A 144,179-nucleotide genomic window follows, 5' to 3' on the forward strand; every position below is an offset into this window, starting at 1 on the left:
AGGGAGGGCACTACAGAAGAGCTGTATGTTGGGAAGAGGGTGTCAATAAAGAAGGACAGCATTTTTTATGGGCAGGAGGAGGTGGAATTTGCCATCCTGGTCCGGCAAAGACCAGATCATAGTCCAAATCCCCATTTTATGAACGGGGAAGCTGAGTCCCAGAGAAGGGCCTAGCCTAACTTGGCCAGGGCCAAGATCACGGGGGAAGCTCGTACTTGAAGGATAGGAAGCGAAATCCTGGCCCCAATACAGGTCCTTTTCATTCCTTAGCAGCACCCTTCCCTCTCCCAAAACAAAACACCATAATTCGCTTTTAACAACCAACTTTGTGCGCCCTGCCTAGGCGGAGGACTAGGGGAAGGCGTACCCAAGAGAAAGCTCCCACGAGCCACTCCACCGCCATCAGCTGTAAGGAGTTTCCTCTGACAGCGCTGGATGCAAATTAAATACTTCCCAGAAGATTTATCTCCGAGCAAGGCCCCGGCCAGATGTAGAAATCGCAAATTTGGTTTTCTTGGTGTCCCTTTCGGGGACGCGCCCGGGGACCGCGCTCAGCCACCTGCTGCCTGCGGCTCCCGCCATCTTTCTGCCCTGAGTCCACCTCGCCCGCGGCTTTGAGGCCCGGCCATCACTGTTAGGGTCGTCCACCTTACCGCTAACAGAACTCTCAGCTGCTTGAGCTCTTGTAAGAAGGAGGCGCAAGACCTCTGGTGCACCGCACTTAGGCACACTTCGCCGGGGACGAGGAGCATTCAGGCTCTGGTTCACAACACAAGATGACACTTGAAGGGAGAGGCTGTCACACTTGGTCCGCGACAGGTGGTGACACCTCAGCTGGGGCAGCACAGAACCCTAAGTCCACAGCACCAGTGTCACCTAACCAGGAGCCAGGAACGCATTGCTCCTGGTGTTCTAGGTTGTGCGACGCTGAACGGTTTCCGCGCACTTCCTCGCACCTCGGCGTGGACCAGTCATTGGGCGAGATGGATCTACAGCTCTGTTCTTACTCCTGGGCTCAATCTCAGCGTCTGTTCCCACCCTCACGGTGTTAAAAAGATTAAATGAGATAAGGATTGTGGAAGTTTTGAGCAAACTGTAAGAAGATGTCTCAGGGGGGTTGAACCCTGAAAGCCTCCTTGCCTACTTCTCCAGCTCCTTGGCTCCTGGCTGTTTTCCCTCAGCCTTTAAACAAGCTCAAGTCCTAAAGACAAAACTACCATGCCTACCCTGCATTCGAAGTACCCTCTCCAGTTAGCTTCCAAGCCCTTCTCTTCCTCTCATGCAGACCTCTTAAACAGAGGTTTCTCCTCCTGTCTCCACTTCCTCATTTCTCAACACTTGGCATTCGAGTTTCCATCCCCATCCTTCCTCACCCAGCTCAGACAAGAATAACTCATGACCTCCATTTTCCCAAATCTAGCAGGCATTCTGCAGACCTTATCTTTCTGGATCTCTCTGCTACATTTGACACCTCAGATGACTCCCACCCTCTGAAATCTCTTTACTGCCTTGGTTTCCAGAAGAGTACACTCTTCCAGTTCTCATATCTCAGTACATAAAGCCTCTGCCTCCTTGGATGGCATCCTTAAGTGCCACCAGTTGTGAATCTGTGCCTTACATGCAAGACTCCATTCTAAGTCCAGAGCTCTAGTCATACCACTCATACCACACATACCACACTCACCTTCACCCTCACAGTTTCAGTTACCAAATCAGCTATCTCCAGCACAGACCTCTTCCACAAAAGTTAGGCCCTAATATCCAACTGCCTGCCAGACAGCTCTATCTAGATATCACAGGGGCACCCCAAACTCAGCTTGTCCAAAACTGAACTCATCCTCTGCCTTCATAGCAGCCCCTCCCTCAGCTGTTGGCACCACCATCCATAGCCATCATGGGAATGAGTGTAAGTCATTCTTGATTCAGCCATTGCCTTATGCAATCATCCAGTCATCTATTTCACCTCCTTAATGATCCTCAAATCTCTATCTCCATTCCCACTAGCAAAAGTTTCAGCCATCTTTTCCAGCCTCCAAATTCATCATCTACTCTGCTTTCAGAGTGAACAATTTAAAACGCACTCCTATTTAAAATCCTGCGGGGGTTCCCCTGGCTTCTGGATGTTGCATGTACGCCCTAGGCACCCAGGATGAACTCGTCAATGCACTCAGGGTTTTAAATGATCATGAAGGTTTTAAATGATCCAGACTTTAAGAAGCACCCAAAATCCCCAAAGAAAGGCAACACATAACCAAACAAGGGGAAATTATAGGAAGAAAAAGAGCAATTGAATATTTCAAAAAGTTTCCTGCTACAGATATTTTGGGTATGGATAGAAGAGAATTTGGGCACTGATGGGAGGAGTTGTTGAGTTACTGGAAAGGCATATTTATAGGCTAAGGGAACAGATGAGCCAGAAAAGGAGAAGTCCAGGATGAAGAGAAAGGGAGTGCAGCATGTGTTGCGAAATTCTGGAAAGCCTGTTGATTTTTGGCCCATGATGATTCTGGGCCCTGACTTCTGTACATGCTGAGCCCAGCCCTTCCCTCCTCTGATCATACTCAATTCTTTGAGACCCAACCCCTGATTACAACCCCAAATGGGTAACTCCTAGTTCACTGAAAAAATGCAGACCATCAAGGGGGAACCCCCACAAATCTACACAGCAACCTACATCTGCATCCAGTGTCTCCCGCCGACTCCAGGTTTTGCAGAGGGGTAATGCCTCCTCCCAAGAGCTCTAACCCTCCACAAGTACAGTCCTCCTAGAGGTCATGGCTGTTGCCAACGCCAATGGATACTTTCCAGTCCTAATCTCTCTAGCCCTCTCAACAACATTTATCTCCCTTTCTTGAAACACTTTTCTCTTACTTTTGATAACTCTCTTTCAGAGAGTTCCCACCCTTCTCCCTATTTGTCCACTCCATCTCCAACTCTTGTGGTTACTCCCTCTGTCCCAACTCTAAATGGTGCTGCTCCCCAGGGCTCAATCCAGGGCCCACTTTTCTCTATAAACTAGCCTTATTGTTTGGGTTATTTTTTTTTTCATTTGTCATCTATGGACCTTACGAGAGTTGTGGATGGGCTTCAAGGTGTCTATAAATTTTTTAAACCTGAATGTAGATACTTTTAAAGGAAGAAGTATAGCTTCTATCAGCTTCTCAAAGGCGGCTGAGACCCAAAATAAGGATAAGAGCCCTGATCCACATTCACTCCCCCAGATGACCTCAAACACCATGACTGTAGCTTAATGTACATCATCTGTATGTACATTAATAACTCACAACCATATATACACCTGCAGTCCAAGTCTCACTTTAGGGTCCCTGGACCATACGTCCATATCATCTTCACATGATGTCTCAGTGTACCTCATAAATTCACTCACCCAAAACTCAACTCTTGCCCTTCTTCCCCAAACCAGCTACTTTTTCAGGCTTTCTCTTCCTTAGCAAAAACACTGTCACCCTCCTAGCTCCTCAAGCCAGAAACATGGGGGTCATTCTTTCCAATCCAGTATCAAATCCACTTCAAATCCTTTCACATCACTCCATCTCTACTTCTGCTAGAATAATCCACACCACCTCCATCTCTCACCTGGAACTACTGTCTGAGCCCCCAGCAGAGTTCCCCACTTTCACCCTGCCCGCTTCCGCTGCACAGCAGCCAGCGTGTATGACTGCATGTGACTTGGATTATAGCTTCTGATAGAGGTTTTCAATTGCTTCTTATTTCACTGAGAATAAAATGTGAACTTCTTTGAGCTACAAAGTCCAGTGTTGGATGTGGCCTGCACATCACTCCCCCTTAACTGGTACTCCTGCACCCTTACCTTCCTCCCACCCTATATCCTGCCTATCTCACCTCATTCCAACCACAGTAGCCCTTCTCTCCGATCCTCAAACATGCCACACTCTTTCCTGCCCCAGGACCTTTGCACTACCTTCTCTTTCTCACATTCCCTTTTTCCCTTACCTGGCTAACTCTTACAAGTTCAACTCTTGGCTGAAATACGTATACATCAGTTCTTGAAAAAGGCCTTCCCTGGCTATTCATTCTTTACTTTATTTTCTGATGATTTTCATTCATCCTCTTTATAACCATTATCACAATTTTAATTACCTGTGAGTTTATGTGTTTAACATCTGTCTCTCCCACAAGACTTCAACTTTGTGAAGATGAGGACAGCTCTTCTGGGGTTACAGCCCCATAATTTTTCTAGAAGGGGCTTAAGAGTGGCAATCTACTTGGAAGAAGAAATGAGGGGTTTTCTTGAGGCTGTTTTTGTATGGCACTTTGTGTAGGACTTAAAAAGTATTAGTTGTCCATATGTGTAAATGGGGAAAGGACTTTTGGGATTATGGGAAAGGGCACATAAAGCATTCTGCCTGTCCTCCCCCAAAGCCATCTCTCATGCTGTTACTGGCAGACACTTAGTTGGTTTGGTTTATCACTATAGAATCAGCACTAGATGAAGCTTGGAATATGGTAGACACTCAAATGTGTGGTCAAATGAATGAATGAATGAATGAATTTACCATCCCAAACATCATATCCGTTAAATGCCTTTCCTGACTCTCAGGGTAAGAATCCCTATTCTGTGCACCCTTTTCACTGCATTTACAACATCAAATAAGTACCCGTTCAGTGTCTGTCTTCCATTTGTCTATGTTGTATTTGTCTTTTTGTTTCTACAGTTCTAAGTACTTTCACACATTATCTGACCATTACAACAATGCCAATATTAAAAGCAGTAGTTACTATTATCTGGATTTTTTATAGATTAAGAAACTGAGGAAGCTTTACATGTGTTACTTCATTTAATCCTTGGAACAATCCAGGAAGCAGGTACCATTATTATCCATTTTACAGAATAGGAAAAGATATTAAATAATTCACTCAAAGTCACAGAGCTAATAAACAACACAAAGCCAGGATTCAACACAGGCAACTTGGTTCCAGGGTCAAACTCTTCATCAGTGTGACCAAAAGAAGCCATAGTGATCCAGCCTCTGGGATCCAAACTCTTTGGATTATCTGTTTAAGCATCCAGACTCTGATTTCCTCTTGAGCAGGGACCCAACTAACCCATGTCTGGATCCTCAGCACCTAATGGAGGAACCAGCACATGATGGTACTTGGTAATAAGTATGCTGAGTAAATGGATACCAAGTGATCACTGAGTTTCAGAACCCTAATGTCAAACTAACAATGAATGACTAAGATTCCCATTTTATAGAGAAGAAAGATGAGTTTCACAACTTCATAAGAGGAAGAGATTTGTCGAACTGTCATTCTGACCAACCCCAGCCCTCTTTTGCATTTCTTCTGCTGCTTCCACAAAAGATTACAGGACACGTGTTCAGGAAGACTTCACCTTAAGAAATAAACATGCCACAGCACTTGCTGCCTTTCCTATAAAAAGTACCATTAAAAGTACTTTATAATGTTGGCCTAACAAGCTCTCTCCTTCCTTTAGCTCCTCCTAGGTCATCTTGTCCCTGTTTAGCTTGAACCACATACGTGTGTGTGTGTGTGTGTGTGTGTGTGTGTGTGTGTGTGTGTGTGTGTGTATTGGAACAGGAACAGGAGGAGAGCTGTGAGTCAGACGTCTAGAAATCAGAGTCCAGGGGCCACCACTGACTTCATCTCTGTTGCTAAGCAAAGCACGTAATCTTTTCTGTCTCTGCCACGAGACAGAAAGCAGGGACCGGCATTCTTCTCAGGCCACGGTGCCCTAGGATACAGTGGATCACATGCCTGTGAATATTGTTTACCAACTCGCTGGGTAGATCACAGGACCCCTGCTCAGAGAAGTGCTCACTGCTGGCATATAGCCAGTCATGTGCTAGTGAACGAGTCCTCCTGGAGAAAAAAAGAGAAAAAAGCACTTATTTGTAGCACCTGCCAATTTCGTGGTGTAAATACTCCCACCACGGCCATTTTCAAGCCACTGACAGTTTAGGCAGCTCACAAAACCCCTGAAAATTTAGCAATCTGCTCTAATGATTTTAGTAGGTCCATTGCTTCTAGTAGGTCCTCATGTAGACGGGGAAGGGAGAAATACAAGCAGCCGTTTAAATGGTGGTTTTAGGCTGTTATAGGGAATTTTCATGTGTTTAGATATAATGATGTCACTTCTGATGAGAAAAGAGCAATTGTACTGGACCTGGGAAAACTAAGTCAAATCTTAGCCTTCTTAGAAGTAATGTATTTATTTCTTTGAATTTCAATTCTAATAGGAATAATATTACCTACTTCACAGGATGGTTGATTATCTAACAAACACTTGTATAGCACTTACTATCTGCTAAGCATTAAGTACTTTACACATTTGTTTATTTAATCTTTATAACAACACTGTAGGGTACGTACTATTTCAGTTTAGAGGTGTGAAAAGACCAAGGCATAGAGAAGTTAACTAAGTTCTCTAAGGTCATACATCTAGCAAGTAATAGTGCCAGGATTTGAACCTGGCTCCAAAGTCTGGGCTTTCAGTCTTTAGGGCCCCCAGTCAGAATCAGCTAACTGATTTTACAGAGTTTGTTGGAACATAGCCGTACTCATTCATTTACGTGTTGCCTATGACTGCAGAGCAGAGTAGTTGTAACAGAGACCATATGACCAAGAAGCTCAAAATATTTATAATACTTGGTCCTTTACCAAAAAAGTTGGCTTACCCCTGCTCTGTGGTATCCTGCCTGTTTGTAAGGGGTGAGACAATGGTTATTATTAAGAGCCTAGTAGTGCCCAGGGACCATACCCTGACATTTGTCCTAAAACAGTTGTGCCAGTGAAATAGCACTAAGGTGTAAACTTCAGTAAAAATGATCCACCAAAATATGTATTAATAGACACAGATATCTGACTTCATGGGCCCCAACATCTCAGGGTTGGAGTCAATTCATAGATTGCTCATCCCAGCCTTAACTTTCCACTTGGGGATATCGTATTGGGTTTTTGAAGTTAATCCTGTAAATTCCTCATGATTATCCTTTTGAGTTCTGCAAAATGACTTCTCTATATAGTTGTGGGCTTTTTACACAGCAGAGCAAAGGCACCTCCTGGATGGAACCCAGGCATCAGGCTCATATCTCCACACGTGTCATTCTGTCTCCGAGGCAACTCCTCCTCCACGTGGCTGTTTCAGGTGCCAAGCAGAGAAACTCCTGAAAGCCTATTATTCACTGGCCTCTTAAATAGTCGTTAAAAACTTCCCCTGACCTTTGCAGCTACTTCCTGTGAGCCTCTCCAGGACTGCGAGTCACTCATGACCTATTTTCAGAGCTGGCAGTTCTGGCTTCTAAGAGCAAAGGAGGGACAAGCCCAGCTCCAGGTGAATGTTTCCTTTAGGCTCCTAGCAACAAAACAGAATTGCTTGGTGAAGGTGAAAAGATCGTAGCTCAGATGGGCCGGTGTGATTGCCCCATGCAGACTGATAGATTTTCATCCCACCATAAACCATGGGTCAGTATCTCAAGATTGCCAGAAGGCTGTTATCAGCTGTTTGCTGAAGACAGTTGCTTCTTTATAGTAATAAAGAAAAAAAAATTTGCTCTTCTTTGTTTTTTTTTCCTCAAAAAAAAAAAAAAGCCTCACCAAAATTGGTAAATTAAGACAGTATTGACTGCATGGAAGTCCAATTGACAAAGAATTCCTTTCAGAAACATTTGAAAAGTGAGTTGATCCAAAATATGCCTCCACCACAGTTACCTGTAATCTAATCCAGTCTAGAAAGCAGAGTCCAAACAGCTTGAGGTTCTGCAAATTCCACAAGAGCTGCAGGCACAAAAAGAGCAAGGCGTTAAGATGGAGAATACCAAACACATCTCACCATTTCCACGTTGTTCTTTGTCACTAGACTCCTTAAATGTACTTAAATAGCTCATATTGCCTGCAAAGAAAACCAAAGTGAAACCTCTTGGGGCTTTACTAAAAGTTCCCTTTATAATTTTGTAAGCTTATGTGATTTCTTTAGGATCCCTTTAAATACATTTACGAACTTAGTTTCATTTTTAAAATATACATGAAGTTAAAGAAGTCTCAGGACCCTAAAGATCTGAAATATTCCTCCAAGGAATACCTAATAGCTCCTTTGGGTTTCTGAAACACCTGATTTTATCTCTTCACTAGAAATTATGTCCCTACAAATAAAAATCATGCTCAGCTCCACCCTCCCTCATGCCAATTAAAATATTCCCAGACTAATTACAGGCTCCAAGAGAGAAGGTCTAGTCTTCGGCACTTTCTTACCCCCGTCATGTGGCTGTGGTAGCAGGTGGTCAATATTGTTATTGTTGCTCTGTAACCTCCTTGCAGACAGATATTTTCTCTATTTTGTTCATTCCTGTAGCCCCAGCAACTAGAACGATAAACAGTAGGTAGTAGCCATTTAATAAATACTGAATAAATTCGCCACAACATTAATAAATATAGAAGAGGGAGGTTTAGAATTCTTAACTTTTTCTTTCAGGTAGGCTGGAAGTCTCAGGTGGATTTCTTCTTTTCCAGGAAAGAGTCAGCTCTTCTTTTAAGACCTTTCCCCAGATTGAACCAGTTGATTATCTGGGATAATCTCCCTTCCTTAAAAGTCAACTGACTAAGAATTTTAATCATATAAAAAAATACCTTCACAGCAATATCTAGATCAATGTTTGACTGAATAACTGGGAACTGTAGTTGAGCCAAATCGGCAAATGAAAAAGACCATCACATCCCTCAAATACCTATTTTGGAACTTTGGAAGTGACTCCTAACATATTTGCATTTATTTCCTTTTCTTATTTTGTATAAGAGGAACTAATAAAAATATTTATTTATGTATCAAGTTTCTTTAGAAATGTTCACATCCTCTCCCTTAGATATTTCAATGATAGAAACCTAATAACATAAGCTAGGTACCAAGAAAGAATCACAGATGAAGAAACCTAAGGATAAATAACTTGTCCAATGTAAAATAGGGGGGTAAACCAGCATGTCCCTTCAAAGCCACTTCTCTTTTAACTACAACCCTGTACAAAAATTTGAAACAGAGAAAATGCTTACACAGAGTTGGTCACTTAGACATCATTTATAAAGGGAAAAATGGAGGAAGGGAAACCCTAAAGCCCAAAAATAGTAAGCAAAATTTGAATGTAATTTATAGCACATCCACATGATGGGATATTGTGCAAACATTTAATAGTATACCTACAAAGGAAGGAAGTAATGAAGACTAGAGTGACAATAGCTTGAATAGAGAATAAAAAAGCATTATAGAAAACCGATGTAACAAAAACTTGATTCTTAGAAAATTCTGGTAACACTGACAAATCTTTAGCCAGATGACAAAGAATAAAAGAAGGAAGACTCAACTTAACCAAAATCAAGAATGAAAGAGCAGACATCATTACCTATATTCCAGAAATAAAAAGATGTGCAAGGGAATATTATGATAATTGTACGCCAACAAATTAGGTACCTAGACAAAATGGATACATTTTTAGAAAGATGCAAACTGTCAAAACTGACTCAAGCAGAAGCAGAAATCTAAATAGACTTATAACAAGTAGAGACTGAATTAGTAATTTTTAAAAGGCCCACAAAGAAAAGCCTAGGACCAGATGACTTCACTGATGAAATCTACAAACAATAAAGAAGAATACCAGTTCTTCACAAACTCTTCCAAAAAATAAAACAGGAGGAAACATTTCCCAACTCATTCTGTGAGGCCAGGATTAATCTGATAACCAAAACCAGACAGACATTGCAAGAAAATTACAGACCAATATCCCTTATAAATATAGACACAGATATCCTTAACATACTTAACAATCAAGTCCAGTAACATGGAAAAAGGATTTTACACCATGACCAAGTAGGATTTATCCCAGGAAAGTAAAGGTTGATCTTACATATAAAAATCAATAAATGTGATATACTACGTTAAAAGAATAAAAGACAAAAACCACATGATCTCAACAGACGGAAAAGAAGTATTTGACAAAATTCAATGTGCTTTCATGATAAAAACATTCATGGCAAAGTTCATAGCAGCATTATTCACAATAACCAAGAAGTGGAAACAATCCAAATGTCTATCAACTGATGAATGAGTATATAATGGAATATTATTTGGCAATAAAAAGAATGAAACATGGATGAGCCTTGAAATCATAATGGTAAGTAAAAGAAGGCAGTCACAAAAAGCTTCATCTTGTATGATTCCATTTATATGAAATGTCCAGAATAGGCAAATCCACAGAGACAGCAAGTGGTCCAGAGTTTGCCAGGGACTCGGGAAGGGGGTCCCAGGAGGATAAAGAGGGAGTAACTGCCAATGTGTACAGAGTTTCCTTTTGGGGTAATGAAAATATTCTGAAATTAGTGATGATGGTTGTACAACTCTGTGTATATGCCATAAGCCATTGACTTGTATACTTTAAAAGGGTGATTTTTATGGTATGGGAATAATACCTCAATAAAGTTATTTTTTTAAATAGTGTATTTACAAAGAGTGTTAAATAACATAATAAGGGATCCAGGCCATTGTTTAGTTGTGCCTTTACTTAAATCATATTCCTCCAGGTACCAGAACTCAATTCTTTAATCAGATTAGACGACCAGAAGGCCCCAAATAGAATTACATTAATCCAGTGCCTCACAGAATCACCCTAATGGAGTTTCGTCTGAATATTTTCCCAATAGTTTTTATCTAAGTTGCTGTCATAAATAGCCATATGGAAGTTACTTCTGTGTTTTTTGTGCAAATACTGAGAATATTGCCCATCTCATCATCAGGTCACTCACTGCTCCCTGTATTATAAAATACTTTATGAAAATTATATCTTGTAATTATTTTTAGAAAAGCAATGTCCCTTGGGAATTAACCTTTTTAATAACCAAAATTATACAACTGATAGTGATTTCTTGGAGAAAGCTCAGTTGAACCCAGTAGCAATTATGTTGATTGAAATGATTAACATATTTCTATCTCCTTTTTTTTCTTTCTGTTTTTCTTCTTCTATTCATAATTTTCTATTTTATGGCATGGAATTTTGGCGTAAGTCACTTCAAATCCCAATATTCATTTGAAAGATTGGTCCAGGATTTTGGACCAAGGTTCAATATTTAATTGTGCCATATGTTAGATCAAGGTTTCTCTACATCAGCACAACTGACATTTTGAGCAGGATAATTCTTTGGTTGGGGGCTGGGGGGGATGTCCTGTGTGTTGTAGGATATTTAGCAGCGTCTTGGCCTCCACCCTCTAGATGCTGGTAGCAGCCTCCCAGTTTAACAACCAGAAATGTATTCAGACTTTGCCAAATGTCCCCTGGAGGGCAAAATTGCCCCTGATTAAATCTTAAATCATTATTGAAAAACTGACCCCCACCAGTCTTTCCAATAACTCTTAAGAAGCATCAAAAATTCATCACTCTAGATGGATAGGTAGGGAGGTGGGTGGATGGATGGATGAATGGATGGATGGATAGATTCATACTTTGCTCACTTGAGATGAATCAAGGACTCTCTGAACTGGACGTCAGTCCCTGAAGCTGAGCTACTTTCTCATTTCACACACAAAAAAGAATATTCTGATCTATTATTTTACTTGAGCCCAACAATTTAGTAAAAAGGAAATTATTATCATTCAAAACTTCAGATGAGGAAACTTAGGAGGGAATGTGATCAACTTTGGGGCTAAACTCCAAACTCAGTGCTGTTCCTCTCCCTGCCAGAAGTTCCTTCCCTCTCTCTCTCCCTAGATGCACGAGATGCATGTCCTAAAGTGCCAACAACTTAAAACGGTGTTTAATTCAGTCAATACCTAGAAAATGGATTACTCCTTCCCAGATTACATTGTACTTTAATCTAATGAAAACTCACAAATTTCCATTAGATCTAACTTCCTGTTTACAGGCAATGCAGGAGATAGAGGAATGAGTTAGACACTAGTAGGAAATAATCATTCAAATCCAAAAGTGGGGGCATTCCATAAGACAACCAGTCTGAACTCTTCCAAAATGTAGTATCTTAAAAATAAACAACCCAAAAGCAAAACCGTGGAGAAACTATTTTAGAGTAAAATAGACCCCCCAACATGATAAATAATCAAATGCAATATGGGAACCTTGATGGGAATCCTGGTAGTATGTAAAAGGATTCTTAGAGTGAAGGGAATTTTGAATTTCGTTTGGATCAGTTTTAGTTTTCGTAGATATGGTAATGGCACTGTGGTATAATAAGAGATTGTCCATATTCTTAAGAGACATCTTGCAGAATGTATTTTGGGATAAAGTACCATGATACCTGCAACTTTCAAATAGGTCAACAACAACAAGAAGATAAATAGATAAAATAAATACAGTAAAATATTAACATTTTAAAAAGTTTAAATGGAAGATGTGAAGGCATTTGTTGGACTATTCTTTCAATTTCTCTGAATGTATGGAACACTTTCATATTTCATAGGAAGTTGAGGGGAAATTAACAAGCCTCCTTAATACACTGATTCTTAGAGTAGCCCAGAGATCACTTTGGGTGGGTGGGTGAGGGGTCTGTGGTTATGCTTCTCGGGCCCCATGAACTCCTTACAGCTGGGAGCACCAACCTGTGTGCAAACGTAGCTCTACCTTTCTATGTAGTTCTTATCCAGTTTTTTCAAGGAGGTCCCCTGACTTCAGAAGGGCTGAGGCCTAGAGGCTTGTCTGAAGACTTTAGGTCTGATGGCTGCAGATATGAGATTTTTGAACTACAAGACATTTCCCCATGGCTCAAGCCACATGTTGGAGACGGGTGCCTAAAGGTCACAGGACCTTAGAACTGAAAGAAAGGGGCCTTAGGAATGATTTAATTCAACCCTGGAGATGGAAGCTCTGAACTAGGCCTTGTCCAAGGGGAGTAAATTAACTTAATGGTAGAGGAGCAAAGTCCAAATCTGACTCCCGGGATTCCATTCTGCTTATTCAAAGAACCAACTTGTCTGTTCAGTCAGTTGACCTCTTCTAGTTCTGTGTAGACTAGAAAAGGCAAAACCGTCCTTCTGCAGGCTACAAAGCCTACCTGATCTGCTTCCCTGCCCGCTTCCTCCTGTGCTATCCCCTCCTACCATCCTATCCAGGTTCACAGCTTACCTGCCACATGGTCCCTTTGGGCTTCTTCTGGTACAGCCGGCACACACGACCTTAGGGCCTTTGCTCTGCTCATCCTTCCTGCAGTGCGCTTCCTCCAAACATTTGCTTGGCAAACTGCCTCACTTTCTCGCTTCTGCTCTGGTCTCTCTATGAGGCCATCTGTTTAATACTGCAACTCCCTCCACCAGCAATCTCAACAATACGTGGTCCCACTGTTTATTTTTTCCTTATCACCTGTGACCTTCAAACACTCTAATAAATTTTCTTACTTAGTGTGAGGATTTGCCCATGGTCCTTCCAGGATTTGATCTTGACCTTGTTTCCATACCTGTGGCTTGAGAAGTTCCAATCTCCCATTTTTAAACTTCGGAAGGAGACTTTAACCTAGTATTTATGGAGACAGGTTCACTCTCATCTACAAGTGTGAATTTGGGTATTCATACTAAACTCATTTAGTAATGAGTAATTTCACCAAAAATTTAGTAATTTCACCAGAAATTGAGGCTAAGCTTCAGAGAGCAAAAAATGTTAGTGTGGCAACTAAACGCTCTGTGTTTTGCTAGTAATTTTCATTGTAAACATGCATGTATTATCTCACCATGACCTCAAGTTTTAGATGAACAAATTAACTGACTGGTAAAGGGATTTTGACAAAAAAAAGACAGGCAAAATATGGTCAGGTTTTCTTTCTCTATCCCTGGCATTTTGCACTTTCAGAGAGTTTTCCCAGAGTACAAAATCCTGCTCTTTTCTGTGGTCAAATCTCATCCTTTTTTTTCGATGCAGAGTTATTTGAATCATCTCTGGCCTCCATTCATCACGACACATCATCACCTCTGCTCACATATTTCTGGATTGCCAGACATAAGGAAAAAAGTTTAATGAAAGCTTCCTTTAAAAAAAAAAACTTTCTTTTTTTATGGTTGTTGTTGCCATGATTCATTGAAGAATTATTTAGTGAATGACTAAATGTTTAGTAACTTAGAATGTGCCAAGCACCAGGGAGACAATAGTATAAAAACACTGCTCCTGTTCCAAGGAGCTCATAGTCTAGTCTAGGAAAACAGAAATAAGAAACCAGAAAATTGAAATACAGAAAGAGAGCCATAACAAAGGAAGTAAGTACAGATTGACTTTCAGTAGGAAACACCATGGGTACAAATTTCCAAAATAAGAAACAAGAACTAGAACAAACAAATCCATAAAGCCTATGAACAGTTTGCATATTTCCTGTGAGTTACTTTTGATTCATTTTAATAGGGTTGTGCTTATCCTGAAGGTAGAATCTGTTATCCTACCTTTTTTTACTCAAGGTAAGAACATAAGCACTTCTCCCATATTATTAAAAATTTGTTGTAAGCATTGTTTTAGTCATATGAATTAGCTAGAATTTGCTAACCCTGTTCCTCACTGCTTATCATTTACATTGCCTATTGGTTTTGTTCATATTAATTCATTCATTCTGTATTTATTGAACAAGAGTTTAATAAACTCCTTTCAGGAGTCAGACACTGGGCTGGGTTTGAGGATATAACAGTCTAGTAAGTCTAGACTTCCAGGAACTCAAAAGGTGGAAGAAAAGTAACTGGGAAGCAGACATCCACAATTAAAACAAGGTGACAAAAGGAGGCACAAGGGGTTACCATAGCCCAAAGAGGAACGTTTGGACCAAGAAGTACCACAGACTGGGTAACAAACAACAGACATGTATTTTCTCATAGTTCTGGAGGCTAAAACTCCAAGATGAAGGTGTCAGCAGGTTTGGTTTCTTCTGAGTTCTCTCTCCTTGTCTTGCAGTTGGCCGTCATGCGGCCTTTCCTCTGTGTGTGTGCACCTCCAGTGTCTGTGCATCCTAGTTTCCTCTTCTTAGAAGGACACCAGTCATATGGGGTGATCATACCCTAAGGGCCTCGTTTTAACTGAATCATCTCTTTAAAGGCCCTATCTCCAAACACAGTCACAGTCTGAGGCTTTGGGTGAGGTCAGGGCCTTAACACGTGAATTTTGAGGAGACGCAATTTAACCAAAAGATTTAGTGACAGAAAATGTTTCTGGAAGGAAGTGACACTTAGCTCACTCTAGAAGGATGGTAAAGAATGAAAAGTGAAAGGCGATAGAAATATATATAAAGGCCTAGGGAAATGAAAGAGGATGCAGCATGTTTAGAGGAACTATAAGTATTTCAGTATGACTGCTGAAAGGAGGGAAGAGAGAAATGAGGAGAACAGAGGCAATTACAAAGAATTCTGGAGCATATAAAGCTTTATCCATATTTCTGATTATTTCACTGAGATTGACTTCAGTGGGATGATTTGGGCAGAGGATGGGTTCTCCCCACACCAAGCCCCACTCTTTCCCCATGTTTTCTGTATTGATACTTAGCCAGTCATTGAAGTCTCCTGTGGGTGCTGGTCTCCCTAGAGACCTCCCAGGCCTCTCTCTAGAGACTGGCCACTTGTTTCAGGAAACACACCATCCGTTTTCAGGAGCCCGCCATCTCTCCAGGGAGCCATGTGTTTACTTCTCTGCCCTCTTTGCTCTTGGTGCCACTACTGTCTCTCCAAACTTGCATGGAAGACTGGGGCTCCTAGGTTTCCAGTTCACCCTCAGAAGCATCAGGTATGCTGTTTGAATGGAGCACAAACGAATTAAACACCATGGATTTCCTTCCTCAGTGACCTCTCTCTTGAGCTAGATTGTCAATTGCTTGTGTTTCATCTCCTTGAATCATCACAGCCTGGCACTACCATTTAAAATAAGGAAAGATGTAGGGGGGCATAGTTCAGTGGTAGAGTGCCTGTTCAGCATGCACAAGGGCCCAGGTTCAATACCCAGTGCCTCCATTAATAAACAAACAAACAAACCTAATTACACCCCCCTAAAATTTAAATAAATAAATACAAATTAAAAAAAACATTGAATATAAAAACAGGGAAAGATCGTTGGTAAGTCTTTGCTTCTCAAGGCCTCGGTTTCCCCATCTGTAAAATGTGGGGCATGATATTTTTGGAGTCTCTGATTACATCAAGCACACTAACATCTTTGCAGAGTGCTTTAAAGTGTTTGAAATACTTTTAACAAATTGGATCTTATTTAATACAAAAATGCCTGATAAATATTTGCTGACAAGAGTGACATACAGTGATGATTCTGTGTAAACTTAAAAGAGCCTACTTAATGTCAAAGTTGCCTCTAATCATTAAGTCTGAGAGCCAATTAGAGGTTTTTAAATGACTATCAATCACTATGTTAGAATTAATTTAATTCCTAAATTTAATTTCCAACTATTGTCCGACCTGAAGAAAGTGGACTAAGCACGGTTGTCAGCTTAAAAAAAGGAGGAGGCGGCGCCTCCTCGGTGCAGCACTCTTCTGCTATGTTGTGGAAATAGTGCTTTATTTGAAAAAAATGTTTTTGCAGGTGTTTATTTCTATGTAAGTTGATTGGCCTGCATTCAGCACGTTCATTATTCAGCCTTGGTTTTGTCATTCTATTTTACTTTATATGAAACTCTATTTCAAGATGCAGCTCTTCTCAGAGAAGCGCCTGCCTGGTCTCCCACAGCCTGTCTGAACAGAAGGTGTGCCGCACGCACCTGCCTAGGGCCAGCTCCAGCCTGAGTCTGGCCAGGTGATGCTCCACCCCGTCGGGGTGCCCTCTGGGTAAACATGAGCTCTCCTGGGCTGCTGCCACCACCGAGGGTTCCAGTTTCCCTGTCGCTGTATCCCTGATGCTGGTGCTAAGGACAATGAACTTTTAAAAACAACCTTCCCTTTATTCTCTAATCTGGTAGCACAACAAAGCTTGAGACAGGAACCAATCTAGTGGTAGAGAGTGCATCTAAATCAAATAAACATTGAACTTGACTTTCTCTGACACTGCTTCCCAGAATCTCCTGAAAGGTGCAAAGATCTTTGGGACAGGCTGTTTTGGAGAGCCTGGCTGAGGATGCTATTGCAGGGTCTGAGGTGCAACATTTAAGGGGGCATAAAGAAAGGGGGACTACCTCACACCTGTTAGAATGGATGGCTATTATCAGAAAGACAACAAATAATAAGTGTTGATAAGAATGTGGAGAAAAGGGAACCCTCATACACTGTTGGTGAGATTGTAAATTGGTGTAGCCATTATGGAGAACAGTATGGAGGCTCCTCAAAAAATTAAAAGCAGAACTCCGTATGATCCAGTAATTCCAATTCCGGGTATTTCTCCAAAAAAACAAAAACACTAATTTGAAAAGATATATGCACCCCTATACTCATTGCAGCATAATTTTCAATTGCCAAGATATGGAAGAGACCTAAGTGCCTGTTGATAGATGAATGGATAAAGAAGATATGGTGTGTGTGTGTGTGTGTGTGTATATATATTTTACTCAGCCATAAAAGGAAGGAAATGTTGCCCCTACAACAACATGGATGGATATACAGGATATAATGCTCAGTGAAATAAATCAGAGAAAGACAAATACCATAAGATTTCACTTATATGTGGGATTTAATAAATAAAACAGAACAGAAACAGACTCATAGATATAGAGAACAAATAAGTGGTTGCCAGAGGAGAGAGGGGTGGTGGATTGAGTAAAGGAGGTGACAGGGATTAAGAGGTACAAACTTCCAGTTACCAAATAAAGGAGTCACAGGGATGAAATGTACAGCACAGGAAATATAGTCAATAATATTGTCATAACTTTGTATGGTGACATGGTGACAGATGATAAATAGACTTATCATGGTGATCATTTTGTAATGTATAAAAATACCAAATCACCACATTGTACACCTGAAACTAACATAGTGTTGTATGTCAATTATAATCCAATTTTTTAGAAAGTAAAAGGGGGAGTCCTTTTCTATTATTGCCTTCCTCCAGTCACCTACACTTGAACCTCAAAAAGCCTGAGCCAGATCATCAGCATCATTCTCTTTTCAGGGCCCTCTCAGGTAGAATTGGAGTCGAGAGAGAATTTTCAGATGTCAAGTATAAAAGGTTCATTTTACTGATGGGAAAACTGAGGCCCAGAGAAGGAAGGAGACTTTTGCCAAGGTGATATGGGGGCTGGTGGCAGAGCTAGCAATAGAACCCAGGGTCCTCTTGACATGGCTTCCCAAAGTATGGTCTTGGCCCCCCAAAACTAGCTCCTCTCCGAGTTCCTATTGCTATCAGAAGCTCTTTTACTCCCAGTTAATGAGACTGGGAATCTGAGGGTCATTATTAACTTCTTTATCCCACATTTCCAGCTAATGAATCTTACTGAATCTTACTTTAAAATATATTACTCTTTATTCCAGTTGCCATCACCCTGGGCAGTGCTGCTTCAGCCTTGCCTCCTGCTGGCCTCCCTGCCTCTGACCTCTCTCCAGTCCATCCAGCAGATAACTAACATATTAATCATAACTAACGGTTGTCATACACATGTGTGCCACCACTGTTTCTAAGTGCTCTACATTTGTTACCTCACTTACTCCTCATAAAACCCTTGGATTTTTTACTACCCTGATTTTAGAAATGAGAAAACAGAGACACAGAGCAGTTAAATAATATGTCTAAGATTGCACAGCTAGCAAGCGGCAGAACTGGGATTTAAAAAAACCAGATCAGCAGGGGAGGGCATAGTTCAGTGGTTTGGTGGTAGAGGGTGAGCTTAGCATGCACAAGGTCCTGGGTTCAATCCCCAGTACCTCCATTAAAAATTAATTAAATAAATAAGTAAACCTAATTACCTCCCTCTCCCTAAAAAAAATAAAAAGAATGATGTAGCAGTGTATTTTAAAAAAAAAAACAGGTAGATTGTTGCCAAAGTCCAAATTACCAAACTGTAGTGCTTTTTTCCTGAAGCACCCATATTACTATGTTACTTCTCTGTCCATGAACCTTGAGCAGCTCCCCTCTGCCACTGTGGAAGTTCAAAGTCCTAGTTGGGCATTTAAATAACTGCGTGGTTGGGCTTTCACTAGACTTCTGGTAAGTTAATGAACTTCTGTGCCTCAATTTCCTAACCTCTTAGTTGAGCAAGATCATAACAGTAACCACCTCGTGGGGCTGTTGTGAGGACTAAAGGAAGTCACCCACATAAAACACTTAGCTAAGGGCCCAGCGCAAAGTGACTCTTAATCGGCATGAGCTGTCATTGAGCTACCAAAACCCAGCTTCCTTATAGGATCCTTTAGAGGACTCCAGCAACCAGGCTGTTGCTGCCAACAAATAGTGCTTGTTGCTGAACTGAATGCTGGTGCAATTTTTTTCCTTTCTGGAAATTTTACCCCACTGCCACTCCCATTCCCATACTCCTATGCAGACAAATCCTCCCACCCTCCAGTCTCCCTTCTTCACTGACCCTTCCCCCTACATTAATCTGAATTCCTGGAACACTTATTCCCATCACACTTTTTTTCACATCTTTGGTTAATCATTTGTTAAACATTTATCAAGTGCATACTCTAATAATAACAATAGTTGTACTTGACATTATAGTTTTTTTCAAATTTTTCTGAAGTGTAGTTGATTTACAATGTTAGTTTCAGGTGTACAGCAAAGTGATTCAGTTACACATATACATACATAATACGTGTTTTCTTTTCAGATTCTTTTCCATTATATGTTATTACAAGAAATTGAATATAGTTCCCTGTGCTATACAGTAGGTCATTGTTGTTTATCTATTTTATATATAGTAAGCATATGTCTGTTATTTCCCAACCCCTAATTTATCCCACCCTTTCTCCTTTGGTAAGCATAGTTTGTCTTCTATATCCATGAGCCTGTTTTTGGTTTGTAAATAGAATTTGTATCATTTTTGACATTATACTTTAAAGGGCTTCAAGTCACAACTCTGCTTCAGTAAATCTTTACGAATGTGGTGGATGGTGGTCCCTATTTTAGAGCTGCTGTAGTTCCCCCAGCTGTTGGGTGTCTGTCCCAGGGACTGTGGGGAGCAGGGTGGTGAGGAAACCAAGTCCCCCTAAAACCGAGTTCCCCTACTAAGTTTATGATTAACCTCTCTCTCCGAACTGTATCCCCTTTCTTGTCCCACTCCTGTTCCCATCAGGATTGAGGAATATCAAAGAAAAGGGGGTACTGAAACCCAGCAGGGCCCCTGGGGTACAAAAGCCTCTCCATCTCCCTTGCTTCTTTTGTTTGGCCTTCCCCATGTTTCCAAAAAAGAGACTCAAACAGTTAATGATTAGAAAAACAGAGTCACAGGACTCCCAATTCCTCCTGAAGGGACATAGATAACAATCTGACGCATGTCTTTAGGTGGTTCTTCAGAAACTAAGACACGCTCCCCCAACTCGCCAACCTGGTGGAGAATGGTGACCACATATTTCCACAAGCATGTAGACCCCAGACTGGTGGAAACCAGAAGGTTGATGATTAAGATCCCCAAATACCACCCTGTTACCTTACCACCAACCAATCAGAAGAATGTCCACTAGCTGCTCATGCACTCTGTGACCCTCACCCGTAATGGTGTTACCTTTAAAGACCCTTCCCTGAAAGCCATCAGGGAGTCTGGATCTTTTGAGCATGAGCTCCCCACTCTCCTTGCTTGGCACCTTGCAATAAAAGCTGTACTTTCTTTCATCACCACCCACTGGTGTCAGCAGACTGGCTTTGCTGTGCATTTGGCAAGCTGACCCAAGTTCAGTTTGGTAACAGTGATGGGACTCCTATCTTTAGGAAGCTTACAGCCTTGTAGGCAAAGAAAGATCTTTCCACATGTGGTGACAACCCAGAGCAGATGGTGACAAAGTCTAGCAGAAAGGACGAGAGGTGGTGCCGTGACTCTTCAGGTACAAGCATGGCTTCTGACTGGGCACATCTACACTTCACCAGACAGTGCCTGAGGGGAGTCCCTCTGCACCCCGGGGTCTGGCTGTTGGTATGGCAATAGCAAGGAAGATGAATTCATTCTGCAGGATGCAGGGGCAGGTTTCCTAGGAGCCACCCATACTGGGAAGTTTAGTCTTTTATTGTTTTCTTCATTTTTCCATTTATTCACTACACAAGTATCAAATGTCTGCTATGTGTGTATGCTTGAGTGCACCACACAACATCGCACGGCCTTATGACACAGGCCCAAGGCAGCTGTGTGGAGTAGAGGGGAGACAGTAGATTTTAAAGTTATAGTCAGCACCAGTCTGGCTCAGCCACTGTCTAGCTATGTGACCATGACAAGTCCTAGCTCCGAACCCAGTTTCCTTAGGCAAATGGGGCTAATGCTCAACTCAACCACAATTCTGTTGTTACCAGAATTAGAGAGAACAGCCAGAAAAGGCCCAGCGGGCAGCGCTCCTGGCACACATTAGCTACTTCATCCGGTACCGGGGAGAGGGATGAATGAATGACATGGCCTTTTCTCTTTTTGGAGTAGCTGGTACAGAGCCCAGGTGGTAAGTCCAGAGTAGAGGAACCCTGGAATTCTCTCTTCCTTTGACGAAAAGGGAGAAAGAAACAAACTTTGCCTGGACATCCTTCCCATTCTGCAGAGCTCCTTTCAATTTTGCTCCAGGCAAAATTAGCACCACCCCCTTTCTCCATAGCTTTACTACATGTCTGTTTCAACGCATCATTGATTCCTTTTATTAGTGTGATTTTTTTTTTTTATACATCTGTTCCTTTCCCCCGGGCTATAAACTTCCCTACAAGGCAAGAGTCTTCACAATCTTCCATTTCCCTCCTAGGTGCCCAGTACAGCCTCTGGCACATTGCAGGCCCTCAGAAACTGCTTACTGCCTTGAAAACATGTCCAGCAGAGGCCAATTGTATGGGGGGGACAGGTGGAATGAGGAGGGCCAGCGTTTCTCCTCCACTTTAAGCTCTAGGTCTATTGTATACACAAATGGAGCAAAGCCCTTCAATTTATACAGCATTTTATGGTGTATATATACAAAGCCTTTCTGTTATTTATTTATTAATGGACATACTGGGAATTAAAGCCAGGACCTCCTGCATGCTAAGCATGAGCTCTACCACTGAGCTATAACCACCTTCCCTCCCCACCCCCAGGAACTCTTCACTTTTAAAAAATGGCACCTACTTCTTATGTTTAGCAAATAACAGGAAGGTGTGATATAGTGATATAATAAGAAATACATTGATATTTGGTCTTCATCTCCAGTTCCCTGATACAAGAGCTTCTAAAACCCTTATAATTTCTTGAGTGATGGGGGTGAGAGGAAAGTCTTTTGTTATTCATAATAAATCCCTCTCAACCTTTCCTGAGTTTTTGCTGATGAGTTGACTAGGGGGCCCCTAGGCAACGTCTAGGCATTGCTTCTTAATGAGAAACATTCCCCCTTCTAGACTCCACTAGAAACCAAAGGTTAGTAAAGTGGGGGAAGCCAAATGCAATGTGTGTGTGTGTGTCTTAACAAGACAAAATGGGAAACAAACATCCACACCATCCACTCCTGAACTCGCTCCAGCTTCTCTTTTCCTGTGCTCTTTGGGTGGAGCCATCTGATATTACTCACATGACCCCTGAATTGACTTTTCTTTCTTCTGCCTTGGTACCTTTGTACACATTTTTCATTCCATTTAATCCACAACCTTTCTTTACCTGGTTAACTCCTATTCATCCTTCAATGCACAGCCAAAGACTGGAAACAGCAGGGGAGGGTATTGCTCAGTGGTAGAGCGGGTGCCTAGCGTGCATGAGGTCCTGCGTTCAATCCCCAATACCTCCACTTATAAACAAACAAACAAACTTAATTACCTCCCCCCAAAAAACAAACAAAAAAGTAAAAAAAAAAAAAAAAAAAAGGTCTGAAATTTGAAAAAAAACAAAAGGATAGGCTAACTCTACTGTTTGGTGCAAATGCAGTGGAGTTCATGATCTGGACTGCCCTTATCTATAAAGCTGCTAACCCCTGAGCTTTGAAGGGAAAAGATAAACACCAACTGCCAGTCTTTTGGTTGTATAACAAGAAGTCTCAGACAACAAGAACACTTTCTCTGGATTGGTTCCACTGATGCTTTGTCCCTGAAGTCAAGAAGTACATTACTAGTAAGGAACTGTCTTTTAAAGTTCTTTTGATGTTAGACAATGCCCCTGGTCTCCAAGAACTTCATGAGTTCAATACTGAAGCCATCAAAGTGGTTTATTTGTCCCCACACACAACGTCTCTAATTCAGCCTCTAGATCAGGGGTCATAAGGACCCATAAGGCTCATTCCACATGGTACCCTATGGAAAGATTGTCAACACTCCAGAAGGGAACCCGAGCAGAGAGAACATCGTGAAAGTCTGGAATGATTACACCACTGAAGATGCCATTATTAACCACCAAGCTCAAAACAATAAATTCCTACTGGAGAGAACTGCCCAGATGTTGTGCATGACTTCACAGGATTTATGACAGAGCCTATCACGGAAACCAGGAAAGAGATTGTGAATGTGGAATAAAAGGTAGGGGTTGAAGGGTTTCAAGATATGGATCTTGGAGGCATTCAAGAGCTAACAGACAGCACACCAGAGGAATTAACAAAAGATGACTTGATGGGGATGACTGCTTTCGAATCAGTGCCAGACGATGAGGAAGAAGACACAGAAGAAGCAGTGCTAGGAAACAAACTGACATTAGACAATTCGGCAGAAGGGTTCTGATTATTCAAGACTATTTTCAACTTCTTTTATGGCTATACCATTCAGTTATTTGGGCATTGAAACAAAAGCAAATGGTAGAAAAAGGATTGAGATTACCTAGAAACATTTTTAGAGAAATGAAAAAGAAAAAAGTCAGAAATTGCAATATATTTCTGTAGAATTACATTGAATGTACCTGCCTCTCCTGTCTCCCCTTCCACCTCCTCCATCTTTTCTGCCTCGGCTACCCCTGAGGCAGCTAGACCAACCCCAACCCCTTCTCCACTTCCTCCTCAGCCTACTCAACCTGAGGACGACGAGGATGAAGACCTTTATGAAAAGCCACTCCTACCTAATGACTAGCAAATAACTATTATGCTGTACAGTTAATAAACATCTGTTGTGTCTTCATATGAAAACCTAATAAGTGCATGGCAAAAGCTATGAGAAGTGTTTGGGTCACCATCAACATCACTACCTAAGGATTCATTATGTAGAACATCATGTGCAAGACTTGTATTGAAGTGGATAGCCAATCCTTACATAGGCAGAAGGTGAGTGATACTTAATATAAAGTTAATAATGTGTTCATTTTCTTACTATCTTATAGATCTGCTTTCAAAAGTTACATTACTATACAGTATGCCTCCCTCTCTCTCTTTCTCATACTTGGAGTAACTGTGCATCAGCCTACTATCACATGTAAGTGGCTTATTAGAAAATGTAACAATGTTTCTACTCCTGTACTATGAGTATGACTGTAATACTGCATGCCATAAAAATTGTATAACGATTCATTCATTAGTGTCTAGGCTAGGCTACCATGAAGCAACTGTCAACCATACTAGGCTACCACAAAGCAATCATATTGCTGCTTCCTGATTATCACTGCATAAATTGTTATACCTTTAAGTAACTATGAATTTCTTTTCCATATTATCTTTTCAATTTTAATGTCTTGTGTTGGTAATACATACAACATCTACAGTGCTTTGCATCATATAAGACAATATTGGTGCAGGTACTGATACACAAATGATTCATGTTATAAAGTGATGTCCTAAACTTACAGTACTGATAGAGAATAGTGCCGTAAATGTATTTTCTCTTCCTATGATTTTCTTAATAATCTTCTCTTTTCTCTAACTTACTTTAATGTGAGGATACAGTACATAATACAAATAACATACAAAATAAATGTTAATCAAGTGTTCATGTTACGGGCAAGGCTTCCAGTCCACAGGAGACCCCAGTAGTTACATCTGGATACAAACATAAAATTTTACATGGGTTTTCAACTGCGAAGAGGTTGATGTCCCTGACCTCTGCATTGTTCAAGCGTAAATTGTATTTTCCCCCAGCCTGTGGCTTGCCTTTTTCATTTTCTTAACGGTGTCTTTGGAAGAACAAAACTTTTAATTTTGATGAAGTCCAATTCATCCATTTTTCCTGCTTTTTGTGATCTCCTATATATTAATATATACCCAACCCCAGGTCACAAAGATTTTCACTTATTTTTTATTCTAGAAATATTATATTTCTAGCTCTTACATTTATAGCTCCAATTCATTCCATGTTCATTTTTGTATATAGTATGAGGCAAGTATTGAGGTTCATTTGTTTACATATGGATATCAATTGACTGCAGTACCACTTGTGGGAACAAATGCCATTTTCTTATTGAATTGCCTTGGCATCTCTAAGGGGTTTTCCAAACTGCACAGTCAGAGGGAACAGTCACCAAAAATTGCCCTCACTTCAGACAATAACTGCAAGTTTGGGGTTTTCCCAAAACCACTTTCAGATTCGATATTTTGCTAGAATGACTCACAGAACTCAAGAAAGCTTTATACATACAATTATGGTTTTATTATAGCAAAGGCATACAAATTAAAACCAGCCAAAGGAAGAGATGCATGGACAAAATCTGGGAGTGTTCAAATACAATACTTCTCTCATCATCAGGGATGTGTGACCCTACTGGCATTGATATGTGCTAATATGCACAGAGTATTGCCAACCAAAGAAACTTACCTGAGCTTTAGTGCCTGGAGATTGTACTGAGGTTCCATTATGATTTATTGAACAATTGCCCAGGTGGTTGACTTCCATCTCCAGCCCTCTCATCCCTGGAGTTTTGGCTGGTATCATGTGACTCAAAGCCCCAAGCCCCTAATAACATGCTTGGTCTTTCTTATATGGCCAGTCCGCACCCTGAGTCATCTCACTGACATAAAATACCAGGTGTAGTTCCAGGGCCCACCATGAAAAACAAAGACATCCCTATTGCTCAGGAAATTCCAAGGGTTTAGAGGTTGCTTCTCAGGAACTAAAATCCTTTGGAGGCCACATTTATTACTACACAGTATCTTTATTGAAAATAAATATGCAATATTGTTCATATACAAAGGTTTAGGATATTATGCATGGGTCTATTTCTGGACCCTATCCTGTTTCATGATTTACTAAATGGAACTAGAGAAGTCTTTTCCTTTCTATGTAAAGTATCTTTGTAATACTTAATTTTTAAATAATGTGAATATAATACTTTTGTAGTTAGAAAGAAAATGATAAGAAAGCATGAAAGGAAAATTATCTGCCTATGTAAAAATAAAAAGCTCAACACAGCAGTTGGAATATAACATTGGGGAAATTTCCCAGCAAAAAGACAGACAGAAAATAAGAGAGAAAAAGGAGGAAATTAGAGTACAATTTCAGAAGGACTTATATCTAAATAGCAGTGTTTCCAGAAAAAGACAGATAAAAAAGGAGGAGAAACAACCAATGGTATTGTTCAAGAATAGAATGAACTGCCAGATTGAAGAATCCGTAAGTGGCTGGTACCATTGAGAGACCAAGAGATTTTACTGCTTCTAGAGAGGAAAAAAAGTGGGTCATATACAAAGTTTAGGAATCAGAATGGCACTAGAAGCCACAATACAATGATGCCTTCATAATTCTGAAGAATGTCATTTCCAATCTAGAATTCTATACCCAGCCATACTACCAATTGAGAATGTGAGTGGGAAAAACATTTTTCAACTATGTAATATCTCAAAATGTTTTACCTATCCTTTCTCAGGAAGCTACTGAAGAATGTTCTCCACTCAAAGACAGAATAAAGCAAGGAGGAGGATCTAAAACAGGAGAGAGACAAAGATTTCCCCAGAAGATGGTAAAAGGAAATCCCATAATAATAGCTGTATACCAGATACAGAGATTAACTAAGAAACAGACATGGTGAGAACTGTCATCACCAAAATCCCCACTGACAGTACACCCTCGCTTAAATTTGAGGACAGGTTTGTTTGTGTTTGTCATGGCTTCATCATAATTAAGGAAATTCCTACTCATCTCTCTATGCTCTGCTTCTAGAGGATCAGCTGAGAACCCTCACTTCACAAAACACCCCCATTTCTGAAGTGTTCTTCTCTGACCTACTCTTAAGAGCTGGACATGGGCTACGATAAGCTTAGAAGCAGAAAATACAAAGCAGCCCTGTCCTTCTGACCCTATTTCTTCCAGTTGTTCAGTGCCTCACCCACACTGCAGATCTCCCAGATGCCTGGACACAGGTGAGCCCTCATGGCCAGGGACTTATCTACCAGCATCTCATGAAACATTAGCCCCTTACTCATATGTGTCCCTCTCAAAGCCCTGTGCATAACTCAACATTTGAAAATTTGAACTCATATTCAATTCAAGTCCTCCAAATTATATAATCTTCAGGCCCCACAAATCCTGAATCAGCCTCTACTTATGGCTTTGCCCTCTGACTTCCCCAGAAGAAGCTTTTGAAAACTCAGGAGAGCTGAAGCTATACTGCCCCCCAGTGATGCCAGTCAGCCTGTCTCACTGGGAAACCCCATCTGATGGTGTCAGTGACGTTCTTTCCTTACACAGCTGGGTTTGTGTCACTCAGCTCTAAGCCATAGATTGCTTAGGGATGTGTGACATGGTGAGTAACACTGCAAAGAAGTGGGGGGAATGCAGCTCAGTGGTAGTGCATGCCTAGTATGCGCAGGATCCTGGGTTCAGTCCCCAGTACTTTCATTAAAAATAAATATATAAATACACGTAATTACCTACCCCCCCAAAAAAACCCCTCCAAACAGACACCCAAAAAAAACTGTAAAGAGAACTGGAATGATTAACATAAACATCAGTACAGTGGTTACCTAGAGAGATGGGAGTAGTCAGGGGAGGCAGAGACTGGGGAGGGGCACACAGCTGGGCTTCAGGCCCACGTGGGTAACCTTTCCTTTGTTATTTAGTGTTAAACCGTCCATAGACTCTTCTGTGAATGTGGTGCACTTCATAATTTAAAAGGCAGGGGAGGTGCCTGAAGGCACCTTATTATTTCCTTCCTCCATTGGGAACTAAAGACAATGAGTGAATAGGAGTCATCATCAGTAGAAAGTTAAAAGGAAACAATAATTTTCTAGCATTCTAATAAAGCTGTGCCTGGTTAGAGAGGAAAGTGGTTACTGCAGTAAAGTCCACTGACTGTGCAGAGGAGCAAATTCTAACTGGCTTTCCAGGCCTTCTTGGAACAACACTGCTAGGGCCAAGGATATTGAGGGTCTGGCCTGTCCAGGAACTTGATTTTGGATGCTCTCTTGGGACCTCCCAGGCCTAGACAGAGCTCGTCTTCAGGACCAGCTGCTTGTGTACTCCTTGAGGACATGGATCATGTTTTATCCACCTTGAAATTCCCAGTGCTTGGAAAAGTCCTACCTACAACCACAGAATTAACAGTCTTTTCTGGCAACCTGGATACTCGTGTGTTCCAGGCAGAATACTCATTCCTGCTCTGGAGGAACAGCTCCCTTCCCAGGACCTGGTAGCCTGATCCTGTGAGCCCAGAGGCTGGGGGTCCCTCAGCTGAGGATAGTTCACCCATCTTTCTGCAAGCTCCTCATGCTCTGATCCACCCTGGCCTGGGCCTGCACACCTGCCTGGGGATAGTTCCCTGCTCATGGTAAGGGTTTGGGGGCTCAGGAAATGGAAATGAAACAAGTACAGGAAGACTGTTTTTTCCCAGTCAGGTTATTTTTTGATCTTTGCCTTATCTTCATATATAATCCACTAGCCAAACCTATAGAGAGGTTCAAATACTGAGTTTCTTAGAAACATCTTTCAGAGTCAGTCCTGCACAGCTATTAAAAAGAGATGGGGGGATGGGGGGTAACAGCTCAGTGGTAGAGTGCCTGCCCAGTATGCACAGGGTCCTGGGTTCAATCCCCAGTATCTCCATTAAAAAAAAAAAGTGATGAGGAACATTTAATGTCACTAGGTTAAACACGCCTATCAGTTTACCTTGCATTCCAGTGCTCCAGTCAGAGTTTCAGACCCCAGGACGCACATCCAGGACCAGACACAGAGCTCCCGCAGGTCACAGGGGAGTGATCTGACCAGTGGCGCCACTCTCCTCTGGCTCACTAATAGGCGCTGACTGCCCTGAGGACAAGCGGCTGGTTGCTGTGCCTGAGGGGACATCAAAGCCCCGTGAGGCCTGGTCCACAGGCAGAAATAGTTTGTATTACAAAAGTTCTTACTTCATTTTATCAGGTCCAACAAGAAACAGACCCAAAAGAGATGAGATTTAGAAAGATAGTGATGGACCCAAGCCTAGAGCAGAGGTCCACCCTATTACGCTCTCTGCATCTCTGATTCTGTCATCTGAGTACCCACCAGAGCAAGGTTATAGGACCTCTATTGGCATTTGAATACGGTTACCTCTGTGTAACAGTAAAGATGTATATATTAGTTCAGCTAGCCTCCTGAGTGGATAATTAATGATTGCTCCTTCCTGATTCTATCTTTATAATGTGACAAGTTTTGGGGGTGGGAATTCTAATGAGCCATCTATTTTGCATTCATTTACATAAGTGAGTTCCCAGGCCCCTGAGGAAATGCCACCCATTAATTAGTAGAATCTGTGAGAGACAGATCCAGTTATGTGGAGCATTGGGACAACCGCCATAAACACAAGGACTGGTTTTTTTTAGCAACGCATGCACCCTAGGAACATTCAATCTTTTCCAGAACAAGATGAAGTGTACATAAGTAAATATATCATCCGTGTCCCAGCGTAGGAGAGCAGATACTATAGGAATTGGCATCTGTTATCCTAGAGGACAAAGAGATGAGGTGCTCATTCTGCTCTCCTCTTGGCTGATTCTGAATTAGGGGTGAGGGAGGAAGAAGGATTCCATAAGGAAGGAGTTGCCTTTAAGAAGAGCAAAATAGAAGGACAGCCTGATTTCTAATCATTCATTAGCTGAGAAAATACTGCTTGGGTCCCCTCTCTGTGCAAGGCTTTGCATGGCAAGGCAGAGGCATGATGCAACATCAGGTAAGACTCAGGAGCCCGTCCTTTGAAAAGAGCCTGACAGAACAGCACTCGGTGAAGAGCAGACACAGGAAAGGTGATGGCTGCCGTAGAACGGCCGTGCCCTCAACTGGAGGTCCAAACACCTGACTCCAAGCAAAGTTTTGACCCTAATGTGCTGTGTGACTGTGAACAAATGGCTTTCTCTCTCTGGGTCTCAGTATCCTTGGCTATGGAAATAGAGATGGGAAGAACTTGGGGAAGGAATGCAGCAGTATAAGGATCCCATAGTCTATCGTTTGCCATCTATGGCTGTTCTGCTCAGCCTGTCAGACCCTCTCCACCCTGTTCTGAACCACACAGCTCTTCCAGTTCTCCTCAGTCTTTGCAAATGGCCTGGCTTCCTACTGCACAAAGAAGAAAAGTCTCTGATGGGGACTGTTTCACCCTCCCACCTGCCTCATGCTCTTCCTGCCCCTCATGGACATGGAGAAAGCATCCTTTCTCATCAGTGTTCGATTAAACCTGCTCCCGCAGTGGAGGGTATAGCTCAGTAGTAGAGTGCTTGCTTAGTGTGCACAAGGTCCTGGGTTCAATTCGCAGTACCTCCAATAACAAATTAATAAGTAAATATACATAATTACCTCCACACCCCCCCAAATCAAAGAAGACCTGCTTCAGGCACTCCATCCTAATAGCAAGATAAATATAAACTTTCTTGTGTCTTAAATTTCCCTTCTGGTTGCTAATGCCTTTTTGCTTCCTTCCCAAGGTTCTTGAAAGTTGTCTTCACTCCGTCTTGTTTCAGTACCTGTCAGTCATTCTTCAGCCCCTCCCACTCCACCGCAGCCACATCTACCACAGTCATGGAGATCTCTGTTACCTGAGGGACACCCTCACGCCCCCTCTGCTCTGGCCTCTCAGCAGAGCACCCAGCACAGCCGGCCACTTCCTCCTTCCTGAACCACTCTCTTTTCTTGGTTTTCAGACACCAAACACTCCTTATTCCCATCTGGCCATTTCTCAGTCTCCTTCACCTGTTTCTCTCTCTCTCTCTCTCTAGCTGATTATGACATTTAGAGGTGGAAGACCCGAACCCGGGCCCACACTTTTCCTCATGCCACACTTTCTCCCTAAGCAATTTCATTTATTCTCAGGTTTAAATCAGGGATCGAGTCCTTTGCTTACCTGTTCACAATTAAGCATCTAGAATATGCCAGGTTCTGCGAGTTTTAGGCATGAAGTCCGTAGACTTTTCCATCCAGATAGAAAGTCTTTTTCATTTGCATTAAAAAAAAAAAAAACCTCTTCTCGTGTATGTGTGTGCTGATTTGACTTAATTTTAGCTAAAATGTATTGCATGCTTACTATTTGCCAGGAGCTATTCGAACAGCTCTGCGAGAATAAAGCCATTTAACTCTCACAGCAACCCAGTGAGGTACAGATTTTTTTAATAGACTATTTTCTTAGAGCAGCTTTGGGTTCACAGCAAAGTTGAGCAGAAAGTGCTAATACCCATGTACTTCTGGTTTTGTTTTTGTTTTTAATGGAGGTACTAGGAATTAAACCCAGGACTTCCTGCATGCTAAGAACACACTCTACCACCGAGCTATACCCTCCCCACAGGTATCTGTTTCTTAATCAGGTTGTTTTGTTTTCTTATTGTTGAGTTTTAGGAGTTCTTTGTTTTGGATAACAGTCCTTTATTGGCTGTATCTTCTGCAGACATTTTGTCCCAGCCTGTGGCTTGTCTTCTCATTCTGTTGACAGCATCTTTCACGAAGCAGAAGTTTTAAATTTTAATGCAATATAGCTTATCAATTCTTTCTTTCATGGATCTTGCCTTTGGTGTTGTATCTGAAAAGTCATGGCCATACCCAAGGTCATCTAGATTTTCTCCTATGTTATCTTCTAGGAGTTTTGACATTTTGTGGTTCACATTTAGGTCTATGATCCATTCTCAGTTAATTTTTGTGAAGGATATAAGGTCTGTATTTAGATTCATATTTTTGCACGTGGATGTCCAGTGGTTCCAGCACCCTGTGTTTGGGAGACTCTTTTCTCCATAGAATTGCCTTAGACACTTTTTTTTTTTTTTGGTGGAGGGGGCAAGGAGGTAATTTTAAAATTTTAAATGAATTTATTTATTTTTTTTTTTTGCAGGATAAGTAATTAGGTTTATTTATTTTTGTTTATTTTTTAACAGAGGTATGGGGGATTGAACACAGGACCTTGTTCATGCTAAGCACACGCTCTACCACTGAGCTATACCCTCCCCCCATCTTAGACACTATTTTTATGCACATTTTACAGAAAAAGAAAAGTTAAGGAACTTTCTCCAGGATCCTGCAGCAAGTTATTGGCAGATGAAATCTGCTGTCAAAAGATCGGCGCCCGTTCCTGACAGCCAAAATTGAAACTCAGAGACCAGGTCTTGGAGCTTAGAAGAAAAGAGACAGCTTGCATGGCACTCTGTTGCTTCTCTATTTATTATTAATACCCTCTATATATTAATGGAGAAGTACATGTTCATTGTCGAAGTAAACAAATAGGCTAAAAGAAGCAAGTAACCATTAGCCATAATTCCATTACCAAGAGATCGCCACTGTCAGCACTCCGACGTATATTCCTCCAGACTTTATCCTCTGCATGTATCAATGGTAGGTTTTTATTATAAAAATTGGACGACATATTCTATTCTATAACCTGAATTTTTTTTTTGCTAATAATGATAAATCATGGACATTTTTCCATGTCAACAAACATAACCTTAGAACATAGTTTTTATTGGATATACAGTACACTCTCACACAGATTTACCTCAGTTTTTCAGCCTGTCCTTTCTTGTAGGCATGTACTTTGTTCCTGTTTTCCCTTGTGGTTAAATCTTTATCAGCATACTTAATTATTCCTTAAGATAAATTCCTAGCAAGAGAATTACTGGGTCAAAGGGAGGAAAGGGGGTCTCCTTTCTAAGCCTATGCTCAGGTAGCTGCCTTGACCAAGTCCCTGGGCACAATCTATTTGGAACCACAGTTGGAGGGCCTTTGATGTGCCCAAGTCCAAGGCCACGTGCCAGGTTTTCTATCTTTTTTGGAGTCTTTATACAGGAAAGTAGCAGAAACTAAGATGGGAGCTGCTAGCCTGGTACCATTTTGAATTAGCAGAGTCTCCTTTAATTTGATTCTGTGAAAGTGCCTGAGCCCCTGACATGTGACTGATGTCAGTGCTATCTGCACTCAAAGAGCTCAGCCTCCCGTGTGCTTGGACATTGGGGAGAGGGCGGGGGTAGACAGGGGCCCACACAGCCAGCTTGAGTGCCATGCAGACTATGGCAAGCCCTGATGGCCCAGAGGACAGGGTAATTTAGGGTTTGGGAAGGTGGATTTGAAAGCTAAGGGACAAGGAAAAGACTGGGACAAAGGCCCAGAGATGTGGGAAGACTTTGGGGGTAAAGACCTTGAGGCTGTAGTGAATAGAATGTTAGATGAGTGTTTGTGTGTGTGTGTATGTGCACGCAAGCACATGCGTGCCCAGGGGACATTTAAGAGGATATGGGTTTACTATTATGGAAAGTCTAAATGGTGTAATGATTTGGGTGAGAGGCCACCAAGGATAGCCCCTGTGTTATAGGCAACAGGAAACTAGGGAAGGACTTTTTAAAATAATGCCTAGTCTGGGGAGGGCAGTACAGCCAGGAACAGAAACAGACTCTCTGTTGGGCTGTAGATTGGTTCCAACATTGTTCTCTGTCCACCCTTCTGATCAGGGGAGCAGAGCTGCCAGCTATCCCCTCACCCTGACAAGTATGCTCTCAAAAGGCTGGAGAACATTCAGCAGGGTTTCACTTTTGATTTGGGCAATATTTAACCATACTGAGTCTGTTAGGTGGTGAGCCTCCAAGTCTAGTCAACCATCTTGCAGGCCAGGCGTAGTATATTTCAGGAGTTTGGTGCTCTAAGGGCAAAGAGGGTGAGGAGAGGCAGGGTGAGGCCCAAGGTACAGTTTCTGGGATGCATGGCATCCTGGCTTAGGTGTCTAGAGAAGTCACAATTGAATCAGAGAATTTGTTGCTAGGGGGAAGGAAGGAGGCCCAAAGAGCAAAGGACAATCAATTGGGTTGGGGGGAGCAGTTTAGGAAGTTTTCCTGAGGTGCAAAAATTGCTAGTTCCTTTTGTGGCTGCTCCTAATATAGCCATGCGTGGCTCTCCCCTCTAATCTTGGCGTGGTCACCACGGCCTTCCAACTGCTGCTGCAGCCAAATGGCCCACAGAAATTCCAGTCGAAATCCAGCACTAACAGAAAGACACACCCTGCAGTCCCACATGTTTTGATGAACATTACATTTTGGAATCCTTTTTCCAGAGGACTTTTTTTTTTTCTAATGGTGGTACGGGGGATTGAACTCAGGACCTCATGCATGCTAAGCATGCACTCTACCACTGAGCTATACCCCACACCACCACCCCTCCCCCAGGACACATTTTAATGAATCAAGGGTTACATTTGATTCTCTTCAAATTTTTTCTGCAGCCTGAGAAAGCACTGAAACAGCATGTGCTGAAGCTTCCATCACGAGGCAGGTCTCTCTGGCCTTCAGGGAAAGAGAGGAATTCTCAGGAGAGTTCACAACTTGGTACTGCAATTAATCTTTGTGGCATTGACTGGAGCCAAGATGGGGAAACCCAGTCTTGCAGCCTCCCTGCAAAGCTTGGGGGCTGCTGGGGAAGCCCTGGAAATCAATGTCTTCCAGCTGGGAATCATTTGCTGAAAGCAAATAAGCTCTAATTCACCTAGTTTTTTCATAACACCAAGAAACTGGAAGAAAATCCGAGTCCATTGATACATATTTCCATTTACCCTGCCAGCAGTCCTCTACCTAGGTTGGCGCAAGATGTTATGTTTGTTGCAATCAGGAATGATGGGTTTGGCAATGATTGATAGGAAAGTCATACTCATTATTTCAAAACAAAATTCACATTTTCCAGACTTGCCTCTCCTCATTGAGCAACCTCTTCTGGAAGGAGTCACAGGGTCAAATCAAGTTTGCTGGTCCTTTCTCATCCTCTGGGTCTCTATGTAGGAGGGGCCCGGGGCTTCTTGTAATCTCTGTTCGACTCCTCCCTAGGTCACCGATCCAAGCCCTGTGACTTTCTATATCATCTTGTGCTGATTACTCCCAAAGGCCTCTCTCCAGATTTGTATTTCTGACTTCTCATAAGCATCTCCCTCCTCACCTCTCTTCCTCAAACCTTTTTCTCTCATCTTCTTCATTATCTCTGTAAATCACAACTCTTCATTTCCAGCAGCTCAGGTCTCAAATGTTGAAGTCACTGTATATTCCTCTTTGTCCCTCACATCTTATATAAACCATTGGCAAATTCTATTTGCTTTACCTCTAAAATATTTTCAGAATCCCTCTCACCTCCACTCTCTACCATCCTAGAACCAGACATCATTATCTTGCTTCTGGAGTATTCTAGAAGCTTCTTAACTAACCTCCTACAATCTATAGGCGTCCTTTTACAATATAAGTCAGATCAGGTCACACCCTCTCCAGGCTTCATGTTCACTGGCCCTGTGCCCCTCCCTCTGATGCTCCCCTGCCCCTACCCCTGGCTCACTCTGCTCCAGCCACTCTGGCCTCTTCCTGGAACAAGGCAAGCACTTTTCAGTCTGGGCAGAATCTATTCTTTCCCCAGATATCTGTGTGCCTTGATCCTTTCACTTTCTTAAGGTCTCTACCTTATCAGAGTGGCCTCGTCCGCCCACTTCATCTAAAACAGCATCCCCTCCCTTCATTGTTCTATAGCTCCCTTATCTTGCTTTATCTTTCTTCTTTGCACTTATCACCACCCAGCATTTTATCTATTCATTTGTTTGTTTATTGTATGACATCACCCCCACCACCACCAAAATACAAACTCAGGGAGGGCAAGATCTTGCTGCTAAACCCCCAATGCTTAGCATCTAGTAAGTACTCAATAGATACGTGTTAAATTGGGAGATTGAAAGGCTCTTATGGTTCATTCGGTCCAAATGTATCACTTTCATATAAAGATACCAAGGTCAGAGAGGACAGCTGTCTAGAGGAGGCCACTTGGAAGATTTAAGAGCTGTGCTGGAACCAGTGCCCAAGTGGCCTGACACCCAGCCAACTCTCAACACGGAGGCCCAGGGCAGAGCGCATCCTACATTCACACCCAGCACACGTTTGCCTGCCTGCATTATCCAACACTTTGCTCTGTGCAATACACTCTGATGCTTATGATGGTTTTCACTCTACTTCACTGTTTTGAAAAACGCTGTCCATACTCTATTAAAAATTAATTTCATGACCTATTAAAGAGTTTTTTATTGCAGGGTAAGAAATATATATATATATTTTCCTTTTTTGGGGGGTGATTAGGTTTATTTATTTACTTATTTTTTAAGTGGAGGTACTGGAGGTTGAACATAGGACTTTGTGCGTGCTAGGCAAGCACTCTACCACTGAACTATACCCTCCTCCCTTCTTTTTTCTTTTTCAATAATGCTAAAAGGCATGGTCACATTTGTTTAAAGAGTTTTTTAAATGCCAGAAGCAAGTCAGCTATTGATAGTAATTCCATAGTGAGTGTGGATATGCAGAAAAGTAAAAGAAATACCTGAGGTCCAATTTTTTGGCCCTCATATCTCATGGGTATTAATCTTGAAAAGGCATCTTGTTTATGATTTCATCTCTGTCTCCCTATTTACAGCTCCGGTTTCATGCTATGCCATGTCATATTCACTTTTGTGGTTTTGTGTCTTGTTTTCTGTACCAACTCATGCTTATAAATGGCTGCTTTTTACGTGGAGTCAGAACAGTGCATTCCAGAAGGAGGCAGGGGGAATGGTGAGGGCTTTCACATAGCTGACTTTGTTTTGACAGTGATGGTATCTGATGGAGTGGGAACTGAGCACAGCCCAACATCCAGTCTCACTGACCACACCAACTCTTCAGAGCTGCCAGGGGCACGGAGAGACACATGTGCATGGGGGCGAGAGAATGAGAAGCTGGTCAAGCCGAGGACAAGAAATAAGTGGTTATACAAGGCACAGAGGTCAAGGTCATGTAAAAAATCAAGTGTTTAAAATATTGGCTCTGGTACAATAACTCTCTGGTCTAAATTTATCCCAGTCTTCTAACTCTCAAAGGACTGACAGAAAGCTAGTGTTACCACTCAGGAAAAAGGCAGAACAGGGTCCAAATCTGTATCTAAAAGCAATCTCAAAGGAAAGATGCCAAGAATTCACCCTGGCTCCTTCAGATGCTGTCCAAGATGCTCCAGGTAACCAGATATCATTGCGGGAGAATCTGGTTATATAAACAATATAACGTCACCATCTTCATTATTCCTATTGTCACCCACATGGCTGGGGACTTCAGTGGGAGTGTACCACCAGGTCCAAGCCATTCAAAGTCTTCCCACGGAGAATGGGGGAAAGACCGGGTAAGACCTGAGATTTGGGCCCTGGTTCTTTTCCACATGCCTCCACCATCCCTTCCCAGCCCTGCTCTTTGCCCTCTGTGTCCTCTATAACTGCATCACTAGGCTCCCTATCCCTTTGGCTTCTTATTGGGTGGGGCCAATGGAAGGCACTGGGAAGAGATCCCAGGTTGACATATTCCCCACTCCATGCCACTGCCTTCCTGCCTACTTTACTGCGCTTCTGGCAGCAATCACGTGCGTCTGTGGCCCTGGCTTCTGTTGGAAGGCCCCTGTCCCATGACTCTAGCTCCCACAGTTTCCAGCCACACCATCTCCTCCCCTTGCCCTTCAGGCCTGATCCAGTCCCAAGGGGCCTCACTATTCTGTATTGGCCCCTTAACTCTGGATACACCTTTGTACACAGTCCCTTCATTAAGCTCTTCTTCTCCTCCCCAACTGCCGTTAAACACTTTTGAGTAGGCACCTGTTGCCTGCTGGGACCCTGACTGTTGTACATGATCTCACATCTAGGGGTGCTCTAGGCCTTGCTCACAACCTGGATCTCACAAAGGTCGCAGCAGGCAGAACGTTTTGCTGCCTTGAAATCTGACCTCTGGCCCTGGCACACACACCCTTGGGTCTCTCCCTCTACCCATTGTTTTTTTGGGATAGTTGCCAGCAACAGAATGCCAGCAGCTGTTCAGCTGCAATAGTCCCTGGGTTTGTTAAGCAATTTGGGGCAGGATCAGGTGGGGCCAAAGACACAGCCAGAACTCCTCATTCCATTCCAAGGGCTAAGGAGAGGTAGAAGTGGGCTGATTCCAGCTAGTCCCTAAGAGGAAGTAGACTCTCAGTCCCAGAAAGAACATTGTCATCCGGGCCAACGCTCCCCCTTTGCAGTTAGGGACATGAAGACCCAGAAAGGGCTCCGCTGAGATCAGAGGATAAAGTATTTGTAGAGGCAGGGTGAGAACCCAAAGCTCCTGAATATTCATCAAATCCCAGTGTTGGAAGGAGCATTACAGGTGTACAGCCTGGAAAAGCCTGACCACAATACACACAAAGTACAGGGCTCTGCCATTTACAAGAGGAATTGCCTTGGTCACTTCCCAGCCAACCCGCACCAGGGACAGCCCAGACAGGGCAGCAGGATGTGATTTGGGGTGAGGAGGCACCAAAGGAAACTCCCTTCTACTGGGGTCACCAACAGCTCCTCCCTCCTAACAGGGCAGCCCCCTGCCAGTGGGCCAGCCTATGAAAGTCACACAAGGTGTGAGCGGCACAGGTGCCCCTGCTCCTGTGAGTCAGCCCTGCAGCCCAGAGTTGACTGTGTTCCCTAGCCAGGCTCACTTCCTGGGCCCACAGGCTAAAGGAGGTTTCCCAGCCCCTGCCGTCTAGGCAGACGTATGACTAATCCTCACCCACAGAAGCTAGTGAAAATTATAGGTCATCGCTAGTTCACAGTAGTGAAGAAATACTTTACTTTCCCTTCTGCCCATCTGGCTGGAAACAAAGGATTCCAAGATGGTGCAGTTACCAGATGGGCCCAGCCAGGATGCCTCTGTCTCTAGAAGACAGCTATGTGGGAGCACCACCCCCTACCGCCCCCATATCATACTGTAGGAGTGAGAAATAAATGAGCCTTCTGGCATGCTGAACGCAGAGATGAGGAGTGGAGGAGGTGTTTAATTCCGAAATGTCTCCCATCTACCCCTCCCCTCCTTCCTTCACCCTCTCTCCTGCCACCTACCACTTCATCAGCTCAAATAGCCTCTTAAGCAACCTAAATGTCCACAGACAGATGATTGAATAAAGAAGACGTGGTAAATATATGTTACAGAATACTACTCAGCCATAAAAAAGAATGAGATAATGCTACTTGCAGCAACATGGATGGATCTAGAGATTATCATACTAAGTGAAGTAAGTCAGACAAAGACAAATATCAAATGATACCACATATGTGGAATCTAAAAACAAAAATGACACAAGAGAACTTATTTACGACAGAATGGACTCACAGACATAGAAAACAAACTTAGGGTTACCAGAGGGGAATAGGGGTGGGAAGGGATAAATTGGGACTTTGGGATTTGTGGATACTAATTACTATATATAAAATAGATGAACAATAAGGTCCTACCATATAGCATAGGGAACTATATTCAATATCTTGTAATAATCTCTAATGGAAAAAAGTATGAAAACAAATATAAACATACATATATATAATGTATAACTGAATCACTATGCTGTACACCAGAAACTAACACAACATTGTAAACTGACTACATTTCAATTAAAAATAAAAATAGATTTTAATGTAAAATTAAAAAATCAAATAGCCTCCTAGAGAATGGGTCTTCTTCCCTTTGAAGTGCCCTGCCCAGTCTGCCAGCACCGTTTCTTTAAGGGCCCTTAGACCCTCTTCAGTCCTCAAGCAACACACCTAGGCCTGCCCCTGGAATTGCCTGGATTGCAACAGTCATTACTGGTCCAATTTTCTGATAGCAAGGCTGCTAGCAAGTAGCAATATTCCCTTTGGGTTTGCAAATACACTTAGAAGTCTCCATTATCTCCTATATTGTTTAAAAGAGACAATAATTTAAGAGCTCTATTTACAAGTTTTTGATAACAACAACAATAATAGCAATGACAAGAGATGATAACATGCCCTTTTTTCCCATTGTAGAAACTTCCAGCCATTCACCCTATCAATCCCTTAAAATAGAATCCTTCCTATTTTGACTCTTCCCTTTTGGGACATGACCTGGGTTTCTATGCCTAATCTCCAAGATCCTGGGGTGGTACTCACGTAGAGATTTTTTTTAATTACTTCAGGCCATAGGGGATTTTTCTGCTGAGAAGACAATGAAATTGATGCTTTTTCCCACCCTTCTGGAGGAAGAAACAAACATTTCAGGGGATACCACACCTAAACATCCTGGGCATTTCCAGCCAATCTCAGCAGACAAAGAGGTGGGCAGAGAAAAATATTATAGCTGAGGCCTATATTACTCACAGTAGGTTGTTTTTTTTTTAAATCACTGTAGGTGGTCAATTAAGTTTGATTAGCCTAGCCATCAATTTCTCTTGCTCTTGAGCTCTTAAAGGTTAAAAATCTTTATTTGCGATGATTGTATATGATTATGGGATGATGCCTTAGTGGTGAGTGAGTGGGTGAATTATTGACTGAATGAATGGATATTATGATTTATTATCCTCATGACCATGGGAGGCCATGCAAAGTGGGCTTGCCAGAATCAGGAGACCTAGGCCCCAGCCTGAGCCCTGTTATGAACTCAACCATGTGATTGTAAGCAAGTCACTAGGTTTTATCACTTATAAAATGAGGAGGTTGGACTAGGCGGGTGCTTCTCACACCTCCATGTGGACATAGATCACTGGGGGCATCTTGTGAAATGCAGATTCCACTTCAGGAGGTCTGGGATGGGGTCCAAGGCTATTCATGTCTAACAAGCTCCAGGTGATGCAGTTCTGGTCCACAGTCCACCTTTCGTATAGCAGGAGTCTTGAGCTCCAAGAGCCCTTTCCTGATGTTCAGTGGCTCAATTTTGACACATTAGAATAATCAAGTAATTCACTACTCAGTAACCAGACTCCTTATAAAAGGTGAGTTTGACCCTTTGGTGGCTTCCCACATCATTTAGAATAAAATTTAATGTTTTTAATATATATTTTTCAGTCTTTATTTCTTGGTGTAAACTGAACATGGAATTTTTCCTCTTTTTTTCAGTTTTCAGTTTCACTAGGTAGAATTGTTAACAATTTGACTGCATATATAAAATACATTGCATGTAAATACATACACACAATATACTGCATGTATTTTTTAAATTTACGTATATGAACTGTCCATTGTTTCCAAGAATGTTTAGAACTTTAGCTTTTTAAACTTATCAAAGGAATAAAGCCAACCACAAAATAAGAATTAATTCAAAAAGATACATACATCCCACTATTAACAGCAACATTACTTATAATAGCCAAGATATGGAAGCATCCTAAGTGCGCATCAATAGATGAATGGATAAAGAAGATGCAGCAAATGTACGTAATGGAATACAACTCACCCATGAGAAAGAAGGATATCTTGCCATTTGCGGCCCTTCATTCACTTTTTTTTCACTTCAAAAACCAGAATTTTGTAACTGGCATAAACATTTCCATTGTATCAAAAACAAAAAAATACCTAGAAATAAATTTAACCAAGGAGGTTACCTATACTCTGAAAACTGTAAAACACTAATGAATGAAATTGAAGATGATACAAAGAAATGGAAAGATATCTTGTTCTCTTGGATCGGAAGAATCAACATTATCAAGATGGCTGTACTACCCAAAGCAATCTACAGATCGAATGCAACCCCTGTCAAAACACTCACAACATTCTTCACAGAACTAGAACAAACAATTCCAAAATTTACATGGAAACATAAAAGACCCTGAACTGCCAAAGCAATCTTTTGTAGGTCTTTTTTTTTCCTTCTCTTTCTTCTTTTTGTTCTCTTTTCTTACGGTTTGATGACTAGAGAAGTTCCTTTAACATTTGTTGTAAAGCTGGTTTGGTGGTGCTGAATTCTTTTAGCTTTTGTTTATCTGTGAAGCTTTTGATTTCTCCATCAAATCTGAATGAGAGCCTTGCTGGATAGAGTATTCTTGGTTCTAAGTTTTCCCCTTTCATCACTTTAAATATATTGTGCCACTCCCTTCTGGCCTGTAGAGTTTCTGCTGAAAAATCAGCTGATAACCTTATGGGAGTTCCCTTGTATGTTATTTGTTGCTTTTCTCTTGCTTATGTTTTCTCCTTATCCTTAATTTTTGTCAATTTGCTTACTATGTGCCTTGCTGTGTTCCTGTTTGGGTTGATCCTATGTGAGACTCTCTGCATTTCCTGGACTTGGGTGACTGTTTCCTTTCCCAAGTTGGGGAAATTTTCAGTTATCATCTCTCCAGAAGATGGGAGTCTGTAAGGAGAATGGCTTGGGGTCACCTTAGCCACAGAGCAGTTTCTGTACTTATAACTCACTAGAAGATGGGAGTCTGTAAGGAGAATGGCTTGGGGTCACCTTAGCCACAGAGCAGTTTCTGTACTTATAACTCATCTGACTTTCCTTTGCAACAGCCATCACCCAAGGAGTGTATGTCACCTTCACCTTAGTAGGGAAGTGGACACATCAGATCACCATTCAGATCACACCAAACTAACGCTCCTTCCTCCATTCTAGGGCCACCGTCAGCCTTTGATTGTGATTTGGCTTCCCACACTGACTTCCTACAGCGAGAAAGAACAGGCTGCTCAGGCTGACCCAAAAGCCCGCCTCACCTGGCATTTATACATCTCATTATAAATTATTTGGCATTCTCCTTTATCCTCTCCAGTCTCCTCTGAATGAGTCAGCTTTCTGAGACCAACTAACTTTTGGGCCCTGATGGGATCAAGTTTCTGAACCTTCAAAGCCAGACCCCGGACAGTGGCTATCTCTGTAATATGTTGCTGCCCTGAGAAGGTTCTCAGCAGTTGGCCAGCTGGTCCTTCCCAGGCGCCACCCAGCATCACTGCAAGATTTGTTTTGCATTTTCCCACAAACCCAGCAACTTAGAGGAGTTTATATTAAGAAGGTAATTGGATAAATACATAAAAACATATGTAGAAAAGTGCATATTATTGCACTGTCATCTTCTCTCTTCCTCAGCTGGAGGTGGTGGTGGTGGTACTTTTGTAGCCCATTCTGTCCCCAGAGTGTGTATGGATCCTAGAACCCCACCCCCTCCCCGCAACCCCCATCTCATACAGCATCCATGGGAATTAATTGACAGTGGTATCTCATACTATAAGTGTGAGGGGAAGAGTAATCTATACCCAAAGCCCAGAAGTGAATGAAGCTTTGGCTTCACCTAGTAACCAAGAAATTAGGTGGCTATGTCTCTTGTTCCAGGAGTGAAGCCCTAGTCACAGAGCAGCAGCTGGCCTGGGTGAGCTGAGTCCTGGACCAGAGGCTTGTTTAGTCCTCAATTCTGGCCATTGCTGCAGGCATTGCAGGGGCAGGTTTGCAAGCTGACCTGGAAGTCAGTGACGTCAGGTGCATTCCAGTCACTGACCACTCCTAGAGGCCTCCCCATGAAGTGAGGCAGCCTCTCCAGCAAACCAAAGGCTGCTTGAAACGCCCTTTCCCAGGGGAGACAGCAGTGCCTCTCCCTCACACACTCACTTTCCGGGAAGCCTCAGCCCTACAATCACCCCCATCACCACTTTGGAGGAGCAAGCTACTTTTAGTTTCCAGAGATGATTCACCCTCCCAAGGGTGGCCAAGACGACCTCTCTCCCTGAAGCAGGAAATAAATAAAACCCCCAAGTCAGTTAAAATAAAAAACCCAAAACTGGGAACAACTAATCCATCAGTCAGGGCCTGGCTCACCATATTAAGATTTATCACGACTCATTAAGGTAAAAATGTAGATCTATACAGTTAGTTAATTGAAAAGAATGTGACAATACTGCACACTGCGCTTATACTTGGTCCCAATTTTACAAAACTATGAATACGAAAGTGTAAATACATGTGCATGGAAAAATAATTAAATAACATCAAAATGCTAATAACAGTTATCTCTAGGTGGTGAGATTTCTGGTAAGTTTTTTTATACTTCTCTGTATTACTTGAAACTTTACAATGAGCGTGTTAGTTTTATTAGAAAAAGAAAACTATTTTCAGATTGGAAGAAAAAATTGGGTCTCCTTTAATGTCCAAAATACTGAAGTAGTGGCTGGTACAAGGTACCATGCAACGGAGTTGAGAAAGGCATGAACCCTGCCTAGTATTTGCAAGCTCCGGATGCCCTGGATCAGATGACCTCTCTGCTAGGTCTTCCTATTTCAAGAATCTATGATTTGAAGACGCCAAACAGTATCTCTAGATCAAAACTATTTATAAGAATCATTTCCTTCATAATGAATTGGAACTTCCACTCACTGCTTGTATGTTTAGATGACATCATCTCTGAGATTTATGTGAAATGACTCCTTTTCCTTGATGTTATCAAGGAGTTTCGGCAGCTGAGTTGCATGTATTTCTTTGTGTTTAACCAATAACTGAAGAAGCTGACATTTGTCAAGGTTTAATTGTTTCCATTATTTTTCTCCTAGTCAGTTTCCAGATATTGCTGGGCAGATGCGAAAATGAGACCAGCAAAGATGTTGAGAGATGAAACAGGCCTACAAGTTCTAGCCCAGATCTTCCAATTTTTAGCTGTGTGACCTTGAGTTAGTCGTTTCTCTCTGGGCCTTAAGTTTTTTATTTATATAAAAGTGGGGAGAGGAGGGAAGTTAGACAAGATGATTTTAAAGATTCTGTCCACCTCTGACCCTCTGTGATGAGTTCTAACTCTGAGATTAGAAAAGAATATCTCATGGCCCTGCTCGCAAACAGTATTAAAGTTATTTCAGTATCTACATCTTTCAATAACCGTAGAATTATACTGTTGAATATAATTCAACAGAATCCTCTGCTTGGACCCCTCCCACACCACCCCTACTAGGTGGTCACCCGTATCTACAGACACCTCCAGGGGCAAGCAGCTCACCTCCTTCCAAGGCAGCTCATTTTCCTTTAGTCAAAAGAACACTGAAAGGTGTTTATTTTTTTACCAGAAATGCAATCTGACACTCTGTAACTTCCACCCAATGTTCTACACTCTGAGTCACTTAGTAAAAGGGCAATGCGAAAGGCACTGTAATTTCGTCCCCTTTACTGCGCTATTCACAGCTTCAGTGAAGGTGTTTCTAATTCCCGACACTGGTCTTGGAGAAGGGAGCTCCCCAATTCCTATTTTAGACCTCAGAATCCAAACAAGGGTAAGAAGTCCTTTACTCAAAGCTCCAGGGATGAATGTGATGAGTATTGCATCAGGAGTATGGGGAGTCAGGCATTGAGTCTCTTTTCTCAAACTTTGTCCTTTTGCCCTGAACAAAAGTCTGGAGTCTTACTGCCCTGACCAACAGCCATGTGGATGTCCCTTCCTTTCCTGACATCGGCCCTTCTTTCCCTCCTCATATTCCAGAACTCCCCTACTTTTAAAAGCTCCCTGGAGTCCCTGCATCTCCCTACTCCATTTTCTTGAGTTACCAACACTCTTAGTCAGAAACCTCCAGGTCCAAGTCCCATCCTGGGTCTAAATTGTATAGCCTCCAGCATCTCTTTCTCCGCTCTCCACTTTCTGCCACTGGGAGTGGAGAAGAGGTGGTTCTGAGATCCAACAATGGAAACAAAGAACATTCAGAACAAAGGGGATTCCCTTTTTCAAGTGCAGTTTACTATCCCCCAAATATATTAGAAAAAAAATCAGATACATCTTGCACGTCAAGGATTACAAACTTGCAACTAGTAGAAATAAATATGTCATGGAGATCTATGCACAACATAGTGGTTACGGTCAACAACACTGTATTATAAACTTCAAAGTTGCTAAGAGACTAGATCTCCACTGTTCTACAAAGGGAAATAATAATTATGTGACCTGATAGAGGTGTTAGCTAACACTATGATGTTAGTCATATTGCAACAAATGCATCAAAGCAACACCTGCACAACTTAAACTTACACAATGTCATATATCAATTATATCTCAATTAAAAAAAACAGAAAGAAACGAAAAGATCAGTTAAGCTTCATTGGGGCTATGTAAGTACTTCACATTCCTTTTGTCAATATACCTTAAGTCTTTCACTTGGTAGAGGAACAAAGGTCCTGTGGCCTTCCCAATCCTATGTGTTCATTACAATGTGCACTCCCATTAACTTGAGAAAAATAGCCCACATGGCCTTGCCTAATTCTTAGGTTTCTCCATTGAATGGGAAGGTGGGAAATGGGAGGGGCTTTAAAGAGAGGGTTTCTAATGTCTCTATCAGTCAGGATTCAACCAGGGAAGAACAAGTAGGAGAAATATTATCAATATACTAAGAGATTAATTACAAGGAATTGGCTTATGCAATTGTGGGTGCTGGCTAGGTAAGTCAGAAATCCACAGGGGAGACCACCTGGAAAGACAGGCTGAACTCTCAGGTGGATTCTCCACGGAAGAAGTTCTTAAGATCTTCCAATGGATTGAGGCAATAGATTATTTAGGTTAATCTCCCTTACTTAAAGTCAACTGATTAAGGACTTTAATCACATTTACAAACCCTTCACAGCAATATCTAAATCAGTGTTTGACTGAATAATTGGGGACTACAGTCTAGCCAAGTTGACGCATTAAAAAGACCATCACTTCCCTCAAATATCTAGCTTGGAATTTGGGAAGTTCCAAGGAAAATGAAATATGTTGACTTCTTTTTTCAATTTCTTATAAGAAGAACTGATAGACAATATGCCTTTATGTATCAGGTTTCTTTAGGAACATTCACATCCTTTGCCCAGGACAGTAACCCCCTTCTTTGCCTGTTAATAAAGAGGCATGCGGAGCCCAAAGTGGTTGGGTGGAAAGATAGTGAAACAACAGAAGGGCTTCAGCAATGATTCTTCACCAAGCAAGCTAAAAAGAAATCTACATGGCAAGTGGATTTAGATGACAACAGTCTTCTCACTCTTGGTAAACAGAACGCCATAAATATGTATGTGTGGTAATGGGCAGCACTCTGTAGGAGCCGGCAGAGTTTCCACTTTGACACAGTGTAGTTTCACGCAGGACCAACTCAGCAGCTGCTCTACTGACCACAGAACAACTGAAAGCCTAACGCTTTTCCTTCTCATCACCTCCTCCACCCCCTGGTGGAAGCTTTCCTATCATTTTGCCTTTCAGGATGGAATGATGCAGAGGGGACCTCTGGGGACAGTCAAGATTGCTCGTGCCTGAACACAAGCACAGGGAAAACCGGTGGACAAAATGTGAAAGGGCTTGATAAACACATGAGAGATACTGAAGTGCCAAAACCACAGCTGCAGAGCAGTCCCACTAGAGGAGTGTTGCCTGGGGTGTGCTCTCTCTCCTTGCTGGGACACCTCCGGCAGGTGTGCCCCTGATCCGCCCGGAGCTGCTGTAGCCAAGACTTGCTGCTTCTGAAAAGCTAAGTCATGGTGAAAAGGAAGGGATTTTTCCTCCAGGACAACAAGGGCTTCTGTTTCCATTACGCAGCCTCTGCTGTTGTGCTGGGTGACCAGGGCAAGGCTCAACCTTTCCATCTATAGTTTTTTCATCTGTGGATGATTATAACCCACTTCTCCAGGACTTGGACCACTAAGTCATTAAGTGCAGGAGAAATGGGGAGATATTCCCGAACTCCAAAACACCACTAGGTAAAAGGCTTATGGGGAGAACTATGGGCAAAAGTGTTATTTGCTTTCCAGTAATTCCACTGGCTTCTTTCAGAGCCCTGTGGCAACAGACAGGGCCACTGGCTTAGGGGCTAGATGCCTGAACACTGATTGCTCTGCCTTGCTGTGTATCTGGAACACATGACTCCCCAGGGGACCTACCTGACCGGGGGCCTCTGTATAGCACTGTCTGCTCTGATCTTTCATGGCCTTGCATCTAGAGGCTGGAGTGGCCACATGGTGCATCGTGGACTGTGGGACAAATGGACACCTGAGTTCTTGCCTAGCTCTTCTGGGCAGCTCAGAAATTAACCCATCTCATCTCTTCACCTTCACCACATAATAGATCACTTGGAGGAAACTGTAAAAAATACCACTCCCCCAGCCTCAGTCAGACCAATTGAATAAAAAAAAAAATCTGAGGGTGGGACCCTGTTTAGGTATTTTTTTAAAAGTTCCCCAGGTGATTTGAATGTGTTTTCAAATGGTTTGCAGCTTTCAAAGGAAAGCAGCTCAGGTTCGGTGCTGACCTGGACACCCTGTTAGTTGGCAGCAGAGCCAGGCCTGGACCTCAAAGCTTGTAACCCTTAATCCTTGAAAAGAACCTAGAAGTGATTTCTGAAAACCTCTCCCTTCCCCATCTATGGAACGTCTTGGATTTCCTCGATAAAAATCATCCCCAGTCCTGAAGATAGCCTTGGAGGGGCATCCTCATCCACACGGGGAGGGCAGTTGGGGACCACACACCGAGAGTGACTGAAAGTCACCTTCTCCTTGGCGAGCTCACTAATCACAGGCACTGCTCTCAAGTTGCACAGAAGACCCCTAATTCCCAGCTAAATACAGCTTTGCTAAAAGTTGAGGGACAACTGATGGGAAGTGGTCACAGAAAGTCACATCTACTAAGAAAATCTGTTCCCGCTTTCACTCATTTGAGTTCTGAAAGTGTCACCAAACCAAACTTGGTGTCGCTCACCCATTGCGCAGCAAAGCCAGTTTACTGATACCGGGTTGGGGTGAAGGAATACACAGCATTTATTTGCAGGGTGCCAAGCAAGGAGTATGGGTGCCTAATATTCAAAAGACCCAAACTTCCCAGTGGCTTTCAGGGAAGGATTTTTAAAGGATTATTTGGAGTAAAGGCTGCAGAAGACATGACTTTTTTCTGATTGGTTGGTGGTAAGGTAACAGGGTGATGTTTGGGGAATCTTAATCAACCTTCTGGTTCCAACCAGTCTGGGGTCTGTATACTCAGCATGAAGACGCCATCTTCCACCAGGTGGGGGGGTGGGGTGCAGGGTATGTCTTAGATCCTGCACAACAACTCAAAGATATGTGGCAGATTGTTCTGAATTTCCCTTGAGGAGAACTCAGACTCTGCTTTATCTTTGCACTATTGCCACTACCTTTCTTGTTTGACTACTTTTCCTTTATTCCTGCATTCTTTTACTTCCCTAATTACTAACTGTTTGTGCCTGGTCTTTTGAATTCAGGGAAGGCCTAGGAGACTAAAACCTTTTGCTACAGACAAGAAATGGGGGACATGATGGGGCTTTTGTGCCGAGGAGGGCCCCACAGGGTCCTGCTTAGTTTCAAGAGGGATGTCTATCGGTTGCCTCCCTGCCTGGGCCCATGTGGCCAAGACCATCCTCTTTCCCAGCAGACCAGGAGGTTCCATCAGTCCTGACAGTGATCTGTAAAGTTCAGAGCAAGGGAGAAAAGCCAGGAAGCAGTCTAAGGTCTGTCTGCTAAGTTCAGGCTTCCTCTCCTGGTAATTGACACTTGGAAGGGCTACCGTCCCTCCAAACCTGGATCTCCCACACTCCCACAACCGCAAGACCTCCCTTTCAGGAAATGCACTGAGAGTAAGTAGCAGAGGGGTTGTTTTGCTATCCTCCTTCATCTTTTCCTAGCTAAGAGACCCAGGATCCTGTCCTAGTCGGAATTTCTGGCTCTATAGTCAGCAGGTCTGAATATGGGTTTTGGGTGTTTCATTTACTTGCTCCAAGACCTTGGGTCAATTTCTTAATTCCTCTGAGTTTTTGGCACCTCAGCTTCAGAACAGGAACCTAGAAGCCTGCCCTGCTTACCTCTCAGGATTATGACAAAGAACAATCTCATTAGTGTATGTGAAAGACCTTTGTAAACTGTAAAGATTGTTTAAATGAGGGCCTTTATAATTAGGGAATTGGAGCTTGGATGGGCATACAAATACTCAAAAGAAATGATTTTTCAGAGAATTAGCCCAAACCACTTTGGAGTTGGGAAATAGCTTCAAGGGATCCTTGCCTAAATCTACAGTGGAGCATCCCTGGCAGTTATGGGCTCCCCGAGGGCATACAAGGGACTTACAGAGGAAGGCCGCAGCATAGACCCTCTTCTCTCCTGGGTGGCAGAAGCTGTTCCAGAGCCAACGCCTCTATAAGGAGGGCTACCTGCACTTGTGTTGTTGCCAAGGAAATGCAGTGATCTTCACTACAGTCACTTATGGTGCCTGGTTCACTGAAGATGCCCATAAATATCTGTTGAGTGAACTGAATCCAGTATAAGGTAATGCCCATGCTGACCCCATACTCTCTTGAGATCTGCAACTTGTCAGGGCAGAAGTAATAAATATTACTGAGGATTAAACTAATCGGGGGGAAAAAGAAATAAGCAAACCTCTCCAATTATAGGATAATACATACTATATATATTCACTGTAGCTATTACATAATAAGGTGTATTACATAAGGTGTATTACAGGTATTGTACATACACAAGAAAAAGAAATGTGAAAGTAATTCAGCTTCATAAAACTTTACTAGTTACTATTATTTATTTATTTTTAATGGAGGTACTGGGGATCGAACTCAGGATCTCGCGCATGCTAAGCACGCACTCTACCACTGAGCTATACCCTCTCCCACTCCCCAGAGACTGTTATTAATATGTGCCCAAAACCAGGTGGGGATTTGCTGTAGGCAGAAAGAAATCACCCACAGTATTACAATTGAGGTGAAGGATTGAATGGTGATTAGAAAGGGTCAGGAAGGACTTAAGGAAGAGGTGGCATTTGATATGGGCACAGAAGGGGAACTGGGAGAATAACCCAAGCAGGGAATCACGTGACAAACGAAACGCTGGGCACATTATGATTAAGTCACAACAGCTACCGCTGTTGAGCATTTGCTGTGTGGGCACTGTGCTAAATGTTTTTATGTACATGATCTAATTTGCTCCTAATGATAACTCAGTGAGGTAGGTATTTTCATTCCCATTCTACATATGAAGAAACTGGAATTCAGATGGTCAGCAAGCTACCAATGGCAGGAACAGGATTCAGACATTGGTCTGACCCCCTACCTCCCAAGTCCTTGCTCTTTTGGAATCTAGCACGGATGGAATTATACCCAAGAAGTGATACAATGAGAGAAAATATAGGAAGATGACACCTTGCTGATGGATTCTGACATGTCTTCATTTAACATAGAGGTGGGGGAGCACACAGAAGATTTTAAGGAGGGGAAGAATATGACTAGAAATGTGCATTGAGGTCCCGTGGCCCTAGGGAAGGGGAGACTAGAGATCCATTAGAAGACTGGGACCATGATCCAGGCTTGGGTGAGAGAATCACTGCTTGCCATCAAAAAAAGAAACTGTGGTCCTGGGACCAGCAGCCTCTGCACACCAGCTAGAGCTCGTCAGAAACACAGGCTCCTAAGGAATCAGAATCTACATTTTAACTAGACACCCAGCTAATTCTAATGTGCATGGAAATTCGACCAGCATTGCCACAAAGAACAGAAGCTCTGCCTGGGCAGGGAGCCCCTGCCTAGAGGGGCACATCATTTTTTGGATGGCAGATCCCTGAGAACCAGAGGAACGCCAAGGACTCTTGCCCCGGAAAAAAGTGGGATGATTACCAACATTTGTCTACAACTGTAGGGGCTTCACAGAGCCCTGGAGAGCATGAAGACCACTGCGGCGTCCAAATCTTTTTCCTTAATAATTTAGCTGGGGAGGAGTGGTGAGGAGTTTACAGTTTTAAAAAATTCAAGTCTGAAGCCATGGGCTGTCATTTTAGAGACCTCTTCAGAGCCTGGACAAGGCTTTGGTCACCACCATGTCCAAGGCCAGGGCTCTGTTCCCATCGCCCTTCCCCCTTGCATTGTTCTCCAAATCCCCCGGGGACCCCAGCAGATACCCCGGAGCATTGCAACCAGGCCCACCCTGGTTTCCTTGAGCTGGATGGGGCCTGCCTGCCTGCCGGCTTTTCTTTAGTCCCAGAAAAGCCAAAATTAGCCTCCCTTTTGTTTCTTTTCCCAGGAGCCTCTACATTGTATCTCAGGAAAGGATTATTGTGCTCTGGGGACCCTATCTTATCATGGGGGAGGTGCTGAGTGAAAGGAAAATGGTCTTTGACAAATTGGTGCAATTCGGATAATCACATGACTTTCCAGTAACTGCCCCCCAGTGCTCCAGTAAGGCTATTGTTTCAGCTCCCAAATATTTAGCCAAGGAGGAGGCCGGGGAAGCTTGGGGAGCGGTCAGAGGTTTGAGAGCTTGACAGGGTGGGAAAAGGACATTTTTGGGTGATCCTCTGGCATGTTGATGGGAATGGCGATACCAGGAGGCTCTGGCCCTTTGATTTGAGTTCTCTATCACTAACTGCATTCTCAGGGGGTAAGGAGACACACCCTGGGGTCACTGCTGGAATGCAGAGAGCAGGGGAGAGATGCCTTCGGAGGGGTGGGCTTTGGAGGCCACAGCATCTGAGCCTAGTTTGTTTCAGCAATTGCCTGCTCCATGGCTGGACAGGCTGCCTTGCTGACCCCTCCGGGGAAATAGGGTAAAATATTCTTTTACCTCTTACAATGAGTGCTCCTCAGAAAAACAAAAACTGGCACAGGGAGCCAGGGGGCAGATGTGACTTGAGCTGTCAGAGCTAAAGGTTTCACACAAAAAATTCAAGGCACCATCAGGCTTTTGCCTTTATACAACTTCTCCAAACTTCCTGAGCCTCCAGGGAGAGAGCGCTCCCGCTGACTTCACCCTGGCTTGCGTAGCCCGATGTCTCGGGGCATTTGAGAGATGAGGCGGTGGCAGCAGGGGCACGTGAGAATGTGTGTTATCGATGGGGAACACTTTTCCCCTGTGCTCATGTGGTCATCTGTCTGATATGCCTGTGGGTGGAGGTGGGCAGAAGGGAAGGGTGTGTCCAGTCACCGGCGACAGAAAAGAGCCATGAGGTCATCGGAGCCCAAGGCTTTCCTCGCTGACCACTAGTAGCAATTGTGTTCCCGCCTTGCATTCCCAAGGGTTCACCTCCACTCCCACGGAGGGTTCTGATATTGGGATTCTCACCTGGGTCATACATTTTCTTCCACTGGAAATTTGCCTCCATAGGCAGATAGGGGGTGTGTTATTTGGCAAGAGATGTGAGCTCTGACTTTGAGAACTGCACTGATGACAAGTCCCTCCTGTCTGAGCCTCCCTGAGAAGCCCTTTGCCTCTCATAACCCCCTGCTTAGGGATCACTGTGTGGGCAACCTGCTTTGCCTGCACCCTCCTCAAGGGTCCCTTCCTGTGGCATCTCACTAGGATTTGGGATTCCTCTCCACTCCTCCAGAATCAGCAAGACTTGAGAATCTGTATAATAGGCAGACCACCCCAGTGATTCTGCTGCACACTGAGTTTGGGACTCATTGAGCCAGCTGATCTCTAGGGACAGGTTTAGCTCCGATATTGTAGGATCAAAATGTTCTGAGGCATGGCAGCCTCCAAGGAATAAGCCCACAGCCTCCCTCCTACTGGCACAGGTGAGTTTTAATAACCACAAGTCTCCGTCTTCTTACTTTAGTGATTCTATACTCGCTGCATGTTAGAATAATGCGTGGGTTTTTTTTTTCTAATTTACATATAATGTGTTTTCCAAGCAGAGATTAGATGTGTGGGATTTCTCCTCTCTTCTCTAACAAGCAAAAAAGTGCTTTAGAAACCCTAGCAGTGGTGCCACCAGATGGGTATGTGTTGGCACCTGGTAATCTCCTGGCTAACTCTCTAATGAGGGCCAACTGCTTAGTGCAACAGAAGACAGACAGCCTTCTGAACAAAGTGGGGTATGGGGACCCCATGGCTTACCCTGGTAGCTTCCTTTAAAAGAGAGGCCTCCCTGGGGTAAGGGATGTACTCAGATGCTTTAGGCCCCAAAGTAAAAGTAAGCTTGAACCCTAGTGTGGATCTCTACTGGGAAGAAGGTGGGAGAGGAGATTCTGGCTCCACCAGCTGGTGGGGCTGGAAGTGGGTCTGACTCAGCATCGCGGGCCAGCTGGTGACCTGGGAGGAGGCTACGTCGGTGAACTGCTGTATTAGGAGACCATGTCTCCCCTGGATATGGTTAGGAAAGGAGGTAGGCAATGGCCCTTTCTCCCAGGGCCAGCGCTGGACCAGAAAAGCTGCTGGGTGCACCGGTGGGCACCAGCTGAGGATGGGGAGGGGGTAGGACCAGATTCTAACAGTGACACTACCAGGCAGCAAGAGGTCACAGCAGAAGTCCTGATACATGCTAGTATTTCTTTGGTGTGGTTTGCCCAGCATCCATCTATTCATTCATTTAATAACAGTGCTGTGAGGGAGTTATTGTCACCTCTTTTGTACAGAAAAGGAAACTGAGGCACAGAGCTTATAGGGAGAGTAGCTGGCAGGCTGTGAACCAGGCCGTCTGGCTCCAGAGCCCACACCCCTAACTCCCGGGCAGGCCTTGCTGCCTCTATAACAATAGCCATTGTTTACTGGGCGCTTACTACGTGCTCATGTGTTCTCTGTGTTCTTTTAGCCTTCACTACTATCTGATGAGGTGGGAACTGTTTTTATTCCCATTTCACAGATGAGGAAAGTGAGACGCCAGGAAGATAAGCAGTGGACTGCTCACCATCCACCCTCTCCCCTCTGGAAACAGAGGCCGGACTCATCCCACCTAATCCTACCACAGCTCCTTCCCTTTTTGGAACTTCCAAGCTTTTAGGGTTCCCAGAAAATTGAAGCTAGGTGGGACTCTTGACTGGGGGATACTGAGCTTCCGGCAATAAAGCAAGTGCAATCTTTAGTGAGGAACTAGAAAAACAAAGATGGGACGATATTTCTACCTTCAATTTTGTGAAAGCCAACCACACCAACTTCAGGGGTCCCGTCCCAGATTTACTGAATGAAAGGACATGAAGGATGGGGCCCGGAAATGTGAATTTAAAACAAAACCCTAAACTAACCCCAGTTGATCCTGGCACACAGCACTGAGAATTACTGCCTTTATTCGTAGTAATATTTCACAGCCCCCAACCATGAGGCAGCAGTGTTTCCAGGAACTATTCCCAGTTTCCAAATCCTTCTGCTTAGAAGGAAGCTGCCTGTGGGAGCCAACCAGAGGGAAGGAGCTGGTTCAGCACGGGGACAGAGAAGCCAAGAACACATGGCCCAGGACTCACATCCACGAGCTCTTTGTTTAAGCCGCCCCCTTGCTTTCTTTACTTGGAAAATTATCTGCTTAAAGTCAGGCTCAAACCTCTTATTCTTGGTGAAGACTTCCCCTGTCCAACCTGCCCTCCCCAGCCTCCCTGTCCCCAAAGGCCTGCACCCTGTGAGCCCCAGCACCAACCTCCCCCAGAGCACAGCCAACCTTTTCCCTCCCTTGTGTTCTCCTCCCACCAAGCAAGAAACGCTGGCAGGACCAGTGTTATTTCCAAGCTCTCTGGCCCAGCAGAGTGTCAGGGACATAGTAACTCTCAGTAAGCGCTAGTAGAATGAGCATAAGGCAAAGGAAGACAGGCGCGTAAAGACAGATGAAGAAGCCAGAAAGGGCAAAGGGCAAACTAGGGACAGAGGATGGCCAGTGAAATCTGATTTAGTGCTGACCCCTTGAGAACTTGTGACCTTTGCTCTGACCCATGGGATCCAGGCACTCACCTGGTCACCCAGGAACTGTGGGCAGAGGACTGAGAGACAGGGGAGAATGTTTCAGTTTCTCCAGGCATCATTTCTTATCTGTGCTCATGCTTGTAACACCCCTGTGAGATAAGTAGGGTAGGTGTTAATAATCTAATTTTACATCTGAGGAAACTAAGGATCAAAAAGCAAATAAACATGTCCAAGGTCACATGACTAGGAAGCAGATGGGTTAATCTAGAGTCACTGCTAGACAAAAGGAGCTCAGATTCTTAAGGCTGGAAGAGCCCTGGAACATCATCTGATCCAACTGTGGTCAATGGTATGTCTTCCCCAAAACAGCTTAGGGGAGGGGTGATGGAGCTGTGTGGAATAACTTTAGTACCAGGGAACCCCCTGCAATCACTGCAGCTGGGACAGGGCCAAAGGAAAGTTCTCCCTTGCACGGAGTTACACTCCTGCTCTGTAGCACATACCCACTAGCTCAATCCTCTCCTTCTGAAGACCAGCCAAAGGCACTGCTCCCTTTCCACTCTGTCGGCTCTGCTCTACCACCCCTGAGACGCCAAGACAGACATCCCGGACTGAGTCAAGGCCCTGATTCCCCTCCCTCGCAGCACTCTGGCAGCTCACTCAGCCGGAGCACTGACTCACTGACTCGGGACAGCGTGGGTAAGTCACCGCTTGCTTGCGGGGATCTATTTTCCGGTTAGGATATATCAAAGGGGGAACATCCTCAGCCACCCTCTGGCTGTTCAGGAGAAAGTGGAGCATCTCAAAACATCTCCATCCTATCTCCTCAGAAGGTTGAGGGGTTTTACTCATACAACCTCGTAACAGAAATGTACTCAGGGCCTCAAAGACATCCAGGTTGAGTTGGGCCTGGAAAGAGGGAAAGCTACAAAATGAATTTCTTCTTGCCTAGGAAGTAATGATAAAAACTGAAATCTCGATGGCCTTTGGGAGTTGAAGAACCCTTTCGTGGGATGTTTTCAGTTTTCGCAGCCCATCAGTAAGTCAGGTAGGAGGGAACTAAACATCTGTTTTGTGAACGAGAATAACAGGATCAGTCTCAGAGCTGCTGAGTGGTGGGATCAGGACCAGCTCCCAGGTCATCTGGGCCTGAGTTCACTGACCTTGCCCCTTATGCGACAGGGCAGACTAAGTCCTTGAGACACCACCCAGGTGCTGACAGCACCAGGCACTCACGTGCTGCAGCTCAGGGCTGAGTGCCGGCCGCTCCCACTGGGACTGGTGGCAGCACTTCTGAGCCTGGCGCTTTATTGAGGACTATCTTATCTCAATAGGAAAAGGCAATTCAGGGGAAGAATTTCCTTGTCACGGTGCTCCCGGCTCTCCATTGTCCAGCTTTCTCAGCCACGGTTCATCCCCTGGGTCTGACCATTACTCATATCCATGGAGGCGCCTTATCAGGGCTGTCTAAGATAGAGGGCCTATTTTTCTCTCAGTACCAGACAACCTGGAATCTGTCCACCCTTTGTGGCCTGACATCGGCCCACAATTAGCCGGCTCACAAGCCAGCTGCTCAGGGAAGCGGCTTGAAAAACAGTCCCTAGCAATCCAGCTGTTTCCTTTCACAAAGCCCCCGGATTTCAGGGTCCTCTCCAGGCAAGGGTGATGGAGACCCACCTCTTGGTAAAGCTGACTGTGAGTCTTCACTCCTGTACTTTCTCTCTCAACTTTTCCTCTGAAAAACGTCAAACCTACAGAAAAGTTGCAAGAATAATATAATGAACATGCTTATATTCTTCACCTGGATTCATCTGTTGTTCCCATCTCGTCACATTTGTTTTATTTCTTTCTCTCCATATACGTATATACCTGAAAAATATAAACTGTTTTTCCCTGTCCGATCATTTTAAAGTTGCCAAATCATGATGATTCTCTCCTAAATAGTTGGCGTATATACCCTAAGAATAGGGTGTTCTCCTATACAAACATAATACTATTATCACTCTCAAGAAAATGAAATGATAATGTTAGCTAATACACTGTACATATTCTAACATCCTCAATTGTCCCAATAATCCCAGATAGCTTCCCTCACCTCCCTTTAGGCCGTTCTTACCAGTACAGTTCTCCAGTCCTTTAGTTTTTTCTTTTTCACAACATTGACATTTTAAAAAAATCCAAGGTAGTTGTTCTACAGAATGTCCCACAATTTGGATTTGTCTGATTATTTCCTCAAAAATAGATTCCCAACTAAAATATCCAGCAAGAGTATTTCACAGATGATGTCATATCCTGATCAGGATATCACAACAGGAGGCACACGATGTCAGTTTGTCCCGTCACAAGACTTTGATGACTTGGCCAAGGTGATAGCCTCGTACTCCCCTCATGGTGACATCCAGAGTTCACCATTGTAAAGACATCCATTTCCATTTGTAATCAACAAAGTGATCTGTGGGTGTGATGAAATAAAATTTGTATTTTAAGGCAGGATAAGAAAATTTAAACATAAAATTCTCTCTCTGTGTCCATTTGGGCCTCTCCTTCCCTCCCTGTGTGCATCTGCATTACACATTAACCAGAACCTCTCAAAGATGGGAATGCCTGCTCAACTGTAAAGATCTTTTTTTTTCCTCTTTCTTCTGACGCTAGTAATGTAACTTTTTCAAAGAACAGCATTCTTCCGCAACGCTGTCGGGGTCATGGTGACTTGCGGCTTGCTTTGTACTTGCTTACCTGGACCGTGTAACCTTGGTGACCTTTACGTAAAATATCAGTATGTCATTCTGATGTACGATCATTTGTCTTGAAAATGTATATGACTGTGCCTTTGACTTCTAACAGGTAGAACATTCTCAGAACTTTCTGAGAGTCTGTTTCCTGGATTATAGTCCTCAGACTGGCTCCAAAAATTTCCCTTTTTTTTTCTTCCTAGCTTGTTAATTCAATTTTTGTCATTGGTATTTTGACGCTCTGTTAATATCTTATTCCCAATAATCTTTCACATGCTTTTAGCAACTACTGAGGTCCTTGCTGATCAATTATTATTATGGTGGGTCACTTTGTTTTTACCTAAGAAAGAAATACTCATTACAGACAAGGTATAAAATACTGAAAAGTATAAAGGAAATATAATTTCTACATACACACAGAGAGCAAGATGAAAAATCCATGCACAATACACAGTATAGTTACAAACTTCCCCTTTCTAATGTTTATGTGAATGTTATTTGAGGGAAACATGTATGTATTTATAATCTTTTCTTTATAAAATTTCTTAAGCTTATTTTGTCTGATTATATAATAGATATATCAATTGAAAAAGTTTATAAAGCACCAAAAACTATTAAAAAGCATAATATTGATAAATATATCCCTGACAGAGTTACTTATATATATATGCCTTTTTTCTTACTCATACTAAGAACTCTTTAAAAAAAAATTCTGTCCTTTTAATTTTCCTGCCTTGCTTTTAAATAGCAACTTGGATGTCATGTCTTCTCAGGGGCTCGGTCCTGCCTATTTCCCCTGGTTTGGGAGTCGTTGCTATTTGGTCTCCCTTTACCTTTCTTTGGTCTTGGGGAATGTGACTGGCAATGAACTGGAACTACAGCCGCTTGAGCCAAGGGGTTTCTCTTGGAACCAGAGATTTATACTGCAAACCTGTAAGGAAAGGGAATTCAGGGGGAGATCTTTTTAAATTGGGGAATGTATTTAACTGCTTCCACAGTCAAGAAACCACTACTACAAGAACCAACATAATCCCTTTACTACACAGGAAATCTCATCATGACTTTTAAGACTCATCTGATGTTAGTAAACAATGTTTTAAATACAATTCCCAACAGTGGCACACACTCTCTTGTATTCTACTTTTGTTACTTAACATTGTCTCTCGCAGATTTTTCTTACAAAATTAGAACTGGCAATTCATGTTGTGAGAATAAGCAAGCCATTCAGGCACCAACTAGATAATTTCCAGGTAATTCCATTCTGTTCTTCAGTCTCTGGGTCTATGATCTTTTAGGTTTAATGGCAAAATAGTATTTCTTCATAAAAGTATAATGTTTAATCTTTCCCAACAAGTAGAGTTTTGGGTCCTTATCATGTTGTGTGTGTTTGTGTGTGCTACTGTAAATAGTTTTATGAGAACATCTCATACAAATAGATCAGCTTTAAAAGTAATTTCCTTAGGGCAGTGTTCTCAGAAATCATCTGAGCTTGTTAAAGATTCCCAGGCCCTGCCCAGATCTATTTGAATAGATATCACCCACAGAGCTTTAGGACATACTTATTCCAAAGTGCATTGCTGGTTAGAAGGAAAGCCCTATGGGATAGCTCTTTTCATACGTGATCAGGCTGCTTTGGGAAAGACTGCAATGGCTGCACTGGAGGAGACCCCTTGTTCCAGCTGCCGGTTTAGAAAATCCCACAGACTTGCACTGGAGACGCTCCAAGTACTAGGACACCCTGATGAAAGTCAAGGTCAAGTTCAGACCAGGGGAGTGGGCCTCTCCAGTTACCCTGAAAGCAGACATCAGCTGGCGGGGGCTGGACTCAGAAGTTGAAAGCTAGCTCAGGAACAGCGGCGTGTCGAAGGTGCCCTGGCACGGATTCCATAGCAACTCGAAGGATGCAAATACAGTTTTCACAAACAGTTCTTAATACACCAGTTGCCCAGTCCTAGCTGTGCTGTCTCATTAGTCTACTTAATGCAAGTTGCAGATAATCTAGCTAAGGAAAAAAAAAGTATAATCTTTGAAAAGTACAGCTGGAAAGCATATTTGAAATCAAACCTAACGGAGAAAATTCCTAGAACAAACAAAAACAGTTAAAGCCGGTGGCCTCAAAAAAAAAAAATGCGTGAAAGCAGGACACTGCTGCTTTCCTTCATAAACCTTGTTACAATCTGTTCACTTTAAAAAAAAAAGTGTAACTGCACTATATTTAAAAAAAACATTTTAAATAAGTTTTAAAACAAAGAAGAGAATGCTTTACAGTACACCACAAAGGATGCTGAACGAACTCAAATACAACAGGGACGGTAAAATAATCTTATAATTATCACCTTAAAAAACCATTGGTGTCAAACGCATACTAGGAGCCGCCCTCGGCAGTTCCCTCGAGGCCTGGGCGCGAAGGCGGCGGGGCGGCGGGGCCGGGACCCGCGCGCGCGCGCGCGCGGCGGCGGCGGCGGCGGCGGCGGCGGCGGCGGCGGCGGAGCGGGACTCGCGGAGTCGGAGGCTGCGCAGTGCGAACGCACCAAGCCGCGCATTTCCTCCCTTCCCGGAAGTCCCCAGGCAATGGTTTTAGTGAATGGCAAGCTGCTGCGGTTTGGCGGCTTTTCCCCCGGAGAGATAGCCAGTAGGAGCCGGGATTCAATTCTGCCAGTGCGAACAGAGGCCTCCTTCCCCGCTGCAGCTTGAGGAGACCACTTACTGCCCCACCAGGACGGTCGTGAGGAGCCCAGTGGAGGGTGAGGAGTGGGGGAGCGCCCCTGACCCCCGACAGGGACTAAGCCCTGCTGCAATCACAGCTGAAGACTCCGAGGACCAGGAAGAGGAGAGCGCTGCCCTCTGCCACCGATACCAACAGCGGGTGGGAATTTTATAATGGAATTGGGTGGGTATGCTGAGTTCTCCAGATTAACTGAGACACTTGAAGTTAATACGCTGTTGAATGAAGTGTCCGGTCCAAAAGAAGCGGTCCTGGATGCCCAGCGCCTCGTTTGGCTTTCAGAGTTAGGTAAAGTAAAAGCAAATCAGATGTGCTCGAAGTCACTTGATTTAGCACCATTCCTTGAAGTTCTGTCTTGTCTAAGATTGTCCCTCTCACCTGATGATAACTTTTGGAATAATACCGGACAGGACTGGTAAACATCTTTAAGAGATTTTAGTCACCATGGCACCAAATCTCTTGTTCTTCAAGGCAGAGCCTTCTCTGCCAAAGTATTGACTTGAACGTCAGAAAAAAAACAAAAGTGGAAGAGAGTAGAACCCTCACAGTTGGAAGATGTAGAGGAGGATGATCAAGAAGGGACAGAAAAAGAAGTGGAGAGAATCTTGGAAATGTTGCAAAATTAGTCTTGAAACACGCCTAAGACATCTCTCTTCTTTTTCTTAATGATTGATACAGAATTCTTTTTCTGTCACCATAAAAAATAGTCATATATCGTATTTTTTGATTTTCAGTACTGGAAGGAAACTGCAAAAATTTTAAATGTCAAATGCTGTGATCTTGTCATATTACAGCAAAGCCTGGGTTCTTCACAGAAGGAGAATTTTATTGTAAATGGATAATAAAATCCAAAGAGAGAGAAGTATATATTATACAATGAAACCTATGTTTAAAGTGTATCTGAAATAATATTATAATGTTTCTTTCTTGAGAGTTTATGAAGATGCCAGTCTTATGTAGGAAATAAAAATTCACTGACACATTCATAAAAGGAAAAAAAGAAAAGAAACCAGTCCTTTCATTTTACAGATGAGGAAAATGTGACGAGAAAGGGAAATGACTTGACAAGGATCAAACTGAATCAGACCTCGAAACTGGAGTCCAGCCGTGCTCCTTGGCCCAGTTCCTCTCCTTGCTCTGGAGGAGCTCTTACCCCATTGTAACAAACACAATATGAGTTTGGCTCACAAATCTCTTCATCATACGGAAGTACTGGGGGAGATACAGGGATTGGTTCTTCAGGATCTACAGAGGATTTTAAGAAAATCTTAAGTGATAGAGCTCTCCCTAAATCACCCAGGCTTCTTTGGGAGATTAAAATGGGTGAAATCCTTTTCTTTTTTTTCTTTCTTTCTTTCTTTTTTTTTTTTTTTTTTTTTTTGGAGTAGTTTAAACTACTTGGTTGGTTGGATAATCACTTACTGGGGTTGTAGTCAAGGGGATTCAGTCCTCTGAAGCTCCTTCCATCTGTGGATCTGATTCTTGGTCACTAACTGGTTTTCAGGGCATATGTAGCCAGGAATTGTAGGGAGGAAGGAAACTAATCCCTCTTTAATGTCTACTTTGAGTCACATAGTGTTTTGCATTCATATATGTTCATTTACTTAATCTTCACAACGAGCTTTCTAAGTAGGTACTATTCTCAGTTTACCCATGAGTTCGCAAAGGTTGGGTAACAAGCTCCAAGCCATGCAGACAGTAGGCAGCACAGCTGCAACTGTTACACCATCTTTCATCTCCAGGTGATTGGGCAGATGATCACACAATTTGTTCCCCAGCTTCTCCCCAGTGTAGGCAGCGTCTTGCACTGTTCAGTGAGTCTTCAGGACAAGTAACTCCCATTATCCTCCTAGTCAGACTAACAGTGAGGGATGAAGCTGCAATGGAGGCCCAAGGCAGCTAGAAGGATGCCTGCTAGGAGAAAGGCATTTTGATTGGCACCTCTTCATGAAGGCCCCAGAGTTCCAGAGCTTTGCATAACAGGCAGATTCCCATTGAACAATGAGGCCACACTTTGCTTCCAAAATTGCTCAGTTTAAAGGTTCACTCTGGATGAAGAGACTTGGGATTCAATTTTGAGACAAGCTTGGACAACACTAAATACTGGTTTGTGAAGGAAGAGGCTGGGACGATGGGGTCCAGAGAAATGGTCAACATCTGGAGCTCAAGTAGTTTGTGCTGCTCAAAGTCAGCAAGATCATTTGATGTTCTTGAGTGAGTGGCCATTTCTATCAGGAGCCAACCAGTTTCGGGTGCCCCACAGAGCATGAGCCAGCCTCCCCTTGGGAGAGAGGGGAATGTGCTAAAGGCGAACTCCAGGGATGTCATCCTACTACCACGCCTTCTGCGTTTCCCAAGATGAGCCCTCCTCCTGCCCTGCTGTTACCAATCAGATGAAACACGTTCCCCAAGTCTGTACTGTATCCTTGACTACATTTCTGCTTCCTGAAAAGTTGTGGCCATAGGGATGTAAAACTCACCAGTCAGCTGTGGTCTCTCTAAGGCATGCCATTTTCCTACTCTGGGATCTTGCAATAGCTACCAGTCACCCACAGAATTAAGTACCAGCTCCCAGGTTCCTTTTCAGCCCCTTCACCCACTCCCTACACCCATTCTGGTCACATCAGATTCCTCTTTCCTTGGCTAGATTCCTCTCTTCCCTGCTTCTAATCCTGTGTGGTTTCCTCTGCCAGAACACTCTCCCAACCCCTGCACCTCAATTCAAAGTTTCATCTTCCCTCAAAGTACAGCTTTGGTGATTAAGATCACAGAGCAAAACTGACTTTAGCAAACTCTATTACAAGACAAGCACGGTCCAAAGCAGTTGGGTAAATAGGGTGGCTTTAAGTTCACTTCTAGTTCAGAGGTCACACTGGGGATTGGAATCCCTGCAGAGACCTGTGAAACCAACCTGCTTCCGTGAGGCACCCCTTTCATGCTGCTGCGACTTGAACTACCCCTTAGGAGCAATTGGGCAGCTGCAGCTGAGTCACACAGGCTGCTAGGGGACAGCCAGGAACAGGACTGTGTTTCTTGACATTTCCCCCAGATCCTCTCATGGCAGGCTTCTGTGGCTGTGCTGGGATTCAGACATATCTCTTTGCTCCATGGTGAGATACTTTAGTTCACTCAATCAGGATTTATTCATTCAGGTGTTCCCCCCACCCTCGCTCCAAAAAATCCTGAAATGGGATTTCAGTGCTTAAATTGAACACCTCCCATCATGCCTCTTACCCTTTGTGTGCTTTCAGGTACCTCCTGAAACAGATAGTCCCCTTCATCTGCAAACCCTGCCCCAGCACACACCTTGCCAGGTTGGAGCAAGTCCTGGTACCTAGAGCAATTTGCTTTGCTTGCCCTTGCAATACCAATGATCTTGCAAACACCTGGTTCATCAAACAGTCCTCTCCTAACTTCCAGCAGAAAACTCAAGTGGGTGACTGGAGGGCAGGAGTCAGTTCCCATCAGTACCTGTGATCGCATCCCAGACCCCCAGAACATTGGCCCAGTCCTCTCCTAGGCTTAGTCAGTTCTGGCAGAAGAGAGCTTTATGGAGATCCAAACATATCAGCTGTTTGTTTGATGAACTCGTTCCTGGCACCTAGCAGATAGTCAGAGTACAGGCGAATCTAAAGGGAAAGGGAAAAGAAGGTCCAAAGTCCTTTAGATTGTATCTCAAAGCAAGAGTGGTTTGTGAACTTCTAATCTTCAGAACAAACTTGGGGCCTGTCCAGAGGACCCCAAGTCTTAGCTCCATTCTGAGCCATGGTGCCGACCAGCCAAGCTCTGTGACAGCTCCTTGTTCCTCATTTTCATGGGCAGCCTCGGCAGAAGCTTAAATTCCAGTCATGGGTGTCACTGCAGGTTGATCCCTGCTCAGATCCTGACAAATGCTTGACAGCTCGGAGCTGTTGAGCTGTCTCCAGAAAGTGTTACTCATCAGAGGTCAAGTCCACTGGCTTCACAGACCACTTGTGCACCTGGGATCTGAGCATCTGCATGTTATCTTTGTTCCTTTCAAGGTTTACATCTTCAGGGTCCCACTGTGGAGAAAAGATACAAGAGGTACCTTGATGGAATAGACCCTTTTCATCTCTTATGATTCCCCCAACAAGAGCTCCAATCCTGGTTCTCACGGCCCAGGCCCAGACGAACAAACAGATAAAGATAGGTTAACCAGGCCTGTGTTTCTAGGACCTAACAGGACAAGTAAAACTTAAATCAAGGAATTAATGGACAGCCACCCTGAACAGACCAGACCTACTTCCCCTCCCACTCTTTTTTCCCCTTGTTTTCACCAAGTCCTTCTCTAGTGAGACTGAGTCATATTCCCATTATCCTGAGAACTCCTACCTCCATGCCTAACTCGTTCCTGGAAAAGACCAGGCAAACTCAAACCATTCTTCAGGGCTCAGGTAAGTTCCTCCTCTTCCAAGAAGAGGATTGCTTCCCCCACTGAGCTCTCACCCACTTCTCTCTTTGTACTGTCTGTACCACTGGTTTGCAGCTAAGCGACACACAGCCATGCCCTGTCTCTGGGTACTGCCTTGTCCTCTCACGTAGGGCAGGGCACTGGTCTGCCCTTGCCCCCACACGGTGTTTCCTTCTGAGGTTAGCAGACTTGTCAAAAACAAACACTTAAAACTTAATTCAGAGTTGTCACTGCTAGTGAATATTTCATCACTCTGAGTCAGACAAGTATGGGAAATTGAAATTTGCAGGGGTAGGAGTGGGCAGGTGGGCAGATGGGCACACAAGCATTGATTGGCTGTTTGCAAAGTCCTCCTGTTGTTCTTAACAGATGAGAGAGGACTTTGCATGTGGGCCGAAAGCAAGGGAATCCTTAGTGATTCCAGCCACAGGGGCAAATGGGACGTCAGGCTTAAGCCCTCCTTCTGCCACTAGCTGGCTTGCTTTTCTTTTGATCTTGATTCCTCCATGTGTACATTGGGAGGCTGAATTGGCAACTAGATAACACGATCTCATATTTCTGAGTTTCTATGACTGATGATTCTGAGTCATAAGGTTGCATTTGATAGTAACAAAAGGCCCAGGAAACAAGCAAAGGACATGAAGGATGTGTCAGCCCAGGCCAGTCTATTTGGGCAAGAAAATAGGGCCAGGCATGGACATGGACCCAAAGAAAAATGCTCTACCAGCCACTGAAACCTGAGTGGAATCAAAGAGTCTAGTCCTTAGAGGGCCAGGACAAGGTCTTAGAGGCTCCCTGAGCCACTAACAGATAATGCCCACATGCTGCCAGTTTTAAAACACACATTGTAGTTTTATTTTGAACAAGCGCAATTTGATTAGTGATTTACTGATAATAACCGAATTAAGTTCTACTACTTGGTCGTCAAGAAAAGCATCACATTTAAAAGACCCAGTAACCCTGCAGGCCAGGGACTAAGCTGATTTGGTTGGTGCAGCTCAGCCCCACGTACCTGTCTGGGGCTGTGCCAGGCACTCCCAGTGCCAACTTCTCATATGTTTGTGGTTGCAGGCTTGGGGGGACACACCTCTAAGCAGATTCCTTCTGGACGTTATCAGATCTCCCAAGTGAAAGAGCTCCCTGGCCCCTCATTCTCTGTGGCCCAGATGCCCAAGGGTGGGAGTGGGGACCTGTTCTGTCCTCTGAGCATGGACAGTGTACTTTTGGATGAATTCTGTTTTCAAGCTGAGACCTCCATTCTAGATCTCTCGGTTCTCGACCAACCTCACCAGAGGGCCCTCATTAAAAAGGTTGATGCCGGCGACCCACCCTAGACCCTATGCATGGGTTGGGACCTAAGGCTTGGCATTTGAACAAGCTCCTAGGGTGACTCTTAGCTGATATTTCATAACCACTGCTTCAGCTCCTAAAATGGCTTCTTAAGAGTTATTCTTGCTACTCCTGACCAATTCAGCTCCGGGCAAACAGCAACAGCCCGCTACTTTGATCAGGTGCACTCCTGGAAGTGGGTTAAGCCTTTGAAAACATTTTGTCTCTTCCTTCTGAACTCCCAGAATAATGTGTTTTAAAATGTCATTTTAAGTAATAAAAACACTGCTGGAATCCAGGCATTCAGAGAATTTGAGCAAAAGATAATCTACTCCCTTAGTAGAAAAAAGTCCTGGAGATGACAGGCACAGGTGGCTGTTGTGAAGCGTGCTCATTCATCACGTGGAGGCGAGGATAGCATGGAGGGAGCAGCAGCTGCCAAGGTCTCACAATGACGACGCGGGGGAGTGTTGATCTCAACTGCCGAGGGCACTCCCGGCACTACTACCATTAGCAACCTGCCTTTCTTCTGCTTCTTCAGAGACTTTTGTTCCAAGCCACGTTTTTCCCCTGGATTACACATCTTCTCTGAGTCCCTACATGATGGATTGGACCAAACAGAAAGAACTCTCAACTGAGAGAGCCCAGAAAATACCCTGACCCTCAGACTCTCCTTTCATTTTCACATTTTTTTTTCTCCTAAAGGAATCTGGCATGGGCCCAGCCATCCAAGCGGGGCTCACAGAAACAGGAACTGAAATCAAGCCACAGGAAGTCCCGTGTGGAATAAAGAGAGAGCATGACTGTTCATACCTGCTCCAGGTTTAGGGCTTCCCAATACTTCTGCTACAGAATAAAAAGAAAGATTAAAAAAAAAAAGTGTTGAATAGATTTTGCCACCATCACAGAGCAGAGCAGAGCTTGGCGCCAGCCCCTGTCTGCTCAGTGAGCCAGGAGGCAGTCCCTCCACTGGTCTGGAGGCAAAGGAACAGCTGACTTCAGCAAGCAAAAAGGCAGCAGCTACAAGCGGTGACAATTTACTTAAATGATCAATGGGATAATTGTGATAATTATGAAGGGCTACAGGTCCTTGAAAAAATGATTATCTATACAGATTTTTAAATTACTATTATTAGAAATTATTACTATTAGGCATAATAATAATAATAATAATAATAATAATAATAATAATAATAAATCCATTACTAACCACATGGCTGAGATGAGTCAGCTCAAACCCATAAAACTAAGAAAGAGAGACGCAAGTGAAACCCTCACTTGAAAATAAGGGGTATGTGCTATCAGCCAAGATTCATTTTTAATCAGCCTTTATTGCATGGCTGGTTCCACCCCAAGCCTCAAATATGTCTGACTCAGGTTCCTGAAGTGTGGCATCGCCGTCTGCTCCCATTCCTCCAGTGCCTCCTGCAGTGCCTGGGAGATGCGTGCGTGCGTGTGTGTGTGTGTGTGTGTGTGTGTGAGAGAGACACAGAACTATGAATCTGCAAGTGTCTGTTACACTGTTCTGTGAATGTCTATTACATTGAATAGCTGCCAATCTGAACAGTACACAGGATTTGGCATTATTGTCACACTAAAACAAAGCCCCTACTGTTCAATTCTTTTAAATTTTCATTTTGAACAACTCCTGTTTGTTTGCTTTTGTTTTGTCTTTCTGAGCTTTTTGAGGGCCCCAGTTTAACTCAACGTTGAGCCTTCAGGGCCTGGAGTACACTCAGCTGGTGTGGAGTGCACTCAGCAAATGTCTGCTGTGTGTGTGTGTAGCTGTGTATCTGAGTTAAAATTGTAAAATCTTTACTGAATACCTCTATTTGTCCATTGATAACTGCTAGCCCAGAGATGGGGCTCTGCTCTGGAGCCCACACAAGTGCCACTCTGGGCCAGAGCTGGAGGTGGGGATGGAGTGGGCAGAGCAGAGAGGTGTCCAAGGCTGTGCTGGCAGAGCCGTGCCCCAAGCTCAGTGCCTGGCCAACTGGTAGCCCTGGGGCAAAGGGCAGAGGTCCCACTCTGGAAGCGAGGAGGGCAGGGCAGGTGTGCCAAAGCTGGGTCCTCGCTCAGTGCCCCTCACATGCGTTCCCTGCCCCACCCCCCACCACGGGCAGGATGTGGTGCCCTGCAGGAGGGTGGGCATTATATGGGGTGGGGGGCAGCTGAAACGCAGCCCAACATTTGTCTCCCCAGTTCTTCCCTTCTTCCCTCCCCCTCCCATCCGCCCCTCCAGGTCACGTGCTTCCAGCTGGGCACCAATGAACTCTTTCCCCCTTTCCGCAATAGGACATATTAGACATGGCCAACTCCAGTCACCACTGACTTCAGCTGTATACCACGCCTTTTCCTTTTGATTAACTTCTTAATTGTAAGATTCTTCAGCCATATCCAAAAGTAAAAAAATAATCTGATGACTCTCCATGAACACATCCTTTCATTTGCTCTAATTCTCCCAAGTTTTTATGTGCTGAAGTATTTTAAAGCAAATAATTTCATCTGTAAATACTTCAGTATGTATCTCGTAGATGACTTTTAAAAACTCCTAAGCACAGTGCCATTATTACACCTAACAAACTGTGGTAATTCCATAGCATTCATCTTTTAATGCCATCTTGCTGGAGGAAACATAAACTGAAAAAAAAATTAATTGGAGAAGACACAAAGTTACTAAAGATGATGGTTCCACACACACTGCAAAAGATAAAAATATTGATGCTAACATAGAGATTGGAAAAGTTAAACAACCTTTGCAAATGTAATGGAATTAAAAAAAAGAGATAACAGAAAAAAATGCTAATCTTCACCTTTCTTTAGAAAATATAGATGTTCATTTAAAATATAATTGGTAATCTGTGGTTACCACAATGAGTGAGTGTTTTGTTAGAAAAAAAAATTACTAAATACAATGTGATATACTGGATTGTATCCTGGAACAGAATAAGAACATTAAAGGAAAAACTGGTCAAATCCAAATAAAGTCTGCACTTTAGTTAATTCTAATGTACTAGTGTTAACTGCTCGGTTAGGTAAACAAGTTTATACCGCATAGCACAGGGAACTATATACAATATCTTGTGTAACCTCTAATGAAAAAGAATATGAAAAGGAATATGTGTGTATGTGTGTGTGTGTGTGTGTGTGACTGAAGCATTATGCTATACACCAGAAACTGACACAACATTGTAAACTGACTATACTTCAATTAAAAAAAAAAAAAGTCCGCCAACTGGATTTGAAATGAAACCTCGAAACTTCCTTTCCAAAAACTTCAGCATCAAGTCTAAAATTTCAGAAGACTGCCCTCTAGTGGAAATAATAGCTGAGATTTCTTTTTTTAAATTACTTTTTAAACCAATATGCCTAGGGAGTACAATTAACCCAAAACTTTGTAACTACACTGTCTTTAGATCCCCTCAAAAAGTAAAAGTAAATAACATTTTTATAGTCTTTTCCCCATTTCAAGAGAAAATGTATTCATTTTTGCGTAGAAATTTTTCTCGAAAACAAAAATAAAGATCACCCATAATTCTATCCTTAAACGAGAACCTCTGTTTACCTGTATTGAATAGTCCTCTGAAACAGATACACACACACACACACGCGCGCACGCACACGCACACACACACACACACACACCCCAAATAATGCAAATGGCTTTTTCCTCAACATATCATGAGCATTTCCAAATATCCTTAGATTGTCTTTAGGATCATGATTCCATCACCTCTGTGAACCACAGCATGTAGTATTTCAACACACCTCAATTCTAAAGGCACACTTTTTTGTGCTTTTGGAACGGAGATGCATCCTGTAGCCCCGGTCCACAGGCACATGGAAACTTCTCCTTTGTTCCTGAAGACTTTGAGGTGTGTCTCAGCCATTGAGGAAACAGGGTCACTTCCCAGGCTTGGGAGCTGGATGGGCCCTCAGGCATCATTCACTCCCTCCCCTTACGTCTGGGGAGAAGTGACTTCCCCAAGATTGGGGAGGTGAAATGGTACTGGACTCAGGACTGATGATAAAGCTCTTTTGTTTCTCCTGAACATAAAGTTTTGAGACTGGCCAGATACACACCAGCTACAGTTCCGTCTTAGCTTTCATTAAGGAGATTTCCTTTTGACCTAGTACCTCACAGGCTTTTCAACATTACACCCTGTGCTTCTGAATCTCCTCCTTTCTATTTCTTTAGTTAATTCAGCAGTTCCATAGCACTTACTCTGGATCAAGCACGGTTTCAATGCCCACACTTTCTTTCTAACAGAACAACCTCCCCACTTCGCTCTTCCTTCCCAGCAGCTGTGGGGAAAATGCAGTGTGAGATGGGAAAACGGGACACAGGCTGGGAAGTGCTGTATGCAAGGTCCATGGTGAACTGGATCAGTGAGAGAAGTTCTGACCCCCAGTGGGTCGGTTTCCTTTATAAAGATGACACTATTTCACTGCAGGGACATCCCAAGGTTGGGACAAAAGGGCCGAGATGGAGAAGCCATGTGTATTAAAATGGTGGGCAGCAGGGGTTGGGAGCAAGCACCGCTGAACTCCAGTCACAAGGGATACAAACACTGTGTTTAGGTCAAATCCCAGGCCCACCTGTGGGAAAGGCCTTGGCAACCTTGGCGCCTGTTCCTGCTTTTTAAATTAATTTCTTTCCCAATAAAACATGAGATATAATTGACATATAATACTGTATGTTCCTGATCTGGTGGGAAGAAATTTTGTTGTTCATATGCTGCTCCAGAGAACTGAAGAAGTAGTCCTGGGAAGGGCTGGAAGTGGGCATGCCAGGTCTGATTCAGGAGCAGGGCTGCAGGTAAAACACAGGACACCTAGTGAAATCTGAATTTCAGATAACAAAGTATGTTCTAGTATAGATATGTTTATCTGAAATTCAACCTCACGGGCAGTCCTGTATTTTTCCCCTGTTAAGTCTAGCAGCCTTACTCAGGATTGCAGGGAAGGCTTCTTGGAGGAAGCAGGATTTAACCAGGGCCTTGAAGGGCAGGAGGAGAAGACCGAGATGAACAAAGGAATGCAGAGAAGAGAACCGGCTGGAGGTGCTGAGAAAAGCCTGGAGAGTCGGCCCAGGGCCAGACAGTGAAGAGTCCTGGAGGTCAGGATAAGGGGTCTGGATGTAAAAGGTTAATCAGGAAGAAGCCACAGAAAGCCTGAGAGCAGGGAGGCTGTGGGGCTGGTGGAGTGTTAAGAAGATCCTGGGTAGGACAGCAATGAAAGGAGGGGAGATGGAGGCAGGAGCTCAGGCTGGCGCGCTGGCACTGGTCCAGGTGGAAGCAAAAAGGCTCTCCCTTGGATCTGTGTGATGGACATGCTTGTAGAAGAGGCCAGAGGACATTTTCTGAGTGACATCTAGGCAGATGCAGCAGCCCATTTTGCTGATGGTTGACCCTGTTCTCTTCCTGATGGAAGCCTTTCCGCCTCTAAGAACTGACAGTGTAATTAACCTCCAGTTACCTCCTCCGACAATACACTTCTGCACTTAGGGTCACTTGCTAAGTGGGACCTTCATGATGGCCCAGTCCGAAGCTGAGCATCTGTGGGAATGTTCTACTGCATCGCAGCCCTTCCACACTCCGACCTTGTCAGAGCCTCGCTAGCTCCCTGAGCTCATTAGCTCCACTTTCAGAGCAAGTCCAGAGAAGTGAATGGCATCGACTGGTTCAACGGCTCTCAGGGCAGCGTGGGGGCCCTGGAACACTTTCCACTCATTGTCCCCTGCTCTACACCTCACACCACTGGTAGTCTTGCTGAGCCTCGGCAGCACCCCCGTTTGATCCTCATAATCACTCTGTAATACAGGTAGGGCAGGTCTTAACGATTTCCATTTACAGAGGGAGACACTGAAACTCAAGAATTCCAGTGCAGGACCCAGGCCACCTGGCCGGACCTCGAGACCCAGACAAACCCCTGTGTCCACCCGACTCCCGGTCAGTGCTCTCTCTCCTGTGCATCCCTGTTGCCCTTGGGGGCCCAGGGGAGTCTTTCCTCACCCAGGGGGGAACCAGCTGATGGCTCACATACTTTGAGATGTACTGTCTCTCACTGCCACTTCCCTAGGAAGCACACAGATCTGTGCAAGGCAGAATCTATGTCCTGAACTCCACTTTTGGCCTTTGGTACCTACTGGAATGCTATGGCCTCTTTCTTTGTACTTACATATATTTTCTTCTAAAATTAACACTTTTAGATACATGCACCCCAATGTTCAATAGCAGCACAATTTATAATTGCCAAGATATGGAAGCATCTTAGGTATCTATCAACAGATGACTGGATAAAGAAGATGTGGTATATACATACATATATACAATAGCATACAACTCAGCCATAAAAAAAGAATGAAATAATGCCATTTACAGCAACACAGACGTACCTAGAGATTATCATACTAAGAGAAGTCAGTCAGATGGAGAAAGACAAATATCATATGATATTACTTATATGTGGAATCTAAAAAAATGACACAAATGAACTTACTTACAAAACAGAAACAGACTCACAGACAGAAAACAAACTTACAGTCACCAAAGGCGAAAGGAGGGGAGGGATAAATTGGGAGTCTGGCTTAGCAAATACAAACTACTATATATAAAATAGATAAACAACAAGTCCTACTGTATAGCACAGAGAACTATATCCAATAGTTTGTAATAACCTATAATGAAAAAGAATATATATACATGTATATGTATATCTGGATACATATGTATAACTGAATCATTATGTTATACATCAGAAACTTGCATAACGTTGTAAATCAAATATACTTCAATTAAAAAAATAAAATAAAATTAGTACTTTTAGAGTCAGTGTGTAGATGTGTGTGTGTATATATACATATATATATTCTTTTTATTAACTAATTTTAACCTTAAAAGAATAATTTGGCTTTAAGAAGGACAAACAACCAAGGGAATATGTCCTGGTCTGCTGGTGCTGGAAGCAGGCTTTGGAGAGAGAACAAGCAGTCCTGGTTGTCAAGAGCCTTAGGCACAGAATTAGCAGGACACAGTGGCCAAGGACCTGAGCCTCTTCAGACAGCAATCTGGTGTTTGGCTCCATTCTCACGCCCCTGGCTCCTGCCTCCCCCTCCCCACTCCAGACACACAGTGGCTCCCAGGCCTCCACAGTGGGAGGATGCAGGTGTTCCCTTATGGGCCAAGCAGAGCCCAGCTGGTTGGCAACAGACGCAGACAACTCGAGAGCACAGATGCCCATCGTAGCCAGAGAGTGGGGACAGATGCCCCAGGTGTTTCAGTCCAGTGTTATGATGCATTTGAACTGTGCAATTCTGGGAGCAAAAGAAATCACAAACCAGAGGAGGTGACGGCCGGGGGCCTGGCCTCCAACTGCAGGCTTCAGTCCCTGGGAGCTGTGGTCTGGAGGAGCCAGGTGACGGTCAGACTGTGACCTGTCTACCAAGTACCTCCCACCCTGGGCCAGCCCACATGTCCCTATGTTTTCTTCTTTCAAATCCCCCTGCCTCAGAACATGTTTGCTGCATGAGTGACCAAACAGGTAGGTGAAGTGTGATGTCACACATGTCAGATAAAAGACCCCCTCCTGCTCCCTTCAGCCATCGGGAACTGGACCTCTGGGGAATCCTGCTCCGAAAACCTGGGGAGGCTGTCAAGCCCGTGCAATCCCACCACCCTGAGGCAGACGCTGGTTGATAGGTTTGTGGGTTAATTTTAATTTTCTTCTTTATATTTTTCAAGTTTTCTACAATAAACATGCACTACTTTTAAGAAAACAGACTACCAAAAGGCCTGGTGGATCACATCCCTGACAAGCAGCACTGACGCCTGGTCATACATTAAACAATCTCTACTGGGAGTTTTGCAGGCCCGTTGACCTGTCAGTGTCTATGTTTAGTGAGATTCTAAGTTATTTCTGTTCAGGGCTCGGTAGCTCTGTCCTGTATAGTGTACGGATGTTTTAGGGAACAAAGCAGGAGGACTGTGCTGGGGTGGGGGGGATGGTTACGGGGCTGGGTTGGGGAGCTGAGCTTCTAAAAATACATTCTTTGTTTAACAAGTATAAAGCATTCATTTCCATTTGCCTTATTTGAGAGTGTGACCCTGTCCCCTTGGATTCATAGAGTTAAAAAAATAAACGTCTAAAAAGAAGGAAAATAGAGCAGAGGAGGAAAAAGGGCTGTGAAACACAGAAATGGCCCAAACCAGCCACGAAGACAAATTGCTACATTTTTCAAGGTCACTGTTCAATCCTTCCCCCAGTTGAGGGCTTCCACAGAGTGAGTGTTGCTTCCAATGTGCCCCCCACCCCACCCCAATCTCACCAACTCAAATGTCCCTTCTCCTCATGAAGACACTTTGCCGTCAGGTTCCCTCACTCTCTTTAGCCTTAGACTCTGCCCAGCCTGCTGACTCCGGGCAGCCAAGCCACAGGCCTTGAGTGTCCTACACATTCTGAGACCGGATCCAAGAAATAAACAACAGCGAATGAATGACACGGGGATACACGGACCCTAAATTGTCCTTGGTCTGGTACAAAATTCCTCACTCAAAACCCAGTCCTCAATGACCAGCTGTGTTTTCTCCAGGATCGAGAGATCGAGATGAGGGCTGCCCAGGCCCCAGTGCACAGTCTGGTGGGGGACACAGGGCCCTACCGTTCACCAGGCTACCTGACAAACAACGGAAGGGATGTGAGAGAGGCATATACCCTGGCACCAAGGGAAGGAGCCTTTAACCTCTGGTGTGTGTGTGTTGGCGGCGGGGGGGGGGGGGGTAAGTTCACACGGCAGGAGGCATCTGGGTTGGATTCTGACACATGGAAACTGGGCCAGAGAAAATCCCAGGGGGAAAGGCCCAGAGTCCTGGGGACGAGGGGACAGTCCACAGCTGAGGCGGGCCTGCGGGTGAGAGCAGCGGAGGGGCACGAGGCTAGGGCAGGTGGGCACGGCCTGGACCCGACACTGAGGGATCTGACTCCACCCCACAGACGTGTAGCTCTGAGTCTTTGGATTTCAGGGTTCACTATGAGTTGAACAAATCTGGGGGACAGACTCAGGACAGCTGATTGATGACTGCCAAAAAAAGTCATTAAGACCAAAACCAAAACCTCAACACCAAATACTACCTCCTATTAAAATCACTTCATAAAAGGGCATTTAAACACCAGAAACAGTGGGAGAACACAGAACCCGAAAGAAGGACCCTCCCCTTGCTGACACCCCACGTCCACCACTTTGCTCTCACTCGTCATAGACAAAGGGAAGCTTCCTTCTGAACAGGGTTGAGAGCCACAGCTGTGGGGAAGAGAGTTACACCCATTGGCGGTGTTTTGTTCACAAATCCAAAAATTCTGGTGCTCCTCGTGGGGAAAGAAAGGCTTCCATGGTCAAATGGGTTTGGGAAACTCGGAGACTCTTAAAAAGCTTGTTATTCAAGGTCCTACTGTAGAGTGTAGGGAACTATATTCAATATCTTATGATGAGCTATAATGGAAAAGAATCTGAAAATGATATACATAAGTATAACCGAATCACTTTGCTGTGCACCTGAAACTAACACATTGTAAATCAACTACACTTCAATTTTTTAAAAAGTTCGTTATTCAGCATTTATTTCTGTAAGACTTGACTGGGCCAAGTGATTCAGTGCGCAGTGTTTCCCTGACTCATTTGACCGCGGGAAGCTCTTCTTAGGGCGGACGGCGTGCGGAAGTCCTCAGGCAGAAGCTTATTTACTACTTAGCGGCCGCGAGGTGGCGAGGTTGGCGAGGTTGGCGAGGTCGGCGCGGGCGGGTGAGAGGAGAGCGGTGCCGCCACCGCGGGGACGCCGGCTAGTGCGGGTGAAGGCGGACGCCGAGCACCCGCCGGCGGACACAGCCGTACCTCGAGGTCGGAGTTGATGGAGGAGGCCTGGGAGGAGCTGCTGGAGGAGACGCGGGCCCGGATGACCTGAACCGGAGGGTACGACGGGGGCTCCTGCAGGGACGCGACTCCTGCGCTCGTCTGTCCGTCGCCCGGCAGCCTGGTGGCACTGCAGCCTGCCTGCAAGGTGTGTGGAAAAGGGCAGGCGGGGGCTTGTTTGCTGCTTAATTTTTGCACTGTCAGAGCATTCACATCCTCCAGGATTCAAAAGGTACCAAGGGGTGTATGTAGCACGTAGCACCGCCTCCACCTCCTGCTGCAGCTACCCAGCTCTCCCCAGAGGCAACTGGCGCTCAGTTTAATGTTCTGTGAACTCATGAGCAAGTGCATGCATATTTCCCCCATTTCCGCAAATGGTAGCACACTCTACACTCGCTTAGGTACCTTGCTTTTTTTTCACTTAACAACATGCCTTAGAAATAGTTCTATAGCATATTTTCCCCCCCGTAGCTGTAGGTGTTCACGATCTATTTAATCATCTCCCTGCTGATGGATGTCTAGGGCACTTCTGTTTGCTTTTACAATCAATACTGACTGCGGTAAATTATATTGTACATTCAAAACTTCAGGGTATTTAAAGGATAAATTCCTAGGAGTGGAATTGCTGCATCAGAGGGTATGTGCACTTGTAATTTGGATAGCTGTTGTCAAAAGTGCACTCCACAGAGGCTTAACCAGCGCATCCACCAGCAGCATATGGAAGTGAGTTGGGAAAGTTTAAGGGAGAAAGCAACTTGTGAGATTCTGTATCTGTTTACCTGCCTACCTATCTATCTCAGAAGAGAGCCTCCTCCCACAGGGGCTTTCTCGGAGATCGTCAAAGCCCTTGGGCTGGGGTTTCAGAGCCAGGCAGTCAATCCCACAGACACACCATGGTGGGGACAACCTGCCTTCTGGACCCATGTCTTCCACCAACTAACCGTGTGATCTGGGTCAAATATTTATCCCCCTGAGTCTCAGTTTCCTAACCCACAGAAGGAGTGGTAATTCCTGTCTTGCTTCCTCTGAAGCCCTGCATGCGTCAAGTGCATAGCTCCCTGTGAGAGTGGGCTGGAAGGGATGAAAGTCCACCAAGGAGACGAAGGCAGCTTTCTGGGCAGCGCAGGCAGGTGGCAGAGGTGGAGCAGCAGAGGCCTCCCAGGCAACACTGAAAAAGTCTATAAATTCCCCAGGCCTGACCACACCTGAGTCAGCAAATAAAATGGCATTTTCCAGTGCTCCAAGCTGTTGATTCCTGGGACCGCACACCCCGGGCCCTCAGGCTCAGCTTGGATCTGCATCTCCTGGAAAAGCTCTCCTAGGACCAGTGCTCAGGAGGGGATGCTGGGACGGGTGAGCACTGCCCTGGCTCTTTCACCCGCTTCCAGATGGCAGGCCAAACAGGATGTGTCAAGGCACATGGCATCACATGACCATCGGGACATCCTCATGGGGGAAAAAAAAAGAGAAAACTTGCTCACATAGCAGGCATGAGATGGCAGCATAGAGAGCATGTCCTCTCTGTGAAAGCTCAGGTCCCAGAACCAGACAGGCTCAGTCTGAAACCTATTTCTGTGATTTTCTAACTATAGGATCTTGGGCAAGTGAGTTAACCCTGTCTCTGTGTGCCTCATTTTAAAATAATAAAATTATTAGTGATTAGTAAATAACAAGGATAGAAATAGTAATAGTATCTACTTCAGATTGTTATAAGGATCTGTGTTAATAATAATTTAAAAAACAACCATTTGTCAAGCGCTTCCCTGATGCTTACTCAGCCATTTTACCAGGTAAGAAGCTGTGTAGTATTGTGGTCAAGGGCACAGAATCAGGTGGAGAAAGCTCTGAATCCTGCCCGCTTCTACCATCGGCAAACTGTGTCCCCTTAACCAAGTTGCTTAACCTCTCTGTGCCCCCATTTTCCATATCTGTAAAATGAGAATAATACCTCGAGACTTGGCTGTTCAGATTAAATGAGTTAATCTATGTAAAGCACTTAGATTAGTAGTCTAAGCACTATGACCAGTACAATAAACATCATGGAAATGTTGGCTGTTGTTATTTACCCAGAGCCTGGCAAGTAGTCAGCCCTCAATAAACAGACTACCATGGGAATGGTGGTCCTAGAGCCCAGAGCCAGCCTCAGTCCCTGGCTGGACGTTGGGGCTCCAAGCTCCCTGTGGGAAGCTGTCTTGGAGACACCTCTCGCCCTCTGGTGGTCACAGAAGGAAGAGGCCAAGTGGAAGTACTTGCTCAAAAATGTACTGGCAGGCCTCCGCGGAAGACAGCGAAGGAGGAGCACAGTTTTCTTTTAAGCAGTGTGTTCCCCAGTGGGCAGCCACTCAAGATTCAGGTACTGGAAGGGTTCAAGTGAACGCAACTTTTGAACTATTATTTTTCAGAAGTTCTGTGATTTTTAAATTTCTAGTGCAAAGCTCTGGCCCAGCGCCTGTGCTTTACCCAGGGCTTCTCATCACCCACCCACTCACCAACCCACCTTCCCATGGGAAGAGGAGCTTAATGGCTGAAGTGGGCTCTCAGTTATGAAAGCATGCTCTGAATCTCTCTGAACTTCACTTACATCACCTACAGGGTATTTGCGCCTATTTTCCAAGGAACAACAAAGAGTAAAACCTATCTCTCAGGCCCAGCTCTCTCTGAGCACCGGCATGTCCCGCAGACAGTTCAGTGGGGGCTGCTACCACTGAACTCCAGGTTCCAAACACACCTGTACCAAAAGCTCCCTACCTGATGTACCAGGATGTAGGCAAACAAAACAGGAGACAAAGTTTATATCCCAGCAGGAAACAGAAAACAAATGAAAGAAAACGACTGTGATAAGTGCTATGCAGAGCATTTAAAAAGGTAATAAAATAAAACGGTACAGCAGAGGGGTGGAGGCTACTTTTGAATGGCTGGTGGGGGAAGGTGACATTTTAACTGAATTTTGAAAGACAAGAAAGAGGCAGCCACGTAAAAAAATCAGGAGGAAGAGCATGTAGGCAGAGGAATGGAGAGAAATTCTGTGCAGCCAGAGGACTGAAGAAGGGGAGAGTAGGAGGCAGTCAGGGAGGGGCGAGCACGGGGCTGGGAGGGTCTTACAAGTCTGTGTTAGGAGATTAGATTTTATTCTGCATGAAATGGCAGGCCAGAGGAGAGTTTTAAACCGAGGAGGGACGAGATGTCATTTACATTTGTAAGAGACCCTCCAGTTGCTAGCTTCAGGTGGAGGGGTGGGACAAAAACAGCAGTGGGAGGAAAACCAGTTGGGAAGCTGCTGCATATACTTTCAAAGGAGTATCTACAAGACTCACACATGGACTGGATGGACAGTGGCGCATAGTGAGGGGAAGACTAGAATTCTGGATTTGACCCGCTCTGAGGGCAGTTGTGTTGCTTACTGAAAAGAGGAAGACGGGCAGAGGGGCCCGTCCGGGCATGGAAACCCAGGATTCCGTTTTGGACACAGCATGTGTGTGATGCCACGTGGTGACAATGAAGAGGTAGCCGGGCAGCCAAGACTGGAACTGAGGGAGAGGAAAAGGATGGAGACACAGGCTGGCTGAGGAAATCAGCACGACCTGGCACACTGGGCTATGGGACCAGAGAGGGAGCCCTCCTGGGGTGGAGCTTGGGGGACTGCAACCTGGAAGTCGAGTTCAGCAGGAGGAGCCAGAAGAAGTGATGGGGAAGAAAGACCTATGAGGGTGGCAGAGAAACCAGAACAGGAAGGGCCCCAGAAATCAGAAGAAGCTAGTGGCCAAACGAGCTGAAACTCAACCAGAACAGAAATGGGATTTAGCTCCTGGGGATCACTGTAGCCTTGACAGGAGCAGCCTTAGTGGGGTGTGGGACATGGAGTGGACTTCTGGTCACCTCTTTCCCTCTTCTCTCCAACCTCTTCCTCCTGAGGACCTCACGTGCAGGCCTGGACCCTGGGGGTCTTCTGGAGCCTGAGGTCTCCCTTACTCCTACATCCTCACTGTCCCCATTGCTCCAGCTTTGGTTCAGGCCACATCACCTCTTTCCTGGACTTAACGTCTGCCCCTTACTGACCCCCTCACTTCCAGTCTCCTCTCCCTAGTCTGCCCCCGACACTGCTTGAGTGACGTCTCTAAGATACACATCTGCCCCTGAGACTCTAGTCCTGATGTCCTCTGGACTCCCATCATCCTCAGGATGATGGTCAGCTTCAGCATTGTGTCCACCCTTTCATCTCCCGAACTCCTTTCCCTCTGCTCCCCCCATCCACCCAAGGCCTTCAAGAGCTCTTTTCTCTTTTTACATGCTTCCCTGACTCATTCTGCCCCCACTGCATCTAAAGTGTCACCTCCTCCAGAAAGCCTTCCATGACTACCTCCACCCTTCTGGACACCTGGCTGTGGCCCACAGCCACTTACCTGTTGCACTGGCTCTATGGTCAGCTCCATGTAACGACTAATGGCTGCCATCCTCTTGAGTGGCTTGCAGTGCGGCAGTGCGATGAGAGGCATCCAGTCCGAATTCTTTCAAGCAGAGACAGGGAGACAAAAAGAGGAGTTCTTAAAATCAAGAGATGTTTTTCTAAAAACAAGATCTCATTTTCTTCAAAAGAACCCCTAGAGTATTTTTTCTGTTCTTTTATAGCACATTTCACTTTCTGCTTTCTGTAAGATGTATCTTTATTTGTCTCTTTGAGGTCACTATAGGTGAGTGGTTCCCAAACTTTGCTGAACAGTGGAATCACCTTGGCTTCTTAAACAAAACATTTGAAGTTTCGCTCTCACTCCCTGTCCCCTACCCACACAGATAATATGATTTCATTGGTACGGATGTGATATACAGAGTTTAAAAGCGCCACCCCAGATGATTCTAAAATATGGCAAAGTTTCGGAACCACTGCTGTGTGTGCTAACTAAATGCTTGTGTAAAGCAGCGGCTCTCAAACATTATCGTGCATCAGAATTAAAACTTATTAAGCTTATTAAAATACACAGAGCTTAAGATTTGGTAGAGTTGGGTAGAGCCCTAGTATTTGCATTTCTAACAAGTTCCCAGGAGATGCTGGTCCAGGGACCACACTTAGAGAACCATTGCTGTAAAGACTGCTGAAGAGATGGTGAAGGCTTGCTTCCTCCCTTCTGAGTACTAAACACTCAGGGCTCTCTTAATATTTTAGCTTCCTTCTGGAATATAATCTCATCAGTTTCTAGAATGAAATGAAAATAACTTCCTATTAGACCCTTCCTAGGAACTCGGATCTTCGGTCCAAGGAGCTATATATACCCCCTTTACCTTGGTCACACCCACACGATCATCTGTTTCATTAACTCAGTCAGATTACACTGTTAAACCCAGAACATCTGAAGAAGTGGACCCTGGGCCGGGCTCTGGCAGGGCTCACTGCCCCCGCCCCCGCCGCACACAAGCTCTGGTGGGCCCCGCACTCGTCCAGCTGAGACCTTGCCTCAGTCCTTGCCTCCTGGCTTTCTTCCTCCTTCTCCACACAGGTCAGAAGGGCTTGCGTGTCGGGGTTCCCTCTGGCTTCAGAGGCAAATCCCAAGGCCTGCCTCATCTTGCTTTTCATCACCCAGGAAAGAAAAATGATCTGAGAAGCGGAGTTAAGGTCCGTGGAAACAGAGAACTTCAGCCACAGGGCGGTGCCTTCACCCCTGCACCCCACGGGCTCCACCCTGGGCTGGCTCCCTCCATCCCGGATCACCCTGCCAAGGTCGGTCCCAGAACAGACACAAGCTCATCTGAGGACACAGCCAGATCTGACTCTCTCTAGTTCCTGTCCCCTGAGGGCCCAGCACCCAGCCAGACGCAGCCTGTCACAAGCACGTAGTAAATACCTGTTAAACAAAAGGACTGTGAAAAGCATCTTCCTTGGCTTGCAGGGACAGGACATGTAGAGGGCTGACCAGGGTCCTCCCAAAATTCATGCCCACCTGGAACCTCAGAATGGGACCTCCTTTGGAAACAAAGTCTTTACTGATATAATTAGTTCAAATGAGGTTCCAGGATTAGGGTGGATAAGGTAAGTCCCACGACAGGAACCTCATAAGAGAAGACATGCAGAGATACACAAAGGGAAGAAGGCCACGTGAAGATGGAGGCAGAAATTAAAATGATGCTGCCAGGAGCCAAGGGACACCGGGAGCCAGCAGAAGCTGGAAGAGGAAAGGAAAGATTCTCCCTAGAACCCCTGGGGAGAGAACGGCCCCGCCTGGATTGCGGGCTTCTGGCCCCCACAGCTGAGAGAATAAATTCCTGTTGTTTAAACCATCAAGCTTGTGGCAGTGAATCGGCAGCCCTTGAAAACTCAAATAGTACATGAGAAAACACACACACGCATGCAAAGAAAACAAACAGAAAAGAAATAAGAAAAAAAAGAAAAAAACAACAAAAACTAAAAATAAACAAAAACCAGGAAATGAGAAAATGTTTCTGAACTATTTATGCTAAATCCACAGGTTTTTCAGCCCTCCCACTAATAGCAGACCCATTACCCACTGCCGGCATCTCCACTTGCCCCTGTCTGAGCTTAGCTTGCCCTTGAGGTCCTCACACCAAGGTCACTGGGGCGTCAGCACATCAGGCAACAGCAAACACTGACGCAGGGCAGCCACTGTCAGCTCCTCTCCCTGCTTCCTCACTGGGGGCTCGAGTACCAAAGTGGACAGAGAGTGGATGATCACAGCCCTTCCCAGCCCGTGAGAAAGACAAGGCAAAGATGAGGAAAACAGGTTCACAGAGGGCGGGGACCAGCCCAGGTAGGGAGCAGCAGTAGAGTGTGGCTCTTCTGATCCTGGGGCCAGGAAGCTTCTCACCCTCCTCTGCTGTTTCACAGAGAGTTCTTATTAAAAAAAAAAAAAGAAAGAAAGAAAGAAAGAAAGAAACAAAACACAAAATTGCACATTGCAATTGTGTCTGCCTGCCCCGGGCTTTAAACCACCACCCTGGCCACTGGGGAAGAATTCCTTCTAGCAACAGGATAGGAGGAGATGAGACACAGGCAGTCAAGCCCCCCGGGTCTGGGGTGGATACAGCAAGGTCCAGCGCCGCACGGCCAAGGGAGGTCAGGAACCAGGGCGTGGCCCGCAGCAGGTACTCAGGCCGCCGGTCATGGGCCACGATGGCCGAGGCATAGAGGAGGCCAGCCAGTGCTGACAGGAGCCGGGTCCACAGGTGGATGGAGGGAAATGTCTTACCCCGGCACTGGGCAAAGAGAGGAAAGGGTGGGCTGGGAGGGACACTGTCACCCCCCACCCCAGCTCCCTTAGAGCCGATTCTAAGACCCAGGCCCCTGGGGGTTGGAGGGCAAGCCCTCTGCCCATGGCTATTCCCCAAGGGTGCTACTTCTGTTGGGCTTCCAGCTTTTGTTCAAGCTGCTTCTTTTGCCCAATGAATGCCTGGTCATCCCTCAGAACCTGGCTTGAACTCAGCTCTGGGAAACCATCCCTTACTACCTCTACCCTAAAGGGAACAAGTAACTCCCTCTTCTGGGTCCCTCACACCTGACATACCCCTCTATTGGAGTGCCTTTATCCCTGAGCATGACTTAGCTCCTCACACATCTGTCTGCTCAACAGACAGAGGGCTCCTGAGGGCAGGGCTGAGATCCTCACCCTCTCAGTGCCCTGGTCCCCAGCACTGGACAGGGGCTTGTGAATGTCAGCAGGGAGAGCATGGGGAAGACTGAATTATGGAGAGCCAAGGTCTGACCCTTCTCTTCCTGCGACCACCAATGGTAAACCAGTACAGATGGGAAACTCAGGAAAATTACACATAACATTCTGGAAATTTTGAAGCCAAGAAGATATTTTTGGAGAATGAGTAATGGAAGTATTGGTTTTTTAAAAAGGAAACATGTACTATTTATATATATATATAAGTAGCCTTTACAGGTAGAAACTCACGCTAAATACACAAATACTATGTATTTCCAATTATATGCAATTGCATGGATATTTAAATACATAAATATAAATTATATCATACATAACTTAGTTTGCTCATTAGATGACTATATTTAAAGAATACAAGCCTTGGCTAAGGAATGGAAAATATTCAAGAGAAAAAGCATGTGTTGTCTGATTTTCTCCATTTTAATTTTAACTCTCAAAAAGACTTTTCCATCTCCCTCAGCATTTTTTCTAGTTTTGTTCCCAGGCTGCCCTGTTTCTGGCCCGCTACCCCCAGAATAGGCAGCACCCCACCAAGGAGGGTGGCCCCTGGCCTGCTGGCCCCAAAGGCTGCAGGTGGAGACACAGCTTCCCACCTCACACAGCCCAGGCAACACCGCTATGGTGAGAAGCCTTTGGGAGGGTCCTCTAGCCCACCCACCCCCATTTTACAGAGGACACTGATGGCCAGAGAAGGGTGGTGACTTGCAGAGCCCGGCTGGGACCTGGGCCACTGGCCCTGGGCCTTGCTCTTGCTGCCGCTCTGGATGAGCCAGAGCTAGGGGAACCCCCTGCACTCGCTCCCCTGCCACACTTTCCCTGCACCCACTGACTCAAAACTGAAGCTTTTTTCAGGGTTGGTACTAGGACCTAGAGGGTTCTGTTTGCCTGAGATGCTGGGCACACAGTAGGTGCTCTATAATTGCTTGAAGATTAGAATTGGCTTGGTGATCCGAGGCGTGGCAGGAATTTCTCCAGCACTCGTGAGTCTAGCAGGTCAGTACAGAGGCTGGGAAGACGACTGCCTGGTGGCCGCCTGGCAAATCCTTGCTGGGTGGTGCCTCAGAAATTCATAGTATTGTGCCTATGGCATATGCTTTTCATTTGCTAGAGAAATGGAGAGAACACAGGTGCGCTCTCCCTGTGAGCCTCGGGGCTTCCCTGAGGCCTGGGGCCGGCTGCCCACTGCCTGCGCACATAGACAAATGCACACATGCCCACAAACACGCGTACACACATGCCACCTCTCCACCCCGGTGGCCTCAAGCTGGGAGGATGCTCCCAGATGCCCTAAGACCTGCCAGGGTGACCCACAGTCCCAACCCCAGCCTCACGATTCTGGAGAGTGGGGGGATCCGGGACGCCCAGGAGCCGAAGGCTGCGATACTGCCCAGCAGGTAGCCGAAGATTTCAGTATTGTCCTGTGGGGACAGTGACACACTCAGCACCCCAAGAAGATGCTCACGCACCCTAGGCCCCTCCTTTTCTGCTTTTAGGAGGTTCTTCCCAACAAGGCCTAACCCTGTCCCCCACCCCCCAGGGCATTTGCTAGGACCGTAGGGAGGAGAGGGACCTGCATTCCCCCACCTCCTGTCCTCCTGGGCAGTCTCACCTGTAGCAGGCTTCCCAGCAACCTCCGCTGCGGCCCTCGGATGGGGCCTGAAGCCTTTGGGACAGCGGTCCACAGAGCCCAGCCTGGGCCCAGGCTCAGCGGCAGGGCTAGGGCAAATACGCTGGCCCTCAGCCGCTGCCTCTTCTTCCTCTCCTGGGAGCTCCGACCTGCAACAGACACCAAGATCCTGCAGGTCTCCCGGGATCTGGAACTCGACAGACAGCTGCGTGGGAAGAACTGGGGTCGACCCCGGCCCTGAGGCCACGACAGGCTCCCACGCTGTCCCATAGGCCAGACCCTCCCCACCCCGCAAGGGCCTGTGGCTGTGCCCAATTCCTCCTGCACCGCCCCCCCAACCCTCGGATGACTGGCAGTGTTCCCCTTCCTCCGCCTCTCATAGTGTTTTATGTTTCAAGGCAGGGCGATGTTATCCTTGATCACATGCATCTGCGTGTACAGTGTCGCCTGTCCTAGACAGGAGTCCCCTGAGGGCAGGCACTGTGCCCTGGCAGTTCTATCATCTGCACAGAGCGGAACCAGTACAAGCTTAGTGAACGCACCCATAAGTGGGCACACGGGTGCCGGGGCACCAAAACCAGGAGTAGACAAGCATCATCTTTGAAATAGAAGCATCCTTGAAATAGAAGACAGAGCCTCCTCTGAACAATTCTAACAAGAACATTCCTCCTTGGGGCAGCATCGAGCAAAGGGCATCTTATAGCACCCACTGATGCAAGCACTTTTCAGACGATGCTCCAAGAACACTGCTGTCTCTTCTCAGGAATGTCCTGGTCCCACAGACTCAAGGCTACTTATCCCATCTCAGTCACTTCCAGCCCACGCTCTGCCTGAGGTGGCTCCAGCCCATTCCTGGCATCCATTTCCAGAAGTGGTGGGGCTTCGCTTGGAGCCTCTGGACTGGCGCACTGAGACATCACTGTTCACGCCCAAAGCCCTGCACCCTCCCTCTTCCTGGCTTTTGCCTGTGCTGCTCTTCCACCTGGAATGCCCTTCCCTGTGGTCCCAGTTCTGACATCACATCCTTCCCTGACACGTGCAGCCCTTCCCCTCCTCTAGATGCCCACTGTGTGCCTACAGCCCCTCACATGCAGCGCTAACTACCATTTAGGGCCCTGGCTCCCCTGTCTGGCTGAGGCCAGGGAGCTCGCCCATTCGTCTGTGCCCGGCAGGGGCCCAGCTTGGGAGTGACAAGGAGAGGCACTCAGCATGCTGATGGGTGAAATGAGTGGATGGATGAAGGGAGGAACAGATGGCAGCTCACTCACCCGAATTAGACTTGAATTTGGAGCCACAGACTGGGAAGAGAATGGACACAAAGCTCACCAGGTCAATAGCTGCTAGGTAGGCACCAGTGAAGACCTGGGAGCAAAGGAAATAGAGTCTGGGTGTTCAAACATCTTTCAGCAACTGTAGCACCTCTCATTTTCTATCTCCTCCACCACGTGTTCCCCTGACGTAGGGCTCCCAGGGACACCTCCCACCCCAACAGAGGGTGGGTTATCTTCTCCCTTTGACTGACAAGGAGATGGGGTGCTTAAGTGATCAATCCCATCATGCAGATGGTTATCACAGAGATGGGTGATAGAACACGGCCCGCCACATTTTCCACTGTATAGCATAGCCGCTGCTATGCAACTTGGGCCCAGTCACTGGACTTCCCCGGGCCTCAGTTTCCTCATCTGTAAAACAGGGGTAATAACAGTGCCTCCCACACTGTTGAGTAGATTACATGAGCTGACACGTGGGAAGTGCTTTGACCAGCGACTGGGGGTGGGGGGGAAGTAAAATGAACCATCCACAAATGCACTAGCCGCTGACAGTATAGTGGACCCTTGAACAACGCAGGGCATGGGGTGCCGACTCCTTTGCTGTTGAAATTCTGTGGATAACTTTATAGTCAGCCCTCTGTATCCGAGGTTCCACATCCCTGGATTCACCCAATCAAGGATCGCATAGTGCTGCAGTGCGTATTTGTAGGAAAAAATCCGTCTAAGTGGACCCACACGGTTCAAACGCATATTGTTCAAAGGTCCATTATAGTTAGTGCTTAAGAGCACGAGTTCTGGAGTTTGAATCCTGACACTGCTACTTACTAGAGGGTGACTCTAGAGAGGTTATTTCACTTCTCTATGCCTCAGTTTCCATGTGTGTGAAACAGGGATAATGAGAGTGCCCATGATTTGAGGATTAACTGAATTAATACATAAAAAGCCCTGAGGGGCAAGTACATAGTTAAATACTTAATAAACACCAGCTATGACTATTGGACTTGAGCTGAGCTTCGTTATATTCTATCAGCTATTGAGAATGGGCTTCCAAAACGAAAGGTGATTTGTTTCTGATAGGATGATGCTCAAAGCAGGGTCTAGAACTCTCCAAATCTGTGTCCAACACTAGGCTGCCCCCCTTTCATGTCTCTCCGGGTGGCACAGGCCAGGACCAGCCCCGTGACCTGGGGCCCACGGGTCCTCCTTGGGATATGTTCTCGTATGGGATATTCTACACAGATTTATTTGAGGGCCTCGACTTTGGAAAAACTTAAAATGGCTTCTCACTTGCTCCAAAGCCCATGTTACCACCTGGGAAAAGATCCAGACACACCTGCATGAGCTGGGCTCTACACACAGTAACAGCAACAGTCCCTTCTTACTGAACGCCCTCTGTGTGTCAGCTGCTGTTTGGAGGGATGGGAAACGGTAGTGAATAAAAGCCTTTGGGCTGATAGATCGGTGTCAGGCCACAACACTGGGGAGTATGAATACTCCTGTCACCAGGTGCTGCACAGGCTATCAGGGGAATCCCACTGCAGTAGATTACATTACTTAGACAGGCCTGCAGGCATTGTGTCGGAATGAGAGGAGGGAAGAGGAGGCTGCCAGCACCAAGCGAAGGTATCACAGCACAGCTGGCTGCGGGGAGGGAAGTCACGGTCTTCCTTGATACCTGGCAGTTTTGTATGCTGTTAATTAGTTGTCAGAGGTTACAAATGCGTACATGGGAAAGCACATCACGTCTACCGGGGTGTAGGTTTCAACTGACCACAAGGGAATAAATGTAAGTTGATTTGTATAAAAAGACCCAAAACCTTTGCCCTTAAGGAGCTGACATTCTCGTAGGGATTAACATACAATAAGGGATAAACATAGTAAAGTAGATGGTGTATTAGGGGGAAAACAGACAGAGCAAGACAGGGGGTCTGGAGTGCCTGTGGTAGGGGTAGGGCACAGTTTTAAACAGGAGATCAAGGGAGATCTTATTGAGGTGGCTTTAAAAAAAATGTCTTCTATGGGGTTGGAGGATTAGGTTTTTATTTATTTGTTTTAATGGAGGTGCTGGGGATTGAACCCAGGACCTCATGCATGCTAAGCACACGCTGTACCACTGAGCTCTACCCTCCCTGCTCTGAGATGACTTTTGAGCAAAGACTTGAAGGAGGCAAGCAGTGAGCCAGGAGGATACTGGAGAAGCAGAAAGACCAGCCTGGACACAGTCCCTGAGGCGAACATGGGCCTCGCCTGCCACTGTCACCTGTGGGTCCAACACACCTGGATTGTGAGCTGTTTGGCCAGAATCGCCCCAACTGTGTCACATAGGCTGGTCAGGAGGCAGCACGCGGCACACAGCGCTGACTGGTCCCGTCCAGATTTCTTCCCACATCTCAGATAAAGAAGCCTGTGGGGACAGACAAGGGTGTGACCAGAACACGGAGATGTGAGTTTGGGCTCCCAAAGCAGGTGTCTGAAAAGGGCAACTGTGACTTTGTGTCCTTACAAATCACTTCCTTCCCCAGGTGTTCAGCAGGTGTTTTTGACCTTCAATGTTAGTGTACAGATGGGAAAAGGAGGGAAAGACTCCAAGCCTCTGGCCAAAAGACCCATGGCAGGACCTCATGAAATGAGGCATGTCTTCCTTCCTACAAATCTGGCCCCCTCAAGTTCATGACCTACCACTCAATGCTGCCAAACTAGCTGTCAGCTTTTATCTTTTGAAAGGAAACAGGACAGTTATAAAAGCAGCCCAGTCACTGTAGTTTAACTGCAGAGCAGAGTTAATGGCCTAAATTAAAAAGGCAATTTGTTTCTTTGAAATGAAAATGAAATCCTTCTCATCCACCTGTGCAGTGAGGTGGCCTGGCTTCTGCCAGCCTGCACATCCAGCCTGATTTCACTTGGGGTGCGTGCTTGTCACACACTTGGGTGAGTAAAACTCCTCGAAGATGCCACGGCACTTTGGGCTGAACTCCCTCAGCGTCCCCCACTGCTGGCTTCTCTCCCTTACTGCCCTCTTCCCACCCCCATATACACCCAGGAACAAGCACGGGAAGGCGGGACAGCCTGGAAGAGGCCAGAAGTCTTTCCATCAGCATCACATGGGATCTTGGAAATGCTTTGCTCTCTCTGTTTCCCTGCTGCATTTCTTTGCAGAAACTGAGGCACAACCACAGCTCTGGTGTTCATTTCCTTTGACAGAGTGATACTCACTCCATGTTGTTAGGACTGACGGGCCTGTTCTGAACAATAGCCCTTGGGAATAGTGGATAAGGATGGAAGTTTATGGGGCTCCCAAACATTTCCCCACTGGCCAGATGAAGCTCAAAGCTCACAATGGGAACATCAACCTTTAATTTGGGCCCCAGAGTTCTGGAAACCAATTCAAGGCCTCAGAGTGAAGACTACAGTAGAGACTCTCTTGAGTTGGACCCAAATTAGAAATAATTCATTTTAACCCTCCCATTTGAGAGAGAAGGAAACTGAGGCCTCTGATGAAAGGTGGTAACAGTGGGCCTTCTGCTTTATGTGTGGAGGCTCTGCTCTGTGCCATGTCCCCATGTTCCCAGCTCTCAGCAGTCAGGGGTCGCGGGCTGACCCTGACTCAGCCCACGCAGAGCTGAGGCAAGGCGAAAAGGCAGAGGCTCTGCTCTCAGACTGGACGGTGGGCATTCACGAGGGATGTCCTTAAACCTCTCCAGCCTTGGTTTCCAGATGGGTAAGACAGCTAATAATAACAGCCTCAGAGGGTGGCCTGAGGGACAAGTGAGATAATGCAAGTAAAGTGCCTCGTTAGCCCCACCCTCTGATTGGGTGGTTGACCTCACGAGCCTGCCCCTTTCTAGTAGGTTCAGTTTCGGTTTTTCCCATTCATGCAGGCAAGTCAGTTAACCTGTCAGAACCCCCAGCTTCCTCATCTAAATGGGTCAGTGACAGTCCCTACCTCATTGGGCTGTGGCAGGGATTAGTGAGTTAATGAACACAGTACTGGGCCCTCAGTAAATTTTCTAAGTGTCTTTTTTCCCCCACATTCCAGGGCCTGGGCCATGGGGCTGCAGAATCTCTGTAACATCAAACACCTGAGGGGACCATCTATTGGGTATGAAGGTGAGTTGGTGCCAGCCTCCACCAGGGTGCTGGTCCTTCTCCCCTGCCAGGGAGTACGGGGGCGGCACCATGCTTCCCAGCCTGGGACAGGGTAGCAGAAGACCACCTTTAGGCAGATTTCACCCTTATAACCCAGGCTGTGGTGACCACGTGGCCAAACCACTCCAGGTATTGGACAGCCCAGCGCAAAGTCTGGTCAGAGTCAGATAATCGCCTCCCTACTTCCCAGCTATGAGGTCTTTGGGTAAATTGAGGCCAGAAACATCGAGAGACTTGTCGGATGTCCTCACCCGCTGCCAAGCGTTGGTGGCAGAGCTGGAGCAATAATAATAGTGCTTAAAGAGCTTTACCAGTGCTAAGGCATTTGATCCTCCCAGCCAGCCGGAGTTTACGTGAGGAAAAGGAGGCCCAGGGATTTCATAGCTTGCCCAGCTGACACGGCCAGTCAATGGGGAAAGGCTGACAATAGAACCCGGGTCTGGTGGCTTTCAGTCCACGGCCCCGTCCTCTGCACCACCCAGCATCCTCCTGCTGCCTCCCCGCCCAGCCTCCCCGTGCGTGGAATCCGGAAAGAAATATCTGATTTCAGTCGACAGCAAAATGTTCCTTCCTATCCTAGAATTGTGCTGCCTCCTCCCTTCCTGCCCTCTTCCCCATAGGTTTCCAAGAGGGAGTTAGCAGGCGGCAGCGCCCCTGGCCCCCCGCGGCCGACCCGGCCCCCTCCCCGGCGCCGCACGGTCTCGGTCCCCATTACAGCGCGTGGGCGGCGATCCAGCACGAGGAGGCGCAGATCCACAGGCCGAAGGAGATGCAGACGCGGTGGCGAGCGAAGCAGCGGTCCAGGTAGTCCCAGTACCAGAGCGCGGGCTCGGGCGCGGGGCTGGGCGCCTCCTCCATGGCTGGCTCGGCTCCGCCCGGTCCCGTGCCCGCGCCTCCGCGTGGCCGGAGACCTCCCGAGCTGTCCGCAGCCCCGGGCCCTGCAGCCCCGCGCCCCCTTCTCTGGTTGCGTCCCGCCGCGGCGGCCCCGGCCGAGCGCACGGAGCGCTGGCGGGAGATGGGCGCTCCGGGGCCCGGACGGGCGGCGACCAAGACACCAGGGAAAAGTTTCCGGGCCCGCGCGGCTCCCCACCCCTCGCGCTATTGTCGGGGGTCGGCGGGCGGGAGGCCGCCCCCCAGCGGCGGGAGCCGTGAGCAACCTCTGCACAAAGACTGCGGCCCCCGCCCCGGGACAGCGGCGGCGCGGCTCCCGCGGACCCCTTGGCTGTCACCACTCCCCAAACCTGGCGGTCGGAGCGGAATGCAGTGACCTGCCGGCTCTCTGTGAGGCACTTTGTTCATTAATCCACCACATTTTCTGAACCAAACAGTATATACTTCACGCCTGGGGAGCCGCTTGGGCCCTGGGGATCCCAAGATGAGCGGGGCCTGGTTCCTGATGGTTAAAATGGCACCATACAAAGGGTGCAATGGGAGGCCGGGAAGGAGGGATCAAACGCACCCCGCTACATCCTCTCTCACCCTTTTTTCCGAGGCTGTAGCTGCACCCTCTGCCCTGGCTCAGCTGTCCAAGCCGGGCTCTGGAAGTCATCCTAGACGGCGACCCCCCGCAGCGAGGGAGCCCCGTGATTTTTGCAATCTGTCCCCTCCCATCCAGCCACACTGCCATTCAATTCAAGTACACGGAGCTGTTTTTCTTGAAAACAAACTAATTTCAAGTTTTCCTTGTTGATTTTAATAACTTTTCTTAAAGAAGGACTTGACTATCGTTTCTTTTTTATCTAAAAATAGTTTTACTGAGCTCTCATTCATATAGCACAAAATTCACCTTTTTAAGTGTACAATTCAAAGGTTTTTAGTATATCCAGAGTTGTGCAACCACCACCATTATCTAATTTTAGAACGTCTTCATTACCTACCCCCAAATCTAGTACCCACTAGCAGTTACTCTCCATCCGCCTCAAGCACTCCCAACCATGAGCAACCACACATCTACCTCTGTCTCTCCGGATTTGCCTATGCTGGACATTCCTTATAAATGGAATCATCCAGGAGGTGACCTTTTGTGACTAACTTCTTTCACTTAGCATGTTTTTAAGGTTCATCCATGTTGTAGCATGTATCAGTATGTCATTTCTTTTCATGGCTGAAAAATAATCCATTGTGTCGATGTATCACATTTTAATTATCCATCCATCAGTTAATGGACATTTGGGTTGTTTTTATTTTTTGGCTATTATGAATACTGCTGCTATGAACATTTGTGTACAAGTGTTTGTGTGGACATAGGTTTTCAATTTTCTTGGGCATATACCTAGGAGTGGAATTGCTGGGTCCCATGGTGACCTCTGTGTTTCAGGTTTTGAGGAACTACTGGACTGTTTTCCAAAGTGGCTGTGCTATTTTACTGGTTTGTTCATTTTAAAAAGTTATGACCACTCACAGGAGAAATGAAACACTATGTGTCAGGCATTGTGCTGGGAGCTGGGGACACATTGTTGAGAAAAACAGATATGGTCCCTACTTTCGAGGAGCTTACAGTGCAGTAGAATAAAGAGATATTAAACAATAAATTGATTAAATAAAAGTAAAATTAAAATATGTTATTAGGGAGAGGGTATATAGCTCAATGGTAGAGTGCATGCCTAGTATGCATGAGGTCCTTGGTTCAATCCCCTGTGCCTCCATTAAAAATAAATAATAAACTTAATTCCCCCCCCAGACAAAAAACAAACAAACAAAAAATACAAAAAAAAAAGTTTTTTAAAAAAGGGACCAAAATTCAAATAATAAAATGATTAAGATGGAGAGATATAAAATGAATGCCAACTAAGACAAGATTAAAGGGTTAAATTAAAAGGAAAAATATATGTAACCCACATTTCTCATAGTCTGTAAACAATAAATACCCCTAGTCTGAAATCTCTGCCTTTTGGTTCTTTGAGGGCTTTTTTGGTGGATGTCCTCTGTGCTTACAAATGGTCACCTCTACCATGATCCCCCGTGGATGCTGACTGGTACTGCCCAGATCTTCGGTTCCTCTGGACACTGCCTACCAATTGCTCCCAAAGGTTTATCTCTCTAAAGATAATCTATTCCACTAATTATCTCAATAAAGTGAGGACACGCCCCATGCAGTCTTGTGTCACTCTCTCACCAGGCCCTAAGGTTGCCTGATACTCTCAGTTTTGTTTCGCCTTGAAGATACCACTACTTAGCTTGATTCAGTCTTTATTACAGCTCCTCTCTCCCTCAGCATAACCCTGGGGAGGTGGGCCTCATTTAAAAATTGCTCAGTCCTCCTCACCTACCCTGAACCAGGTTGACAGACCTTGATGTCTTTTTCTTAGAGCAGTAAATTCTCCACCTTTTCTGTGACTCCTCTGAGAATCTGAAGAAAATCTTATCCCTGAAGAACACAAACTTGTAAGCCCACCCACACAATTTCTTGCATAACCTTGAAGAATTTATGGAACCCCTGAAATTCATCTATGGATTCCATGGCAGAATAGACTCCAGACTACAAACCCCCAGTTTAAGGGTGTAAGTCCTACAAGCCCCCTGCCCGAGCAGTTGGGGTTGTGTGGTCCATGGATTGTCGGTGTCAGAATCACTCTGGCTGCCTGTCAAAAAGCAGACCTACCGAGTCCACCTCTCTGGGTGTATGTTCTTGGCATCTTCATGGATTCGTTTCCTAGGGCTGTTGAGATAAGTCATCCAAAATTTAGTGATTTAAAACAACAGAAATGTATTCCCTGACAGTTCTGGAGGCCAGGAGCCTGACAGCAGTTTCACTGGACCTAAATCAAGGCATTGGCAGGGCGGCCTCTCCCGGGGGGCTCTGGCGGAGCAGCTGTTTCTTGTCCTGACTCTTCGGGCTTCTGGTGGCGGCCGTGCTCCTTGCCTTATGGCTGCATCACTCTGATTAGTCTCTGCCTCTCTGGCTTCATTGCCTCCTGCTCTTCTCCGTGTTAAATCTCCCTCTGCCTTCTATCAAGACACTGTGATTGCATTTGTGGCCTACTCAGATAATCCACGATAATCTTCCTGGCTCGAGATCCTTAACTTAATCACACCTGCAAAGACCTTTTTTCCATATAAGGTAGCACTTACAGGTTCCAAGGATCAGGACTTGATATCTTTCGGGGCCATTATTTAGTCAACTGCAATTGCTTTTCACAAGCTGCTAGGGAAAGAGGATCACTAGCTTATGAGATGGCCCTCAGTGGGGGTGGAGAAGCTGAGGGGAGAGCTGTTCCTTGACACTGGATATTTTGGCTCCTAGGACAATGCAATGGGCAGATGGGGGTTTTGGAAAATCTTGGAGTGGAATTCACACTCTGCTTCCGTGCAGCTGTGATTGGGACAAAGCCCTGACCCTCTCTGCACATGAGTATTCTTACCTGTAAACTAAGAATGAGTACCTGCCTTAGAGTCACTGTGGTTATTAGAAACCCTGCAGATAAAGCATCTGGCACGTGTCAACAGTGGCAATTATTATTGTTACCATCTTTCCCAGGGAGAGCCTCAGCTGCACTACAAAAAATGGTCCAGAGAAAATGTGAAGAGGAAGGTCACCTCCTGGAGGGAGACACAGAGCTCTCTTCTCTCCTCCACCACGTGCCAGGAGCATCTGTCTTCGGGCTTTAACTACGATCCCTGTCTCTGCCGTGCCTCCCGAATGAGCTATCTGCAGGTCAGAGATCCCAAACTTTAGACACATATGTAACTGCCTATGTGACATTTTCACTTGCATGTCTTAACTGAACAGGTCTAAAACCAAACTGGCAATTTTCCCTCTCAAAGCTGCTCCTTGGTGGTCTTCCCTACACAGGTGATTGGGCATCCTGGTCCAAGGGGTGGAGGTGTGGGGACAGCCGGGCAACTGCCCTTTTCCTCCGTTAGGGCATCTCTCAAACGCAATGAGTGTTGTCTTTCTACCAGGCTGTGAGCGCCTTGCAGCCAGGGTTGTTTAGTTCTTATCTGTCTCCCCAGCTCAGTGCCTGGCACATAGTAAGGAAAATATTTACTGATGAAAATATTGGTTTTTAACAGGTTGTGAAAATGTGATATGTATGTTAGAGCATATTGAAAATGCTTTGATGATGTATAACATTGGGTGTGTGGGTATGTTCGGGAAGGCTTTCAAGAAATGCATGAACTGGGCTTTGGAGGGTAAGTTTGCTTTTGGTGATGAGGCCATGGCACCAGTCCTGCAAAGGTGCTCCTGGAGGTGGGAAGAGCGCGGCCTGGGGGTGCAGGCAATAGCAGGGGTGCTGCAGTGCAGATACGAGGTGGGCTAGAGACGCAGTCTCCGCCTGGTCTGTCGGAAGGGAACCAGGACTTCATCCTGTCGGGGGATGATGCATTCTAATCAACTCCCTCCGGGCCAATAGGACCCCCCCTCCCCCGCCAATTCTCCCAGTACCTTCCATAGGGCTCTCCACATTCAGAAAGTGAATCAGTTCCTTTATCAGGCTCCTCTGAGGCCCAGAAACTAATGTTTTTTGGCCATGGTCCCGAGTTTGCCGGAAAGAAAAACTAACAAGAGTACTATAACACACACCCTCCCTCCACAGCTCCTAAGCGTCTCCTGTTGGCAGAAGCTCCACGGGCATTGTCCTGAAGAAGGAAAGGGCCTCCGCGGGCTGGGCGGTCCTGCAGGAGCTGGCAGCCAATCGGGCCATAAATCCCAGCTGCCTGGGGCAGGGATGGCGTGGGTGGGGGTGGGGTGGGAGAGGGTGGTTGGAGAACAGACCTGCTGCTCACTCAACAGCTTTTCTCTCGTGAGAACACATTGCCTCCTGCCAGTGTTCTCATAAAGTGCATTATTCAGAGGAAGGGCTTGTGGCTACTCCTCAAACAATAACACACACACACACACACACACACACACACACACACACACACACACACAAAGAGCTCTACTGTCAGCTTGATTTACCCGCTATAAATACAGAGAAGTTAATTCTAAGAGAATGCATTTTGAAATACTGGCCTTTCCAAATCTTCATCAGTCCCATTGTGGACATGTTGGGGTGTCGTGACAGAAGCAGGTGGTAGGACTGCTGGGATCTTGGGTTCTATTTAAAACTCTTGTCAACACGCTGTATGATCTTGTGAAGATTTCTTTACTTTTTCCCCCTCAAGTTCCTTATTAATAACATCTGGTTGCCGAAAGTCACTTTAAGATGCTCAGGAGCTGGGCAAGCGTTAATCAAACTGACAGATGTTGAAATGTTACAGCAAGGAAAGTCCTTCTTTAAAGGGGCTTTAAAACAAAGCAGCTCACCTTTTAAAGAGCCAACTGTCAGGGTGGGTATAGCTCAGTAGTAGAGTGCATGCTTAGCATGCAGGAGGTCCTGAGTTCAATCCCCACTATCTCTGTTAAAAAAATAAGTAAAGAGCCAACTAAATCGAATTCAGTACTTGAATATTTGCATTGAAATAATTAAAGAGAAATGTAAGTTCTCACTGCAGTTTGCCATTCGGAGAGAAACCAGCATCCTGCCAAGTTCCTATGTGCCAATATGGGAGGGAGCTGGATAACCCCACTTCCCAAAAGCCAAAAAAGACAGGAGTTCTGCATGGTCCTGTTAATTGTAATAACTGATTCTACTGTCTTTCGGTACAATTCTATCCGGGCTTCTGAACGGCTCCTGGGCCCTTAACTGTCTACTCTTATGACGCCTCAAGCCCTAATTTTTTATTTTGAAAAATTTCAAAACCACAAAAGAGTGAAAGAATACCCACCTAGGTTCACCAGGTGTTAACATTTTGCAGATTTGTTCTCTCTCACTCCACTCAGAACCATTTGAAACTGCAGGTATTTTACCCCAAAATGCATCAGCATGTGTCTCCAAGGATATTCTCCAACATAACACACTTTTATTACGCTGATAAAATATTCTTATCTAATGTGTAATCCCAGGGTGGAGGAGGGGGAATTGGATGACAGTCGACAAAAAGTACAAGCTTCCAGATGTAAGATAGATAAGTACTAGGGATGTAATGTACACAGGATAAATATAATTAACACTGTTTTATCTTATGTGTGAAAGTTGTTATGAGAGTAAGTCCTAAGAATTCTCATCACAAGAAGTTTTTCTGTTTCTTTAATTTTTTACCTGTATGAGATGATATTCATTAAACTTACTGTGATAATCACTTCAAGACATATGTAAATCAAATCATTATGCTGTATACCTTAAATTTATACAGTGCTGTATGTCAGTCATATCTCAGTAAAACTGGAAGAAAAAAAATGTAATCCATATTAAAATTTACTCAATTGTCCCAATAATGTCCAGTATAGTGTTGTTGTTTTCAATTCAGGATTCATTCATTTAGTTGTGTGTCTCTTAGTCCAGGTCCCTTGTCTCAGATTTAGAATCACCTAGTTGTTTCTTCATGGTTAGACTGAGGGTAAATGCTTCTGCAAAAGCAATACAAGGTGCTGCTGTGTGCTCCCTAACACTGCATCGGGAGGTACAGAACGCCAGGCTGGCGTTCCGCTGGTGAGGCTGAGTTTGATCACTTGGTTAAGGTGGTATCTGCCAGATCGCTCCACTGTAGAAAACACTTTCCCGCCCTTCCTTTTCCTTTTATGAATATTACTGTGGACTCAAGAATCCCTTAAAAAATTCAATGTTTTAGAATTCATTTTATAATTCATCATAAATGTGAAATCCACTGCTGTTCTCTTCCCGACCCTGAAAAGAATCTCACCATTCCGACCTTTGATTGTTGGGTCAGGCAGGAGTTAGCAGTTAACCTTTAGTGGTTAACGTCTGAAGATGTCACCAGCCACATACTCGGTGCTTAATAGTCACATATGGCTGGATGTACCTAGTGGACAGCACAGATTATAGAACATTTCCTTCAGAGCAAAGCTCTATTGAACAGCACTGTATCACAGTGCATGGCAACACTATTTTCAAAAACCAAAACCCACTGGGTGATAAGGATGTGTCAGTGTAGGTCCATCTGTTAGAACAAGTGAACCACTGTGATGCGGGATGCTGACAGCAGGGGAGGCCGTGCACATGTGGGACAGGGGTACACGGGAACTCTCTGTACTCTGCCGTTAATTTTGCTGTGAGCCTAAAACTGGTCTAAAGGGTAAAGTTTATTAATTAGACAGATACCAAAAACCCCAAACCTGCAAAACATCCACATGTGCATCAATGTTCGAACAGATAAACTGTGATGTATTCACACCATATACTAAAATACGGCAACGAGAATGAACAATTTATTGTTTCTGATATGTGAGAATACGGATGCCTCTCACAGTATTTGATTAAAGAAGGCTGATACTTAAAAGTACTGCGTTCTGTTCACATGTAGTAGAAAATCAACTGAAAAGGGCAAAATAGCAGATACCCTGGAGAGGGTTAGGTGGGGTGCTGGCCACGCTCTGGGCCTCGATCAGTGTGCTGGTTGCATCGGTGGGTCATTTGTGAGAATTCAGCTGTCTGTATACTTAGGATAGTGCACTTTCTGTACACATATACACTCCAGTGAAACATTCAAACATTGTATTCAGGGTCTACTCTGTGGGGACACTTTTTGCTAACACAAGGCCCTTTGCTTTTAAATGCTCAAAATGGTTGTCATTTCTTCTTTATACTGGAGTCTCAGGAAAGCAAGACCTTCCCTTCCTGTACAGTCTCTCCCCCTCAACTGGTATGTGGTATGTTGAACACAGAAGGTAACAAATGACTATTGAGCATGGACATTTTAACTGATTTCCTCACTTGTCCGCAGAGACTGAAGAGGGGAAAGGGCTGGTAAAACAAGGTGGCACGGAGTAGATTTCTGACCTGCTGCCAAATTTTCCTGTTTACCCATCAAAGAAAACATGCGTCACTATTGGCTTCTTGAGAAAAACCTCAACCTCTTTCTTATTGTCTGAAGAGTAAACAAGTGACAGATGTATAGCAGGTTCTACCGTGACTAAGTATATTTCTTGTAACAAAATATGACTAGGTATATTTCTTGTAACAAAATACTGGGAAAAATTTCAAAACAAGAAAATGAGAATGCTGATGACTGTACCTGGTAAGTCTAAAGTACTAACCCGTACAACAAGAGTGGGGACACTTACAACAATTGCAAGGATGCTGAACAAGACACATTCTGGGCAGAAGCAAAGGGGAAAATAGAAATTCCCTTTTTGAGGCATCCTCATTTGGGAAGCTGACGATCATTTTCAATAGAGGCTCACGGTCTCCAGTGGCTTTTAAAAATTACCCATGCCAGCCCTTATTCCAAGATCCGATATGCCTTCTGCCATATCCGGGGTGTGTGCTGGGTGTGTGTGAGGTGTGTGAGGCTGAGAATCACAAATCTAATAACGCACTCAAAAAACCCACCTGAAGTCCCAGCCACGTTTTGGCAAATTAAAATCATTTAAAGAATGTGAAATGTCCAAACAGCAATGTATCTACAAGAACCAAAAAAAAAATCCATTAAGTGACAATTTAATTTTAATGTCTTTTCAAAAAACTCCCAATTTACAAATGACTACGCATTTGCATACAAGTTTTCATAAGTAAATATACACCATTCATTCCCTCATCTTAAGTCCAGCCTTCTGGAGGAGCAGGTTTCTGCGGCTCCGAGATGACTGACTGTCAGAGCCGGTCCTCCGAGGAGCCCTTGGTCTCGACACTGGCTGTTGGGTGTGGGTGCGCGTCCCCAGGGCAGGCCCCCCCTACAGCACCACAGATGCACAATGCAGATACCATTTCTGTTGCAGCCCAAGTTCACGTATCCAGGTGCTTGTAGAGTCTACGACTTTTCTCTTTTTTATTTCTGTTGCCATGTTTTTTCCAGGGCTTCCCAGGCCCTCTCTCAGAGCTCACAGTAGCTGCCGTCACCAGGCCACTCCCAGGCTTGTAGCCCATCACAGCCTGGACTCCTTTGGTCAAAGCTCTCACATTTTCCTAGGAAATAAGAGAAATTATTTGCAGTGTCAGCAGTCTCCTTTAGAGGATACGCACAGTGCTGTCTATGGAGAACTCCGAGACAGTGGACTTCCATCTCTCACTGGTCCTCTTTCTCTCCCCATTCCTTAAATGGTAAGTTTCTCAGAGTTTTGTCTTCAGTTTAGTCTCTCTGTCCTTAACTCTGTTAGTCCCAGAGCTTCAAACACCATCTATGACTAGATTCGTAATATCAGCTCTTCTTGGGAAATCTCTAACTTGTTATCAAAGTTCAACCTGCCACAACCCAGTTAGAAATTGACTCTCTATTGCTTGGCAGTGGTATAAAAATCTGGCCAGCCTCCAAGATGGTACACACTCTGTCTTCCTTATCTGACATACACAGTAAGTTCTGTGGATTCCAGCCCCTAGAAATTTGTACATCTTTCCCCTCCTCTCCACCTGCACTGCTCCACCCTAGGTGTTCATCAGCTGTCACTGCACCACTGCAAGACTCCTTGGATCCAGCATCCACATTCATAGCAGAACATCTCAGAGCTCTCTGGTCATGTATCCTTCCAGTCCTGCCCTCACAGATCTTGATGGTCCCCTGTAGCCTGGGGAATCAAGGTCATATTCCCTCACGTGGCACACAAGGCCACCTACGGCACGGGCTCTTTACTGATAAAACCTACACTCCCATATCTTTTTGCCTTTGATCATGTTACTCCTTCTGCCTGGAAATCTGGCCCTCACCACTTCCTCCAACTGGCACATTTTTATTTGTTCCTCAAAGTCCAGCTTAAATATTACTTCCTTTCTGTAGTGTGGCAAGGATGAGGAGAAATTAGGACCTTCGTCCATTGCTGGGGGGGATGTAAATGACGTAGCCACTTTGGAAAGTTTGGCAGGACCTCAACTGTTAAACATAGAGTTTCCACATGACCCAGCAACCCCACTCCTAAGTATATACCCAAGAGAAATGAAATACATGTCCATACAAAAACAGCATTATTCATAATAGACAAAAAGTAAAAACAATCCAGATGTCCATCAACTGATAAAAGGATAAACGTGGTATAGCCGCTCAATGTACTGTTACTTGGCAATAAAAAGAAAGAAAGTACTGATACACGGATGAACCTTGAAGCCCTTAGGCTGTTAAAGAAGCCAGTCACAAAGGACCACATATTGTACGACTCCATTTATATGAAACATCCAGAAGAGACAAATCCATTTACAGAGAAAGTAGATCAGTAGTTGGCAGGGGCTGGGGGAATGGGGTGTGAATGCTAACTGGTACAGGGTTTCTTTTAGGAGTGATAAAAACATTCTAAAGTTAGACAGTGGTGATGGTCACACAACTCTGAGAATATACCATAAACTGAATTGTGTACTTTTTAAAAGGGTGGATTTTATGGTATGTGAATATTTGGATAAAGCTGTTATACAAAATGTGTTGGATCAGAAGTTAAAGAAAAACTTTAAAACTTACTCGATGGAAAAAAGTTTTGTCCACTACATTTTCAATCTGATTTGCTCTTTTATTTCCGCTCAGCTGCATTTTAATTTCACCACCATTTGCTTTGTTCTCTAGGAGTCGCTGGTGCTGATGCTGAAAGGTCATGGGATCTCTTCCAGGGGGAGGGTGACAGTACAGGAGCTTCCCCTGCAAACACAATCCAAGTGATCACAGTGCACCCTCAAGGCCATCTGTATCAAAGCCCTCCGGGGAGGCCTCTCCGCTGGGCACACCCTGACGGAACTTTCTGCCTTTTGATTAAGCTAGCCGGGTTGGGTTTTGGTAAACTGCAACTGAGAGTCCTAACTAACACCCTGAGGCTGACCCTTAGTGTTCTAGAGCCTGGCTCTTCCCACAGCCCCCACACTAGAAAGAAACTGGTACTTCTCTGTTCTACCTTGTTTAATGTCTATTTCAGTACACATATATGATTATACTTAAGATGAATATTTTCCAAAACAAAAGCCAGGACACAGCTGGACAGTGTGACTGTACTAATGGGGACACTGGGCCTGGGGCAGCTGTTCACTGGGTGCAAGTTTGCCTCGTTCCAACGTAAACACTCTCAGCGTTGTGGTGGTTTGTAACTCATCTCCCCCATCCTCCACAGCTTTACAAATGGTAAATGAGTAAGTACTTTATCCATATGAATATTCTATTAACTATTTCCTTCCTGAATTCAAAAAGAGAGGATACGGCTGCTCTTTTACGCTCCCAGAGCGCCACTGATGACATACTGAGAAGAGGAGGGAATAAAGTGAAATCTTCACAACCAGCTATTACTAGGGCCCTGTAACGCTTATTTGTGGCAAGAAGTATTATTATGCATTTTAATAATACATAAAAATTACTGGCTAATTATGCGCCAGGCTCTGAGCTTAGTGGTATGTGTGTATGTCTCCACACACATTGTTCTCATTTATTTCCCATAATGATCTCATGAGATAGGTACCATTAATTGTTTTACTGATGAGGAAAACCCAAAGTTTAGCACGTCCTCATTTACAATAGGACAATAATACCGTATAGACTTACGTATTTTTAATGAGATGACAAATGTAAAGCGTTTAGAACTATTCCTGGCAGGGCTAGCTCTGAGTACATACATGTCAGCTATTGCTATTCCTGTTACTGGACAAGCGCTGGGAACGGGCGTGTGAACAGCTGCACCACAAGGAGTACTGTGACACAGCGGCAAGAGAGACAAGGGCTGCAGGAGATGGAAGAGCCGGAGACAGAACTGTGTCATGCTCACTGACGACAGGTGTTCAAGAGACCTTCATCTCTTTCATAGTATGTCAGTCACTTCCATGATTTATATGCTGCTGGCTCCCCTGGATCAAGAATATACCCCCAGTTATAACACAGGATCACCAAGAAAATACCTCCTTTACAACCCAGCAGGCTGCTGTTACCTAAACACACACTCTAAGAGGGGAGAAAGAAGTCTCGCTTAGTCAAGAGCCAACGAGAAGCAGGGTTCACTTACGCTGACGTAGTCCTTCAGGATGTAGCGTGCAGATCGGGGCTGGTCAGGCTGTCCATGGGCGGTCATGAACCCTCGCATATCTGTGAGGAGAAAAGAATTTTGCAAAACCTAAGTTGGAAGACATCCCAACAGCGACAACTGAGGTGATGGAAATCTAGCCTTTTCTATGACCACACTATGCATACTTAATTCTTATCTTAAATACCTTAAAATAAAAAATCAGTTAACAATGTAGAAAATATTTTGGTTAGCATGATAAAACATCTGATAATCCAGAAGAACAGACTATATTGTTACCTCTGAGCTCTTGGCAGCCACCTAGCACCATGCTGTGACAGACACATCTTTCTCTACTCCAGTTACCTCTCCCATCTCTTGAACCTGAACATTTATTCAAGGAGGCGACTTGCAGAATGCTATGTTGTCAATATTATTGGCAAAACCAAAAGCAATAGAGCAAGCTTTCTTATTCAGTGATACATCAGGCTAGCACACTGGGGAGAAGTCTGGATTAGGAAATCTGGGTTCTCACTGAGGCTGTGCCACTGACCAGGCACCACCCTGGGCAAGTCATTTCGTGCTCTGACTTCAGGTTACTTGTTTTAAGAAAAGGGGGATGAGATGTGGGGTAATCTTTAAGGCCTCTTCTTGTCCTATGATTTTGTGACTATAGCAAGTGTTACCGTAAGTGCTTAATATTTGTCCTCTTCAAATAAGCTTATATCAAATAAGCTTTCTCTGGAAGTAAATGCTCAAACAACCTGACCTCCAAGCTGGGGGCACCTTCTTTAAAGGCAAGCCACACACGCATAGAAATGTTAACATCGCTATTTCTTTAGATAGATACAAGTACTTCCAGATTACCTTTAAAGTTTGTGTTTAGAGTAAGTAAATCACAATCAATTGGACAAATGATAGGCAAAGATAACTGCCCTGTAGAATTGGGATAAAACAGGTGGGAGAGCTGTGGCCTCATTTTAATGTCAAACAAGGCCCACAGGACTGTTGGAAGGGGAAGCAAGCTCTGCTCTGCCCCAATCTCTGACACCTATCCCTTCTGATTCCCCCTTGTAACTCTCCTGTCCCACTCTGGTACGTATATTCATTTTCTTCCGAACAACCCCTTTCTTCCTTTAAGGGAAAAAGACTTCAGAAAAGGCCAACATAGCCTCAGAGCAGAACCCTCGTGCCTACACTTGGGTACCATCAAAGCAGTCAGTGTCCTAAGGGCTTTCTCTTTAGAAACCGGACAGACCCTGTGATCCCTGTAGGAGTTTTCATCACTGCCCACAGCTAGGCTTCCTACAGGAAAGGGCCTGAGACCAGGAGAGCCTGGGAAGATGTGTCTCTCTCAGCACTGATTCCTGGGATGAAGGTTAGGAATGGGCAGACCTGGGGAAGAGGCAAGGGACAGAGAGAATCTCCTGCTCTAACTCTCAAAAGTACTTAACACTGAAGTAAAACATCACTTGGGTAGCAGTTGGCTGCCTTTACTGTTGGACCCTGAAAGCACCATCACGTCAGCTACCTGGAGGCCACTTTGTGGGCAAGACCAACAGGACAACAAAAATATCAGCCCTGGAAGATGACATGACAATTGCTAAGGAAAAGTTTTGAATTTGTATCTCTGCAGAGTATTTCTCTCAGTAAGTATACTGTTATTTTTTGTTCATGTTTTAAAATAAGTCACAACTCACATCCATAAGCTGTCAACAGTTCTTCTGACGTGGGAGGTCGATGGGGATCTTCATCCTCTCTCGGCTTTATGATGTCGATGCCATAGGTAGCTTCTAAAACATGTCTCGGAATATTCTGGCAAACGTAAGCTGGTCAAGGAACCCATTCCTCTGAACTGACCCCCTCCTCCCCATGGTGTCTGACACATGCTTTTTAAAACACGGTCTTTCAGCACTTCTGTGACAAAATTTTTCCACCTCTCCAGAAAAGTAAAATTACTCATTTAATTTAAAACAAAGCCTTATGCACCAATAATCACTTCCAAATGAATCTTTTTAAAATATTATCTCTGAAATAGACCTTAAAGAGGACACACCTGTCTCTATGCACACACCGCAGATTTCTGACATGATCCTAATTCGCAGAGGAAGCACACAGTCTTTGTTTCTAATCCTTATAACTATGCAAGGAGTGATCTTTTTTTCCTCCCCTGTCTAATTACTCAGGTTTTCTCAAGCCCCGCTATACAAGTAAGAATAAATCAGCACAGCACCAAGGATATTAGTGATACAGGTGGGACGTGGTCTCTCATCTGGTCAATCGGGAGGATTCCACTGCAGATCATCTCGGCTTTGGTAGAGACGAAGGACGGCATCACCAGGCCTGGGCAGTCACATAAGCAGAGGCCAGGTTCCACATAGAGAGTCTGAAAGACAGGAAGAGGTGCATGCTGGGCATACGGCACAGGAAGGGAAAGAAGAGCAGCACACAAGAGGCAAAGAACTTCAGGAAATACCCAGAGGGGGGACCTGACTGAGAAGGAAATACGAGGCCGGTGCTGCAGAAGTACCTGGAAGTGCTTGGTGTGACCAGGTGTGGCAGACACAGATACTTTCTTGTTGCCCATGATGGTGTTGATTGTTGAACTCTTACCAACATTCGGGTAGCCCACCTAGAAGAGAGTCAGAGGAATGTTTACAGCGTAAGTTGGCAAGGATCACAGGATGCCAAAAGCCGACCTCATCTAAAAAGCCTATCCAAAGGTAAGAACATCGGACCCGAAGTCTGAGGACAGCCTTAAAAGCCCTCTCATTCTAGTAGCTCTGGTAAGTCACGTGATAGGTAGGGCTGAACCGGAAGGAGACTGCAGAGGATTATGAATATAAACAAGGGTGTGACCAGTATGAGCCTTGAGAAAGGTCACTCTTGGAGCTGGGCTCTGCTCGTGCGTAACAGGAGGCCCTCCATGTCCCCTGTGATGCCAGAGCCTGACTGGTCTCAGGTTCCAGTGTGGCTACCAAGGGATGGGGGATAAAGACCCTCATGTAACAATTCTACGACATAGTTCATCTTACCAGTCCAACAGTAAGTTGTCCCTCCTTCACCTTCTTTCCAGAGTGTAGCTGCTTAAAGATCTCCAATAATTCCCGCTTTGACACCAGGTGGCTAAAATTGTGTATTTGCCTCTTCTGCAGGGTCTTCCTTCCTTGAGCCTCAGAATCCACAGTCCAACTTTCATTCCAGTTCTGGCCACAGGCCTCCTCATCGGGGTTGCTGCCCTCTTCCGAACACGTCTGCCAATCTTCCTCCTCCTCGCGACAGTCCTCATACACACTGTCCTCTTCATCACTGCTGGCAACTTCACTGAGTGAGACAGAACCCCTGCCTTGGAGATGTTCAGTCTCATCATGTGGAATTTCAGCCTCGTCGCAACTGGAGTTTTCAGACTCAGCTGTGATGGCTTCTCCAGTGTCTCCGTTTACTTCGTCCTGATGAAATAACAGAAATCACAAAAGTCCAGAAGCGTGTTAACAACTGCACTCTTCACTCTGGTGAAAACACTCAGAGCTGGTTATCTGAGACGAACAGAGGGCAAGAAAAGCTATGAAGGAGAATGGAAAAGGTGAACAGAGGGAGGAGATCACATAAGCCCAAGGACACAACCAAACTATCAACAGTGATGCCCTCTGGAGTGGTGGACCTTCATTTTATACATTTTTATATTATTTGAACTTTGCACAAATAACATGTATTTTCTAACAGATAACTCTTCTATCCATTAAAAGAAAGCAAGGGTTTCAAAAAGCCTGTGCCAAGCTGAATTCCTTGACGGTACGTTATTTTGCAATAGGCTGTACAGTAAAACACAACAGTTCTCATTAACAGTAGAACATTTAACATTTTCTTCTCTGCACAAAGCAAGAAGGGTATAATTTGTAATGTGAGCTTCATTTTATATTTGCAGCTTTAAAGACAGTGGTTTGCATAGTTAAGGAAACTGCTATTCTTTTACAACTGCCTTTAATAAATCACAGCACCGTGGAGCACAGGTCCCTGTGTGCGAAAACTGAGAGCAACAAAACTCAACTCCGTGTGTGGAATCTGTTCACCAACCAACAATTTCCTTCGGGAAGAGAAAGGTAAAAATCATGGTGTGTCAATCCTTCTGAATTCGTACTGATAACAAAGTAGAAATTAGGCAATTTACAGTATCACCAATTCGTATCAACAAGGGTTAACTGGTTTGGATTTATAAGTGATACAAACCTTGGATCATTTCCAAATAATCTAATGTTAGAGTGAGTAGCCACCACAGAAGAGGACAGGAGGAACTCAGCTGAACAGGAATCCTACATTTTAGGAAGGAGGTATTTTTCTTAAAATGTCAGGGAAGAGAGAGAGAATTTCATTATCATGCTTGGCAACTCGAAAACAAACATGGAATTAGAAGCAATTTCTATGATAAATGAGCAACAAATGTAAAGAAGTCACTGTGTGCTCTTCTGTATCATTTAAAAATATGGAAGAGGCAGAACCCAGGAATGTGAACTGAACGGGGATGTGTATTAGGAGAACGAAGGCTGGACACAGTTTAGCTTCAGGACAAAAGCCAAAGGCAACAAAAGGATTTGTAGTAGTTTTGTCAAAAATAGAAAGAACAGAAAAGTCAATCTTTGGGAAACACGATGCAATTCAACAGATGGCCAAGAGAAAACTAAGGTACTCAACTCAAAAAAGTGTCCTATTTTTTAAAATAAGAAATGTCACACAATTGTAGAGGAAGAACCAAACTTCAGATAGGTGAGAAACAGTGACTGTCAAACTTCTTTTAACAAGTTCATGTTTGATACTCAAGTGACAGATGAGATGACAGATACGACATCACAATAGTAGCTGGTATGATTTAGGAAATCATGTGTAACAGAGATTTCAGAAGACTTGGGAGGAATAAATGGGGTTCAACTTTGAAAAAGGAAGAAAGAATATCTTCCATAAACCACACAGTTAACCCAGAATCTGATAGAGAAACAATTCCACAAGTTAGCTGGTGAGCCTGAAAAAGAAGACAGTCAGCAACATGAGGCAACAAGGGTTCCCTGAGAACAGATCATGCAAACAAGTCCCATTTCCCGCTGGAATCTACTGCTTGGTTGACAGTTCAGGGAATACCACAGATGTGGAAACGAATCCTTGTTTCATTTCTGATTGACTGCGCTACCAAGCTGGTGCCTCAGGGCTGAGCGACAGAGTGATAAATATTCAAAAACTTCAGCAAGACACTGACTTCCAGGAGAGACGTGAAACAATGGTGAAAAGGACAAATGATGAAGCCAGACTGGCTGAGGATATAAGCACTTATACCTGCTGCTGAGAAAACTAAATGAAGAAAACAAAGGAAGTGCTCAGAAAGCGGTGCCTGCAGAGAACAAGTTTTCTGTGGGTTAGCTTTATTAACAACAGTAGTAACAGAATAGTTACTGTTATATCCTTTCAAATGTATCTGGATTCGTCACACTGAAATGCTTGGTACTGAGCCCTTAGTAAATCCACAAAAGATCACAAAGCTCTATCCTCGATCCTAATCTATTCAACGTTTTCAATGACTGGAAAGAATATATGGACAAAGAAACAGGAAATCTGCAGATGTTTCAAAGCTAGAAGAAGAGAAAAGCAGATAATACACCCAAAATGAACCATACCTTGTTCCCAAATCACTAATATTTAAGAGGAACAGTACTGTCCTAAGCAGAGCTAAAGACAAAATGGAAAACTTTGTCCACATGTAAAGATGGGATGAGATCTGCTTAGTAAGTCTTTTCTTTTAAATATTGGAGGGAGGTGGTTGTTCATGGGTTCAATGAGCCAAAAGCATAAGCTCCTTTGAAAGGGGGTGAATTAACAAAAATGCTGGGAGTATCTTGATGACAAGAAATAAGAGTCCTTCTGTACATGTCCTGGGCAAACCACACCTGGAATAATGCACCCCATCAGCTGCCACCCTTTTTAGGTGTTATCCTGAGATGCGCAGACAGGCCCTCAGGACAATGAGTGCTCGGGAGATCATGTCTATGAGCAACAGGAAAGCAGAAAATGTACCTTCTGCAGAACAGAGAACACGGGGACAAAGGAAGACGCCTTAGAGCAAAGTTAGGGAAGCTGACTTAGCTTCACCAGACTGAAGAACTTTCTTTTTATTCTTTTTCTAATTTTTTAAAAAAATATTTTTGCAAGGGGAGGTCATTAGGTTCATTTATTTATTCTAATGGAGGTACTGGCAATGGAACCCAGGACCTCACGCGTGCTAAGCATGCACTCTACCACTGAGATACATCCTCCCCCAAAGAACTCTCTGATCTCGGAGACAGAAGGAATGAGACACCTGGTCTCTGCCATTTAAAGCAGTCACAGAGAGATTATGGGACTGTTTGCCAGGGAGGCAGAGAAAAGAATTCCATTACAGAATTAGAGTTCACTAACCTGTGAGCTCACCAAAGGGAGGGTGTTGTATTCACAGCACCTAGCTCAGCACACTAACTAGTCAGCAAATGGTTGATAAATAGAAAAGGAAAAAAAAGTGGACAGGACAAGACAGTACTGTATGTCTCTTCCCATTCTAAGATTCTATTCTGAATTTCTTTTCACAGTTGGTTATCAATGATTTCTACTAGAAAATAACCCCCAAAATGTTTCTGTAAAATCTGGTTTAAAGACATAGAAAATAACACGGTATATATGTATCTTAATTAAGGATTACTTCATTTCTTTGTTTTCAAAACAAAGTCAAAAGAGATTCTAATCAAGTCCAGAGAAGTTACTACATTCAGTTGTATCTGACTTTCTGTTCTGATTTCTCTTAAAAGCAATTATAAGGTCATTATGAAATCTGCTATAAAACTTTCCATCTAAAATTTAAAAGAAATTAGAAATTAGAGCTAATACTGGCGTGTAACAGAGCCCTGGGGATGGCAGACTATTTGACAACCACAGGGAGTTCTATAGGTCCTTCTCCCATCACAGCACTTGGGAAAAAACAAACAAAACACCACAAGTCAACAATAAGTAAAAACAAACAAACAAAAGCACACTTATCAGAAACTGAAATCCTCCTTCTTAAAACCCAGCCTGAAAAAGTCTCCCAGGTTACCTTGGTGTCACCAATCAGGTGAATGGCTTCAGCCAAAGCAGACCAGAAAATGACCTTGACGTTCTCCTTTTCAAAGAACGTGGCCCAGGTACCCCGCTGCTCAGCAGTCAGCAAGTCTGCCTTATTTATCAGAATCACATTCTCCTTGTCCTCGTCCATTGTTTTCACGTAACATTCCTGGGCAAGACAAAGATATTTGGAAAGGCCTCTCCAAACAGGTAAAAATTAGGCTAAATAAACTGAAGGCCCCCAGCTACCACCAAAAGTTTTACTGCCCCCAGCTCTAAATCATTCCTAAAGATTTGTAATCATGGTACATTCTACAGATCCCGTCAGCAAGCTTTGAAAAGAAGTTAGGTCACATACGCTTAGAAGTATTCTTCACATGAAAAACTGGGAAGGGTAAAAGCAAACGCTTTCCTGCCCTGTTGAAATATAACAGGTTCTTAAAACTTCTTTAAATTATGTAGCTCCTCTCTTCCATGATGTCGAATTGTTTCTTTTAAACAAAGTTAAGGAATTGCATAACTAACAGAGTTATCGGCCAGCAGGGACTATTTTTCAGCCAAGTGATGATATCCGATAATAATCTAATCTTTAATGTAAAAGAGATTTTTGAAGTCTAAAAGAAAAACGAGACTCAGTAATTAAATTAATTCTCAAGTATAGCTCTCCGTTAGGAAACCCACCAGAAGTATGAAAACTCAATTAATAAGAGTTTCCCCATTAAGATTTTTGTTATTCACCAGTGGATTTAAAAATTATCAGTATTATTTCTACCATGGCCCTCAAACAGAAATAGGAATGCTTCATGTGTGTAGTGTCTTATTAATTGAAAGCCTGTATTACATTATTTCATGGGATCCTCACACCTCATAATCACTACCCCTGGGGTGCTTTATAAACTTAATTCATTTGTAAAATACTGCAGAAAATAATAACTAAGGGGTGAGAAGAAAAAATTTCACGGAATGGATAAGAAGTGAAGGGACCAGGAATATGCTAAGTAAGCAAAATGCTATTTCGACCAGCGTCTCTTAAAATATGAGAAACACTGGTAAATGTCTATTAATGGAGTGGCTTCTAAACGAAAAGCAAGAAAAGTTCATGTGTCTGTGCCTTCCTGCAGATGGAAACCATTGTTTGAGAAGAGAAAAGCTCCTGCCCTTGGGAGAGGCAGGAGGCCTGATTAAGCAAAGCCAGAGGAGGTCCAGTGTGCCTGCTAGAGTCACTGCCATGAGGGACGCATTCCTCCCGCTGCTGCCCTCAGGACGTTAGGTTTCAGTCTTGTCACATCTTACTTACCAAATCCTCACATCTAAACAGGAGCGGATTTCGAGCATCTACTATCTGGACCACGATATCACTGAAAAGTAAATGAGATACTCCAATTACTGGGAAGTGGAAGCAAACAGTGGCCATGTGATAACAGTAGTAAACACCTCCCATATTTTAAGCACTGACATACTTAACTTTTTAAGGTACATTCATCCCCAGCTTACATATGAAGAAACTGAAGCTTAGAACAGGTAACTGGCTTGTTCAAGGTCACCAGCTACTAGGTGACGCAGTGGGAATGGGAACTCAAGCACCCTGGACCCAAGGCCACGCTCATAATCATAACATTTCCCTACTCTTAACGTGGCCTAGAGAGACTGATGATGTTTTGCTGCTAAAACCCTTAACTGGATCTTCTAGTAAACTCTCTTGGAGAGCTGACAGAGTATTCCAAATACTTTAATCCAAGGTGAGGTCTATGTGTGTATTCAGTACCTAGTCTATACCTATGTTAAGTAAGGCCTCAAAAAACCCCTAATGGATCACCTGCTGACAGCTGTAACTCACTTAAACCTGGGGCTGACAAGAGAAAGCATACATCTAGCAAATTATCATCCACTAGTTCCAAGAATGTGTTTGAATGGCAAAAATACAAAACAGCAAAATATCAACTTAAGTTGCCACAATGAAGCAGGAAGGATGAGTCCAAGTGCTTCCATCATAAGTAAGATGTAGCAATAGGAAAACTTTCTGTGGCTGGCAGAGCAAGCCACACGAATCCCTCACGAATGTAGTGAGTACACAGCAGCACTGTGAGAATAAATACTCCACTTCTCCCTCTCTTCCTTCAGCCCCTGCAGTTAGGAAAGATGCTTTAAGGGCCAGCTGTGACTGCCACTGGAGGGAAGTAAGCTGCAGGCGTACCGCTACCTTACAGCAGTCTACCCCGAACTGGTATCTGTTAGCTCTTCCCAAGGTAAGTCCTATGCAACTATGCTGAACGCCAAGGAAATGTATTAAACCAAGGTTACCATTTAGCGCAGGGCATTTGACAACATGCATTTTCCTTTAGAATAATTTAATCTCCAGCATAATCTTGTGATTCAAAGGAACTCACAGACTTGCTAATTTACAACAAATTGCTTTTAGGTTCTCTAGTTAAGTGGGTCCTGGTATTTCCTCCTTTAATATCTACCACTTTCAAACTGTGAGGATTTAACAGTAAATACAAAAATGACTGCAGAAAAAGGGACAAAGCCTAACGAACTAAAACTACAAGGTCCACAGACATTATGGCTCCCTACCAAACACACAGAGAGAAGAATTGGTTAGAAACACCAGAAGGAAAAGAAGACACGTGTAAGACAGCTTGCTTCGTGTGCTGAATTAGGATGCAGAGCAAAGAGCTAACTATGTACAGGGAAGGGTCGAGGCTGTACAATGGAAGTGCCATATTTTACTGGAACACAGCGTTCCTCCCTCAGTGCCTTGGCAGCTCCCTGCATTTCAATGACATGTTACACATCAAATCTTTTCTGATAACTACTCTTGAAATTAAAGAGGCAGATGGCGTAGCTAGTCTGTTACCAAACAGGGGACATCTGCTGTACAGAACATATCAATAAATATTTCCTGTTAAAAGACATGGCAGTAGTCACTTTACTGATATTTCTATGTAACTCAGATCCACTTCCATGTGATATAAACTGTATTCGAGTCAGAAACATGTTCTCCCCCATAAAAATAGAGAAATTTCACATAATAGAAATAACAGAGCAAGTAATGCTGTAATCCAGTTGAAGCTAGAAGTTTCAAGTACAGGCTCACTCTAGACAAATTAGAGGCATAAAAAGCAAAGGAAGGACCATCCTATAAAACATTGGAAGAACACATATGATTACTCTTGTTTCCTCTCAAAACCTATAAAAAATGAAAGTAAAGGCTGGAACTCATCAGGACAGGGAGAAAGAAGGAACAACTAAGAAATGTCAGCCCAATGAGAAACAAGCCTGTTCGTGCCCCAGAGCTCCGAGAGAGAGCTCAGGATTAGAAGCATCAGATCTAGCTTTGGAGGCAAGAGTGAGGTATAGGACTGACATCCTTCTGAAAAGGGAGCCAGGAGGTTCCCTCCCCTGTTCCATGCCGCCAGGCAACCACACCCCAGCCAAAGGTGACACTGGAGAAAGCTGATTCATCAACGTTATCTCCCATTCTCAGCTTATCCAGGTCATTTTCCTTTTCAAAGCCCAATTAAGACAAATCACTCCTTACTTTCCCCCAATCCTATTAACCGCTCTTCCTCGCTGAGTCTGACTGGGCCCATCACCTTCCTATCTGTAACACAGCAGGAACCACACTCCACTTTGTATTTTACTAAGCACTGAGTCACCTGAGTGTAAGAATTGCGTTTCATCTGTGTGTCCCTGGTGCTTGGTGCTTTGCTTTGCCTCCTGGCATCACATATTTGCTCTCTGCAGGCAGACACCTACCCTTTTTCACACCATATTTTCCCCATTACCAACAGGAATTCATATACAATTGCTGAAATAACTATAGGTGCTTCAGAACTCATCTTACAGAAAATAGTCACCATTCTCATAAGCTTATCAATGTGTTTATCTCATAACAAAAACCCCTGTATTTTAAAAGAAATATGTTATCATATTTCCAGTTTTTACAATAATTCTCAGCAGCCCTTTACGTAACTTGATCTTGTGCCCCCAACCCCTCCCTGGACCCATGAACACATACAACATCCAAAGCTAATGTAACAACACAACACTGTCCTTACACAAAAAGAAACCGGTAACCTACCTTCTCTCAATCACCCTCCAGAGCTGGCGCCAAAAGTCCAAATTCCTCTCAAATGGAGTCAGTATCAGCTTTTGTTCCTCTTCCAACCTGGTTTTATAAAGAGAAATTTATACCTCTACCAGATTGTAACAGTAGGTTTCAAGTAGTGTAAACACCCAAATTCATTGCATTAAACAATAAGTATACAAATATTAACTGTCAAATAATTTTTTATATGCTTTCTGCTGAGCCAATATGCAAATCAAATTCAGATTTTATACTTGAGCTTTTTAAATTCCAGAAGTTTATCTATCACACAAAGTAACATTTCTCCCAAACATCTCTTCCTGGAAGAATGCTCTAGAAGCTAAGTGATCAACTCCAGGGTGATGAATGGCTATGAAAAGGAGAAAAGGCCAGGAATGGAGCAATCAATTCACCATCTTTGTGCAAGGACGCATATGCACCCAGCAATGCTGTGTGCACACACACCAGTTTGCATTTATAAAGTGAAATCTACCACTTCCCTTTTAAAAGAAGCCTTCAAAATGCGGGGAGGGTATAGCTCAGTGGTAGAGTACCATGCTTAGCGCACACAAGGTCCTGGGTTCAATCCCCAGTGCCTCCGTTAAAAATAAATGTATATATAAATAAATAAACCTAATTATCCACCCCCCCAAATCCCTAAAACAAACAAACAAAAAACCCAACAAACCAACCACCTTTCTCTCTTTGTGATTGCACAAAGTCAAACACACTAATAAGGTGCATTCTGAGGGGAGAGTATAGCTCAGTGACAAACGAGGTCCTGGGTTTGATCCCCAGTACCTCCATTAAAAAACAAAAACAGAAACAAAAAAGAATTGCCTCCTTCCTCCCAAAAATTTTTTAAAAATTCATTAAAAAATGTAAATAGCATTGTGAGCACACCAAAATGCCTAACTGAGAATTTCAAGGCAATCTTCACGTGGACTAACACTCACCGGGCAAGCTGACGTCTCCATTCTAGAAAGCTATCTTTCTCTGCCTGTTTGAGTTCTTCTGGGCTAGTATTTTGGTCCCACTTTGGTCTGAATCATAAAGGAAAAAAATTCCACATGAGTTACCAAAATACATCAGGAGATTTGGATTTAATAATGACAGCTGGGAAAAGAAAGTAGAAAAAAGTGAACACCAAACAAAAAATCTTATACTTAGTCACCTTGTTATGCCTTGTAATGTCCCAAATTCTTGTTCAACTCACCTCCTTGGTATACACAAGAACTGTTTGTTTTCTTCATGGAGTTTCTTAATTCTCTCATTTTCCTCAAAAGACAGTAGTCCAGTTCTAGCCTCAGGAGGCACAAACTTAATATTAAGCTTCTCTATTTTATAGAAGGAAAAAAAAAAAGTACTGTTACTTAAGAGGCAATACAGATGGTGAATGCTGGTTATTACTTAGGAAACTAACTGAGCACCTAAATCAGAATTTAAACTTTCCTGATTTAGATAGATTCTCCTAGCCTTAAATAAATTATAATTTCCAAAAGAAGTGTTCTACCAAAAAAAAAAAAAAGAGAGAGAGAATACAAGAAAAGATCTTTACTAAAACTTTCCAAAGGTCAACCACTTTTTCAAGTAATGATTTTATAAAACTCCACACGCTGAACGCATTTCGTGGAGGCAGAAACAACAGGAGTGGGAAGGGAATGTAAACATTCATTACAACCGATCTCCTCATTTTACATACGGAGAATAACTGCAAGCCAGTGGGAGTGAGTGGGGAAGCAAATACTCAGCAAGGAGACTCACTCCAGTCAGAACTGGTGAACCACCACACGGCTACAATTTATATAAGCTGTTTATGACGAACACCCGTGATTAATGCTGTGTAAGAATTCAAAGGAATACAAAAAAGCACCTAGGCTATGTACAAACTACAGAGACCTCTTCTCCAGGGCTCTAGCCCCCCAAGTTGCTCCAGGCCTCTCTCACCCCTCACAGCCACCTTCAGTCTCCTGGCAGGTGATGCCCCCTGAGAAGCCAGCTAAGCTTCTTTCCAAAATGCCAAGGGGAGGTCTTATTCAAGGATAACAGGACATCTTCAGCAATGTTCCTCTTGGCCTTTAAGCAAAGATAGCAGTCTGTACCCTCATCAGACCACCAAGACTGCACAGTCCAGTCACCTAGAGTACAGTCAATCCAGTCAGCATTCTCATTCATGTCATCCTCAACCAACAGTCAGAATACACACACTTTAGTCCATACCCGGTAAGTCTTTCACATTAATTTCTCCTCCCAATGGTGATCTCCCAGCCAGTGTTCCCACTTTGCTTTGTCCAGCCACTATAAATGCCTAAGCCCCTGGATTCTTTCCTCTTCTCCCACTCCACCACCCAGCTCGGAGCTTCACCTCTTTCCCTCTATGGCTAAAACAACATGGTACATCCATGCCATCCCTCTCTGATCAAACATCAAATTCCTTAACCTGCTGCATCCACTCTCAAATCTCTAACCTTAGGCAGAGCCAACTGTCTAGCCATCCTCGTTCTCATTTCAGTAGCGCTGGGTAGGAGTGCTGCTGGAGGTAATCACACAGTAACGAAGCCACCTGTCTCCTAACTGTTTTACCACCAACCAACGGTCCTCACACCAAACGTGGGAAAACCCATGCCAATAGCTCTCCAACTCTCCAGATACCAACTGGGTGTCCTACAATTCAATTCTGTCCTGCCCTACTTCAGATGCCAAATCTCTGAGTGGGTTTTTATTAAATCATTGGCCATTGGTGATTAGTTCAATCTCCAGGACATGTCCCATTCCCAAGGGTTATTAGAGGGGTTTCTGAAAATCTGAACCCTCTAATCATGTAGAAATTACCCCGGGGCCCACAAGTCACCTCATCAGCATAAACTCAGGTGAAGTTGAAGATGGCTCATTATGAATAACAAAAGACACTCATCTCACCCCCATCACTCAAGAAATTACAAGGGCTTTAGAAGCTCTTGTATCAAGGAACCAGAGATGAAGACCAAATATAAATGTATTTTTTATTGTATCAAATATCACACTTTCCTCTTGTTTGTTGAACATAAGGAATGAGGACTGCCTGTCCTATCTTTGAAAAGTAAAGAGTTTCCAGTGAACACTTCGTATTTCTCATTATTTTGCACTCCTTTGTAAGGTCAGAGACCCATATGAGAACCTATTTAAAACCCATGGACCATCATACCATCCAAAAATGCACTGTGTATACACATTCACACACAAGCGTACAATTCTGCCTGCAATCTCAGGGGTTCACAGACAGCTGAAACTTGTAGCCTCCAGGTTAAGAAATCTCTGTCCCTGTGTGTCCAGGAGACAAGCGCTATCTGAAGGCCATAGAGAATTGAGACAAAATTCTGTCAACTCTACAGTATTAAAGGAAAGGGAAAAAAGGTATGAAATTAATTTCAATGAGGAATTTTAATGGATTTTTGAAAGCCTTATGGAGATTTCATTACGTAGGCATGACTGAGCAAGTCATTGGCCATTAGTAATTAATTTCATTTCCAGCCCATCTGCCCTCCCCAGGGGTGGGGCTGAAAGTTCCAACCTTCTAATTATGCCTACACTGGTCTGAAGCCCAACTTCCATCCAGAAGCCAGTCAGGGGTCCCCACCCACCAACCATCTCACAAGCATAAGCATACAAAAAGACACTCCGCAGGCTTCTTCACTTACTCCTCCTCCTCCATAAAGTCTGGTTACTTCGAGCTCCCTAACAACCTTCATGCTGTTCCTTTCTCCATTCTTCTACTACTATTTCAGTTCTGGCCTAATTCTCTTGCTGGACTAAAGCAATAGTCTCCTAACCGGTCCTTCTTCCTCAAAATACATCAGAGATCTTTCAAAAAATGTTAGACTTGCTTACACCCCTCTAAAGACTCCTTTAAAGCCTGCATTCTCTCCAGGATCTGGCCCTTGCCCACCTTCCCAGTGTCTGTCATCACAGCTTGTCCCCACACCCTGCCCTCGTTTTCCTTCAGATAGAAACAAATACTAACTACATCTTTTGTGACCCCATTCTCTGCTAGGCTTCTTTTATAGCACCTAAAACACAATTTTGCAGAAACAAACTTGTCTTATGCAACACCACACTTTCAGTAGTCAGTACAATACCTGAGAGTAGCTAGAACTCAACAGAAGCATTTTGAACAAATCAATGAATTTGCTGAACAACGTAATAACAATAATCGAAGAGCAACGGAAATCATAGTTTATAATGCTATTTCTGTGCCAAGCAGTTTTCTAAGTGCTTAGAGGACACATACAAAAAGGACAAGGGAAAGCAGTGACTAAAACGAATTGTATGTATGGGAAAATTCACTGTCACGTGTTAACAAGTACTTTAAAGCACAATTCGAATTGCCTAAGTAACGGCAGCGGGCCCAGGATTTTGCTTTTAACAATGGTCCTCAGAAAACGTTTTCTGAAAAATGCTGGTATTATTCACCATAATGTTGACTAGTCTCTTTCCTTATGAGACACTGAGTTTCTTGAACTTGATATGATGATGTATAATCTGCTGTTTTTTTAGAGCTGAATTTTAAAACTGTGGCACATTCTGTACCTCACAGATGAGGTCGACTGGACCTTCCCGCACTGATCCTGGGAGACCCACCTCTGGGTTAAAGATGGGTCATTTATAAGTTTAGCAGGATCCGCAAAACACTCCCAAGTAGACCTATTTGTATCTAGTCAGCAAAGACAGAAGTGCATCCTATGCGTTCTGCAATTAACAACTCACCTGCTACAAACTCTGTTCCTGCAAGTTCTGCAGTTGCAAGGAAGTCATCAAGGGAGCTCTGTTCAGTCACTGACTGAAGGTTAAGACGACCCCAATCATAGCCATCATTGAGTTCACTCGTGTGCAGCTATGAATAAAACACAGGGTGGTAACACAGCTGCTGTCTTCTGCTCCTGACATTCAAACAAACTCTAAACTCCCAAGGAACTATTCTGTGGTCTTGAGGGTGGTGCGAGCCTCTTTAGAGACAATACTAATAATAGTTGACATTTAAATGAGCACTTTCTTACCTCATGATAGGCACTCTTCAATTGCTATCTCATTTAATTTTCAAAATCTTTTGAGATAAATTTTATTACATCTCTATTTTAAAGATGACAAAACAAGCTTAAACTAGATATAATTACTTGTCTATAGTTGCAAGCTAGTAAGTGGTAGAGGGGAGAATTTGAATCCATATATTCTGGTCCTAGCAGCCACTGTTAGTCAAATTTTTTTTGATGGAGACCCACAGTAAGAAATACATTTCACACAGTAACCCAAGTGCTGATATACTTAGTGACACAACTGTATACCATTCAGTATAGTAAAAATAGAAACCAAAGAATCCTGAAATAAAGTTACCTTATTACCTGCAATACACTGGTATTTTCTTGAATTCTACTCTGTTGGGTTAAAACCTGACTATTTGCGACCTACTTAACTGAATTCTAGACACAACCCACTGTCTTGATAAGATAAACACCATCCTAAACTATACGCTCTGAACAGATACAAATAAATTAAAAAAAAAAAAAAGGTTAAAAGGCTAGATGGTTTGCCCAAGGTCACAGAATCAGCAAAAATCAGAACAAAGATTAGAAGCATTGTTATTTAGAATTCATAATCAAAATTTTCCCACTACTTCCAAAAGGGTCCGTTAATAAAAAGTTGCTTCAAAATCAATTAAAATTACTGGCAACCCAATGTCCAGAGTAACTTTGATCTGATGAATATGGATGAGCTCTGTATCCTACTTACTCTGCAGATTACATAGATGGAAGTTAGGTGATGTGATGTGCACACGGATAACTGGAGACACCTTTGACTTTGCACAGATTCTTACTGAGAACTTAGTGAGTTCTCAAATATGTGGGGGAATGAATGTCAAAATGACAAACACAAGTCAAACTACTTCATCCGTTTTTTAAGGATCCTAAAACCATGATAGTTCGTAGATTCAGGGAATATTAGGGCCACCACACTTTGGAGATAAGTTGTTCATCTTTGAGTGAAACCACAAGGGAATAAAGAGGATGAAGCAGGAATTTGAGTTATTCTGTACTTCTGGTACCAACCAGCGGCTCTGGGAGGGTCAGTTCTTTGAACAGGGGGAGGGTATGCTCAGTGGTTAGACTAGGTGCTTTGTACGCATGAGGTCTTGGGTTCAATCCCCAGTGGCTCCATTAAAATAACTAGGTAAGTAAATAAACCTAATTTCCTCCCTACCTAAAAACAAAACAAAACAAACAAAAACCCACAAAACAAACAAAAAACCCCACAAACAAAACAAAAAAAAATTTTTGAACAAATTAATACAAAAAGAAGTAAGTGGTTTTGTGTCTTTCCTGTGCAGAAACTTCCAAATACTTCTAGGGCAAACACCAAACTTTTACCTTGGCATTCAAGATCTCACTCCAACCTCTTCACCACACTAGCCTCTACCTCTGGGCCCTGCGCCTTACTAGGAGGGCTTGCTTATCTGCCCGGTCGACTCCAAGCGACTTGAGCATCTGCGCATTTTGGTATTCGCGGGGTTCCTGGAACCGATCCCTGGCGGTTACCGCGCATTTTGGTATTCGCGGGGGTCCTGGAACCGATCCCTCGCGGTTACCGGGAAACGACTGTACTCATCCTTCGAAACTTTATTTTGGCATCATTTCCTCTGGAAAGTTTCTCTGTGACCTCTGACCCCAAACTTCGCAGCATTCAGACTCTCATAACTAGACAGAAAGGTTAGGAAAGATGACAAAGTTTGTCTTACCCAGGAGTCGGTGTGACGGTGGCTACGGCTCCGCTGAACTTGCTGGCGGATGAGAGCCCGGCCGAGGGACCTAGCCTCCGGCGCTCTCCTGCGACCCATTCCTGCAAAACCTGCCCACAAAATGTCTCTGCCAGACCCACGCTTGTTTTCGGTCTTTTTAAGAGCACGATCTTCGGAAGTGACGTATGAGCGAGCCCAAGTAGTAAAGGCCCGAAGTTGAAGGGAAACAGAAAGATTTGCCTCAAATTTCCACTTATATATCTCACATTTGCCACTACTATAGAAAAGAAATGTAAAATGGTCTGGGAAGGTAGTTTCTACGTATATATTCCCAAGAATATCTCAAATTTAGATAATGTCATCAAATCAAAAGAATGGTACCTTCCAAATTTGTGCGTCGGTCTTTAGCGTCCGGGGTGGTACTAGGAGACCTGGAAAATGTGGCCGTCCTTGTTCGCGCCCCTAGCCCCGCCTCCTGGCTGCCTTCGCCAGAAGAGGGCGGAGACCGGGGTGAAGGGTGTTCCCGCTGCGCTAGAGGGCGTTGCTTCCTGGCGTTAGGTTTTCCGCCCGAGTTCTGAGGTGTGGCCTGTCGGCTGTCAAGCCCAGCAACTGAACAGCTTTTTGTTTACTTAGTCTTCCCTAGCTGCGAATTGGAGAGAAGAGTCCCTGCCAGGATGGGAGTTCGGAATGGAAGGAGTTTGGCAAGGTTGCAAGGAAAGCCAAAGGGAACTGACTTAAATGCTTTTTAAAAAATAATAATTAAAAAATATTAAAAGTTCCACCTAGAATTGTATTTAAATTTCCTGTGAATTAAAATAAAGAGAAAACAGTGATTGGGCTCCACTTTCTGCAGCCTGGCTTTTGTTCCTCACTTTATTGTTAGGTTTCCCTATAATGGGAATATAAAAAGTCGGCTAGAGGTGTGTGGGTGTTGGGCATCTTACCTCCATTCTCATTATTCAGGAGAACCACCTCAAGGTTGCGATGCTCAGAAAGGAATTAGCTTGCCCAAGTCAGAGATGGAACATATTCGGAGTCAGGCATCAAACCCAAGTGTCCTCACCGTTTTATTCGTTCCTGCGGAAATGGGAGAATGAGGGTTGTTGGCAAGTATTTTATAACCCAGTTATTCTCCAACTTGGATGGGCATGTCAAGCCTCTGGGAATCTGGCTAACATGCAGATTCTAATTGACAAGGTAGGGTGGGGCTGGCACTCCGTACTTATAACACATTTCTAGGTGATGCTGATGATGCTGGTCTGGCCCACAGGCCACTCTGAGTAGCAAGAGAAGTCCACTCTATTCTGGTGAAGATGAAGGCATTGGAGTGGACTGGCTAAAAGTCAGTTACAGCAAGTTTTGGTCAGGTAGAGTTGGGACCTTTATCACTCACCCAGCTCTGGTTTCCCTGCAGAGCCACGCTGTGTGCTACACCCTACTGCTGACTCTTACTGAATTGGAGTGAATTTTTGGAAACACCCAAAGGATTGCTGACAAGCCATGTAGTAGTTGGCAAGGCTTTGGGAAGGCAGTGCTCACAGATTAGCCAAGGAATATATCAGAACATGGTTTTCCCCATTTCTCAACTTAGAAACAGTGTATCTTAAAAAAAAAAAAAAACCTGAACATAATCTCTAGACGAGATTATGGAGAAATGGAGAAAACCCATGAAAGAGAATGAGCCAGCAGTTCCTGGCATTCTCTTGGAGCTGAGTGGTTAAAGATAAAACTAACTCATAAAGTAAGATTAAATGAATTTTATATTTTAGTGATATAAAGAAACCTGGCATCGCATTCCTAGAGCTCAGTCAGAAACTTAGGACTTCACCATCATTTCTTTTTCCAGGTATTTTGTCACTTTCAGAGATTTAGGGAAGACACTTTGGATTTCTATTGTCATTCTTCTTGTGGGCTCCAAAAAATCTTGACCAAATCAAAAGTGATAATTTGATCAGGATGGGTGGGGCATCAAAAAGACACTGATGAAGTAAGATTAAACTTTAATGGGAGCAACATTCTTTGCTGACAAATAAGTAAAGCATAAATAATTCTATTTCCCGCAAGGTGCTCCTCAAATCTAGTATTAAAAAAGAACTAACAGAGCCTCAGTTTTCTTATCTGGTTAATGTGGATAGCCTCAGTTTTCTTATCTGGTTAATGTGGATAATACTAGTTCCTGTCCTGCAGAGGTAGCAAGTGAGATAATTCTGCAAGATCATTGCCTAGTACTTTGTGGGGTACCCATTTTCACAACTGAACAATTTTTTCCCCAACAACTGGACAATGCAGGTGAGAATCCAGATGTACACTTGGCCGATTTTGAGGGATTATGAGGCTAGCTCAGTGAGAAAGGCAAGGAGGAGGAAGGGGGATTGAGGATGCCCATGAGACAAGATCATGGGATCCAGATTCAGAGGGACAAAGTGAGATGAGGGGCAAGTGATGAGGGTGGTGGTGAAGGGTGGGGCTAGGTGCCGGCTGCTTGCCCCGAGTGAGGGGGTTGCAAAGATGAGTCAGCCCAGTCCTCGCCCTCTAACTGCAGAAGCCGTTCCACCTACACACTTCAGGGAACAACACAACCCAGCCAAACTCCCCACATCTCTTGGTCATGACAGTGGAAGTGCTTATCCATCAGGCTTGTATCTGTCAGACTGGTCAGGTCCTCCTGATTCCCCACATAGCTGAGACCTTCTGTTGAAGCCAAGATTCTCTGAATAGCTGACCGCTGGAGGAGGTTGCACTGATTTGGGGATTGGAAGCCTCATATTCAGCTTCCAAATAGCAACACGGAGTGTTCCTCATTCATGATGTTGCATGATACTTGATTTACTGTGATTCAACAAATGGTTTTTCAAGCCCCAAAAACCCACACCCAGGAAAGAATCTTCAGTAGTTTTCTGCTCTCCAACTCCACACTGCTATGCCTATGGGCCCCACGTCTCTCTGGGGAGGGAGAACAGTGAGTGGGTGGGTTTCTGTTTTGGTTTTCTTTTCACTCCTTGGCCAACAATGTGTCGGGTGGCAGAAAAATTGTTCCAAGGTAAGCTTGCAGCCCTGCCCCTCCCTCTCTCCCATTTTCTACACCACCTTCTTCCACATTAAAGCAGTTTGCACAAGGCTGAGAGTTGTGAAAATGGAAGTCTGGCAGTCTCCACAGAGTCACTGAATCAGTGGGGAAACTCCCTTTGATTATCTGCGATTCTCAGTTTATCCCTGTTGAAGCGGGTGGATGTGTACATGTACGCGAGTTTCAGCAGTTCAGCAGCCCTTTCTTTGTGGTGATCATAAATGATTAATTTGAGTCACTTCAATCAAACATTGCTTGCTTGCTTGCTTGTGTAAGTTATTGCGTGGGCAATGAAACGTGTCAAGGACATCTTGTTTTGGTGTAGAGGCTACAGGATCCTACATATGCTGTGTTTGAACCTATGCATTCCCCCCCAAATTTTGTAGTTATTTGTGGGATATCTGGGGTCTTTTATTCACAGATGACTTTGAAATTTTTTTTTTTTTCTCACAACAGTCAAGTGAGAAAGGGCACTGTTACTTTTCTGAACATTCAGTTGCAGAAATTGAGACCTAATAAAGTTCAGGGAAGAAAAGAAGGCTTCAAGGAGAATTAACAATCACCAGCTCTGAAATCTGCCGATGGAAAGTGCCAGGTTTTTCTCATTCATTCATTCATCGCTTGGCTCAGGGGATTCAGCATTGGACAGACTCCCTGCCCCCTGAGTGAGTGATCGATCATCCTGCAACAGGGATTTGTTCAAGGCTGAATAGCTCAAGGCAGTGCTGGAGCCGTGAACAACACAGCCAGTTAGACTCTAACCCACTGGGAGGGCCTTCTGACCATTGGGACTTTACTTTTTGTCTCTTAACTGTGGCCCCACCCCTTAAATCACTCTAATAAATGCATTAATGATGTTAGCATTTCAACTTGGATGGTGAGGGAATGAGGAAAAGGTGAAGGAAGTGTGACTAGTCTCAGGAGAAGGCGTGGAGGGCCGTTTCTATTTATGTGAAAGACTGCCATGGGGACAGGAGAGAAGATTGTTCTGAGTAGACACAAGGCAAGCTGAACTAGAATAAATAGGGAGAAACTAAAGAGTCTTGATTTTAGGCTCTTTTAAAAAAATTATATTTTTAGTGTCTTTTTAAAAAACCTTTTTCTCTTAATAGAGGTACTGGGGATTGAACCCAGGACCTCATGCATGCTGAGCATGGGCTCTGCCACTGAGCTATACACCCCCACCAGGTTCAATCAGTAAAGCCTGAAGCCCACCCCCTCCAGGAAGAGGTCCCTGGTCTTGCCCTGTTCAGCTAGAACGTCTTTTTCCCTCTGAGGCCCCAGAACACTTTGTTAAGCTCAGCCTCCCCTATCTCAGATCAAACCCATTTAGACCTATGTTTTACCCCCTCCAGCAGACCAGAAGCACTTCCTCTGAAGCAATGAATACTGGATTATACCTCCTGAAGGGTGAGACCATGTGCATCCACCCAGCACTCAGTGGGGAGAGGTCAGCGCAGTTAAAGTGTGTGATTGAACAGCAGATAACTTTGCCAGCTCTTTGCACAGCCTAGCTAAAGATTTGTCAGGCCCAGGTGCCCACAGAGAAGTTCAAAACCAAGAGACAAACTGAAACGCACATTGCGTCATATCCTCTCTACCCTCCATTTGAAAATCTCTAAGTAATTACCACACACTTTTGACTTTACTTGTGCTTCTTTATACTATTTCCTGAGAAATAAGAACTGTCACAGCTTTCCTTGTTTTGGGAGTGAAAACCCCAGGGAGGTCGAGGTTTCCTGGGCAGAGCAGAGGAGCCTAGTGGGCCACCGGACTCTTGTGGACCTGGGTGAGCTCTCCACCACTAGGGAGACCAAAATCCCACCGTGTAGATCCCATGACAGTCACACTTGCCTTTAACCTCTTTGGTGGCATGAAAGCCAATACAAGGGGACTTTTCATCAAGGGGCCCAGTGAGTGGCAGCTCACCAGGAGACATATGTTTGATTGATGAGGGCAGCTTCTGCCCAGTCCACCCAATGAATCCCTGAGCCCCTAAACACAGCCCTTCATCGAAGGGAGAGAACATAAAATGTGTGTTCCACACATTCATGTGTTGCAAAGCCTTAGTCTTTATGTTTAGCTGAAGGAAAGTGCCTGAATTGAGAGTCAGGCCCCATGGAATCTAATCTTGGCTTGGCCCGTAAGTAACTGTATGGAAAATGAGTGTACTCTGAGGGTTTCAACTTCCTGTCTGTAAAACTGAGGGGTTGACTAGATTATCCTGAAGGGCCCTTCCAGGTCTGCCGGTCTGTGCATATATGAAAACAGACATACAGTTAACAACCATCCCACAAACATTTATTGTATACTGATGGAGTGGCCAGCCTTGTGCTAGGAGCTGAGGACGGAAAGATGAATTAAATAAAACCATTCCTCAGAGTCTAGTGAGGGAGGCAGAGAGTTAAAGACAGCGCTGAGGTGGAGATGCACACAAGGGGCAATGGAGAAGAGTAAGAGATCTTGGAACATGTTCCTGGAGAGGATGGTACCCGAGCTGGCTCTTTAAAAATGAGTCAGGGTCAGCCAAGGGACATGGCAGGAGGAAGCCATTCCAGTTAGATGGAACCACACAAACAACCACAAGAAGACAAGAAATAGTCTCACGAGCACAGAAGAAGCACAGGCTATCGCTGGAGAATAAATGATGAGGCCAGGAGAGGTGACTAGTGAGGCTGCAGAGGTGGACAGCGGTCAGACTCGGACAATCTCATGTGTTGTACTCAAAGCTGGGGCTGTAACCTGTGGTTGATGGGAAGCCACGATGTGGTTACAATGGGAAGAAGTACAAGGTCAGCTCTGTGGTTTGGTAACAGTGTGGAGAATGGATTTGAGGGGGGCAGGCAGAGAGACACTTTTGAGCCCGGAGGAAAGAGGTGGGAATGGGTGTTGATGTGGCTAAGTGACTGGGTTCACTGGGGTTGTCATCCAGTTAATGTTTTTCTAACTACCTCAGTTTTTTTCTTGTTGTTGTTTTGTTTTGTTTTTTAGGGAACACCAGGTCCTCTGCTTGGCTCTGATGGGGAGTGGGTGGCTTTGGGAAGTGGTGAGGATTTAGGGTGCTCATCGAGGGGAGTGGCAGAGGAACAGACAGCTGGATGGAAGGTGTATTCCTGCTGTAACAAATTATCACAAACTTGACTTAAAGCAACATAAATTTACAATTTAGAGGTTAGAAGTCCACCACAGGACCGACTGAGCAAAAATCAAGGTGTTGGTAGGGCCTATTTGTTTAGAAATTCCAGGGGAGAATTTGTCTGTGCCTTTCCCAGCTTCTGGAGGCTGCCGGTATCCTTTGGCCCGTGGCCCCTTCCTCCATCTTCAAAGTCAGCAAGGGAGAGTGGAGTCCGTCTCACATTATACCACTCTGACCCTCTCTTCTGCCTCTTTTCATTAACAAAAAATTTGACGTGAGATTTGTATAACATAAAAGTAACCTTGTTAAAGGGAGCAACTGAGTGGTATTTAGTATGTTTACAATATTGTGCAACCACCATCTCCATCTAATTCCAAAACCTTTTCATCACCCCAGAAGGAAAGCCCATACCCATTAAGGACTTGCTCCCTCTTCCTCCAACCCTCCAGCCCCTGGAAACCAGCAACCTGTGTTCTTCATTATAGATTCACCCGTTCCAGGTGGTTCATATACATGGACTCATACAGTATGTGACCTTTTGTGTCTTACCTCTTTCACTTAAGCGTGATGTTTTTGAGGTCTTCATGTTCACTTTTAAGGACCCTGGTGATTACATCAAGCCCGTCTGGATAATTCAGGAGATTCTCCCTTCTCAAGGTCAGCTGTTTAGCAAACTTAATTCCATCTACAACTTCCCTTCCCCTTTGCCAGGTACTATAACATATTCACAGGTTCTTGGGATTAGGATATAAATGTATTTCGGGGGGTCATAATTCTGCTGCTCATAGGAGGGGTCAGAGTGTGTCAAGGCTTATACTCAGCGGTCCAGCTCCAGGAGCAGAGCACAGAGACTGTGGTAGTGGTCCAGGGATGAGGGGGATGTGGTGCACAGGAATTGTGGACCTGATGCTCACCCACAAGGTCTTGGATGGGGAGGAGGGCAAGGGTAAGAGGCTAGGGAGAAGTTGATAGTGTGAAAAATGAAGCGGGCTAGGGCAGGGCTCCTCTACCTTTACTATCTGGTCAATCATGGAGGAGTTTAGGCATGTAGACTCCCAGCCCCCAACTCCAGAAATTCTGATTTAGGGGTGGGATTCCTTACTCTGTAAGGAATACTGATGCAGATCCTGGAGGTCTTGAGGAGGTTAAATAACTGATGTGATAGGAGTCAGGAAAGAAGAGGGCTAGAAGGAGTCCTCAAATCCGCTGAAGGCATTCCCACCTTGGGACCTTCACATTGGCTGTGCCTTTTGCCTAGTGCAAAGCTGTCCATATGTATAGTCTGAAATGTTTTAGTAGCCACATTAAAGACAAGGAAACAGGCACAATTAATTTTAATAATATATTCTATTAACTTAATACAGCCAAAATATTATCTTTCAATTTACCATAAAATTATTGAGATATTTTACATTTTTAAAATCTTACTAAGTCTTTAAAATCCGGAATGGATTTCATGCTTGCATCACATCTCAATTTGGACCAAGTCCATTTCAAGTGCTCATTAGACACATGTGGCCAGTGACTAGCCTGTTGGCTGGCACAGGCTGGAAAGCTCTCCTGTCATATCTTTGCCCGGCTGACTTCATCTCATCCAGGTTTCTGCCCGGAGATGCCTTCCCTCACTATGCTGTCTAAATTGGCTACTTTCCACTCCCAACACTGCTTTCTTTTCTTTAGAGATTTATCACTGTCTGATTTTTATTAGTTATTTGTTTGCTTATTATCTGCCTCCCCATAGGATAGAAATCCCATGAGGGCAAAGACCTGTCTGTCTTCTTTGGTACAGGATCCCCAGCAACTGTATCACATCCACAGTAGACGCTCAACAAATATTTGGTGAATGACTTTAAAGGTCCTGGATACATCATCTGTCATCTCTGAAGCCAGTGTTCATTCAATAGGATGTTGGGGGAAGGGGAGCCAAGGGGGAGGGGCATTATGCAAGAAATAAGTTAGGAGACAGCCAGTAAGAAAGCTGCCTGTGAGCTAAAAGGCTGACTCTCAGATGTTACATTAGACGCTGGGTTTCTTTCCAGCTGTGACCTGACTGTGTATGTAACTGCTGGCTTATCTGGTTGTACGAGAAACCATCTCACCAAGTGTCATTCCTTCCTGACACCAGTAGATGGGGCAGTGTCATAAAAAACAACTGCAGTCAGTCTGCGGTCCCATGCAGTTTCTAAGCCCTTTCCAGCCGACTTTACTGAGGTCTATTCTGGAACTGCTCTGATCTCAGATCTGTGGTCTGGACTCATCAGTGGTGCTGCCGGCTTTCCCAGTTGACAGAATGCAGCCTCAGCTGCAACGTGTGCTTTCCAAGGGGGTGACCAGCTTCTCCACAAGGTGCGGTGGGCCCCAGAGGCTGGCCCAGACCCAGGACTCCAGGAGACAGCCTGGTACGCACCCCCCTCCCACCACCATTCTCATGTCTTTGAGTACAAGGACAGAGTGTAACTCCCACACTGGAGTGTTCACATTTGCTTAAACTCTTCTGTCTTCCTCAGGTTGAAAGAAGTCTTATTAAGAAGGTAGTCCAGGTATGGCAGAAACCAGTCCACAGGAACAGCTCTGTGGGCCTGTGCATCTGGGGCTGACACTCTCGCTCCTCTGAAAAGCCTGGCCCACCAGTGGAGTCTTCCTTGCTGCTGTGGTCCACTAGTTTCCCTGTCACCTGTCACTGCATGAAGCCCAAGCACGTGCCTCTTGCAGAGGCTGAGACCAGCCCTAGCTCCCATCCCTGGTCCTTCCTCTTTCTTCCTCCCCAAACCCTTCTGACCCTTGGACCTCCAAGTAATTTGGAAATATTAACTGCTTGAACATGACGTCAAATTTTGTAGAGTTTAGACTTTGAGATTATGGACCAGCTAAAAGTCACAGCACAGGTTAATTTGATGTGATTTTTATTAGATTTTGTTTGTTTGTTTGGAGCATATGCCATCTACTGCATTGCCATTGCAAGATATTCCAGAAATGTGAGCAGAAGAAGAATTAACCTCAGTCTAAATGGCCTATTATAGTCCTAGTCAGCTCATTCCAATACAGTGTCTCCACTAACCCATCAGCAGCTGAGGAGTAAGGTATTATAGCTCTGGTCTAATGGCACTCTGGGGCCAGCCAACCATCAAAAGGACATTCTTTCCTTCAGAGACTAGGAGAGGGGAAAGGTTGATCAGGAAACTTCCTTGTTTGATCAGGAAATTTTCTTATTTCATTGTTACAATCATTAAATGCCATCTTCAACTGCACATTTGCATCCATTTTTATATTTTATAATCTTTCTCTTCTCTATATCTGGAAAGCCCCTTAATTCTTCCCTGCTTGGCAAAACCCTCTTCGTTCTACAAACATCACCACTTCTGTGGAAACTTCTCTGATTTTCTTAGTCACAAAGAACCTTTATTCCAGCTTCTCATAGTACTTTAGGTCTTTCTCAGGGCATTTAGCCACTCTGTCTTCTTGTTCACATCCATATTTCATACATTCATTCAACAATTAAGTAGTGCCCATTTGTATCAGGCCCTGGGGGATATAGGATGCTCTCATAGAATCTACATTCCAGTGGAAGCCCAGCATTGGGTGGAGTTTACATCCTTCATTGGAATGGGAGCTTCTGGGAGACAGGAATTGGGTCTGCTCCCAGCTTAGGGCCTGGTACCCAAAGGTACTCAGGAAAGTTAGTTAAATTGAAACTCAGCACCCATGACTCTGAGACTTTGATGCAGGGTCTCATCTGGACATATCACACATTCCAGCTTGAAGTGTTTTTGCTTTGACTGAGCAGACCACAGAGGCAAGCCAGTTATTCCAAGAGCCCAGAAATGAGTTAACAAGCCAAAGGTCAAGCTGGTCAGATGATTAAAGCAACATTGTCCAGCTGACACAAGAGAAGAGAATGATTAGTGCTAATCATTCCTGGTAGTGGGTGGCTGGGCATTATTTGACACAAATAAAAAAATGTCATTTGAATTTTTACTAGGAATTCTTATCCATAATGTGACAATGCTGTAATAAAATTGAATGACTGGCTTGCGAAGTAAACTGAGTTCTAACCACACACAAGCATTACTTAGAAATTGTATACATCTCAGAAAACTGCTCTACCTTGAGACCTGACCCAAGAAGGGGACACTACTGGGGGTTCGGAGCTGGAAGCACCTTTTTAAAATCAACTATATACTACAGTGTTCCCTCCAATCGTCTTATTACCACTCATTTCTCTTTTCACTTCCTGCTCTTTACCTGTGGAGAAATGGCTCCAAGGTAGTGAAAGATAAGTCTCGGGGTGTGTTTGCTCTTCTTTATTTTCTTTAATAGAATAAAATTCTGAAAAAGAAAAAAAAAACAGCACCCAGTTATTCTCAGAAAGTTATCACACACGGAAAGAATCACTATTTCTCCAACCTTTTTGCATATTAAATTATAGTTTAAATCCCACCTTCCACCACCTCCCCCAGAAGTTTCGATAGAGACATACATTTATTCAGTGAGGTTGCAATTCAGCCTGGGGGTGGAGTATCAGAATTCAAGTGGCTTTTCCCGCGGGGTAACCCCAGGTCTTGGCGATTTCTGTAGATAAAAGAGATGCTGGTAAATATGGGATGTATTTGCCAGATTGAATCGGTCTCCTCTTTCCCTAGACCAGTGGCTGCAATCTGATCTCTTTAAGAGACCAAGAATCCGTGGGGCGTCGGAGCCTGAAACGGATCCTCTTCTCCGCTCCTCCCCTATCCCCGCTCGGCGAATGGTTCGCGCCGGCCTATATTTACCCGAGATCTTCCTCTCGGACAGCAAGGATGTGAGGCTGGCGAGGTGGCTACCGCTCGCGACACCGGAGGGGGCGCGCTGCAAAGGCGGGCAGCGGAGCGAGGGGATCGCGGGAGTGGAGTCGGACACCCTCCAGAGGGAAGAAATGAGGTAGCGACAGTCCCCGGAGCCGACCATGCGCGCGCCCGGCCCTCGGAGCCTCGCGTTGCCCTGGCCGAGCCAGCCTGGACCATGAACCGGCCAAGCCCGAGTCCCCGGTGTCCTGCCGGAGCGAAGATGCAGTGAGCCACGGCGGGACTGCTGCGCGGGGCCCGCCGCGGACAGCCGGACCCACCAACTGAGCGCACTTGGGGCAAGCAGCTGATTCTGGGACTCTTTCAGCCGAGGGGCTCTCTGCCTCCAGCACTCCTTGGAGGTGGGGAGCATTGGCCCCTGGGCACACTCGGCGGTTGAGTTTCCGCCGTTTGTGGCCCTATCCCCAGGGACTGTGTGAGTGTGAGAGGAGGGCCCTTTTCATCTTCGCCGAGGAGTTCCTGCGTATTCTCGCACCATCCCGGCTGCTTTTGCTGGGGCTCCCTCATTTATTTGCACGCGCTCATCTCTTTTTCTAAAGATATTTTCCTCTCCACTCTTGCGCTGTCTTTCTCATTTTGTTTGCCCTCGTCCTGCCCACGCTGGGGTAAATCTATGTGCGCCTTTTCTCCCACCTCCTACTCTAGCAGTTAAATATTTTCTTCTCTTTTAAAATTCTACCCCTACCTCTTTCGGCGGGGTTCCGGAGCACTATACACCCCTTACTCCCCCGCCCCTACTCCCTCCGACTGGGCCACTCCCAGCAGAGTTTTATTTTTCAGTCTTGCCCGGGCCGAGCCCGGCCAGGGCGGGTGGCTCAGCCGGGCTCGCACCCGGCCCTCGGCCGCCGCCTCCCAGCTGCGCGGGGGCGCCCTCCGGAGATGCTGCCGTGGAAGAAGCACAAGTTCGAGCTGTTGGCCGAGGCGCCGCCACGGCAGGCGTCCAAGCCCAAGGGCTACGCGGTGAGCCTGCACTACTCCGCGCTCAGCTCGCTGGCGCGGGCGTGCCCCGAAGGCGCGCTCAGCCGGGTGGGCAGCATGTTCCGCTCGAAGCGCAAGAAGCTGCACATCACTAGTGAGGACCCCACTTACACTGTGCTCTACTTGGGCAATGCCACCACCATCCAGGCGCGCGGCGACGGCTGCACCGACCTAGCGGTGGGCAAGATCTGGAGCAAGAGCGAGGCGGGCCGTCAGGGCACCAAGATGAAGCTGACTGTGAGTGCGCAGGGTATCCGCATGGTGCACGCCGAGGAGCGCGCGCTGCGCCGCCCGGGCCACCTCTACCTGCTGCACCGCGTTACCTACTGCGTGGCGGACGCGCGGCTGCCCAAGGTCTTCGCCTGGGTGTACCGGCACGAGCTCAAGCACAAGGCGGTAATGCTGCGGTGCCACGCGGTGCTGGTGTCCAAGCCCGAGAAGGCGCAGGCTATGGCCCTGCTGCTCTACCAGACGTCTGCCAATGCTCTAGCGGAGTTTAAACGGCTCAAGCGGCGGGACGACGCGCGTCACCAGCAGCAGGAGCTGGTGGGCGCGCACACCATCCCGCTAGTGCCGCTGCGCAAGCTGCTTCTGCACGGACCCTGCTGCTACAAGCCGCCGGTGGAGCGCAGCCGCAGCGCGCCCAAGCTCGGCTCCATCACCGAGGACCTGCTTGGCGAACAGCAGGAGCAGGAGCAGGAGCTGCAGGAGGAAGAGGAAGAGGAGCACACCGAGGGCTGCCCGGAGGAGGAGAAGGATCGAGCCAGAGAAGGAGTCACGGCTGAGCATGAGGCCGAGGAGGAGCAGCGGGCGCTGGTGGTGACCATGCACTTCGAATGCGGGGACTTGCTGGACACGCTGGAGGGTGGCCGCGAGGAGGCGCTGGGGGGCGGCGGGGTCTCCCATGGCCCTGAGGCTGGACCGCCGCCTCTGCTGCTGGGTAGCGCCTCCGACATGAAGGCCGAACTGTCGCAGCTTATTAACGATCTGGGAGAGCTCAGCTTCGGCAACGACGTGCGCAGCCTACAGGCCGACTTGCGGGTGACTCGCCTGCTGTCGGGCGAGAGTACCGGCAGCGAGAGCTCCATCGAAGGCGGGGGCCCGGACGCCACCACTGCCAGCGCTGGAGACCCGTCGGGCTCTAACGACTGCGCCAGCCTAGACGAGCTCCACTCGGGCTGAGCTCCCACCAAAGTCCAGTGCGCGCCCCTAGCGCCCCAACGTGACCCCCACCCGTCTCTCCACCACCTCCTTACCGCCCTCATCCCCCAGGAAAGGGGAAATGGGACACTTGAGGCCCAGACACCCGCCTCCCCTCTCTATACATTTGGCTCTGTTTGAAGCGGGGCCCCGATTGCACGCGGAAATATGCGGAGATGTGCAGGGGCGGGGGAACCCTACAAAGAAGGGGAAAGAGGCAGCACTCTGGGGTCGGGGGAAGGGAAGGGCCGCTGGTGTTAGCAAAGCCCGGCAGGCGTGAGGTGCCTGCCGGCCAGTTTCCTGTTTGTGGAGCAGCTGGGGCCTGAGGAGGAGGGGTTAACTTCCTCCCCGTCCCCCAGCTGGGAGCGGCCTAGCTCTGTCATTGACATGTCATTTAAAAAAAGAAATAAGAATTTGCTCTCACAATGTTTGAGGCTTTAATGCCAACCTCCTAGCCCCCAATCTTTTTGGTGCAAGAGCTTGAGTTGTTTACCTCAGAATCAGACCCCTGAAATTCCTGCCAAATTCCTCAAATAACTGTTTAGGGGGGGAGGGGGAGAAAAAAGTTGCATTTTGTTTACAGTTAAAGACATCTATTATCTTAAAAAGGAGTTTTCTTTTAGAAACACACACACCTTCCTCCTGCTCAAAAGGTCTCACTCCATGATACTGTGTAAAATATTTTTGCACTGTTGTGAAGTATTTTTGACATTTTTTTGTACATAACTGTGTTCTCAGAGTTGAATGTTTATATCTTTTGCTGTGCAAAAGGGACATGTAAAATGCTGTTCAGTTGTATATACAGAAATGTGTATAAAACATTTTGTTATTTTTTAAGAGTAGCACTGCTCTGGTTCTGTTTGCACGCCAGTGGGGAGAGAATAAAGAGGAAAATTGAACAGAACAGGTGAGCGTCTAGAACTGCGTCAGAAAATGCTTGGCTGTGGGGGCGCTGGGGGAGAGGGTGTGAGCATGGCTGGGATGGTGTGGGAGGACAGGCTCTGGCCTTTGCGGAGGTGATGAGCGAAGGGGGACTCACTTTATGCATAGTCTGGGGCCTTTCTGGTCGTTTGCAACTCTGGGTCCTCAGCTGGGCCCGTATTCTTCACTTTTTCAGTTGTGTGAGTGTGGGCTTTTTCTGGCCTCTTTGAGTTAATTCTTGGAGATGCCGGGTGAGTTCTGTGCCTCATTCCCAGACTTGTGAGGTTACTTAAGGAGGGGTGACTTTCAAGGGCTTCTGAGGTTTTACCACCTCTTTCTGTGGTTCACTTTTTCCTTCACAAACAGCTCAAGGAGCTTTAAAGACGAACTTGAGACCTAAAGGAAGTTCCTGTGGGGCTCTCTGAGGAGTGAGATGATCTCTGTTTCTACTGGGAGGAAAATCAAGGAGAGAGGAAAGTCAGAAGTTCCGGTCGTGTCTCGATGCAGGTGGGGTGGGGGTGGGGGGTGCGGGTGAAAGAGTCCATTTCCTTTCCTTCTATAAGCCAGCATGACCCAGTGGGAGCGTGGTGTGGCGGTCAAGGCGGAGAAAGTCTGTTAGAGCTTGGTCTGTGTGTGTGTCTTAGGGTTTTCAGGCTTTCTGTGTGTTTGTTTCTGTTGTAAACTCCAAACAGATGTCTTTAGTTAGACTCCACCCGATCAGCTGGAAGCTGTAATAAGATGCTGCCAAAACTGTGCCTTCTGCAAATGATTTTTTTCCCTTTGCCCTTATGGGCCCCTTTTCCAGTGTTGTAGAAATGGATCGCGCTCCTGGCCTTCCCTGGTGTCCTGAGGCTTGGCTTTGTTTTCATCATAAATATGTTCTGAGCAGCTAGACCCAGAGATCCTAAGGAGTCTGGAATTCACTGGAACCATAGAGGAAGTGGGGCGGGGGCAAGCTGGGGTGGGGAGAGAGATTTTCTTCCTAATTAACAGAAGTAGTTCAGGCAAAAGATAATCTTTAAAAAGCAAAGGGTGGGTAGGTGGGAAATTAAAAAATATTCGGAGTCACTTCTTAAGGGGATGAGCACAAGGTGCATCTCATATTTATCTTGTATTATATTTTGATTTGGTTGAGGGTCCCTGTCTCTTTCCTTGAATACCGTAGATACACATTACTGAATGACATTTTCAAACCCCCAGGTAGAGAGAGGACAGGAAGGTTGACTGTGTGGGCAGTCACTATTTTACATGATTAGATTCCACATTTCAAATTGTTTCTACGCCCCGCCAAGTTCCTCTGTTGCTTGAAATTGATGAGAATGTGAAACAGGGTGAAGATTATTTGACTTCTACCTGGGGGTGAGGCAGGGTCTGCAGGTCTTCCTTCTTAATCCAACCGATGTGTCCAGTGAGAATGCCGGTGGCTTTCTTCTGTGGCTGATGGGGGCATGGTGATTGATCAGAAAGTTCAGACAAATGACATTTAAACCAACACCATCATTAAATATAAGGCAATTGTCTCTTTAAAGCCTGATTTTTCCTGTTATGTGGTTGATCAATAGGGAAGGGGGTTTAGGGGTTAAGAAAGAAGGAGAAAATAAGACTGCAAAAGAACTAGCTGCCTCTTTCCCTCCCCCCTGCTGCCCGCCCCGCCCCTCCTACCTCCCCGCAGCTTTTTGGCTTTTATCCCCACCGCACCCCAGGGCTCTGGCTGATGTAACTCTAGAAGAGAGGTGAAGGTGATACATGATTCACCTCTTCTTACATCTCAGTCTTCCAGGGATGATATCACTAGTGTAAGGAGAGATGTTTTGAATGAAAAAAAAAATCCCAAAGCTAATTTACTCCTAACAGTCAGAGGGAAAAGAGTATGTGACAAACGCATAACGAAGTAGATGAAATACACATTCCAGAAAGCACTGAGGTCTGCTTTACTCATCAAACTCCGCTTTTCCGTCTTGCAGGGTGAGGCTCGTGTTTCTCCTTTACAACCGGATGGTACTTTAAATGCAGTGAGACCCTTGCCACACTCCTCCCCAGCCTAAGTTGTCCCCTGTGTCCAACAACGCAGCACTGACTGCACGAAGAAACAAGTGACTTCCGGCGGCAAGAGAGATGGTTGCAGAGGTTGGCTGCCTGCGTCCACAGAGATAGTCCTCAACCTCTCCCGGCACAAACATCACATGTTCATTTGTACAATTTGTTGTGTGTGTTGCGGGAGAAGGAGGGAGGAGTAGGGTGGTGTAAAATAAACAATAGTATTATGTTCCCCCTCAACTATTAGTATCAGAGAACCCCTGCTCTACACACACACACACACACACACACACACACACACACACACACACTCCTCCCGAAAGAAGAACTCCCTCTCACTGCCCCACAGTCAGCAGAAGAGTAGATTTTAAACAAATTAGAAAGGCTCTGTTATACTAAGAAAGCACAATGGCTTCCCAGGGACAGAGCTGCTTTTAAGGGATCTGCTTCTGAAAGGAGAGGGAACTAGCTGGTAGAATCCACCCCTGGCATCACACTGGAGATGAAAAAGAAACCTCACTGGAGTCACCCAGGACCCTGAGAAACATAACAATTCTATTAGGAGCCAGTTGCCCCCGTTTCTAACAGGAGTTAGTAATGCAGTGAGCAGAACCCTTTCCTCTGTGTGGCACGCGTCGGCAGCCCTAGCATCCGCTGGTAGGTGATGTGTGATGGAGCTTGCAATGTGTGCGGACGGCTGGGGCTGGGAGCAGAGTCCGACACGTGCGAAGCTACTCAGGGCTCCTGGTGGGCAGGAGGCCACTGGGGCCAGGGCGCTCTGTGCTCTTGGCACCAGGTTTCTCTGCACTTGGCTGCATCTGGATCTGGCTTTATTGTAACCTGGGGTCCTTTCTGCTCTCGTTGGCTCATCCATGTTCACAATGTGCCTAAGACCAGCGCTCTCCCTCCCCCCATCCCCTTCCACCAGTTTTGGAGTGACCCAATTTCAACAGCATTGACTAACCATCATTTTGGTAGTTTGAATAGCTAAGTGGCCCTGGAGCTTGGCATCCATTCCTTCACCTCTCCAGGGCTGTTCAGTAACACCAGCAAAGGTCCTTGTTTCCAACCCCCCGGGAGAGCTGCCCTTTCCACCGCCCCTTTTCCTACCTGTCCTCTTCATCTCTGTCCCACTCCACTTCCTCCTGTAACACATCATTCCCTTCCTGCTTCTCTGATGACCCAGCTTCCCACCTGATCCTGGCTTCATTTTTCCTCCTTCCCACAAAACTAGCTCAGACTTTAATCACATCAAAGAAAAGAAAGCCCAAACTTGAAGGGAAAAACAAACTAAGCACACAGTCATCTGTTAGCACTAGTCCTGCAATTCTAGGGCATGCTCTGGCCCTGCTCCCCAACTTAGAAATGAACAAATGAGGCACAGAGAGGGTAATGTCCTGCCCACGGTTATACCTGGAGACCCCAAGACCCAGGGGTCCAAACTCCTAAACCCATGCTCTTTTCACATTCCTCCAGTTTCTATGACTTAAAACCAGATTTTTAGCTTTGGGCTGGCAGCTACCGGCAGTTGAATTATTCTGTTTTCCCCTTTTCTTATGTACCTCTATATTTTATACATGGTAGGTGCTGGATGATAAACTTCATGCCATTCATCAACATGCCACTCCCACCGCCAAGTGGGCATAAGTGTCTATTAGCTTTACGATGCTGGAGGTAGAGGGGTCAGGTGTCTGTCTTCCTGGCAAGGATGCTCTCAGTGGGTGGGGTGGCACCCCCCAGAGGAACTTGGTCTCCTCTCGCTTCCACCCCTGAGATCTGGCCTGGTAAGACCTCGCCCTAGAAGAGCAGGTATAGTTGGAGGGTGGGGGAGCTCTTTCCATTGCACCATGTTTATTAATCATCTGTATCCTTTCTGGTTGGCTGAGTTCTCTGAGGACAGGCTGCGACTTCAGGCATCTCTGATTCACCACACTTAGCACAGAGCCCAGCACCTAGTAGGTACTCAGAAAATGTTAAAGAAGGAGTAAAGGGGTATTTCTCCAGGTTAGAAGCTTGATAAAGCTCAAGGTCATCACTCAGATGGAGGGGCCAAGGTTTTAAGGTTATACGTTTGGAAAGGAGGGAAGATTGGTATTCAATTGATTCCTCAACTCTCCATAAGGTAGAATTAATTCTCAAGATTTTCCTTGGCACTTCCCTGACTTTCTTAGGGAGGGGTGGTTCTGGTTTGGAGAAAGATGGTTTACTTGGACTTGGCTTTGAATGGAATTGCAGTCACTAAGGTTATTGCCCAAATCCCTGTAATTTGCACCATATGAAGGCTCATATAATGTGGTATGGCAGAAAGCCTGTAGGAAGAGCCTTGGATTCAGGCCTTGAAGTGATCTGGACTCTGCATTGACCCAGTCAAGTCACTTTCCCTCACTAGCCTCAGGATTCTCATAGGTGAAATGGATGGGTTGGATTTGATAACAGCAAAACTAATGTTCTGAATTAAAGAAGGAGCAAAGGTTAAGGTCAAGTGTGTTTCTGTTCCCTTAGTGGGTAAGAATAGAAGGAACCTCTGACTGCAAGCTAGAAACTGTCTGGGGCTCCAGGGACAGGGCTCATCTTTAGAACTCACGGTGGCCTGGATCCTCACCAGAGTCTGATGCGGAGGTGATGTTCCCCTGGCCAAGCCAGAGCAGGAGATGCCTGTTAGCATTTCTTTCACTACCTCAAAACTTGGAGGCCATGGTGTGTCCTAAAATGTGGACTGATACTGAATCTAAGGGCCAGGTAAGGGAACATAAACTAACTTGCCTAAGATCACTTAGCAAGTTGGGGCCAGAATTCAGGTCTCCTGACTCCAATTCCTACACTCTTTTCCCTGTATCTTCTGGGTTGGGATGAGTTAGTTTGGTACCCAGCCCCTATCCAAGGAAATGTGGCAGAGCCCAGATGTCTGATCAAAGGCCATGAGGGCACCTGGCAGCATGGTGTTTTGTTCTCCTAATGATGGAGACCAGGACTCACCTTCAACAAGTCTGGGAACAAGAGGGAGTTGGCATCCTGGGGCTTGCTTCCCTACCCCCGCTCACTCCTCCCTGCTCCAGGACCCTCCCCAATCCCAGATCCCTCCCTCTCCTAGGGGAATTTGTTCTTTGCTGCCTGTTGGGGATTTTCCCTCCCCTCTGTTCCAGGATTAGCCAACAATGAATGGCTCAAGAGGTCACCAGCTCACACCAAGATCGTCTACCTTCCCTGAGAGCCTGAGATTCAGACGGAAACTCAGCGCTCTTCTAGACCAGTCCCTTCCTTTTAAAATGAGGACACTGAGGCTCAGAAGGGAAAGGACTTGTTCAGGTGTTGCAAGGAGCTTATAAGAGAGCCACGATTAGAACTCAGGCTTCTACTTCCTCCCAGTCTCCTTCCAAGATGCCACACTGCTGCCTTTCAGGAACCCTCAATGGTAACGCTGGGAGCCATATTTCCTTGGTGACGTGGGCTGGCTGTATGTGGGTGAATCGCAGGGCCCTCCTCCCTTCCACACTTTTGCCTCCCAAGCTATTTATTGTTTCTTGGCCTACAGTGAGTTCCAAATTCTTACCTAAATGGCCTTTTCATGGAGTTGACATTTTAATAGGGGACTCTTGAATATTAAAAGCCTTTGAGATATAAAAGGCCAAGCAATAAGAGAATTTCAGTCACTTCGATGGGAGGAAGCTAGAGAAGGCAGGAAGAAATATTGTGGTGCAGGGAATACCTCTTCTAACGTTGCAGGTGTTCTAGCATCATAAGCCATATTTCTCTTACGTCTGAATTCATACACAAAGAGAAAGTGATGTTTCCAAGGTCACATGAGTTCAAGGAGGGAGCATGGGTAAGGCCACTGGGTTCTGCAGAGATATAGCATTTCCTGCCCCCACCCCCTACTTTCCAGCTTTTATGAAAATTAATAACATTAATAGCTCACAGACATACACCTGCATACATATTGCTATGTACATGGCCATTAAGTTATTAACTAGTCTCTGTATAAAACGTTTCAACCCTCTTGGTTCTGTGTGCCAGTTCTGGGCTTGCAAACGATTCCCAGGCACCACCTAAAGATCTACAAAACCATCAGCAGTTCTTTTCCACAGCTGCTGTCTGTCCTCCCCCAAGGCTTCTTCTGCAGATAAACTTCTCTTAGCCTTTGCATGCCAACTTGCCCTCAGTGTCCTTAATTCCCAGAGACAACCACTCACACTACCTGATTTCCAGGAGAAGAGCTCATCTCTTTAAAAGAGCACCATGTGATCAGGTGCTTCTGTGCCAAACCACACTGCTTGTCCGAATGAGCTGTGTGGTGCCCCCAAGGTACGTGGGGCTGTTCCTTTCGCATCTGTAGCCGTGTTGCTGATGAAGGAAGCTCGCAGACCCCGTGGCTGGGCAGACCCTTTTGGAAGCGTTCATACTGATGAAGTCAAAAGAGGTTTTAGTCTTACACTGTATCTCTGCCACTTCATTCCTTTGACCCAGGTCTTAGCAAATGTCCAATGTTACCTGGCAAATGTGTGATTGGTGGGGCTAGGGTATGGTGGGAGGTAGGATTCTTGTGGGCAAGGCTGTGGGTATAACTGAGAGAGACCTGGGCTTAAACCTGGTTGTAGTCTTGGTTTTCTCCACACATGAGCTCTTAGACCTTGGGCAAGTTTCCTCGTGGGGCCAGTTCTTTCTGGGAAATGGAGGTAGTTTAACAGCTATCTCTCAGGTTGTTTTGAGGCTCAAAATCCAAATGTTGGTTGAGTAAATGCTCTGTGTAAAGCACCGTGCAGGAAAGGAGTGGTGGCTGCTGGAATATTCAGATTGAAATAACACAGTTGGAATGAGTGAGCCTCAGTGGGGCTCCTCCACAGAGCGAATGTGTACACGGGCAGGGACATTTTTCATGACATATTCCAGGATCCAAGGAGGGAAAACAGGCAAAAATGAAGAAGTAATCTATTAAGTACAGGAAACAGTAGGTGGGTGTATAAATGGCACGTTTTATGTGGAACGATTATGGGCTAAATTTCCACCTGAAGCTCTGGATATCCACCTGAGCCTCGGGCTCCATGTGCAGCCCAGTCTCTTCCATCAGCTGTGGCTGGAGAGTGTGGCAACCGGCTGTGTTTTATTTGTTCCCTGTACTGGGATTCATTTTGTCAGCATTTGATGATCAGTCCAGATCAGTATTTCTAGTGTGATTAGTTTTCTGTACTCAGACAGACACACACACACATACACGCTTCTTCCCTAAACTTTCCACAAATATTTACAATCATGATTTGATTTGCCTCTCAAATAGATGTCCCTGAAATGGACATAATCCTCTAAAAGTGATTCTTTAGGCTGTTTTCTAGACACGTGGAAGTTCTGGGGTTACCCTTGGAGACATGCTATGTGGATTGAGTACACACAGGAATACTTAGGATCCTCTTGTCCTGACGGAACTCTGTGTGTGTTTGTGTGTGTGTGTGTGCACACGCGCGTTCCTGTGTGTATGCTTGGGACTGTGCTCTGGGGCGAAGCTGAGCTGTACTGTAAACTCAAGCTGTTGGGGTTGGCATTAGTGTGAAATGATCAGTGAAAACTCGCAGCGCTGTGAGAGAGCTGTG

General features: G+C 45.0%; 3 protein-coding genes and 2 long non-coding RNA genes across 14 annotated transcripts; 3 read left to right on the forward strand and 2 right to left on the reverse strand.

Moving 5' to 3' along the window:
* Nucleotides 1-4,801: 4,801 nt before the first annotated feature.
* TMEM44 (transmembrane protein 44) lies at nt 4,802-92,637 on the reverse strand. Of its 10 annotated transcripts, XR_010383921.1 has the most exons (18): nt 92,269-92,636; nt 89,685-89,811; nt 87,405-87,498; nt 86,119-86,285; nt 85,841-85,927; nt 83,869-84,039; nt 82,286-82,426; nt 81,240-81,344; nt 76,822-76,980; nt 59,283-59,380; nt 57,834-58,169; nt 57,395-57,468; nt 55,766-55,866; nt 29,025-29,192; nt 15,589-15,739; nt 8,254-8,362; nt 7,714-7,779; nt 4,802-5,865 (listed from the first exon to the last, which is right to left on the reverse strand). XR_010383921.1 is itself a non-coding variant. In XM_031453625.2 (10 exons), the coding sequence occupies exons 1-10, from the start codon at nt 92,409-92,411 to the stop codon at nt 65,107-65,109; spliced, it is 1,293 nt and encodes a 430-aa protein (XP_031309485.1). In that variant the 5' UTR covers nt 92,412-92,636; the 3' UTR covers nt 64,294-65,106. The 10 variants fall into 10 exon arrangements, 5 of the variants coding, with proteins under 5 accessions (XP_031309485.1, XP_031309479.1, XP_031309492.1 ...); XR_010383919.1 differs by lacking the exon at nt 29,025-29,192; XR_010383927.1 differs by lacking the exon at nt 15,589-15,739.
* LOC135322900 (uncharacterized) lies at nt 92,252-98,684 on the forward strand. The gene is made up of 2 exons (XR_010383932.1): nt 92,252-92,357; nt 96,031-98,684. It is a non-coding gene; the product is annotated as an uncharacterized LOC135322900 (long non-coding RNA).
* A 2,300-nt stretch (nt 98,685-100,984) lies between these two features.
* LSG1 (large 60S subunit nuclear export GTPase 1) lies at nt 100,985-122,576 on the reverse strand. The gene is made up of 14 exons (XM_010994389.3): nt 122,418-122,576; nt 120,395-120,521; nt 116,868-116,988; nt 116,608-116,694; nt 115,646-115,732; nt 112,859-112,919; nt 111,554-111,730; nt 107,484-107,897; nt 106,979-107,080; nt 106,691-106,834; nt 106,149-106,272; nt 104,452-104,531; nt 102,936-103,109; nt 100,985-101,461 (listed from the first exon to the last, which is right to left on the reverse strand). Exons 1-14 carry the CDS (start codon nt 122,514-122,516, stop codon nt 101,282-101,284), a joined length of 1,977 nt encoding a protein of 658 aa, XP_010992691.1. The 5' UTR covers nt 122,517-122,576; the 3' UTR covers nt 100,985-101,281.
* LOC116153524 (uncharacterized) lies at nt 104,511-107,700 on the forward strand. Its single transcript, XR_004137332.2, has 3 exons — nt 104,511-106,097; nt 106,635-107,171; nt 107,604-107,700. It is a non-coding gene; the product is annotated as an uncharacterized LOC116153524 (long non-coding RNA).
* A 10,820-nt stretch (nt 122,577-133,396) lies between the features above and the next one.
* Nucleotides 133,397-136,543, forward strand: FAM43A (family with sequence similarity 43 member A). The gene has a single exon (XM_010994390.3). It carries the CDS (start codon nt 134,341-134,343, stop codon nt 135,619-135,621), a length of 1,281 nt encoding a protein of 426 aa, XP_010992692.2. The 5' UTR covers nt 133,397-134,340; the 3' UTR covers nt 135,622-136,543.
* The last annotated feature ends 7,636 nt before the right edge of the window (nt 136,544-144,179 follow it).

This window comes from Camelus dromedarius, chromosome 2 (assembly GCF_036321535.1).
Source record: "Camelus dromedarius isolate mCamDro1 chromosome 2, mCamDro1.pat, whole genome shotgun sequence".
Lineage (NCBI taxonomy): Eukaryota > Metazoa > Chordata > Mammalia > Artiodactyla > Camelidae > Camelus > Camelus dromedarius.

Bases quoted from the DNA above. Each gene is read 5' to 3' on its own strand.
- TMEM44 (XM_031453584.2), bottom strand. From the start codon at position 92,411: ATGGAGGAGGCGCCCAGCCCCGCGCCCGAGCCCGCGCTCTGGTACTGG. The intron at 85,928-86,118 runs GTGAGACTGCCC...CTGTCCCCACAG, and splicing joins TGCTGGGAAGCCTGCTACAG to GACAATACTGAAATCTTCGG. The intron at 81,345-82,285 runs GCAAGGTCTCAG...TCTGCTTGAAAG, and splicing joins GCCAGGAGGCAAGGACTGAG to AATTCGGACTGGATGCCTCT.
- LSG1 (XM_010994389.3), bottom strand. From the start codon at position 122,516: ATGGGTCGCAGGAGAGCGCCGGAGGCTAGGTCCCTCGGCCGGGCTCTC. The intron at 106,835-106,978 runs GTACTTCTGCAG...CCTGTCTTTCAG, and splicing joins GTCACACCAAGCACTTCCAG to ACTCTCTATGTGGAACCTGG. The intron at 101,462-102,935 runs GTAAGTTTTAAA...CTTATTTCCTAG, and splicing joins ACAAAACTTTTTTCCATCGA to GAAAATGTGAGAGCTTTGAC.
- FAM43A (XM_010994390.3), top strand. From the start codon at position 134,341: ATGCTGCCGTGGAAGAAGCACAAGTTCGAGCTGTTGGCCGAGGCGCCG.